Below are 129,300 nucleotides of genomic sequence, written 5' to 3'. Positions count from 1 at the left end.
AGGTTTGCAGACGGACTGACAACAGGGGACAGACAGGACTGGGTTCAAATAGTGACAGGGAGCCAATCAGAACCCACGGCGGGTGGCGCCAAATGAGAAATGAAATTATGAAATGATCTGCATTTATATAGCGCTTTACATTGTGCTTCACATTTCCCAATAGCGGCCGTGATCTGTGCAGCCATGTAAGGTGCTAACCTGCTTATTGGGGGTAATTGGGGGTTCAATGTCTTACCCAAGGACACTTCGACATGTAACACGGACAAGCCGGGATTCGAACTGGGATCCCTTAATCCTAAAACGATCGCTCTACCTCCTGAGCTACTGCCGCCCCAGAGCAGGCACAGCTGAGTCACATCAGTAATCATGACAAAACTGTTTTCTAAGGTCAACTAAATAAAATGTAGGGTGTCAAAACAGTTAATAGTTAATATCAAGGGTGTGCACAAATCGAAAAAAAGGTGGTGCCAGATTTTCTGATGTCCTAAAATAACTATCAAGCGGTTTTCAAATGTCTAATAAAGTGTAAGATGTCGAAAAGAGTGTGTTTTGCGAGTCATTAATATGGTCAACAACAAGGGTGTGCACAAAAAGAAAATAGGTGGTGCTAGAAGTCCTGCTCCCTCAAATAATTATTCAAACATTTTAAAGTTTTATGACCTTTTTACAATGACAGAAGAAAAGTGTGAAAAATGTATCAACTTGAGTTGGGATTCTCATCCATCCATTATTTGCACCGCTTATCCTCAGTAGGGTTGTGAGGGTGCTGGAGCCCATCGCAGTCATATTCAGGCAGTGGGCAGGGGACACCCTTAACTGGTTGCCAGCCACAGAGACAGACAACCATTCACTCGCACATTCACACCTAGAGACAATTCGGACCGGCCAATTAACCTGACATGCATGTTTTTGGGTATGCGGGAGGAAACCCGAGTGACCGGAAGAAACCCACGCAGGCACGGGGAGAACATGCAAACTCCATACGGGGTGGCTGCGGTAGTTGTACTTGAACCTCGACTTGAACCCTCTGCACCGTGGGGCTGCACGCTAACCACCCAGCCACCCGAGTTAAGATTCTTACTGTGAAAATCAGTGCGCATGAATGATGCAGTCGGCATCCATCCGACTGCACCTTAGCCCGAGACAATGACTTCTTTGAAGTACCGGTAGATGAAAGCATTCCCCCTCGGACAGACCAAAGTTATCAACACGCTGCACTCAACCTAATGCAATATAAACAGCAACATTTTATATCGGGAAGTTGCTGAAGCAAGGGCAAACTGACCTCGGGACGAAATCGGCTGGAAATTTGATTCACCTCAGCTAGCTAGCCTCGTTTAAATAGCATTTTGACGGCTATAGATGTCACTGGCACTGAATGCTTTAACTGTTTTCAGTAGAGACAGAACGATAGATAGATAGATAGATAGATAGATAGATAGATAGATAGATAGATAGATAGATAGATAGATAGATAGATAGATAGATAGATAGATAGATAGATAGATAGATAGATAGATAGATAGATAGATAGATAGATAGATAGATAGATAGATAGATAGATAGATAGATAGATAGATAGATAGATAGATAGATAGATAGATAGATAGATAGATAGATAGATAGATAGATACTTTATTCATCCCCGTAGGGAAATTCATACTTCCAGCAGTATCCTTGTGTTAAAAAATAAAATGATAATAAAATAAAAGAAATAGAATACAGAAATACCCAACATAACGTGTTGATAAAGAGTATTTAAATAGTGCTACATAAAATACACACTGTAATAAAAATAGGGTAATATGCAAATGTGGGGGTGGGGTTTAATGTGGGCTTTCACTCCCCGGGTGGAGTTAAAGAGCCTCATGGCATGAGGAAGAAATGATCTCCTCAGTCTGTCCGTGGAACAAGACTGTGACAGCAGAGTATAGTCATTTAGAACAAATTTCTTTGGACACCTAAGAAAACCCCATTCAAATGTACTAACATAGAAATTAATCAAGATATGAAAAACCATGAAAAAGCACTAGCTTATCGTCAGTAGGGTCGCGGGGGTGCTGGGGCCCATCCCAGCAATAATCGGGCAGTGGGCAGGGGACACCCTGAACTGGTTGCCAGCCAATCGCAGGGCACACAGGGACAGACAACTCGCTCGCTCATTCACACCTAGGGACAATTTGGACAGGCCAATTCACCTGAAATGCATGTCTTTGGAATGTGGGAGGAAACCAGATTGCCCGGAGGAAACCCACGCAGGCACGGGGAGAGCATACAAACCCTGCACAGGAAGTCCAGTAGCTGGATTTTAACCCACACAGGAGGTTCCCAAGACCTTAAAACTGTGCCACACACGCGCTAACCACTGCGCCGCCGTGCTGCCCAGGGCAATTATTTATTTATCTATTTTTCCAAATAAAATTTGCCAATTTTGGGCCATTTGTATGGACAATTCTGCCATTTTTTTAATTTAAGGCAGAATATTTTAGGGGAATTCAAAGAAATTTAAGTTCTTACTCAAGTATTTTACACCTCAAAAAGTAGGGTCAAATTAATCCAATTCAATCAGACCACTTTTGACCAAAATTGGGTCATTTTTACCCAAAGTGTCTTTTGAGTGGAATTATTGGACTGCCCCATGTGACTTACAACATTACTTCATTGGAACAAAAATTCTAGGCAGAATTTTGTACCAATTCTTTCTCTACATTATATTCCAACACTTACCAGAAAAAAACATGAAAGGGAGACGATAAAATAAACATTCCCAAACGTGGACAGACCAACAAGGGCACCATTGCACACTAACAGGCTGTACCTTAACAAAATGTGAAAGGAAGACAACACAGGATATGTTGTGACAATAACTCTAAATGAACAAATACATGAGAGAAAGACAATACAGGATATGTTTGAACATTAACTCTAACTGAAGAAAACATGGGGGGGAATGTTGGGACACTCACTAGCTCTGAGTGAAAAAACATGAAAGGAAGACAACTCAGAATATAATTGAGGCACTAACTAGCGCCAACTTAACAAAACATGAAAGGAGGACAACGTAGAATATGTTGGGACACTCACTACCTTTAACTGAACAATATTATCTTCTTGCTCATACCCTCACTATGTGTAAAACTGGAGTGTCATGCCCAATTTCGTTGTCACAATAAGTTAGCCCATTTGTAACAATGACAATAAAGGTATATTCTATTCTATTCTATTCTATTCTATTCTATTCTATTCTATTCTAAAGGTAAAAGGAAGACGGTGCAGAAAACGATTGCAACACTATAACTCCAACTGAACAGAATGTGAAAGTAAGACGATGCAGAATATGTTGGAACACTAAGTCTAACTCAAGAAAACATGAAAAAAGGCAATGCAAAATATGTTGGGGCACTCACTATCTCTGACTGGACAAGAACATGAAAGGAAGACAACTTAGAATATAATTGAGACACCAACTAGCTCCAACTGAACAAACCGTCTGTGTCCGGCTACCACCTGTTTTGATTCTGGCCACGTCTGCTCTCCCATCCTGACCACGACCCATTTTTGATCCCGACCACGTCTGCTCTCCCGTCCCGCCTTACGACCTGTTTCTGACCCCGACCACGTTTTTGCTCTCCTGTCCCGGCTATCGACCTGTTTTTCCGTTCATGACACCGCCATCCCTCGCTACGGAAGATCCCCTTCTGTGTTCGGATCACAAACTGAGTACGAGAGCGAACGCCGGATCGTGGGCGCAGCCCTTCCTCTTTCCTTTAATAAAACGTAACGCAATTGGGTCCTGTTTCTATTCAGGTCCTGACAGATATGTTGGGCCACTCTCTCACTCTGACTGAACAAAAACATGAAGAAAAGACAAGTCAGAATACAATAGAGACACCAACTAGCTCCAAGCCTCCAACTGAACAAAACACGAAAGGAGGACAACGTCGCATATGTTGCGCCCAGTGTTCCCTCTAAGCTGCGCGCGAGAGCAATTGCGCACTGCTCGCATATTCTCAGCGCACAAGAAAATCTAGCCAGTGCACAAAAATCAGGGCTCAAAATGACTAATTAAGAAGCGACACAAGTCAAAGTTACAGTGCATGAAAGTAAAAATACACGGGTTCCCCCGAAGTCCAGTCGAAGTAGAACGAAGTTGAGTAAAGTTTAGTAGAGTTTGTCGAGAACCGGCTTCTTCGGCTCGGCTCACTAAAAGGAACCGGCTCTTTCGGGTCCTAAACGGCTCTTCGGGTTGTTTTTGCTTCTTTCGTCCCAACATGACCAAATATTATGTAAAACTATGTACAAAAGGACTTAAAAGAAGGGGGAAATAGAACAAAAAAGAAAAAAAATACCAAAATGAAAAAGTAGGAAAAATGTAGAAAAAAGACAGAAAAAAAGAAAAGAAAGAAACGTAGGAAAAAAGTAAATAGAGAACAAAAAGAAAAAAGTAACAGCTCGGAAAGAATAAACACAATGAGATTTTTTTAAAGGAATTTAAAAAAAAAAGTAGAAAAAAAACACAGAAAAAAGAAGAAAAAGTTTGTGTTGCATTCAAATAATTTTCCAATTAGTGAATCTTGTTGCCAACATTGTACTTCCACTAAAAAATGTGATTAAATACAGTTCTGTATCGTACAACCGACTAAATAAGCCCCCCAAAATGTTAATATTATGCGACAAAATATATCAGGAAGACACCGCAGAATACGATTGGGCCATTTATTCGCTCTTACTGAACAAAACACGAAAACAAGTCAACCCAGGTTATGCTGATAGAACAACAAATGGAGTGCCATGACGACAACACCATAAAATACTGAATTCACCAAATAAAAGTAATAGCTCAATGCTGAAGTTGAAGCGCTGCGAGGAATTCAATAAACCTCAAAAAGAATGAATAAAGGTTACCGAACATCCGTTAAATCTGCAGGATACATTCCCTGCGGGGAGAAAACTTGGCATTATTCAAGTATTAACTTTTCCTCTCAAAGATTTTTTTATCGTTTCCGTAAAAGAAAAAAGGAAACTGTCAAATATCAGTCGGTTCCCGAAGAACAATATATATAGAATGTTAATCGGGAAGGCGGGAGGGTGGGGTTCAATGGGTTTAGTGATCTATTTCCCAGGCGAGGACATTGGCGACAAATGAGTTCTGTTCTAGTCTGAAAGACATCAAAGTGTGACATTGTGTTGTTATTATCTCTATTGTCGGATGAGTGAAGTGTTTCCCTCAGCGAGGTGCGGCACAAAGGATCCCGTCTGTGATATTGACGATAATGAGGTGGCTGGCACCTTTAAAAGCAAACCGTTTGAGCTTAAAGGGCAAATATGTTCGGTCGCTCATCAATATTACATCGGACTGACTTGCTCGGGTCATATTGCAAACTTCCGGCTCAAACGTGACAGGAAAGCGTGATAACAAGGTTTTAAATCTCACCTTGCTTTTTGTAGTATTCCTCTGATGGTGTCCGTAACTTCAAAATATTGTAGTTGCTGATGCCATCTCCTGGCTGAAATCATCATTGCGGTTCCCTGTTATGAATTAATTATCAAAATGTACCGTTGACCAAATTGTTCGAATGAGTTATCTGACTCCATTAACCAAACACAACCTACATTCACCCAACAATTTATGCGCGCTCGTTTCTTGAGGGAAAGGATGAACAGGAAGCCGACATTTCCACACTTTTCCCTAAAAATTTAACTAAATGTACTCCATCGAAAACAGCCGAATTAGCGACGTTGGAGTCTCTGGGAAGCTTTTTCTCAAGTCCTTTAGCTTTCTCCTATTGGCCATCTTCTCCCCGCATAATGACGTGCCGACTCCTCCCATGGGCGCGCCAAGGAAGCCCCCTGGGCTTCACCATCTCGTAGAAGAGTCCCGATGTCTGGGGTACTCAAAACAACACCGAGCGTTTCTACGTCATCAGGGCCTTTCTGCGTCACCAGCGTCTGGATGTGCTGATTATCTTATCAGCCGTGCGTCCCGTCCCCGACGTTCCTGTAAACAACATTTTCCACCAGGGTGCCCTGACCTCGCACGACAGCCCAGTCAGTGAATATCTTTTGCCATAAATGTAATTTGTATTCAATCGTATAAAATCCTTTATAGTCCAATGTATAAAATCCTTCAATGCGCATGAGTAAACTCTTCCTTTTTCATCGTATTTGGTTTGGCATTTGGACTGTATTTGAAAAAGCCAGTTTCTTACTTTCACCAATTTCATCCTGGAATAAATCCGTGACCAAGCGCGTGATATCACTCTACTCACCCCATCCCCCTGCCTACTTTCTTTTTGCGCTCCCTGTCCTGAACACAGAGGGTAAAACATAACTAATGTTATAAAAGCTAATACATCACTTTCCAACTGAAAGTGCTTCCCTAAAATAGGTTAACTACACTTTTAATCACACACACGCTTTACTACGATGGACTTTTTCAAATCTCAATGTTATCAGCGATCTTGATCAAAGGCATGTTGAGACTGAAGGATTTTATACATTTGACTATTAAGGATTTTATATTATTGATTACAAGTTACATTTATTGAGTTTAATGCTGTAGTTATTTACTGACTGTGCCTTTATTCAAAGAGCAGTGAAAGTAAAAAATGTTGTTTACAGGAACGACGGGAAGGCTCATAAGATAATCAGCACGTCCAGACGCAGAAAGACCCTGATGACGTAGAAACGCTCGGCGTTGTTTTGAAATCAAGGCGCTGTGTTGTGAGAACGATGGGCGCAAACAATTCCTTGGCACGCCCATGGGAGGAGCCGAGACGCCATCAGAGAAGGCTTCCCAGGGACTCCAACGAAACTAATTCGGCCGTTTAGGATGGAGTACACTTAGTTAAATTGTTAATGAAATTAAATCTGCCCCCGTGTGGAAATGTCGGCTTTCCAGTTCATCTTTTCCATCAAGAAACGAGCGCGCATAAATTGTTGGGTGAATGTAGGTTGTATTTGGTAAATGGAGTCAGATAACTCATTCGAACAATTTGGTAAACGCTACATTTTGATATTTAATTCCCAACAAGACACAGAAGCCGCCGTTGACTCCGCTCTAACCTCATATTCTTGCTTCAGTAGCTTCGCCACCCTGGCGGCTGATCCAATCAGAAGGCTCAGGGTGGGTAGCGTGTGAGACAGAAGGCAGGAGAGGGGGGATAAAGGCTTGGCTGTATCTGAGCTAAAATAATTGGCCTGCAGAATAGATAAAAAGGCTGATACCGATATCTGTCAAATTCTTAAATAATCAGCCTACCTGTAAATCGGTCGACCATAGTACATAGTTACTTTATTTTGACTAATTTTGTTTTGTGTTATTTTGTATGTCATGCTTTATTCATTTATTTACCATTTATTTATTTATGACTTGTCGAGCACTGTGCAACGATAAGTGTCTTAAAGTGCTACATAAATGAGGTGGGATTGAATTATTATTGTTATTATTTAAATAAACTCATTGAATACGCAAATATGGCTATTCAATTTTTACTTTAAATGTGAGATGAGACCAGTTATGGAAAATAATATCAATAAGTGTATCAAAAAAGAAAAAAGAAAAAGGGGAACATTAAAAAAATAACTTTTTTAAATTCGACTACTTAAGTAAACTTTCCTTTGTTGACAAATTCGCAAGTACTTCCGGGTTATTAGCCAATAGAAACAAGTGTGACCCTGTCACGTGTGCCGCGTCCCTTCGAAATTGTTATTGGAGCTATTCTGCAGAAAAGGTAAGTTTTCAGCAGCGTTTTATTTTGTAATTGTTTCCAAACTTGACCAAATTTGATTCAAATTTCTAAGCGTTAAGCAGTTAAAACGTGTTTATTGCACTCGCTCGAAGGTGACAAGATGTCCCGAACGATCTCTGTCACTTTTGACCACGCTATTTCAAATGTCTTTGTGGGAGTATTTCATTTTTGATCATTAAAAGGCACAAATGAAGTTATTTGGATTCACGTAATCAGTAATATGCAAGTTTCTTTCCGGCTAGTGCCGTGGCGTACTTTGCACTTTGGCATCTTAGAAAGCGCGTCAAGTCAGCGATTAAAGTGCAAATTACATTTAAATTCACTTATATTCATACGTGCTAAAACGCTAACTATTTTTGCGTGTCCACTGTGCATCAATTTAAAATATGCACTATTTTGTTCATAATTAATTGGCTAGGCACAACAAAATGCGGCACATTATATTATGTTTTAGCATTTCGTTAGAGATCTCGAACTATGGAAGCCTGAGATGGTCCAAATTAAGTTACACCTTTTAAATGGGATACAGTTAATATTACGAGATACACAAACTATTGTTTAATGTATGTATTTTTATCATCATTGAATTCTTCATTATTTTCTTATTTTTTCTTACCTTTTCCCCTCATTTTTTTCTTTCTCTTCATTTTTTCTTTTATTCATTTACTTTTCCCCATTTTTCTTCCCTTTCACCCTTTTTTCTTTTGTTTTTCCTTTTCCTTCCCTTTTCCATTTGTTATTTCCCCATTTTTTTTCTATTGCCCTGTGTTTTTCTTTTCCCTTGTTTCTTCGGTACTTCTTCCTTTTCCCCTTTTTTCTCTCCCCGGTTCCTTTTCTTTTTTCCCCTTCCGTTTTATCTTTCTTTTTCCATTTTTCTTTCATCTTTCACCTCTCCCTTTTATTCTGTCTTTTTCTTATTTCTTTTCCCTCCCTAATTTTTCTCCTTTTTTTCTTCCCTTTCACCTTTTTTCATTTTGTTCCTCCTTTTCTTCCCCTTTTAATTTTTTATTTCTTTACCCTTTCCCCCATTTTTTTTTATTATGCCCCATGTTTTTCTTTTCCCTTGTTACTTTGTTACTTCTTCCTTTTCCCCTTTTTTCTCTCCCCGGTTCCTTTCTTTTTTTCCCTTCCATTTTATCTTTCTTTTTCCAGTTTTCTTTCATCTTTCCCGTTTCTTCTTTTTGCATTTTCCTTTGATTTCCTGTTTTTTTCTTTTTCCCTTTTTTATTTGCCCTTTCCCTTCTTTCCACTTTGTTTTTTTCACCTTTCCCTTTTTTTCTGTCTTTTTCTTATTTCTTTCCCCCCTTTTCTCTTCTTTCCACTTTGTTTTTTTCACCTTTCCCTTTTTTCTGTCTTTTTCTTATTTCTTTCCCCCCTTTTCTCTTCTCCTTTCTCTCTTTTTCCATTTCCCCTCTTCCTTTCTTTACAAAGGCTGTAAAAAAAACCTCAGGAAGAAATGAATTGAGCACTGCTTTTAAGTTGCACTACACAGTGCTCGTCTTGGGAACATGAGGTCGTAGGTCCGATTCCCGCCTCCTCTGTGTTATTTGTCGAAGTGTCCTTGGGCAAGACACTGAATCCCTAATGCCCCCAAAAAGCAGGGAGGCGCCTTGTATGGCTGACTCCCTATTGGTGTGTGAGTGTGTGAGTGAATGGGTAAGTGTAAAGCGCTTTGGGAGGTCTTCATTGACTTGAAAAGTGCTATAGAAATGCCAACCATTAACATCTCCTGGTCAAACATTACACACTGTCTCTTGAGGGTTGTTGTTCTTCTATATACTAAACAACATAATCCCCTAAAAACCCAAAACCAACCTTTTTTGTTGTTTTCTGCTCTTGTTTTCTTTCCTTTAGCTGCCGGAATTATTGCACCATGGGCCGCTTAGATGGGAAAGTGATTGTCTTGTCAGCCGCCGCGCAGGGGATCGGACGTGCCGCTGCAATAGTAATGAGATTTAATAAGTATTTCCCACTGATACGTTCCACGTTATCAGCGCAAAAATGTTTATTTAATGGGCCCGCGAATGCCGGTCGACGCGTAGCGCCACCAATATTAATGTCGGCCCATTTTGTTAAGGAATGAGGAAACCGTTATGTGCGATAAAACGTGCAACAGCGGTCCATTTTAACAAATAAGAGACCTTGGGAACAAAATTACTGGTGGCCTTTATGCGTTTCTCAACATTGCCCCATTATTAACACAGACATAATGGTTCAGTTTTAGGGTGGTCAAACTACAGCCTGCGTGCCACCTACAGGTTTATTTATCCGTCCTGCCAAACTTCCATCCATCCATTATCTGCACCGCTTATCCTCAGTAGGATCGCGGGGGTGCTGGAGCCCATCCCAGCCATTTTCGGGCAGTGGGCAGGGGACACCCTCAACTGATTTCCAGCCACAGAGACAGACAACCATTCACTCGCTCATTCACACCTAGGGACAATTCGGACCGGCCAATTAACCTGTAATGCATGTTTTTGGAATGTGGGAGGAAACCTGAGTGCCCGGAGGAAACCCACGCAAGCACGGGGAGAACATGCAAACTCTGCACAGGAGGTTTGATGTCATGATCTCAGAACTGTGCCGCACATGCGCTAACCACTGCCCCGCCGTGCTGCCTGCCAAACTTCATCTCATCTCATCTCATCAGCTGCACCGCCTATCCTCAGTAGGGTCGCGGGGATGCTGGAGCCCATCCCAGCAATCATCGGGCAGTGGGCAGGGGACACCCTGGACTGGTTGCCAGCCAATCGCAGGGCACACGGGGACAGACGACTCACTCGCTCAGTCACACATGGGGACAATTTGGACCGGCCAATTCACCTGAAATGCATGTTTTTTGAATGTGGGAGGAAACCGGAGTGCCCGGAGGAAACCCACGCAAGCACGGGGAGAACATACAAACTCCGCACAGTAAGGCCGGGAGCTGGATTTGAACCCACTCAGGAGGTTCCCACGACCTCAGAACTGTGCCGCACACACGCTAACTACTGCCCCGCCGTGCTGCCTGCCAAACTTATATGGTGAAAATATACTCATAATATATATAGAGTCGAACCTTCCTGTGTGGAGTTTGCATTTTCTCCCCGTGCTTGCGTGGGTTTCCTCCGGGCACTCCGGTTTCCTCCCACATTCCAAAAACATGCATGTTAATTGGCCGGTCCAAATTGTCCCTAGGTGTGAAAGAGTGATGGAATTGTCTGTCCCTGTGTGCCCTGCGACTGGCTGGCAACCAGTTCAGGGTGTCCCCTGCCCACTGCCCAAGGATGGTTAGGATGGGCTCCAGCACCCCCGCGACCCTACTGAGGATAAGCGGTGCAGATAATGACATGATGCCATCAGTATTTTTATTTTTTTCCCCACTAATTATCAAACCAACTCATGGAAGAGTGTATGTACTAGTGGCTCAACAAAATTGTGCAGGCCTAGCGGTGGATTCAATTTTTTATGTCAATTTGCTCCGAAACACCCGGGACCCCAGATAAAACTTTAAAAATAACAAAACAGTATAAAATATTTCCTATATGTAAAATAAATTAATTAACATTATAATTAAATAAACATGGATAGGAAAATGACATTTTATTTACTTTTGCTGTGACTTGCCTTGAGCTGGTACACTGCAGTTAGTGGGTGGATGCGAAAGGAGAGTGGAGACGGCAGAATAAAATTAAAACCGATTTTAAAACTTCCACTTGTGAGGGTTGTCATGCCCTCAGAAGATTCCCTAGCTTAAATTGCCAAATTAGCTAGTGTATTGATTTTTGTGCCTTCATAATTCTTGATAATTACAAGCTTCAATTCCATGGTTATTGTGTTTTTGCTTCTCTTTAGCATCACCGCAAGGCTTGGGACCTATACCAGATAAACACAGTCCCAAAAATACAGAAATACATTGTCGACTCGCAAAGTCCTCTGAACTGCACAAAGAGAGAGAAAGGCATTATGGGAGGTAGTTGACCCAATATGTTATCAGGGTTTTTATGATGCCCTTGGGCAAACCGAGAGCAGATGAGCATTTTCAATAATGGCGACCAATAGCAAACAAACACAAAGTTTGAAAATAAAATATTGTTGATGTCGTATAGTGAGGAAAATGCTGTAAATATAAACGCATTTTATATTATATATTTTATATATCCTGGGGGTCTAAACAAAGTACTACCAACCCATTATTTTTCATGCTGCTCTTGTCCCCAGTGTCCTTTCGAGAGTCTTCCACTCCACGAAAAAAAATGTATTTTTCATGAAGTATTACTGTGTACTGTGCTCAAGACCAACATTTCAATCGCTCGCTATATTTTTTTGTAACGGCTTTTTCCTAAAATCGTGTATATATTACCCCAGCATTAAGCAGCATCCATTTAAGAAAACGTATTTTTATTTTATTCTAGTTTTTTACCAGAACAATGTTTGACATTTCCAGGCTTTTGCAAAAGAGGGCGCTCAAGTCACTGCAACTGATATAAATGGAGAGAAACTCAAGGAACTGGATGGGATTCAAGGTAGGCTGTTAAAGAAAAGTTCATTAGCCCCACCTGCTGGCTATTTCTTAGTACTGCATGTAATAAAATACTAATTTGTCTGCTGGGCCGGTAAAAGTTTTGATTTTACTTTCTTCATTTTTGTTACCGATTGAAAGATATATTTGTAATTTAGTCAAATACCCTTTAAACAGTAAAAAAGTATCTGTATTTTAACCTTATATCTTTTAACAAAAAAAATGGTTCTAGCTATCAGTTTGATTGAATACATCGTGAAACCTTGGTTATTTTTTCGTCAATTATAAATATTCGTATGCATATTAATTATCATCATTATCAACTTACCTCATTTGAACTCATCAAATACTTTGTTCTGAAAAATAAAATCTCTAACTTGACGTTTAACAAAATTTTGAAATTAATGTACTGGTATTAGCATTAGCATCTCGCGCATGCTATAAATTAAGCTGGAAGAAACCATTTTGCTTCTTTTTTGGAGGGGTGGAATGAACAATAAAATTTAATAGCCGAATACAGCAAATATAGTTGCTTTAATGTCATAGACTTCATTTTTTATTAAACAATAACCAAATAAAAATCATTTCGACGCATTAGTGTCGAAAGATTAATCTCTAACTTGATGTTATAAAGATTCCAAATGAATACATTGGTATGAGCATTAGCATTTGGTAATTTTAAATGCTATATGACAGGTTGGATTAAACTATTTTAGGAGTGGGGGGGGGTGTAATTCAAAAGCCTACTAACATTCATAGACTTTTATTTAAAATCGTATAAATTATTAACACAATATAATTATTATGGAGCATTTTTAAGTCCTTTGTTCTCAAAAAGACATTTTAACTTGATGTAAAAACAGTTTTGAAAAATGATTAGAGCAGGGGTGTCAAACTCATTTTAACTCGGGGGCCACACGATAGAACAAACATTCTGTCGAGGGCCGGACTAGTAGATTAAAGAGAAAGAAAAAGAGAGAAAGAAATAAGAGAAAGAGGGAGGGAAAAGGAGAGAGGGCGGGACAAAGAAAGAAAAAAGAGAGGGAGAGAGAGGGCGAAACAAAAGATAAAATTTCATGAGAGGGGGAAAAGAAAGGGAGAGGAAGAAAGAAATCCAAAGAGAAATAGAAAGACAGAAGGAGAGAAAAGAGAAAAGAAAGTGCAAAGGGTAGGAAAGGAAAAAAGGAAGTTAGAGCAAAAGAGGTTAAAAGACACAGAGAGAGAAAGAGACTAAGAGCAACAAAGGAAGAGAAAGAGACACAGAGAGTGAACGAGATAGAGAGAGTGGGAGAAAAGGGGTGGAGAAAAGAGGGAAAGAGAGAGAGAGAAAGAGAAAGAAAAAGAGAAAGGAGAAAGAGAAAGCAGAACGGGAAAGGAGAAACAGAAGGGAGAAAGAAAAAGAGAAAGAAAAAAAAGAGAAAAAGAGAAAGGGAGAGAGAGAAATAAATACAAATACAGTGTCTTTGTGAGAGGCACCTGGCTTTGGCAACATCAAGTTGACATATTTCAACCTGCAGCTTGTTTTTCTCCTGCGCTTCTCTGAGTATTGTCTCGCGGGCCGGATTCAATCCCTTAGCGGGCCTGATTTGGCCCGCGGGTCGCCTGTTTGACACATGTGGATTAGAGTGATAGATATACTGTAATAACATTTTGGCCATCTTAAATGCTATATGACGTGCTGAATTTAACCATTTTAATATTTTTTGGAGGTTTGTCTACTAAATATAACATTCGTTTCACAGAATATTTTTTAATCAAATATTAAAAATACATAATTATGTCGTTTGCATTTTTGCATGGTTACTCATTTTAATTTTTTTCGTGTTGCTTCATTTGAGAGTTCTGGTTACCGTACTGTAATCACTCTTTCTTCTCCATTGCAATTACTTAAATATCTTTCTCCATTTTCTTCTCCCGGGCAGGAATTAAGACCAAAGTTGTGGACGTGACCAAGAAGGACCAAGTGGAAGCCTTAGCCAAGGAACATGACCACATTGATGTCTTATTCAATGTCGCAGGGTAATTTACGATTTATATACACACATATATACATACATACATACAATAAACTCTCGGAATAAGACATTAATCCATTATGAGGTGATAATCGCAATGTGAAATTACAGTATAGCGGGGGGGATTAAAACCAATGGTAATTTGCTAATGTGTTCCCAACCCCGGTATCCCAGATCAAAACAATAAAAATTAAAAAAATAAATATGGTAACTACTACTTGGATATAATATACAAAAAGAACGTAGGAGGGGGGAAGCAAGGAAATTAACTTGTGTTGCAATGTATCTTGAGTTGGTATGGTGGAGTTAGTGGGTGGATGCAGAGGGCGAAAGAGACAAACGGATCGAATCAAAATTGATTTTTAAAACTATGAGTATTTTCATGCCATTAGAATATAGTATAGTAATGCTAATTGTGATTCATCCTGAAAGGGGGATTACCACTTGTGAGGTCCTTTCTCAAGGTTTCTCTTTTTCCTCACGCTGAGGTTTTGAGTTGTTCCTTGCCCGCATGTTGGTTAAAGATCAGGTAATTGTGTCATTGTAATCCTGTGCAGTCCTTTGAGACATTTTTGTGATTAAGGGCTATATAAATAAATGTGACTTGACTTGACTAGAAGACTGTTGCTTTTATCGAATCCTTATTTTCAATAGTTGACCTGATTATCGACTGGTTAGAGCCATATTCCTTAGCTAGGGTAGACATTTGTGTGCCTCCTACTTATGTTTACATAACCACAAGCTTTGTATCCATGGTTAGCATGTTTTTACTTCTCCCTCTAGCATCACTGCAAGTTTTTGGACTCATAGCAAAAAAAATCAAAATGTTTACATAAGGTTCTGAACCAAACAAAGAACGAGAAAGGGGGCATTGTGGGAAGTAGTTCAGCCAATTGCATCTCTGCATTTTCATAATGCGGTGACACCAACCTAAAACAGATGAGCGTCTTATATAACTTCAATCAATAGCAGACCGGCTTTTTAGAGAAGTAACTTGTCTCAACTATAAACACTGCAAAGTTTGTATCTAATACGTTTTTGGGAATGCTTGTTGTTGTCACATGGTGGGGAAAATGCCGTGATGAGGGGCCGAGAAACATCGGATTCCACATTGTAAGGAGAGGACACTGTATCCCGGGGGTGGACGGTATTAAAAATCCCTATACATCAGGGTTTAACCTTCCTTGCCCTTTGCTAAATCTCCTTAACAAAGTTCTTTCTGTCACCTAGGAATTAACAATACAATTGTATCACTTCAATTGTGTGAAATGGTTCAAGATTTAATAGCAATATATTCTTATTATTATTATTTTCACGTCTTATTACAGGTTTGTCCACCACGGCTCCATCTTGGACTGCGAAGAGTCCGACTGGGATTTTACCATGGACGTAAACGTCCGGAGCATGTATCTCATGTGCAGGGCTTTCCTGCCCAAGGTGAACTTTAACCTCACTAAAATCCTAATCCACTTGATCCTGTTCCATTACCGCTGTAAATGAACTGGCATGTTCTTTTTATTTGTTGCCCATTTTTTGTACAGCAGATAATCCGTGTTTCCTAATCATTAAGCAAACGTAATAGATCAAACATTCAATTTTGTATTTTTGTTAGTTTATAGTTTAACGGACACTCAAAAAAAGGAGAGAAGACATCATTGAATTTTGAGCCTGCAAAGAGAACAGGAAAGGACCCGACAAAACTCTCAAGATGTAAAATCCATCTCATCTCATGAGCTGCACCGCTTATCCTCAGTAGGATCGCGGGGGTGCTGGAGCCCAATCCCAGCAATCATCGGGCAGTGGGCAGGGGACACCCTGAAATGGTTGCCAGCCAATCGCAGGGCACACTGGGACAGACAACTCGCTCGCTCATTCACACCTAGGGACAATTTGGACCGGACAATTCACCTGAAATGCAGGTGTTTGGAATGTGGGAGGAAACCGGAGTGCCCGGAGGAAACCCACACAAGCACGGGAAGAACATACAAACTCCGCACAGTAAGTCCGGTAGCTGGATTTGAACCCTCACAGGAGGTTCCCAACACCTTAGAACTGTGCCGCACACACGCTAACCACTGCGCCGCCGTGCTGCATGTAAAATCCAGCCTGTTCTAAATAAAGTTCCTCCCCTGAGCCCTTTCTTTATATTAAATCACCCAAGTTACAAAAGTAAACCAACCTTAAAGAGTGTGGGAAAGGAGGAACAGCAAATAGAACAATCCTAGCATACAGTATAATATAATTTTCCATTGCCATTTACATTCTTTTCAAGCATTAAACTGTTACCATTCTTATTTATAAGTGTTTAATAATTACCGGAACAATAGTACAACCCTGGCGTTGTAAGCATACCTATTGCAAGTGATCCAATAGTCAAAATAAACTCAACCTGTAATCATATACATTCATCTTTACAAGAGTTCAATAGTCGGAGTTAAAAAAAAACTGGCGTTATAAGCACAATTTTTGCAGGCCTTCAGCGGTTAAAAATAGAACTACACAGGCTTTATAAGCATTCTTCTTTGCCAGGGTTTAAAAATTAAAAATAAACAGGGATTACAAGCATATTTATCCCAAGCGTTTAATCGTCAGAATAAACCAACCTTTGTAATACACATTATTTAAACAACCCTGGCATTATAGTTATAATTTTGTCAACGCATTCAATACTGAAAAAACAGACCCTGAAATTACAAGTACAGTGGAACCTCGGTTTTTGAACGCCTCTCAGTTCGAACAAATCAGTGTCCGACCAAAAATTTTGAGAAATTCTTGCTTCGCCGTTCGGTCAAAAAATCGGAGTTCGAACGCCGGTAATGCGTGAGTGCGTACGCTAGGGTGCGATGCTGAGCGGCGTACGGGTGTTTTAGTCCCTTATTATGCCTCTGAAGAAAGTCAGTGCAAGCAGCAAAGTTGCTACAGGTAAAAAAAGAAAAGTAGTGTGTACAACTATTGCATTTAAGAAAGAAATAATAGCCAAATATGAAGGAGGTGTGCGAGCGCCTTCTGCTGACCACTACAAAGGTAAGGAATCCTATTCATAAGATTACAATAACGCGAATGTACGGTTAGCCTGGGTTAGCTTTAAGTTTACGTTAAACATTCAGGGTGTTGGAACGGAGCCCAACATTGAGGGTGTTGGAACGGAGCCCCCTTTCCAATGAACCGCTCACCACTTGTTGTGGAGAGCCGGGTGCTAAATGACTTGTAAACGACCTGATTTTTTTATTTTTACACGTTCATGTATGTTCCGTACGAAAGATTATAACGCGAACGTACGATTAGCCTGGGTTAGTTTCATGTTTACGTTAAACATTCAAGGTAAATATTCAGGGTGTTGCAACGGATGAAAACGATTTACATTATTTTCAATGGGAAAAATTATTTTGGTGATCGAACAAATCGGTTTTTCGAACAGGGTTCTGGAACGGATTATGCTCGAGAACCGATGTTCCACTGTATTCTTTCTTTCCAAGCTATCAATAATTAAAAATATAAATACTCTGGGGCAGCACGGCGGCGCAGTGGTTAGCGCTTGTGCGGCACAGTTCATGTCATGGGAACCTGTTGTGGGTTCAAATCCAGCTCCAGACTTCCTGTGCGGAGTTTGTATGTTCTCCCCGTGCTTGCGTGGGTTTCCTCCGGGCACTCCGGTTTCCTCCCACATTCCAAAAACATGCATTTCAGGTGAATTGGCCGGTCCAAATTGTCCCTAGGTGTGAATGAGCGAGTGAGTTGTCTGTCTCTGTGTGCCCTGCGATTGGCTGGCAACCAGTTCAGGGTGTCCCCCGCCCACTGCCCAGAGATGGCTGGGATGGGCTCCAGCCCCCCCGCGACCCTACTTAGGATAAGCGGTGTAGCTGATGAGATGAGATAAATACTCTGTCAAGATAATCATTTTTCTGTGTGTTTGATGACTAAACCAAGCTTTATAAGCATTCTTCTTTGCAAGCATTTATTATTAAAACTAGAACAACTCTGGTATTTCAAGCATACAGTGCCTTTCGCAAGTGTGCAATAGTCAAAAACAAAACACGACCCTTGCATTATGAGCAGTGTTCCTCTAAGCTGCGCGCGTGCGCAATTGCGAACTGCTAGCACATTTTCACCGCACAAGAAAATCTAGCCAGCTCACAAAAATCAGGGCTTAAAATTGTTCATTAAGAAGCGAATTATGTCAAAGGTACAGTGCATGAAGGTAAAAATACACGGTTCCCCTGACGTTGTGTCCTAAATGCGGTATTTTGAAGTCGAGTCGAAGTAGAACGAAGTTGGGTAAGGTTAGTTTGTCGAGAACCGGCTTCTTTGGCTCGGCTCACTAAAAGGAACCGGCTCTTTTGGGTCCTAAACGGCTCTTCAGGTTGTTTTTGCTTCGTTAGTCCCAACATGACCAAATATTATGTAAAACTATGCACAAAATGACTCAAAAGAAGGGGGGAATAGAACAAAAAAGAAAAAAATACCAAAATGAAAAAGTAGTGAAAAGCTGAGAAAAAAATAAACAAAAGGAAGAGAAAAAAAGAAGGAAAAAATTAGAAAAAAGCCAGAAAAAAAGAAAAGAAAGAAACGTAGGAAAAAATAACAAAAAGAAAAAAAGTAACAGCTCGGAAAAAATAAACACAATGAGACATTTTTTAAAGGAATTTTAAAAAAAGTAGAAAAAAAACACAGAAAAAAGAAGAAAGTTTGAGTTGCATTCAAATAATTTCCAATTATATCAAGTGAATCTTGTTGCCAACATTGTACTTCCACTAAAAATGTGATTAAGTACAGTTCTGTATGTTGCAACCGACTAAATAAGCCCCCAAAAATGTTAATATTATGCGACAAAAAAAGAAATGGAAATAAAAAGAAATGGATATCTTGTGAAAGAATTGTAAGAACAGACGGCGTTTCTAGGCCGTACAACCTTTGCAATAGTACATGAGTCAATTCATTCAAAAGAGAAAAATAGTTTTGCATTGCCGGAAACTCAGCAAAATGTAACATGATGTCAAGTTTTGGACATGTTTGATAATTAATTATCTTGCCACACTTGGGATTGCCGTTGCTCACTGTTGTTTCAAGCGGTGCTCACCGACTTTGTGTGAACGCTCAGACCCGTGGAAAATTACAGGGAACACTGATTATGAGCATTCTTTTTTGCAAGTATTCATCAAAATAAACCAACCCCAGATTTATAAGCGTTCTTCTTTCCAAGTGTTTAATCATTAAAATTATAATTCTGTTGGCTTTATAAGCATTTGCCCTTGCGAGCAGTAGAAAAACACACTCAACACCAATTTTGCCGAAAGTCATACACATGAAATGATTTTAACAATACTCATTAAAAAATTAACCGACAGGATATTTCATTCAATCCTATTTTTTTTTCTTCTTTACAGATGCTGGCAAAAAAACGCGGAAATATCATCAACATGGCATCGGTGGCATCGAGTATAAAAGGTGAAGCCGCTTTCTTTAAAGTTACCGCGCTAATCCTCTTAGCTAACGGCTTTGCGGGCGACATATGCTTCCTGGCCGCAGGTGTGGTCAACCGATGCGTCTACAGCACCTCCAAGGCGGCCGTCATCGGCCTCACCAAATCCGTTGCCGCCGATTACATCCAGCAAGGCATTCGCTGTAACTGTGTTTGTCCTGGTAAGTCGGTTGACGTTCAATAGATCAGAAAAAAATATCCAAGTGCCCTGTGAATGTTCTTAGAGCTGGGGTCAGCAACCTTTTCGGTATAGAGTGCCGCTTTCAAATTTTCTTGTAAATCATTGTGCCACACCAAGATTAATGACTCGCCCAACATTGTTTTTAATATCCAACTGAGCTGTCATTTTACACTAGTCCAAATATACAGCATGGATAGACATTTAAATCGTATAACTGACCTACCGTAAATTCCGGACTATAGAGCGCACCTGATAAGCCGCACCCATCACATTTTAAGGGGAAAACCGATTTTGTCCATACACAAGCCGCACCTGTATATAAGCCGCATGCACCCACATCAAACAAACACGAAATTAATCCAAGCCAAACTTCAAGTCCCGCGATTGAAACTAAATGTCCTTCATTGAAGCACACAGTCTAAAAATCACAGCCGCCAAAATGAACGCAAAATGATATAGGTACTTGAAATTTGTTGCAGACCTGCAGATTCTGGGTGCCCGTTGATAGTAATCCAAGGAAAACAAGTGTATATTTCCAAAGGTAAGGGTGGGAAAAAAATATATCCATTATTGTCAGCCGTGTCCACAAAAACTCACCTTTACCGGTCCCCACTTTCCCATCAGCGTTGGCGTTTGCTCCGCCCCTCTTTTTTTAATTTGCTCGTGCAGAATAAGTGTCTCAAATAAATACATTACAAAAATATACAGTTGCAAATACATATTACACATATTTACAAAGAAAGACGGTACATCGAGAGAGTTTTCAAAGCTTTAATAATAATAATATAACTTTCATCCTAAACCGTGCCTTTGGGAGGTAGCCTCACGCTACTAAAAAGACGCTCGCATACCTGCAAACCAGTCTGTTTAGGAAATTGGAGCCGAACTCGTAAGAGACATGACAGACCATCCGCTTCTTCCTTCTTGGTAAAGACATTTAGGTTGTCTTTCTCAATGTCAGAAGGAAATTCTGTTGTGATGACGTCGTTCCACGCTCCCTTGCTTCGATGCATCCTAGTAATATGCCCGTTTGCGTTTATCATGGTGGCTGCGTCATGAGCCTTATTTTGTGCAAATTGCACGTTGAGGGAATGTTTACGCTCATAAGTTGTGATCTTCCTCGGTACATGTATTCCACCGGTCTAAATCTTCCCTTTTGTACTCGAGCGCCGCTGGCGGCCCGTTAGAAAAATGACATAAATTGGCCGCATCTCTGAATAAGCCGCAGGGTTGAAAGTTTACGGTATTTATCCATCACTATTCTTCTTCATCAATAAACTAAGAAAATGAATGTGAGCAACACGTGGAAAGGCCTGAGGACATCCAAGACTTCAACTTTTTACCACAAGGATCAACCATTCTTCATCAACTATGAACTACAATCAAAAAAAAAACAAGTGATGGGGACAGCTACCATACATTTCACCAATAAAATCTTATTGCAGAAAATATCAAAAGCTCGAAAAGGACAATACGATCATAAATGGTTATCAAACCGTCAACTACAAACACTTGATACCACTCTATAGCGTTCACACTTTTTGGAATATTATATCAGTGTTATGGTGTTTATAAAAAAACAAAATTACTATAGAGATCAGTATTGATAATTCATTGAAAAACAGCTATTCTCTCAAACTATCTGTTTACCAAACCAAAAGACTCTCATATAAGTTATTAAATTTTGTGTTTTTTTTTTTTTTTTTTTCAAAATATACATGCAGTTAAAAAAAGTGTTCTGTGTTGGTCTCGAGAAGCAGAATTTTATAAATACCTGTGAGAGAAAAACGGCTGTCATGCATCCCTAATAAATTAGATGTTGTTTTTGATAATACATATACAATACACAGTGTCTGAAACCCATGAGAAAAAGTTATCGGACACCAGGGCATACAACCCTGAAAAGTTGCCTGCCCCATATTTCACAACTTGAAACGCAATAAGACTCATTGCAAGAAAACTCATTGTTGCAAAGTGTTTGGGATTGAAAATGTGAATGTATAACAGAACAGCAATTGATATTTAAGTTTATTATAAATCTACTTCTAACATTCATTGCGTGTATATGACATGGCTGTTTTCCATCTGCCATCAGTATGTACCTGTATTTACTCATCTTCATTCGTGCAATGTTTGCATTGCGTCGTCTGCTACAAGCCACGTGAACTCCTCTTTCCACGATGCTTTTAATGTATTTTTACGTTTTGTAGCGTCATCAATTTTGTTAGCTTCTTTTGAATATTTCTTCTGGAGCTGCGGTTTGGCTTGATTCCCAACCACTCATCCATTTATCTTGTGTCCTCTGTGCGTCTACTTTGATATGCAAATACACAACCTTATAATGCTCGGGAAAGTCTGGAAGCACGAAGTTATTCGACGCAGGCTTCTGATTAGCTGTCGAGTATGAAAATTGCCAAACAAACCGAAATTCCTAAATTTCCAAACCGAACGAAGATTTCAAAATCCGAACAAAGCAAACGTTTGATTTGAAAACAAATCTTTCTGTTTTTTTTTTTTTCTTTTTTTTCTCGAAAAAGTTGTTGGCCATCCGGGCGGAGATGTTTGTAAGTTGTACGCCCGACATAAAAGATGCACGCCCCGGGCGTCCCGGCAGACGTTTGTTCAGACTATGCAATGCAATATATTAAAAAATATATTTCAGTCCAAGAAATATCAATTTTGAAGCTATGTGAGCAACAATTCTCCTCAGGTACTGTTGACACGCCATCACTGAGAGGTCGCATACAAGCTCAACCGGACCCGGAAAAGGTATTCCTGACCCTATTTATTCTTATTATTGTGTCGTTATCATATGGGTCCATATTGTTTGGCAATCTCTGTTTAGGCTTACAAGGATTTCATGGCAAGGCAAAAAACAGGAAGGATGTGCACAGCCGAAGAGGTGGCTTACCTGTGTGTCTACTTGGCATCGGATGAGGTGATAATTGATCAAAAAAAAGATCATAGGACAAGTGTTTATGAAAAAACATTGCAGACTGTCTGTAGCTGGAAAATTCTGATTCAGCATTTTTAATTTTTTTTGCACAGTCTGCATACGTGACCGGCACGGAACAAATCATTGACGGAGGTTGGAGGCTCTGAAGAGAATGGAGCAAATGAAAAAGTAAATCTTCAGGTTGATCTGATGATTATTCATATATTTGCACCTGTACTATGTTAGTGATTTTAAATGAATCAAACCCTAAGGGGAGGATTCTCTGCAATCCCAAGAAAGATGTAATATTTAGAAGGACAACTCTGCTGTGTCCCCTCCCACCACAATGGAAAAACACCACTCCCTCTCTGCATCCAAAAATAAAATCAATCTACAAATTGCACGGCGTCAGTGACTCCTATCCAAGATTTCATGTAAAAGAAATCTCACTGCTTGTACTACAAGTGCTCTCTTCACCTCCCCCTCTCATGGACTTCTCTAATCCCTCTTATTACCATTTCCCTCTTGGCCAAGGAGCCAGAAAGGCTGCCAATGCAAGTCCCAAGCGTTGACGTTTTTACGGTGTGAGGTAAGTGTTTTTAAAAATAATTTTAAATAATGATTGAGTTAGTAATCTTGTTCTGACTGCGTTGCAATGTGAGCATTTCTGCAAAGCATCTCATCGGACAGATGAAACACTAAGAAAGCGTACTCCAGGGTTGTAATTCTTTATTATTTGTATGCCTTTCAATGCTTGCATGCAAGTTTTAATCTTAAGAACTGAGGCATTTTTTTTGTTTCGTGACAAGTTAATGCGCTGATTAGTTGACACTTGACACTGTTCCTAAAGTCACGCCGGTGCAGCGCTAGCATAACATACGCTAGCATGTTGATGCAAAAATAAACCATTTGCAGCCAAATGCATCAAATCGTTTTATTAAGATCTATACCTGGATCCGATTCGACCTAGCAGGTACAGGTTGGATTTTACGCAACAACAAAAATCATAACAATATGACGCTAAGCGGCTAACAGTCAAGTTTACTTCGCCCATGCTGATGACGTCACGATAAACCCCTTCTTCAAATTAGCCGAGTTAGCTGGTAGTTAGCATGGTGGTTAAAGTGTAAAATGAAACCGGGCGAGGGAGATACTTCGTCCGAAAATTCCACGCTTACCTACTTCCAATTCGAGTCGCGCCATATGGCCACGCGTGTAAGCATCAATTAGTGTGCTGTGTTGACAATATTGGATTAGCCAACTGCTGTTAGTAGTTAGCAAAACATTGCGGAGTCTGACGCTTGTGGGCGGATTCTACTACGTGAAGTTGATTTTTTTCTAAACTTCTTCATTTGTTATTTATATTTTTCTTCCCATGATTTTTTTTATTAAAATATGTAAGGTAAGGCTAAGACGAGCAACACAAACAGTACAGAGAAAAAAAAAGATAAAACTGTATATAAAAATGCAAAATACGACAGTACGGATTCTACTACATACAGTACTAGTTTTTTTTTTAAACAAACATTTATATTTTGTATTTTAATGTTTGATTAGATGCATGTATCAGTAGAATAAAATGAGATACAAAAATAAGTAAAGCCAAATATATTCTGTATATTGTATACTGTAAAAAATGCAGACCTGGAGGCAGTGTTCCCTCTAAACTGCGCGCGTGCGCAATTGCGCACTGCTCGCACATTCTCAGCGAAAAAGAAAATCGAGCCAGCGCACAAAAATCAGGGCTCAAAATGACTAATTAAGAAGCGACTTAAGTCAAAGTTACAGTGCATGAAGGTCAAAATACACGGGTTCCACCGACGTTGTGTCCTAAATGCGGTATTTTGAAGTCGAGTCGAAGTAGAACGAAGTTGAGTAAAGTCAGTAGAGTTTGTCGAGAACTGGCTTCTCCGGCTCGGCTCACTAAAAGGAACCGGCTCTTTCGGGTCCTAAACGGCTCTTCAGGTTGTTTTTGCTTCTTTAATCCCAACATGACCAAATATTATGTAAAATTATGCACAAAATGATTTAAAGGAAGGGGGGAATAGAACAAAAAAGAAAAAAATACCAAAATGAAAAAGTAGCAAAAAGCTGAGAAAAAAGGAAGAGAAAAAAAGAAGGAAAAAATTAGAAAAAAGCCAGACAAAAAGAAAAGAAAGAAATATAGGAAAAAAGTAAATAGAGAACAAAAAGAAAAAAAGTAACAGCTCGGAAAAAATAAACACAATGAGATTTTTTTAAAGGAATTTTTTTTAAAAAGTAGAGAAAAAAAACGGAAAAAAGAAGAAAAAGTTTGTGTTGCATTCAAATAATTTCCAATGATATCAAGTGAATGTTGTTGCCAACATTGTACTTCCACTCAAAAATGTGATTAAATACAGTTCTGTATCGTACAACCGACGAAATAAGCCCCGAAAAATGTTAATATTATACGACAAAATATATCAGGAAATAAAAAGAAATGAATATCTTGTGAAAGAATTGTAAGAACGAACGACGTTTGTAGGCCGTACAACCTTTGCAATGAGTCAATTCATTCAAAAGAGAAAAATCATTTTGCATTGCCGGAAACTCAGCAAAATGTAACCTGATGTCAAGTTTTGGACATGTTTGATAATGAATTATCTTGCCACACTTGGGATTATGGTTGCTCACTGTTGTTTCAAGCGTTGCTCACCGACTTTGTGTGAACGCTCAGACCCGTAAGGAAAATGACAGGGAACATTGCCTGGAGGGCAGATTCTACTATGTACCAGTTACGTTTGTATTACAAATATCTGTTTTTTTCTCTTACAATTTACTTTTTAATAGAAACGTAACAGCAAAGCTAAATAAGTAACAAAATAAATACAGATAAAATTATGTAATATAAATGTTTAGAAAAAAATGTTGATTCAAAATCTGAAGTATTGTACTTGGGGCGTTTCTACTACGTACTGTACAGTACTACTGTGGTAAATTTTTCCTAACAAGAACATATTTCACGGATATTCATGTTTTTATCAGGTATTTTCCTTCAGAAATGTACAAGTATGGCTAAAGTAAAATAAATAAATAAGTACAGTAAAAGATATATGTAAAGACGTCCAGGGCAGATTCTACTATGTACTAGTAAGTTTTCCTCACAAGTATATTTATATATTTTTATAGTTTTTTATCAGATATATTTCTGTAGAAAAATGTTTATATATATATATATATATATATATATAAAATCAGTAAGGCTATAAAAAGATACAAAAATATGGATAATAAAACATATATGTAAAGAACTCAAGGGCGGATTCTACTACAGTATATAGTGTACATTTTTAATGATTCCTAACCAGTATATATTTTATGGATTTATTAATCAGTTTTTCTGATTGATTTTTTTACATAAATTTATCTGTAAGGCTAAAATAAGATACCAAAAGAGTACAGTGAAAGATGCATGTAAATAGTTTGAGGAGGATTTTACTACGTTATGTATTAGTTACGTTTTGTACATTATTATTTATTTTGTATTTTTTTTACAGAAAGGCTTTGTTTAAGCTAAAATGAAACACGAAACAAGTATAAAAAAGAGATACATTTAAAGATGAATGTAAATACGTAGTTGTTGTTTTTTCAAACTTGTGTCTATTTTTTACAATTTTCATTTTTTTACCTTTAAAATAAATGTTGTTGAATTTTTAAAAAGAACAGAAGAATTGTGTATATAAAAATGCAAAGTAATTAAACAACGCATATGCATATGTACACTAGGTTTTTTTCTTTTTCTCTGTTATGTTTCAGAATTTTTTTATTGTGTATTTTGTTTACAGCGATGTATTGGTAAAGCTTTAATGAGCAACAAAAGAAGCACAGCAAAAATGTAAATGTATTTAAAAATGCAAAGTACTTGACGCTGGATTCCACTACATTCCAGTTTATTTTACGTTTTTTTATTGATATTTATGTTTTGTATTTTTGTTAGTAATTTTTAAAGAGAAATACATATGTAGAGCTAAAAGAAGGACAGCATATATATATATATATATATATATATATATATATATAAATACAAAATACATTTCCCGGGAGTAAATCAAAATTATTGACTATTTTTTTCTGCGTTTTTCTTTCTTTTGAAGTCAAAAGTAAATGTGGAGTCGAGCAATTTGAAGTGCCGGAATTGCCCCCGTCTATGGCCTGATCTGTGATCGAAAAAGAGTGGGACGAATATTCTGCAGATAACCAGGATGGAGGACACCCGATCCAAACCTGTCACTCCAGAGCCAAGCCCCGTACCAAGTCCCGCTCCGAGTCCTGTTCCGAGTCCTGCGCCCAGTCCTGCACCCAGTCCCCTTCTGGACAGAATAACTGTGCCATCGGCAAATCATGTGGAGGTAGGCTGAGCTTTGATTCCTTATTATCATTTTTTTTACTGTGTTGTACTAATACGCTTGTGCACTTATTTATTTACTAAAAAATAAAAAATCCTAACACTTTAAAAGCCCGCTAAAAATCAAAATATAGTTTTTGCACTCTGTTGCACGCTCTCTCAATATAAAAAGAATGATGCAGTAGAACAGTGTTTTTCAAGTAATTTGCCATGTGACCTTGTGTAATACTGCAGGAAATTGCCCAATTTCATCTTTGAAAAAAAAAAAAACACGCCATTTTATAGTATCTTTGCTTTCTTCCTGTGAATCTCCCGCGTACTGTAAAACAAATGACCTCAGTAGGTGGCAGCAGATTACAATTTTATGTTGGTATTTCTATTTCTATCTGCTCATCAAGTAGTTAAGTATACTTTATAGCATATTACCGTAAATTCTGGACTATAAGCCGCTACTTTTTTCCCTAACTTTCAACCCTGCGGCTTATTCAGCGATGCGGCCAATTTATGTAATTTTTCTCACGGCCGCCAGCGGCGCTCGAGTGTTGCTTCCATTAACTTCCCTGTCACAGCCACTGTTTGGGATGAAAGCTATATTATTATTAATAAAGCTTTGAAAACTCTCTCGGTGTACCGTCTTTCTTTGTAAATATGTGTAACCCATGTATAATATGTATTTGCAACTGTATATTTTTGTAATGTATTTATTTTAGACACTTATTCTGATATGTTTTGCATGGGTGAACGAAAAATGAGGGGCGGAACAAACGCGGGGTGCCGAGTTTAAGTGGGGCCTGCTAAAGGTGAGGGACAAACAAGGAAAGAAGAGGGGGTAAAAAGTTGGTTAAAGAAAAAGGAGTTGCGTGAGTAAATGTGTTCATCGGATATATTTTTCACACCCTTACCTTTGGAAATATACACTTTTTTCCTTGGATTACTTTCAACGGGACCCGGACTCTGCAGGTCTGCATCAAACCTTAAGTACCGATATCATTTCCCGTTCATTTTGCCGGATGTGATTTTTGGACTGTGGACTTTAATGAAGGACATTTAGTTTCAATCGCGGGACTTGAAGTCGGGTTTGGGCTAATTTTGTGTTTGTGTTACATGTTTATATGTGGGCGCATGCGGCTAATATACCGGTGTGGCTTGTGTATGTACAAAATCGGTTTTCCTCTTAAAATGTGGTGGGTGCGGCTTATAATCAGGTGCGCTCTATAGTCCGGAATTTACGGTACTTTCTCCACGGCACTTACCCCTAATTTCTTTTCCATCATAAGTGTCCCTAATTTATTAACCCAATTCACTGTCAATAATGTATTTTACCGTCGATGGCAGTAGATAAGGTAATGCCATCAATAGCAGCGAACGAGTTAATGAACTCTGAATTTGGAATATAGTTCGGCTAATTTTTTCATGTGTTCTGAGTCTTTCTACCGAGCACTAACCCAAAATGTCTTATTTATCGATAGTGTTTTTAACCTATTAACTCATCAACAGCCATCGTCGTCTTTAACCATGGCAGCAGTTGACGTAATGCAAAAATACGTCTAGAGTCGACAATAGCAGCGAATGAGTTAATGAACCCTGAATGTGGAATATATTTCTGCCCAGCACCTGAGCGTGAACCAAATCCAGGTGGTGGTTCGGCGTTGCTCCAGTCCAAATGTCACCGAGGAAACTACTTATTTCCTTCCCCGCCATCCGGTGGTGGATGCCGGCACCAATACGGAACCGCCTCTTGTGTGCTGCCCGTTGCTTCACAGATTTTGCCCTTGTCCTCCAAGAGGCCTTGTGGCATCTGTCATTACCAAAGGTAAGCAAAGAGCATCTAGAACACGTGTCAGAATCCGGTCCTCGAGGGACGGAGGTCTCCCAAGTTTTAGAGCAGGGATGTCAAACTCAATTGCACAAGGGGACAAAATTCAAAACACACTTAAGGTCGCGGGCCAACCAGGATAAACATTTATTGAACACCCTTAAACTGAATGTTTTTGGAACATAAATAGGAATAAAAACAGGCAAGAATATTCAATTTAAATCTTAAATCACTTATACAGTATTTATTATTTTGCTGTAAATAAAAATAGCTTGTTAAATGATACAACTTAGAACTTAACTTAAACAACTTAACATTAAAATAACATTCAAATTCATTCGCTCCTATGTCAATGTACATATTAAAAAAAAACTTAAATATCCCAAAAGATTATGCTCTCCTTAATATATCTCCTGTCAAAAGTAGAAATATGAAAATGCTACACAAATTATTTTGTAAAAACGTCACAACATTCTGAGAACAGGGAGCCTGATGCGTTTACCTTTGGCGCAGACGGAGTAGGGCGAGAGATGGGAGGGAGTGCTTGCACTCTTTGCATAGCTCCACCCATCCCTCCCACTCACCCAATCAAATCACTTTAAGTTCTCTTCCGGTGTTTTGGCGTATTTACAATTTGTTCTGTGGATTCATCAAAAAGTATCTGAACGCTGAACACAGATTATATAGTGAGCTTTTATATAAAAAATTCTTTAGCGTTGTACAGCCAAAACGAGTTTTTTTGTGTGACACCTTGACTGTAAATTGTAGTGAAAACGTGGCCTATATATTCTGAAAAGTACTGCTAGTAATTTAGCTTTGGTTTGGCTTTGCGTGTATCTGAACAGGATCAATGGCTCATGACAATAATGTTAAATGGTCTTACGAGCCGCTGTGGCCCACGGGTCGGGAGTTTGACACATGTGTTTTAGAGATATCCTTCATTAAACACAGATGAATCACATAAAATGATTGTGATTTAGGGTTTTTAATTTATTTGGTCCCCTGAGGAAAATTTATTTTCGCTGACTGTACTGGGGGGTACAGCCTGTGCTGTCGCAGCAGAACGTGCGGAAAATGACCCATTTACAGCACCTGGTATTCCCATCCGAGTACAAACCAGGTTAGGTTGTTCTCAGGGTGGTATAACTGCTGGTATCAATGCTTGAATTTTAAGGTAGTTTTTTCTAGGTTTGAAAAGTGCTTACATTTTAGGCGAAACACTTGTAAATGCTTGAAATTGTTGCCATGTTTCTTGGGTTAGGTGTTGGGCTAGGATTAGGGGCTTAAGATAAGGGTTTTAAACTTATTTTATGGTTCCAAAATAGGATTGGCGCTAGAGTTAATGGCTAAGGTCTGGGCTCCTTATTAGGGTATTAGACTGAGTTTAGGTTTCTGAAATACGGTTGGGGCTAGGGTAACATCCAGGGTTAGGTGTAGGGTTAGGAACTAGGGTTATAGTTCCATATTAAGGTTTTGTAGTCTTCCAAAATAGGTTTAGAGCTAGGGTTGCAGTTTGAAACAGGGTTAGGGCTAGGGTTACAGCAAGGGTTATGTGTAGTTACAGCAAGGGTTAGGTCTAGGGCTAGGGTTAGAGCTCCTCTTTGGGCTGCAAGTTAGGGTTTTAAACCAATCTGGGGTTTCTAAAATAAGGTTTGGGCTAGAGTTAGGGTTTGAAACTAATGTATAGGCTCCCGTCCTTTTGATCGGCGCTGGATTTCTTGTTTTAATGGTACTGTAAAAATTGGAAACTTGGCTTTGAAAGTCTTGAAAAAGTAGTTGAATTTGGCCATGAATAAGTTGTAAGAACTTAAAGACATGCAAAGCTCACCCTTAGTCATGACCGTAAATGGTAATATGTATTTCCTCTTTTCTAGTTCTTTTGGCTGCTGTGCTCTTCGGAGTGGTGTGGTCCGTCACGGAGGACGAATGTCTCCCTGGCGGTAATCTGTTTGGCATCACGGTGCTTTTCATCTGTGCGGTCATCGGTGGCAAACTTGTGGCCCTCATCCGACTGCCCAGACTCCCACCGTTCCCTCCACTTCTTGGTAAGAAGAGAGAATGTAACAATTCAGCTTTCGTCAAAAGGGTCATAGAACAGTCATGTTTTATCGTTTGTCACCACTCAGAAAACGATCTAAAGAACACAAAATTAAGGTTGATGACTGATTACATGCATTCTTGGCATTCTTATTAGTCCTTAAAGGGACAGTGCGAAATATGTATTACCTTCTAGTAGTACAAAATACTTTCATTCAGTAAAAAAAATATTTAAATAGTAGGCAAGAATACATGAACTATCATGGCAATGTTAAATTTTATTAAAAATAATAATGGTCGGTTGGTTGGTTTGATCCCTTAACCACTAGGGTGATGGGGGCACCATTTCCTGTGGTGTGTCTTGGGCAAGCACAGCCTGGTGGCGCCCGTCCCTCTCCAGGCCAACATATATTTCCGCCCGGTTTCGAACCGGGGACTTTTAGCGTGTTAGGCAAATGTACTAGGTTAAGGAATTTGTATTTCTTTTGGATAGAGGAATTCCTACCTACTAGTCACCGCCATGTTTGTCTGGTATCTTGCTGCTACGCAGTGCTCTGTGGCACTGGTTTCTGTTCACATTAGACAATACCGAGTTCAAATACTACACACTGGGGCTTAAGGGGCAGCAGTAGCTCAGGAGGTAGAGCGCTCGTCTTGGGATCAAGGGATCCCACTTCGAATCCCGGCTCGTCCGTGTTACATGTCGAAGTGTCCTTGGGTAAGACACTGAACCCCTAATACCCCCAATAAGCAGGTTAGCGCCTTACATGGCTGCAAGGCCGCTATTTGGAAATGTGGAGCACATTGCACATCATGTTTATGCAAATAAGTAATGACATTTTATTTATGACTAAAATCATTTATATATCTGAAATGCCTAAAATTCCAGATTTTTTTTTTATACATCGTGATCGATTTATGACTTGTCATATTTATGCCAACGAGTTATTACATTCCGATTTCTGACTTCAATAATTCACATTTCTAAAATTCCCAAAATTCCCTTATAATTTATGATTGATTTCAGACCTCTCATATTTCTTCAAATGAGTCATGAACTTTAGATATATGACTGCAATCATTGCATTCTTAAAATGCCTAACATTCCTGAAATTCCTTTGTGAATTGGGAATGATTCAGGGCCTGTCAAATTTATGTAAATGAGTTCTGAAATCATTATTTGTGACTTCAATAGTTTCCGTATCTGAAATGTCTTACATTCCTGGAAATCCCCCAAATGATTATTGCTTTATGACCTGTCATATGTATGCAAACGAGTCATTGAATTATGATTGCTTTCTGTAGTTAGCATAGGCATATAATTGCAGTTATAAATCCTAATTTATAATTGGTTGTCTAAAAAAATCACAATGTAATTACATGAAACTTATTGTGTGAAATTTAAGTCAAGTCAAGTCATTTTTCTTTGTATAGCCCTTAATCACAAAGAGTCTCAAAGGGCTGCACAGGTTATTGCACAGACTATTATTTTAGACTATCATTACACCAACCCCTGATCTGGAACCAACATGAGGGCAAGGAAAAACTCAAAAACCTCAACATGAGGAAAATGAAGAAACCTTTCAGGATTACCAGACAGCAAAGGATGTTGCAATTACAAATAATAGAGATATTGTCCACAACATCTTGAAACATTAAATCTATATAAAAGAGAAGCTACTTAAGGCCAGTATTTTGATATTGTGTAGTGTAACAATATGAAATAAAACAATAATAAATATTGGATTACTACTTGTGTGACTGTGATTACAATACTATACAATTGTTGAGCCTCTGTGAAACTGAAACTTTGTGAACTTGAGCATCGTGAGAGGTTGATATTGTGGATTGTTTTCCCACTTGCAGGTATGCTGCTCATGGGTTTCGCGCTGAGAAATATCCCAGTGATAACAGACGGAGTTTACATTAACTTCAAGTGGTCGGCCTCCCTCAGGAACATCGCTCTGGCCGTCATTCTTGCCAGAGCCGGTCTGGGTTTGGATCCCTCGGTAAGGTATTGTGTGGGAACATTCTCATGCAGACCGTGATACGTTCACGTTTTGAATGAGGAGAAAAAATGACTATCTAAATGGAATTGGGAATACAGAATAGGTACAATCTGATTGAGGACTGGGATCGGTTCTGACTATCCCGTTTTAAATCCGTCACAATGGCGCCATCTGCTGCTCGTTAGGTATCTAGTTACAGAGTAGAATTAAATAGGCGGTCTTTATTGTCATTGAATAAACAGGGTTGGGTAGGGTTACGTTAACTTGATTACTTTCAATTACTTTTGGATTACTCCAATACCAAATATGCTACTAAAAGACAAAAGAAACTAAATATGAATAAAATTACTACAACGGCAAAAATGATGTTGGCAAGCTGTTTGGATTTATTTTCATTTCATTTCTGTCGCATTTTATGTTCGTTTTGCCGGAGATCAAAGCCAGGAGAGAAAGCTTACCACGTGTTGTGAGTCATCATTTTATTATTTAGTTTCTTCCGTCTTTTATTAGCATATTTTGTATTGGAGTAATCCAAAAGTCATTGAAAGTAATCCAGTTAAAGTAACCCTACCCAACCCTGTGAATAAACGACAAGGTGTGTATTGTCTACAATGAGATTAGATGTGCCACACCAGAGTAAACATGTAATAAAAGACATAAAGAAAAAAGGGATTAATAATATAAAAATCTTAAATTGCTGGGCCGGTTGGCTACCAAAATTGCTGTTCGCATTAAATCGAAAATGAAAACCAACTTCTGGAAAAAAGCAGAGCATTTGCTAGTAGTGTACGCAAATTGAGATTGACTTAAATCGGATGTCACTTGCATTAAGAAAAAAGGGGAAAATAGTTTTAATTGCACATAATATTGTTTTTTTTTTTGTTTTATTAATGAAAAAATAATTTTAGAAATTTGTAAAATGCTTTAAGAAAAATGGACCACATTGCTATATTTTTTCTTTAAATATCCTTCTAGCATATAACATAAAATAAATCGTAAAATTACAAACGTGACTTTCTTTCAAATGAGTAAACTTTTCTTGGTATACTCATTTAAATTTCTTTTTTGTGAAATAAAAATTATCTGCATGTAAATCGACTGCTTTTTTAATTCGCTCGTTTTCCAAAACGCAGCAAAGCGATTAAGAGCGCCACGTCTGTTGTAGCTATTTTATCTTAGAGAAATATTATCGCTTTTGTGTGGAAAAAAAAACATTTCTTCATTTTTGTTAGTTGTTTACCTTGAGGACATTATGAAGAGGTAGAGAGGAGACACAACCAAGTTGTTTATAAAATATCTACCGTAAATTCCGCACTATAAGCCGCTACTTTTTTCCCAAACGTTCAACCCTGCGGCTTATTCAGTGATGCGGCCAATTTATGTAATTTTTCTAACAGCCGCCAGCGGCGCTCGAGTACAAAAGGTAAGATTTAGAATATATGCGCCGAGGAAGACTGCAACAACATACCCTCATCATGGAAATTGCAAAAAGAAAGTCACATGACGCAGCTTTCAAGCTAAAAGCAATCGAGCAGTCCGATAAAGAAGGAAACAGAGATACTGCATGTAAATTAATTTACATGCTAGCGTGTTTGAGAACAAGGGAAAGTGGGACGACGTCTATATGACCAAGTCTCTTTCCCCTACTGGGGAAGACGACTTTGAAGACGTCGTTAGAGGAAGATGAGGACGGTGTACCGTCGTTTCTACAAGTACGGTATGTTTTTTTTAACAGACCCGTTTACTGTGTTGCGAGCGTGTTGCTAGTAGCGTTTTGCTACCCTTCACAGGCACAGTTTGGGATGAAAGTTATAATATTATTATTAAAGCTTTGAAAACTCTCTGTGTATCGTCTTTCTTTGTAAATATGTGTAACCATGTATAATATGTATTTGCAACTGTATATTTTTGTAATGTATTTATTTTAGAGACTTATTCTGATATGTTTTCCACGGGCGAATCGAAAAGAAGGGGCGAAAACAAACGGGGGCTGACGGGAAGTGGAGTAAAGGTGAGACGTGTTTGTGGACGCAGCGGACAATAGTGGATATATATTTTTCCCACCCTCACCTTTGGAAATATACATTTTTTTTCCTTGGATTATTTTCAACGGGACCCGGACTCTGCAGGTCTGCATCAAACTTTAAGTACTGGTATAATTTTCCGTTCATTTTGCCGGCTGTGGTTTTTGGACCGTGTACTTTATATTCAGTTACATTCGCGGGACACGAGGTCGGGTTTGGGTTCATTTTGTGATTGTGTTACGTGTTTTAATGTGAGCGCATGCGGCTTGTATACAGGTGCGGCTTGTGTAAGTACAAAAGCGGTTATCCTCTTAAAATGTGGTGGGTTCGGCTTATAATCAGGTGCGCTCTATAGTCCGGAATTTACGGTATATATTCTAATAAGGAACACAAATGCTTCAAATTTTTCTAATAAGTTGTGTCGGCTGATTGATACTCATTGTGTGGCGTCGAGTGATTAACTATCAGATCTTTTTCATTCTATCGAGTCGATAACTGATGTCATATTGACCCAATCGTTATCGTGCATCCCTCGTGAATCTAACCTCACGGATTTTGTGTCCTGCCAGGCACTAAGGAAGCTGAAATCGGTCTGTTTACGAGTGGCAGTGGGTCCGTGCGTCATCGAGGCCTGCACCGTCGCCCTGGTGTCCCACTTCCTCTTAAATTTACCCTGGGTGTGGGGCTTCATACTCGGGTAGACGTCTTCCCCTTTGATGTCTGATATCACTCCCCCAAATTCAGATGATTGACTCGCTTTGGTTTTGCAGCTTTGTGCTTGGCGCAGTGTCCCCGGCAGTGGTGGTCCCCTCCATGCTGCTGCTGCAGAAGGACGGTTATGGCGTTGAGCAGGGAATCCCCACCGTGCTGATGGCGGCGGGCAGCTTTGATGATATTCTCGCCATTACGGGCTTTACGACGTGCTTGGGCATAGCTTTTGCCACAGGTATGAATGTTAATGGCTCAGGGCAATGCAAGCTTTTTAGATGAGATTAATCAAATTGTATTTTGTATACTATTTGAGGTATGTCACAAATTGGGATCTATAATCTAAAAGAATGATTGAACTACAATATCTCATCTCATTAGCTGCACCGCTTATCCTCAGTAGGGTCGCGGGGGTGCTGGAGCCCATCCCAGCAATCATCGGGCAGTGGGCAGGGGACACCCTGAACTGGTTGCCAACCAATCGCAGGGCACACAGGGACAGATAACTTGCTCATTCACACCCAGGGACAATTTGGACCGGCCAATCCACCTGAAATGCATGTCTTTGGAATGTGGGAGGAAACCGGAGTGCCCGGAAACCCACGCAAGCACAGGGAGAACATACAAACTCCTCACAGGAAGTCCGGTAGCTGGATTTGAACCCACACAGGAGGTTCCCAAGACCTTATAACTGTGCCGCACACGCGCTAACCACTGCGCCGCCGTGCTGCCCTGAACTACAATATGAGTATAAAAATATGAAATTAAAGGGACAGTGTGTAATAATTCACCACTAGAGATCGTAGCTCAAAATGGAGCAGAAGTGAGTGCATTCAAAGAAGACACGACAGAATGCCCAAAGGATACGATCTCGTAAAAATCAGTAGCCTACTTCCAGTTTTTCTTGTGTGAGCAAGGGTGAGTTTCAGCCAGTGACGGGACATAAAAGGGGGTTTTGATTTCCAGGAATGACAAGAGAAGACACCTGGAGCAACTGAAAAGAGAACCTAGCTGGAGTTGGTCAGAGCTGTTATAAGAGGTTGTGTGGAAAAGCAGGAGAAGCTACTAAAAAGGGCAGTCAAGAAACTAGTTTGTCAAGCATCAGGACCCTGATTTATAGAACTCAGCAACATTAGTGGTTAGAGAAGGAAACAGTGGGAGGAGGATGAGTAGCAAATGCTTGAATTACATGCATGGCGGGGCCTTCGCTCTCAAAATGCTGGTCTACTAGTGACCCCAAGAGCCAAGAAAAGAACCGGAGGTTCAAGAGTATTCTCCATTCGGGCCCGGTGTTGTGGAATGCTCTTCCCCCTGAGATTCGATCTGCAACCTCCAGTGGAACTGTTATATCTAGGCTTAAAACACACTACTATTCTATCGCATATGAATAACCTATATGTTGACAATATCTGTGTATTATTTGTTATTGCAACATCTGTTGCAGTTAGGTCCTCCTGGAAGGGGGATTACCTCTTGTACGGTCCCTTCTCAAGGTTTCTTCACTTTCCTCATGTTGAGGTTTTTGAGTTTTTCCTTACCCTCATGAATGTGTTAGATCAGAGGATGGTATCATAATAGTCTGTGGTCTGTGCAGCCCCTTGAGACTCCTTGTGATTAAGGGCCAAACAAATAAACGTGACTTGACTTGACTGTGGAAGTGACATTGATGGATCCAGCAGGAGTAGTTAACAATAACAATAGCGGCTTGCAACAAATGCCTAACATGAGTTGCTTAGCAAGGAAACGGAAGGAAAAAATGTTGAAAATTTCAAACACCGGATGTCTGATTAATATGTATTCATTAATTGATTCATTCATATTGGCTGGCAACCAGTTCAGGGTGTCCCCTGCCCAGTCCCCGATGATTGCTGGGATGGGCTCCAGCACCCCCGTGACCCTACTGAGGATAAGCGGTGCAGCTAATGAGATGAGATGATTCATTCATTCATTCATTTTTTTCTCCAAATCCTCAAAATACTCTTTACGTTAAAGCACCACATATGTGAGTGTGATTTTAAATTCTTGAAAAGAAAGAATGGGATTTAAAAAAAATCTGACTAATTCATTAATCAAATCATAAAATAATCTAATAATTAACTCTATTTTTACCATTATTATTGCAGTCAAGCACGGCGGCACAATGGTTAGCGCATGTGCGGCACAGTTCTGAGGTCATGAGATCGAACCTCCTGTGTGTAGTTTGCATGTTCTCCCCGTGCTTGCGTGGGTTTCCTCCGGGAACTCCGGTTTCCTCCCACATTCCATAAAAAATACATGTTAAGATAATTGGCCGGTCCAAATTGTCCCTAGGTGGCAATGAGCGAGCGAGTTGTCTGTCCCTGTGTGCCCTGCGATTGGCTGGCAACCAGTTCAGGGTATCCCCTGCCCACTGCCCAAAGATAGCTGGGATGGGCTCCAGCACCCTCGCGACCCTACTGAGGATAAACGGTGCAGATAATGGATGGATGGATGGATTATTGCATTCACATATTTATTTACTCAATTATTTATTTATTGGCCTTTCTCGTAGGTTCCACATGGTACAACATCTTGAGAGGTGTTCTGGAGGTGGCCGGTGGTTTACTTGCCGGGATTGCGCTGGGCTTCCTCATCCAGTACTTTCCCAGTCTTGACCAGGTACACAGACCCATTCACCACTCGGGTTAATTCAACCCCAACATTTACGAACCCATCATAGTAGATGGTTTTGTACAAAACAAATCTCAGAACGCTATAGATAAAATTCAGACTATAATGTACTCATCGGCTGCTTTGTTTTTGTTCCTGTAGAAACATTTAGTCATGAAGAGATCCTTCCTTGTGCTGGGCCTGTCCGTTTTTGCTGTGTTTGGCAGTGGCGTGGCTGGATTTCCGGGCTCCGGCGGCCTCTGCACTCTGGTATTGGCGTTTCTGGCTGGCTTGGGATGGGGAACGGAAAAGGTAAAGCCTTCCTTTGTGGCTTTTGGCAGAGGGAACGTTAAATAACGTATCTCCTGTATGTCTTTCCAGGTACGGGTGGAGGAAGTGGTGGGCTGGGCCTGGGACGTGTTTCAGCCGCTTCTGTTTGGATTGATCGGAGCTGAGATAAGAGTGTCTGAGTTGGAGGGACACACTGTTGGTGAGAATTTAATGTTAGATTTTTCCCTTCGAAAAAATTGTATTGTTAAGATACGTTTGTGCTGGTATTAATAGATGTGTGATGCAAAATATGGTATACCCACGGGATATGTCATGAATCCGTTCTGAGGTGGGAATCACAAAGTAAAATCAACGTATCACGGGGGTTAGACACTGTGGCAATTGGCTAATGCGTTATGAACCCCAGCTACCTGAGATGAAACATTAAAATAACAAAATAGTATACTGCAACTACTACTTGCACGTCATGAATGTGCCTATGATTAAATAAAATTGTAATTTTTTTATTTACCGTAAAATCCGGACTATAGAGCGCACCTGATTATAAGCCGCACCCACCAAATTTTGAGAGGATACCCGCTTTGGTACTTAACACAAGCCGCACCTGCATATAAGCCGCATGCGCCCACTTTAAAATATGTAACACAATCACAAAATTCACCCAATCCCGACTTTGAGTCTCGCGACTGTAACTGAATATGAAGTAGACAGTCCAGAAATCACAGCCGGCATATTGAACGGAAATGATAACGGTACTTAATGTTTGATGCAGACCTGCAGAGTCCGGGTACCCGTTGAAACTAATCCAAGGAAAAAAAGTCTATATTTCCAAAGGTAAGGGTGGGAAAAATATATATCCACTATTGTCCGCCGCGACAACAGGTCTCACTCACCTTTACCCCACTTTCCGTCAGCCCGCGTTTGCTCCGCCCCTCTTTTTTTATTCGCAAAACATATAAGTGTCTCAAATAAATACATTACAAAAACATATAGTTGCAAATACATATTATACATGGTTACACATATTTACAAAGAAAGACGGTACACCGAGAGAGTTTTCAAAGCTTTAATAATAATATAACATTCATCCCAAACCGTGCCTGTGAAGGGTAGCAAAACGCTACTAGCAACACGCTCGCGACACAGTAAACGGCTTAGTCAAAAAATACATACCGTACTTTTAGTCATTACTCATAGTCTGGTGGCCAGGATTTGCTAGACTTGTTTTTGCTACCTCGGTAAACCGTCCTCAAGATTGTCTACTCTTTGACACTTTGATTTTTGCAATCCGGAGATGGAATAAGAGCTTGCTCTGTCCACTCCACGCATCGGCCCGGTATTGCAGTACCTCCGGGAACGGTGCATTCGCAATGATCGCAGCAAGGCTTTAGGGCTAGGACCTTAGCTTGGCCTTTTGGCTGAGAGTAAGTGTCCCGGCTCCTAGGCTTTGTAGCGTATTATGAACTGACCGATAACGGATAATGGATAATGAATAACGAAGATAGATCAATAACCCTTAAAAACCCCATTACGGTAAACCATCCTCATTTTCCTCCTTATAACTGACGTCATCAAAGTCGTCCTCCCCAGTTTGGGAAAGAGACTATGCCATATAGACGTCGTCCCACGCTCCCTTATTCAAAAACACGCTAGCAACACGCTCGCAAAGTAAAGTTTACGTGCAGTAGCTCTGTTTCTTTCTTTATCTGACTGCTCGAGTGCGTTTAGCCTGAAAGTTGCGTCATGTGCCTTTCTTTTTGCAATTTGCATGATGAGGATATGTCTACGCTAATTTAATTTGTGCACAAGCTAAGAAGTTGCAGTCTTACTCGGCGCATATATTCCACCGGTCTAAATCTTACCTTTTGTACTCGAGCGCCGCTGGCGGCCGTTAGAAAAATTACATCAATTAGCCGCATCACTGAATAAGCCGCAGGGTTGAAGGTTTGGGAAAAAAGTAGCAACTTATATTCCGGAATTTACTGTATTTATTTTATTTTATTATAAAAAATATACATATAAAAGAAAGAGAATCAGCGCTGTGGTTAGCGAGTGTGCGGCACAGTTCTGAGGTCATGAGATCGAACCTCTTATGTGGAGTATGCATGTTCTCCCCATGCTTGCGTGGCTTTCCTCCGGGCACTCTGGTTTCCTCCCACTTTCCATAAACATGCATGTGAGTTTAATTGGCTGGTCCAAATTGTCCCTAGGTGGGAATGAGCGAGTGACTTGTCTGTCTCTTTGTGCCCTGGCAACCAGTTCAGGGTATCTCCTGCCCACTGCCCGAAGATGGGTGGGATGGGCTCCAGCACCCCCGCGACCCTACCGAGGATAAGCGGTGCAGATAATGGATGGATGGATGAAAAATATATATATAAAGGAAAGAGAATATTTTATCTATGTTTGTGTAACTCGAGGTGGTATGGGGGAAGAGACGGTGGATTAAAATGAGAACCGATCTTAAATTTACGATGATATTTATGCCCTAAAAAGACAAAGTTGCTGAAATTGTTTCATCGTTTTTAATTATAGCCCCGATCGTCCATTGGTTACCACCATGAAACTTCGTAAGGGTAGCGATTCGTGTGCCTTCATCATATTTGTCGCAAGACCGTTTACATGGTTTTCATGTTTTTGCTTCTCCCTTTAGCGTCACTGCAAGTCTTAGGATCCTTAGGGGACAGATACAGTTAAAAACAGTCATTTATCTTCGACTCAGTCACACAAGATTTTTGACAGAATGAAAAGAAAGGAACGCATTGTAGGAGGGAGTTCAGCCAATAGTGCATCGGCATTTTCATAAGGCTGTGACCTAACCCAATTGCAAACCAGCATTTTATATGACGTTGCCCAATAACTTATGGGCAACTTAAAGAGGTAACTCGTCGTACGCATGATCATTATTTTATAACGAAAAAAAAAAATCCCGTCAGAATAAATTACTATTAAAATAAATGTTTTTGCAGACCTGTATAGTTTTAAAAAAACTTTTAAAAAGATTTTGAAAGCTGTATAACTTGATTTTTGTCGCTGTTAATCAAGAAGTATTTTGATGGTACATATGTTTTTTGGCGAAGGTCTGGGAATTGCGTCTCTGCTCATCGCCTTGCTGGTCCGACTGCTGTTCACCTATGTTTGCGTTCTCTTCTCCGGCTTCAACATCCGAGAAAAGCTGTTTATCGCTCTGGCTTGGATGCCTAAAGCCACTGTGCAGGTAAAAGCTCCCATAGCCGTTTGCCTTTTGATGACTTAAGTGGCCTTGTTCAATCCAGAACATCAAAGACAACAGTCAAGCTTCCTTTAGGCATGTGGGAGCGCCAACATCACGCACGTTCATTCTCCATACGATTTGTTGCGATTATAGACGTTTGAAGCACATTAACACAGGATCAAAACACATCATATGGTCCACCCAAAGCTTATAGTTTATAGCAGCCCATTGATAGATAGGAACATCTCGAATAGCAGCAAGATAGCGACATTATTTTAGTCATCAAGAATTTTTTTTTATCTTGATCGGAGCTGGATTTCTTCCTTTGAAGGTACTGAAAAAAATGAACAATTGGCCTTGAAAGTTCTTGAAAAGTTCTTGAATTTGGCCAGAAAAAGGTGTACAACCCTGAAGTGCGCAGAGAAGTAGGAAGTGTGAAATAACAAGGGATTACAGTACTAGTAAATGAGTAAATATATGTAACCGCGGTGTACCTGTCCCACCAAAGATCCACATTCACGCTGGACTGGATGATGAGGTTTTTATTACAGTTTCTGCAGATGAAATGAGTCACAACATTAGCTTCTCTGCTGGCTTTGATCTCTTTGATCTCGTTGGCAGCTCTCTCTGTAGACTGCCCAAAGTATATCAAAGAGCTTTCTTTTCAATTTACATAAAATACATTTTAGAATATCACAATGCATTTTTACATCCATTTTAACAAGATACTTTTAACAAGAGATCATATAGTGGTTTTTTAACGTTTACAATGAATTCAACATTTTTCTTTAGTCTGAATTTTAACCAACATCATCCTTTTTTTATATATGAGAAAATAGAAAGAAGAACAATAATGAGTATAAAAACGGATACAATTTACCTGCAAATGAAATGAGTCACAACATTAGCTTCTCTACTGGCTTTGATCTCTTTGATCTCTACAAGGGGAATTAACATTTTAGTACAACAGAAACAAAATGAAAATAAATCCAAACAGCTCGACAACATCAATCACATTACTGTGCATGTTGAGAGATTTGTCAGCTGTGGTTATAATGTTTAAAATTACCTTTTTGGGGAGCACCAAAAGATGTGTCTTACCGTTGGCAGCTCTCTCTGTAGACTGCCAACAAACCTCGCCTCCCGGTCACATGTCAGAAGCCAAAACCAAACCCTACCCCATACCAGCAGGTGGCACTGTTGGACTCATCATTGCAGGACACTTACCAAAAACTACACATATTTCAGCAGGAATTTCAATAAAACAAAAGTTATTATTACACCCGTTACATATATATCAACCATATTAAATCTCAGCCATTGAGAGACTATTTTTTCTCCCCAGGCCGCCATCGGCTCCACAGCTTTAGACATGGCCAGGGTGAAGAAAGACCCTCAGATGCAGAAGTACGGCATGGACGTGCTGACCGTAGCCGTTCTCTCCATCCTCCTCACGGCGCCGGTCGGAGCCCTGATCATTGGCCTGTGCGGACCTTGCCTGCTGCAGAAACCCAGAAACTCAGCCTGTGGTGAGCGAGTCAAACCGAATTTATCAGCTTTTTTCTTAGGTAGGTAACGTGTCTGAGTATTTGTCAACTCAGGTTTAGATTTCATCACCTGTGTCTCGTAGACAGTCAATGGATCCAACAGGAATGTAGCCTGGCTAGCCTTCCTTTCAATCATTGCATCTGTGAGTGCAGTAGAAAGAATCTGTGGTTTAGAAATAGAGCTTCCTTGCACATTTTGGGGGTTTCTTGTCACAAAATATAAAATCTTTTGGTCATTTGCGCACCCTTTGAAATGGCAGCAAAGAACCCCAACGTAATAGTTAATTCAAAAAATAACTGTTCAACAACAATTATTGATTTTTTTTCAAGTACTGTAATTAATATGACCCAATTGGGTTTAAGAAAACCCAACAAATCAAATTCAGTGACTCGTGGAGCAGGAGAAGATGTCAATCAATTTATGAAATCTAAACTTTAAGTAGGACATTTTGTCTAAATTAAAACTATTATTTTACAATTGTCTTTTTTTTGAATGAAAATACAAAAACAAAGCCATTTTGTATGTACTATTGAGTAGGGATTTCGGGGGGGACAAGAAATTGGGCCATTGTGTTTGTATTATTGGGTATTTTTTGTTTTTTGGAAAAAAAAAAAAAAAAAAAAACTCATTAGAAATCAAGCTATTTGGTTTGTAATACTAGGCACTTTGGTTTTTGTTGATAAAACTATTATAAGAAAAAATCTGCGAATTTTGTTTGTACAGTTTTTTGAGGGGGACTACAGCCTAGGCCGTTTTGTTTATGCTATTGGGTAAATTCTTTTAATCAAAAAATTGCATTATTATATGTACCGGTACTCATCCATTTTGTTAAGAATTTGAAACAATTACCGATAGTCCATTTCATTTTGAGACTTCAACTATTGGGTCAATTTCAAAACATTTTTTATCTATCTATCTACCCTGGTCATATCCTTCGAGAGAGGTGACCGACAGCAAGACCAACTCATACAAAAACCAAGAAAATAAAAAAAGGAAAAGGTAGAAAAACGCAAACAAAAAATGTTATGATCATGGCCAACCCAATTGTCGAAACACCCAAACAAGTTAGGCACTTCGGCACCTAAGTTGGTCATGCTTTCGTCCCTCCAGATGAAACGGGACACGAGAAAGCGGCCCTGTCACTCGGATCAGGGTGACACAACATACTCCTCTGTTCAACAGCAGGGCCTGACGCCTTTCACTGGTTTACCCCTGCCGTATCATAGAACAAGTCCAAACATCCCACTATCCTTTCACAACACCTCTCCACTCATTCCTATCATCAACAAGATCTCTAGCTTCCACCATATTTAGACCTCTCTCCTCCAGTGCACTCATAACACCATCCATCCACGTCAATCACGGCCTTCTTCTTGGTCTCCTTCCATTTACTTCTGCTCTTCAACATTCGCTCCTCATCCATCCTCTCCATGTGTCCAAACCAACCGAGTACTCTCTTATCCACACGCTTGCTCAGTTCCACTACTACTCCAGTTCTCACAATTTCATTTCTCAATCTATCCAACATGTTTACTCCAGAATTATGCCATTTTGTTCAACACTGGGTAATTTGTTTCAAATAACTACAAACATCAATATTATTATTATTATAAAACAATGGCACTAAATCGGGGCACTATTTTAAAAAGTATATATAAATAAATAATAATTAAAAAATGACATATCCTGAAACATGCGACTGGTTATGGCCGAGCTCTCCAGTGCCTCGCCAACATTTCCAAGAGGTCAAGTGGAGACACGACCAAGTTGTGCTACTACTTCTATATCAAATCTAAATATTTTCCAAATGCTTATGACTGTTAGCATTCTGATACTTATCGGCCTGATACTTATCGTGCATCCCTAGTTATAAAGAGGGTTGGGTAGGGTTACTTTAACTGGATTACTTTGAATTACTCAATTACTCCAATACCAAATACCTAATACCTAATAAAAGGCAAAAGAAACTAAATATGAATAAAATGATGACTCACAAGACGTGGTAAGCTTTCTCTCCAAAATGAAAATCAATCCAAACAGCTAGGCAGCACGGCGGCGCAGTGGTTAGCGCATGTGTGGCACGGTTCAAATCCAGCTCCAGACTTCCTGTGCGGAGTTTGTATGTTCTCCCCGTGCTTGCGTGGGTTTCCTCCGGGCACTCCGGTTTCCTCCCACATTGCAAAAACATGCATTTCAGGTGAATTGGCCGGTCCAAATTGTCCCTAGGTGGGAATGAGCGAGTTGTCTGTCCCTGTGTGCCCTGCGATTGGCTGGCAAACAGTTCAGGGTGTCCCCTGCCCACTGCCCGATGATTGCTGGGATGGGCTCCAGCACCCCCGCGACCCTACTGAGGATAAGCGGTGCAGCTAATGAGATGAGATGAGCTTGCCAACATCATTTTGCCCTTCCATGTATTCCGTTACTCCCCAAGCCTGCACAAAATGTAGTCATTTTATTCCTATTTAGTTTCTTTTGTCTTTTATTAGCATATTTGGTATTGGAGTAATCCAAAAGTATTTAAAGTAATCACGTTAAAGTAACGCCACCCAACCCTGGTTATAAATATTAAAACTGACACAAACGTTGCCCGTTCTCCTCCCAGGCAAGGCAGCAAGCGGCGACGAGGACAACGAAACGCCCGTCACCTACGAAAGCACTCTCTGACAATGCAGACGTCGAGGTTCTCATTGAACTCACCATTTTGGGATTGCATAATCAGATTACGTCCTGAAAATCCTCCCGGTCAACAATTTTTTCCTGTATTTATTAGTGTGGTAAAATGTGACTCAAGTTTTAATTTGAAAAAAAAAACTGGAATGACATGTCAGATATGTCAGCTCTCTTTTAGCCACCGAGTGGCTTGCTTTGTCTCGCTGTCTCCCAGACAGTAAGAGTCAATGACTAAGTTTACATGCAAGCAATAATCCGATTGAAAAGGGAATAATGGATTTCTGGAGCTGTCCGAATGAATCGTTTACATGCCAGCGGCAAAAGAATAACCCCGTATACATGGTATAAGATACTGAAATCCTTCGCTACTTTACTTCCTACGTGCATCATAAAATATTCCACAATCCGTTATCCCCAATCACATATTGCTGCAAGCGTGGGCCGGCTGAGTGCATTTTTATCGGCCTGGAGGCTCTTTTTTGCCATTCTGTCCACCCAAAGTGATCTGCACTTGTGTGGCTGCAGTCCATTATCCCCCTTCACATGCTGCTACAAGCAGCACACACTTCTGTAAACTCTGGCAGTTCTTTTTATACCATTACTGTAATTCCACTTAAAAATAACTGCACTCATGGAGCTGCTTTCCATTATCCCCAGTCCCATAATACTGGTATTGGGGGCTGGCAATTCACATTTTTCTGGTGCCCGTTGGCTAGTTTTTTCTGGTCTGTCCACCAAAAAATATATTTTTCTTGTGCAGCTGGGATCCATTATCCCAGATCACTATTGCCGCAAGCAGGAACTGAAAGTGCACACTTTTGTCGGGCCCGGCAGTTTTTTCCATTTCGTTTTTTGGCGTTACTATATTTCTGCCTGAAATGAACTGCCTTTTTCCCCAATTGTTGCGAGTGAGCACCGGCAGAAGGCACTTTTGGGAAGCGAGGCCTTTCTTAAATTAAATGCTCAGTTGTGACTGCAATCCATTATCTTTGGTCAACTATTGCTGAGAACAGGAATGAACTGCACTGTTTTGGCCACAATCCATTATCCCCAGTCGCTGGAAGCAGGGGCAGAGAGAGTGAATGTGTGTCAGGAGTGGCAGCTTCATTTTTCTGTTCTTGTAAGGACCCATGCGGCTGTAATCCATTATCCCTGTTCAATGATTGCTGTGAGTGGGTGCTGGCACGGCGCCTAGTAAAAATGAGAGGGCAGTCCATTGCAAATTTTCACATATCACGGGAGGTTCTGGTCCCCCAATTAACCGTGATAAACAAGAAATTGCAGTATTCCAATTACAAGAGAAAAGTAAGAATGAAAGGACTCTCTATCATAGCAATCGGAATACTGTCATTTGGATTATAACCTTAATCCGTTACATCATCGGATTACTGGGAAATTTCCCATTGGATTATCGCCTGCATATAAACATAACTCCTGGGTGAGTGACAATGTATTTATAACCACCGGTGATTTCCAGGCCACCAAGGAATGACCTACATCACTTTCACTTCAGAGTCAAAATGTTCTTTAAAGGAACTGTGAGACCACTGCATGTGTCGTGCAATCAGAAACGAGTGCTAAAAAAGCACAAAGGGAGAATACAAACTACGCAGACTAAAACAACCGTAAAGCACCATTAAAGAAAATATACACACTGTCCCTTTATTAGACTTTCTTCTTTTTATCTATTTGTCAAAAAGGGATTACCACTTACACTAAGAATGTTCTTGTATTGTGTTAGAAAGGGAATTCATGTTAATTTTTAAGATGTATTTAAGCGCTATTTTTTAACAAAAATGTGTAAAAACTCAGGACAATATGTACAGCGACCAAAAAAAAAGGATCAGTTTTATAAAGTATTTTTTAGACATTTGTCTTATGTTTTGGTACTTGATGTATGTTATCGTGTGCAGTATTAGAGAACTTATGAAATATCCACGTACTTGAGAGTTTTTTATCAAATAGAGAACAATAAAGTTTTTTTTTTTTTTAATTTGTGTCTCCTGCTTAGTCCTTCAGAATTTTACCATTTCTACACACTTAATTTGTTTGATAATACCACAAAGTTAGCTAGTTTCTAATAATTTTCCTTTCTCGGTTCACCAAAGGAAATAATTCCTACTGTAAAGTTTTAACATTTATTATACTGAAATCTGACTCCGAAGACACTTCACTTGTCTTGTCTAAACCCTTACAGTTGGAGCATGTTCAAAAGTCGGAGAAATTTAATCAGCCGAACGATGAGTAAAGTCCATGCATCAATTTGTTTAGCCTAATCAAAGAGTTGAACAAATCGGGTCTTTCTTCCGTGCCAAATTACAATCGTGTGGAGAAGAAGACGAGGGGGTTCCAGCATTGTCCCATGTTATAACCCATGCCGATGAAATGTTCACGCCCCATGACCAAGCCTGTGCCTATTGGTCCGATGCAAATTTCCCAACCATGATTTGAAGAATGGGAGGAGGGGTGATAGGTCATCGCCCTCTAGACAGAATGGTGCCAGGCACATACTCCAACACCCCAGGCGAGGTGAAAGTCATTGTTATCCGCACAGAATGGAAGAAAAGGCGCATTCCAACGCAAAGCGCGGTTCACGACACCCTTCTCTCAGAGTTTGCCCTCAAACACTGAAGTCAGATTTTAGAACAAGTATATTTGACTTTACATAAGATTGTATAAAATAGTATATAACTTCACTACATTATAAGAAATGTATCGTTCTGGACAAAAACCATTTAGCATTAGCGGACACAATGCTAGCATTGGCATCTGCGACACTGGCATTAACTCCTAAAACAGTAGGCATCAACTATTAAAATTAGACAAGTGGCTAAAGTAAAGCCAGCCACCAGAGTGATGCTATTTGCAAACGCTAGCACCCACGTTAGCAAAAATAATCGCTAAATCAAGGCCAGAAATGGAATAGAATAAAACGAAGATCTTTTCATTTCTTAAAATCATGATCTCTTTAAAATACGTCATGATTGATATATTACCCACTTCTAATCCACATTAGCAAAATGCTAAAATTATGCTAGGAGCTAAAGTAAAGTTTGCCACCTAAGCGATGCTATTTTCCAACACAGCTTGCTGCTACTTTAGCATAAATATAGTTAATTACTAAAAGAATCATCAGAATGTTAAGAAATGATTGAAGTAGTAAATGGGAATATACTAGCATTAGCAGCTAGCGGCAGCATTCAAAATGCTGATAAGTGTTTGACACTGGCATGAGCTGTTAACTTCATTAGCATTAACTGCTAGATCTATTCTAGCTACTAAAGTGAACCTAGCCCCCAAAGTAATGCTATTTGCTAATGCGGCTAGCAGCTACGCTATCTTGAATATGCGCTAAATCAAACCCAGGGATGGAAAAAATGAATAAAAATGGCACGATTTTGTTTGTGTTACGGTAACTAAAAACATTCAGACCATGCAAACACAAATCCGATTGTATAAACATTTATGCAGACATCGGAAGTTACAATTACTCCAGAAGTATTTACAGTCGTGATTATCGTCAAAAGAAAAGAAAAACAGTAATACAGTAGTAAAATTCTACAGCAATGTTTCAAAAGGATGAAGTCAAATCGGAAATGTCGTGCAATGTGGTGAAAAGGAAAATAAAGGCCCAGTTGTTAAAAGTTTTAGACATACAGTTTGAAATAAAGACGCAGTTCTTGATATTTCTTCTTCACATCCGACTAAGAAAATATGTGTGATCTGCAGACTGGTTTAAAACTTACAGTAGACCCCCAGGATACAGCGACCCCGCCTTACGCCATTTTCACTTTACATGTGGAATAAGATGGGGTTTTTTTTAGCCCCTCTTTATGGCATTTCCTCCACTATACGACATAGACAACAAATAATTATTTTCTGTCGGAAAATGTGTCCAATTTTTTTAGAAAAATACGTTAAATTTGATTTTTGGGATTTATTTTGGGTTGCTTTTTCAGTGTAATGGACCAGCGTTACACATTTCTGGATTCCGCCCCGGATTTTCTTTTCAGTGCATCGTTTCATTGTAGGACAATATAACAAACCCCACCTTACATTTTCTCTTTTCACAAGATATTTCTCATTCCCCTCTTTAAGGCACTCCCCCCACTGTACGACATCAACTACAAATGATTTTGTGTGGCTAAAACTGCTGATATGCTGTCGGCTGAACTACTTCCCACAATGGCTTTCTCTTCTTTCTTCATTCAGTTCAGAATCTCCTGTGCTTCGTAAAGACTTTACAACATTTGGATTTTTTGACTTTGCGGTGTGAAATTAAGATTCCTTTTGGCCCCTCTTTACGGCATTTTTCGAATTATATGACATCAACGACACCAAATTATTCACTATTATTACAAGTCAGTCATAGAATACTGTATTGTTTGTACCATATTTATTCACTATGGGTTTGATGCTCTTAGTGATGCTGAAGGGAGAAGCAAAACCATGATAACAATGAAAATAAAGCCCGTGATTATTGAGATATACGAAGAAGGCACACACATCGCTACCCTCGCTAAGGAAATGGCCGTGACCATTCAACGATGTGTACGATGAAGAGAGGTTTTAAAACATTTTAACTTTGAATCCGCCTTCTTCTTTCCTCTCTGCATCCACCCACTACTTCACTTGACCATCTCAAGTATTACACACCAATAGTAAACAACACATCCTTTACATTTATTCCAATTTATGTTATTTAATAATAAACATGTATATTGCTGTACAAAAATTGAATGTATTACGCACAAGTAGGTTGCAGTTCACGGTTGGCTAATGCTAAGCTAACCCTAAGCTATTTATTAGCGCAAAGGGCACCCAGTTCCTTATCAATTTCTAAAATAGCTTCTTAGCTAGCTGATTTACTAAATATCTAAAAAAAAATAGCTTGATAGTTAGCTAGAAAGGTAAACAGGTAAAAAACAAAAAGGGAGCTAGATCGCGAGCTAAATGAGTAAAAAGCCTACTAAATAGCCAGACGGAAAGCTAAAAAAAGCGAGTTAGCTAGAAAGGAGGCCAAAATTAAGCTTGATAACAAGCATAAAAAGATCAAATGTTAGCTCAATAGCATGCAAAAATGGAAAAACATAGCTATAAAGCTTGCTAAATAGCTGTAAAGAAAGCTAAAAAAGAGTAGATAACTAGCTAGAAAGGAGGCCGAAATTAAGTTTGATAACTAGCAAAAAAGCTGAAATGTTAGCTAGCTTACAAAAGGTGTAAAAGCTAAGTAGGTAGCTAAAAAGTAGCCAGATAGCTAGTAAAAAAACAAAAAAATTGTATTGTTTGCTTTATAAAATATTATTTTGTTGTTGACTCATTGTTTTTGTCCTGTTTTTATTTTAATGTTCGAAATAAAAGTTTTCATTCGTTCATTTATTCATAAAACCCATTGAATGGAATTCAACTTGTTGTAGTTCCTGTAAAATAAATCAATAAAAAGATGGATCAATTTGTGTTATATACATGAAAAGATTCTCATTCTATCATATTAATTGCTTAAAAATAATTATCAATACTTAAATAAATGCTTTTTGTCCATGAAGCCCGTAAACTGGAATTTATTCATTTAAATTCCTAAAATATTAACAGGTTAATTACGGTACTAAATATGGGGTTAAATAGACTCAAGTCAACGAATAAATCATTTCACTAGATAATCACAATGACCCAGCACTGGTGAGCTTTTTTTTCAGATCCTTTCCGTGGTCACCTCAACTGTTCCCTGGCCTAAGCTAATGATGACCTGATGCTAACGCTACACTATGCTACGATAACGATATGTAACTGCCGAGGTTTTCTTGGATCATGGTAAGTATATGAAATATTTGAGTGGTCTTAGTTTACTTACTACATAATATTCAGGGTTGGGTAGGGTTACTTTAACTGGATTACTTTCAATTACTTTTGGATTACTCCAATACCAAATATGCTAATCAAAGACAAAAGAAACTAAATAGGAATAAAATGAAAACATTTTGTGCAGGCTTGGGGAGTAACGGAATACATGGAACGGCAAAAAGCTGTTTGGATTGATTTTCATTTTGTTTCTGTCGCATTTGATGTTCGTTTTGCCGGAGATCAAAGCCAGGAGAGAAAGCTTACCATGTGTTGTGAGTCATCATTTGATTCATATTTAGTTTATTTTGTCTTTTATTAGCATATTTGGTATTAGAGTAATCCAAAAGTAATTGAAAGTAATCCAGTTAAAGTAACCCTACCCAACCCTTCATTTTATGTTAGTTTTGCCGGAGATCAAAACCAGGAGAGAAAGCTTACCACCTGTTGTGAGTCCTCATTTTATTCATATTTAGTTTCTTTTGTCTTTTACTAGCATATTTGGTATTGGAGTAATCCAAAAGTAATTGAAAGTAATCCAGTTAAAGTAACCCTACCCAACCCTGGCTACGCTAACGCTAATGCTACGATAACGATATGTAACTGCCGAGGTTTTCTTGGATCATGGTAAGTATATGAAATGTTTGCGTGGCTTAGTTAGTTACATTATATTTTATAAGTTTTTCTAGTTTTTATCACTGGAGCTAATTACCATAAGATTCTATCCCCCGCTATACGGAAATCCCACCTTAGAACGAAATAATGTTGTATCCCGGGGGTCTACCGTCCAATCAAATGCAGACTCCAAACACATTTACATATATGCAAATCAGTTCACTCAAACCACAGTAAAGGCTCATATTTCCTTTATCGACGCTACTTCAGAAGATGACGCGAAATTTGTCACCTGCAAATAAAAAATAAACGTTTACGGAGTGTAAATAAACGTAAATACCGTATTTTCCGCACTATAAGGCGCACCCAAAAGCCTTTATTTTTTTTTCAAAAGCTGACCATGCGCCTTATAATACAGTGCGCCTTATATATGGATCAATATTAAGTCGCAAAGTCTTGCAACTAAGGCAAGCAGCCGCCGACTAAATTTTCCCCCGAAGGCGAAGTAGTCCGCGATGTATGCTGGGATTTATATACCGGCGTTTCATTGGCTAACCAATGTGTCAATCATCATTTGAATCAGTCACTATTGGCTAAAGTTATTCGGAGGTAAAGGGGGCGGATCCTTTTTATCATTTACAGGCTCGCATAGGCTAAAGGGGCAAAACAAAGCCTGCAATTGGCTGAAAAAGGTGAATGTGAATCACACGTTGGGTTGCACTACGGCATAGAGAAAACAGTATTTTACTAGTCTGTATTTGTAAATATTTGAGTCTCCTGGATTTACTACACTCACGGTTGTAAGAAGACCATGGTTACGTATCATTATTGAAAGTGATGGCTGCAAGAGAACTTAGGTGAGCTATGCGGCTTTATATTTTCCCGGTATCTTGTTTTAGAACGACCTTGAAGTTTTCTGTGATGAGTCTATTATTAAACTCAATTCAATTTAAAGTGTTTATTGTCATATGCACAGTAAAGAACCCCGTTTCCCTGCACAATAAAATTCTTACTTTGCTGTCCACACAGTTGCCAGCAAAAAATAAAATGGAAAATAAGAAATGTTTGTTTGGTGACATCGTACAGACACCGCATCCGCACGTGTTCTCGACACGTATTTGCTTCTTTGCAAGCTTTGGGAATGTTAAGGGGGTAAGAAGTTGGACTGAACTATCTGACTGTTGTGTCGACGTTCCCATTCTAGCGCCTTATAATCCGGTGCGCCTTATGTATGGAAAATATAGGACCCAAAACGATTTTTTTGGGGGTGCGCCCTATAACCCGGTGCGCCTTATAGTGCGGAAAATACGGTACTAAGAGGGAAGGGGGGGGGGGGGGGGGGGGGGTCATTCAAACAGACTGCCTATTATAGAATCTTCTTCTTGAGTATAAGCGGTCCCACGTTGTCTCCCGTCAACTCGTTGTGTTTTAAGTGCGACTTGTCACAAACAGGAAACTGAAAAGAGGAAATGGCGTCAAAGTGCGGGCAGAGGAGCGCTCGCGGGAATCGAACTCACCGTTTTGGAGCGCCAGCAGCGGCAGTAGCACACGTTAGCGCTGTTCAGGTCCTCGATGTCGATCTCGTTGACCACTTTAGGGTTTTCTTTTTGGATTTTCAGGTTGATGAGAGAGTCCCGTTGCTTCTTCTTCTTGGGGAAGAAGGGACGGATGGTCATGTAGCCCAGTAAGGCCAAAATGCCCAGAAGGGGGAGCAACCGCAGCCATTCGGACACTGAGGGCAGAGTGGATTGAAAATATAAGGGAAAAGCTTTACTTTTATGGTTTTTTCCTGCCATAGTAAATAGGGTCCAACTATCGTCACTGAACTAAAATCCCAAAAGAGGTGAGGCGAGCCAGAAAAAGCTGGCTTTCACTCGGGGGCGAGTATTAGCACATCACACAATTTTGCACACAAGAACGAATTAAATGGAAAAAAAACGGGAGCGTTGCCAAGTTTTAACTTCAAAGACATTTTCTTAAAATGTTGTTTTGGTTTGCCACTCACTGACTTTGGCTTGGAGCAAATTTTCTACAGTTAAACAGTTTTAATTTATAAGTAAGTACTTTGTGGGTTACAATTCATTCATTCATCCCTAAAGTCAGTTGGTGGTCCTAACCAGGGTTGGGTAGGGTTACTTTAATTTGATTACTTTCAATTACTTTTGGATTACTCCAATACCAAATATGCTGATAATAGACAAAAGAAACTAAATATGAATAAAATTACAAAATTTTGTGCAGGCTTGGGGAGTAACGGAACACATGGAACGGCAAAAATGATGTTGGCAAGCTGTTTGGATTTATTTTCATTTTGTTTCTGTCGCATTTGATGTTCGTTTTGCCGGAGATCAAAGAGATCAAAGCCAGGAGAGAAAGCTTAGCACGTGTTGTGAGTCATCATTTGATTCATATTTAGTTTATTTTGTCTTTTATTAGCATATTTGGTATTGGAGTAATCCAAAAGTCATTGAAAGTAATCCAGTTAAAGTAACCCTACCCAACCCTGCATTTTATGTTTGTTTTGCCGGAGATCAAAGAGATCAAAGCCAGGAGAGAAAGCTTACCACGTGTTGTGAGTCATCATTTTATTCATATTTAGTTTCTTTTGTCTTTTATTAGCATATTTGGTATTGGAGTAATCCAAAAGTAATTGAAAGTAATCCAGTTCAAGTAACCCTACCCAACCATGGTCCTAACATATATGCAAGGAGAGTTGAATTAACAATTAGCGTATACTGTACCCTGGATATGACAACCCTGCCTTACAAGATTTTCACTTAAAAGGTGTATGAACTGAACTACCTCCCACAATGCCTTTCTCTCTTCTTTCAGTTCAGAATCGTCTGTGCTTTGTCAAAACACAGCAAGTTAGCGCTATACAATACTGTATATTTTTATGCTGTTTTTATAAAACTTGCAATGTTGATATAGAGCAGAGATTTTCAACCACTGTGCCGCGACACACTAGTTTGCCGTGAGAGATCGTCAGGTGTGCCGTAAGAAATTATCCAATGTCACTTTTTAAAATTTACAATTTTATTAACATTTATGAATCATTTTCTGCAAATATTATGCCATTGTCAAGTGTCTGTGCTGTAAAAACTGGGGGTATTATAAATTATATTGTAATCAAACATACTGTTCAGCGTCATTTTATAACATTTTTGGTTGGTGGTGTGCCGCAAAATTTTTCCAATGTAAAAAACATGCCCTGGCTCAAAAAAGGTTGAAAAACACTGATATAGAGAGCAAAAACCATGGAAAACAAACTTACTATCATCAAAAACTCTGAAAAAGACACATTAATCACTTCTCTCGCTACGTTGTATGGCCGTAATCGGTCAATAATCACCGATCAGGACTATTATTATCAATAAGGAGGTGATTTAAACAAGGGAATTTCCTAAGGCGATCCCCACAAGTGGAGGTTTAATTTTTAATCCCCCATTGCTGGCTCCTTTCTCCTTCTGCATCCACCTGCTACTCCACAAGACCAGCTTAATGTAAGTCACACAAAAGGCAAATACAATTTTGTTATTTAATGATGTTACTGAATATTACACTTATATTACATTTAAGTAGTAATTGATGGATCCCGTAGGTCGTCGGGGCACGGATGAGGACGCAACTCTGGACAGCCTTCTCCACTCTTGACTGTTCCTGGCGCTGTTTTAGGGTCGTGGTACTTGTTATATACGATTTTGGTATGGTAATGTTTTTATTTGTAGTACTTTGGGGCTACAGAACGCAGCAGCTTATTAACAGGGTCTACTTTATTGTAATGTTATTTCGAATTTCTTGCAGAAACTCGCAGTTTGAATGGAACACAGCCATTTTGCTAAGAGGTTTGCAATGCACTGCACGAAATCAATGAATAAAGTGACAGAGGGACGAACTATTATTGCATTCAACACTTGAAGGAGTTGAATTTATTCTACTGAGTTTTGTAGATTTGATCAACTTTATGGACTTTTTTCAGTGAAGGTTAACAACTCGCAGCTAAAAAGCAGGGGTTTTTCAACAACTGCAAAAAAAACAATACGTTTACCTGTCAACCTTACAAATCCACCGAGAGTCTCCGGAAGTGGAAGCTTTTTAAGGTAAGCCGGCAATTGAATTTTGATAATCCTGGAAATCGTTTCTAAAACCATCTCGAAATGCGTCAATTGCAGAAGGAGTTTGACTCGACTACGCTTCGTTTCTTACCGGTACGTAGTTCTCCTGTTATTAGGTTGGGTTAAGGTTGAAAAAGAGCGTAAGTGGTGTCGTGAATATTGCTGAGAGCGTGATGCGCAACCAATCGTCAGCTGAGGAGTTGGTGGATTTTGATTGGATGTGAATTGTGGGCAGGAGCTAGAGAGTAGTTCATGAAAATCGGATATTTTATCTACCGTTTAAATGTTCGAAATGTTTGGTTATTAATACTTTGAGCATTATTAATCATATTTTTTTCATAGAAGATATTTCATTTGATATCAATTTATATTCAATTTTCATTCAAACAATGTAAAAGGAAAAATAAAATGTCATTCATTCCAGTATAGTGTGCATTTACACTGTAAATTTTACAGCGATATTAGACGCGGAACTTCATGTAATAAAACACGTGAATCAAGAATAATAATATTTAAAAATAATTTTAGGATATATAAACAGTACTTAAAAGGTAGTGGCAGATGTGAGTAGTAAAGAGTTACATTTACTTGAATAAGTTTTGGGACGTTTTATACTTCTGGGATTCCAGTATTTTCAAAGCTATATACATTTAATTTTTTTTAAATTAATGAAGAAACGGGGCTTTTACGCCGCTACATTGAACCAGTTACTTAAATCCCCTCCATGTAAATACCCTACGTTCACACATTTCTCATCCACTTGCTTTCTCTTTCTCCACTGTCCCAAGAACCGTGCTGAGTGGTCTTAGTCACGCCCCTTTTTGAAGGATCCGCGTCACAGCCAGGCAGGTAGCAAACCTGTGTGTGTGTTTGTTCCGCTACACGTTTTCTAATACATTCCACTGCTTTGAAATAGTTCAGTCCATTTGATTCTTTGCAGTGCATCTGGACAACATAGCTGACTCAGAGGAGCTAAACAGAAATAGTGGCTGAAGGTAAAAACATCCCACCTAGAATAATATATGAGAGATTCTGATAGTTATATACTTTTCCTCTTTAGCTATAACTACATTTTGTTGGATTACTATTTGAAAACGCTGTGAGTGGATCCTGATATTTTTTCTGCGTTCCGGCTCCAAGTCTCTGCACCATACAACACAGTCGGCACAATCACATTCTCATACAGTCCCCTCCTAACATCCATACTCATGCTCTTGTTGCTCATCACTCTCCTCAGAGCACCCAAAACCTTGCTTCCTTAATTCACTCTGAATGCCCTGCCTCCGGAGATAAGATCTGCAACCTCAATGGAAGTTTTTAAATCAAGGCTTAAGACACACTTCTATTCCAAAGTTTATGATTGATGCCCACCTCATATTCTGTATTGTCCTGTCTTTTTCTGACTGCCTGCCTGGTGGTGATACAAAGGAGAAGGAGAAGGACGATTTGAGATGAGTCAGCGGACCAGCGTTTGACCTGAAGCATATGAACGCCTGCATGGACCAGCTGGCAGAGATGGGAAGCTGCGTTGTGGCCGTCATAGACTTTCTGGACTAGTTTACAGGCTGGGGGCGTCGCTGCTGTCATGCACTGTCCGGACAAATTTTCAACATCTTACCTAGTGTTTACTATGTTTGTGTACTGTAATGCTAAATATAATTCACCCTGGTCATCCTGAAAGGAAGATTACCACTTGTGAGGTCCTTTCTCAAGGTTTCTCTTTTTCCTCACGCTGAGGTTTTGAGTTGTTCCTTGCCTGCATGTTGGTTTAAGATCAGGTAATTGTGTCATCGTAATCCTGTGCAGTCCTTTGAGACATTTTTGTGATTAAAGGCTATATAAATAAATGTCACTTGACTTGACTTGACTGTGCAATACCTCGCACACCATTCCACCAACTGCAGCCACATCACAACCAAAGCACCTAAAGCTTTCAACTTCTTCCAGCACCTGTCCATGCAACCTTATTTCTAACGCCATGAACACTTCATCACCTTACTCTTCCCAAAATTCACACATAAATTACGCCTATCACACACTCTTCCAAACTCCATTACCAACCTTTTTACTTGTACTCAAGTAATTATTTTTACTCATATTATAGATTGAGAAATGAAATTGTGAGAGACAGAACTGAAGTAGTTGTGGAGCTGAGCAAGCGTGTTGGTAAGAGAGTACTCGGTTGGTTTGGACACATGGAGAAGATGGATGAGGAGCGAATGTTGAAGAGGATCTACAGAGCAGAAGTCAATGGAAGGAGACCAAGAGGAAGGCCGCCATTGACGTGGATGGATGGTGTTATGAGTGCACTGCAGAAAAGAGGTCTAAATATAATGGAAGCGAGAGCTCTTGTTGGTGATAGAAAGGAGTGGAGAGGTGTTGTGAAAGGATAGTGGGATTGTGGACGCGTTCTTAAGGATGGGCTGGGCACCCGTATGATGCGGCAGGGGTAAACCAGTGAAAGCTGTCGGGCCCTGCTGTTGAACAAAAGAGTGTGTTGTGTCACCCTGACCCGAGTGACACGGCCGCTTTCTGGTGTCCCGTTTCATCTGGAGGGACGAAAGCATGACCATCTTAGGTGCCGAGGTGCCTAACTTGTTTGGGTGTTTGGGCAATTCGGTTGGCCATGGTCCAAAAAATTTTGTTTGTGTTTTTTTGCTATTTTTTCCCTTTTATTTCTTTATTATTGTATGTGTTTGTCTTGCTGTCAGTCATCCCTCTTGAGGGATATGATCAAGATAGATAGATAGATAGATATTATTCTGAAGTAACTGAACTTTTACTTGAGTAATATTTTGGGCTACTCTACTCACCTCTGGTTAGTGGTTTTAGACTGGCCTAGTTTTGAGTATTGTACATCAGTAAAAAGTGCTGTGAAAATAGTGCAACAACATCTAACAGCAACAATGAGTTAAAATTAAAATTAAGAATAAAGTGAGCATTTTTCTATACATAAATACAAGATTGCCATTAATAATCATTCAAAATAGTTGGTTGGTCAGTTGGTTTGATCCCTTAACCACTGGGATCGTAGGGGCACCATTTCCTTTGGTGTGTCTTGGGCAAGTACAGCCTGGTGGAGCCTACCAAAACAATAAACACCTATCGATGTTTTTTTTAGTACTTTTCCGTACACTCTTGTTTTCAATTTGTTTTTACTCTTCCAAGCAAAAACTACTCATGTCCGTCCGTTTTCTCTTATTTGTTTTCTGTTGGTGCCCTCCAGTGTATACTTTGCTCGTTGTCTCTTGTCTCGTAAAACTACAGTACCCACAATGCACAATTAGTGTAAAGACCCCGCCAGTATGCCTTTAAAACAGTATTTTTATTTGAATCGGTTGTAGTCCAAAACGAGTCACTTTCAATTCTGAAGAGAATCAATATATATTAATATATGCATAATTTATATAACAAAAAGTAGAAGCATTAATTAAATAAACCCAAGTCTTGTATTTTGACTCGGCAATATTTACAAATACCTAATAGTCCTGCGCGAGGCCCCAATCCACCAGTGTCATTGGCGAATGACCCAATATGTCACACTGCAGGTTATTTGCCAAGCTGCTTTGTAAGTATTAAATCCCATTTCATTCATTTAATTTCTCCATTATCATTCCACTAACGTGCTTTATCGTATTAAACATTCTTATTTTTATTTCGTGCTTTTATTTAGCTTATGCTAGCAGTGCCACGGAGTTGTTTGTCAATAGCATGCTAGCAAGGGAGCTAGCATTGCCAGCGTCCTGCGTTGAGTTTAAATGGAACGTATGCTAGCTAGCTTGATGCGAATGCTACGCCCTGTTGGGACTGAATTTAAACCCACTCAAGCTTTTAAGTTTACAGGATACGACAGTTTTCCCAACTAAATATGGTTATTTGTACACAGTTCATATGGTATAATGCACATTATATTTATGACTGTGAAAGTCATAAGTTGTGACCTTTTACCTGGTTTGCAATAAACTTTGCACTTTGTCGGTGAAGAGTTCTGTCTCAAGTTGCAAGAGACCAAAGTACAGTTTTGAGAGTTTTATGTTTACTCTCTCAACTTGCATACAAAAACGATGCCATGCAAACTCCCCGTTTGCACTACTTTGAATTTAAAGATGCCGTCTGTGATTTGCATTTGCAAAACATGCATAAATATATTTCATCATTTGTCTCTGTATGTACGATTTAATCCATCCCACTAAGGTGCATTGCGTGCTTTCCTTAATTAACCCAATTACCTTATACAGTGGAACTTCAGTTCTCCACCATAATCCGTTCCAGAACCCTGTTCGATCACCGAAAATCGTTTTTCCCATTAAAAGTAATGTAAAATCGTTTTAATCCGTTCCAACACCCTGAATGTTTACCATGAACGTAAACATGAAGCTAACCCAGGCTAATCGTACGTTCGCGTAATCTTCCGTACGAAAGATTACGCTAACATGAACGTGTAAAAATAAAAAAAATCAGGTCGTTTACACGTCATTTAGCACCCGGGTCTCCACAAAAAGTGGTGAGAGGATAAAGAAAATAATTATGAATAGGATTTCTTACCTTTGTGGTGGTCTGCAGAAGCCATGCTCTATTCCCTCAAAAGAAGGGAAACTCGCACACCTTCTTTATTTTGCTATTATTTCTTTCTTAAATGCAATAGTTGTACGCACTACTCTTCTTTTTTCCCCTGTAGCAACTTTGCTGCTTGCACCGACCTTCTTCGGAGGCATAATTAGGGGCTAAAACACTCCGTTCACCGATATTAAAAGCGAAAAGAAGTGCTCGCGCACGTGATAACAGTTCTTCACGAGGGGTGGGGGCAATCTACACGATCTACACCCGTACGTCGCTCAGCATCGCACCCTAGCGTACCGGCGTTCGAACTCCGATTTTTTTTGAACGAAAAGCGAAGCAAGAATTTCTCGAAATTTTTGGTCGAGAACCAATTTGTTCGAACTGAGAGGCGTTCGAAAACCGAGGTTCCACTGTACTTAATACAATGAATGCATAGCATACCCTTTAGATTTGATCTGAATTCGTCTGTGGTGGGGATTGCAAGGTAAAATTGCCGAATAGCGTGGGGTTATAAACCTATGGTAAATTTATCGTACCCCAGATAAAAAGTATATAGTAAGTACGACTTTAGAATGGCATTTATTGTCATTGTAACATGAAATATGCACAACAAAGTTAAATATGATGCAGTATAATTTACAGTAAGATAAAATATCACAGTGCAAACTAATAAATTAAGGGTAACTATATATAAAATCAATATTTTAAATACAAAAATAAGATATTTGCACATCACTAATATGATAACAACTTTAACAACATTTTAGGATTGTATTGTTTACCTTTGGTGTGATGTGAGTTAAGCTGGTGGAGCGGAATAGCAGGTAGATGCAGAGGAGAAGGGAATTGCGTAAAGTAAATAGAATTTCAACCTTCCCCTTGCAAGGAATGTAATGTTTATAGAATATTTACTTGCTATACTTGTGTAACGACCCTCAATCATGCGCGACACTATGTTTTACAGTCACTCGGTTTATTGCCTGCATTCAATAAACAATACAAATAAGTCAGGGCGTCTGCGCACGACTGCATACATCTTTAGCATTAGGTGATAGAGCTGAAGGTACGGCAAGCGCAGAAGCCCATAAAGTGCCAAACGAAAAAGACAGTTGGACACGCCCATGGCTTAACAAATGAATGCGGTACCAGAATTTTTACAGTAATGCAACAAAAACACAGATTTTGTGATAATTCAAAAAAACTCAAAACAATCAAATTTCAACTCTGATACACCTGCCTCCTTTTCCATAATAATAGTCCCGATCGCCGATTGGTTACGGTGGGAAGCGATTTGTTTGCCTTCATCGTGTTTTTTGATGATCACAAGCCTCGTTTCAATGTTTTTTTTCCCCCAGTGGTTTTTGCTTCTTCCTTTAGCATCACTGCAAACTTTGGGACGCGTAGCTAATAAAAACATTACAAAAATACAGTACTGTATCACACTAAGTCTTTATAAAACACGGAAGATTCTGAATTGAACAGAGAAGGAGAAAGGCATTATGGAAGATAGTTTAGCCAATAGCATATTTGATATTTGAATTTTTCATGAGGTTGAGACCCAAATCAATAGCACACCACCATTATATTTGAATTCAACCAATAGCAGCTCATCTTGGAGCCATAACTCGCCATACGCACAAACACTGCAATGATTTCAACATCATATGTTTTTGGGTTGCGAAATAAGTTGTTGTTGTATTTGTATGATCGGTAACATGTTGTAAAGACAGGCAAATAAGAACTGCTTATTTCACACTGTGACGTGAAAAAGTCAAAAGGCAGATTCGTTCAATCCCGGCCTCTACTGTAAGAGGTAATCCATCCCACTAAGATGCATTGCATGCTAACCCTAATCAACCCAATGGCCTTTATTTTTCATACAACATAATCACTTTGCCTTTTAAAAATGTGTGGGGTTGCTGTAGACAAGATATTAAGTGTTTATGTATGTGTTTTTTTTTCCTGGTTCCAGTGCAGCAAAGTGGCGTTAGGCACTGTTACACGGGAACAAGGCAGAACCTCTACATCACTCAAAACACTAAAGTCATCTGCCAAGGTTTCACAGGAAAGCAGGTAAGCTCCTGAACACTTTTACCAGCCAACAGTTTGGGCATACATTTTTTTCCAGATCAAAAAAATAACCCAACGATGACAAAGAGGAAAAGGTAAAGGTACCAAAAAAGTTAACCAATGCAAATTTGTGACATTGTTTTTTTCCCCCGGTTTCTTTATTAGATAATTTTACGACGATCTCATTGGACATGCATTTTGCACATAATACTGTTGTCATCTTCATCTTCGTCATCTGCAAGATGACAGCCGTCTGTCTCTTGTAAAGGCTGTTTATTTATCTTTAACATGATAGATAGATGGATAGATAGATACTTTATTCATCCCCGCAGGGAAATTCACGTTTCTAGCAGCATCCCTGAGCTGAGAACAATACAATAATAAAGCAAAGAGAATACAATATACAAATACCCAATGTGACGTGCAAATGCCCACTGTAGCGTGTTATATAGAATATCTAAATAGTGCTACACAGAATACATATTGCAATAAAATTCGGTAATATGCAATGTAGGGGGTGTGGTTTAATGTGGGCTTTTACTCTGCCGGGTAGAGTTAAAGAGCCTCATGGCATGAGGAAGAAAATATCTCTTCAGTCTGTCCGTAGTACAAGACAGTGACAGCAGTCTGTCGTTGAAACTGCTCTTCTGTCTGGAGATAATGCTGTGTAGTGGATGCGATGGGTTGTCCATGATTGACCGCAGCTTTTCCAGTGCCCGTCTCTCAGCTACTGTTGTCAGGCTGTCCAGCTCTGTGCCCACAACAGAGCTCGCTTTCCTCGCCAGTTTATTGAGACGAGAGGCATCCTTCTTCATGACGCTGCCTCCCCAATACGCTGCCAACATGTTACCTTGAATATTTATTAAAGCGCTTTTACCTTCTTAATCTCATTTATTTGATGGTTACAATTACCGTGTGTGTTTTTGAATTGGTTTTAATAAATCAGTGTCTGTCTTAATAGAAAGGACTGCTTTTTTCTAAATTAAATCAAAGTGGATTTAATTTTTCCAAAAGCAAAGAGGCATACGTGTGCCCAAGACGTGGTTTCAATTAATAAAAACACTTGAATGGACATCACTTCAAGTAGAATAACAACACCTGACAAACGTGTTTGATGTGCTTGGCCCCGTGCCATTTGTCATCTGCCTTTTTGCCCCGGACATAATAAAACGGTTCCGGTGAACACTTCAGGTAATTAGAAACGGATGAGAAATGAAGTCGCGGCTATTGAGAATACATTTTGTGTTCTAGCTTGATAAGCAAGTCGTTCTTCAAATTTATCATCCCATTTGCAATAATAATGATAGCGACGTGTGTGTGTGTTGGGTGGGTGGTTTCAAGTGGGCAGGACTGTATTACATTTATGCAGAATTGCTGATTCATACCTTCTTATTCTCCTTAAAGCCCCAGTGTGTGATAAAAAACGACCTATAGCGGTGTAGAAAGGCTTTAAATACACAAATAGTTTAAATATTGAGAAAAAACACATGTCTCATCTCACAAACATGATTTTTTTAATAGGTGTGTAATTATGATACAAAATTTGAGAAGCTCTTGGAAGTACTTGAAATATTTGGCTGCCATCTCGCTACTACGGAAGCATGGATGACCATTTTGCAAAGTTAGCTTGTCCCGGTGGTGCTCTTAGCAGGCAAAGGCTGCTTAGCTTTCACAGCAGAGCTTTGCACTTGATGGTCGCTGAGTTCTGTTATACAGGCATCCTTCACTTTTTTTCCCCGACTATTTAATTATGTTCGTCAAACATGTTAGCCTTTTGGCCGCGTGCTTCTTCTCACCACTATTGTTATGGTAAGCTGCTCTGGCTTTGTACCTCAGTCTCATTCCCCCTCCACAGTTATGCAAGCATCGTTACCTGATTGTGAAAGCTTTGACTTTTTTACTGTTTCCTTCTCTTGCCACTCACGTTAACCACTTGGCTGCAGGCTATGACTTGCCGCTAGCCACTATTTTTTTTGTTAGCTACTGCTTTGTCCTTTAGTGTCACTTGCCTTCCACATGCAAGCAAATGGTGTGGACTTCTGTGTTACAGGAATCTGCAGTATGTCATATCTTTTTTATCCACTGTTTCTCTTTCTAGCCACTTATGTAGCTGAGTTCCATGATTCAGAGTCTCGACACTTGGAAAAAAAAAGATTTTACTGGCCTTTTAAATAATTAGCTAACCAATAAAATTAGCCACTTACATCCGCTTAAACCATCTCCAGCTTTTCACCCTCTGGGTGTATCCAGCTCACTTGAGCTTTAGGTTGTCGCTCACAGAGATTAACATCAGCCCTCCTGTCCCGCAGCTAGCTGAAATTCATCTTTGCTTACGCAAGAAAATATGAAAGTAGTCGGGGTTGGACAATTTGCTTCAGTCATGATTCGATTACGATGCTAAGGTGCCGATTCGATCAATATAACAATTCTCAATCATTTCAATTCTACAAGTAAATCGATTTAGTAAAATGGATCATTACAATTTAATTATCTTTCCTAAAACACATGCAGCTTAAATCATACACTTCTGGGACAATAAATTATGAATGAGGTTTAAAACAATGCACGTCAGTCAATCAGTCCCCTTTGCATTAAATGCTATGATGGAAATATCAGCTTAATATTTATACGGAAAGCCTTACTAAAAAAGAGAGATTTAATGGTCAAAAAATCAAATCAAGAAATCATCATTAACTCATTTTTTTTAAATTGAAACACATGCCACACTGCATAATTTCAGCTTGTTAGGTTAAAATATTTTCAGGAACAATGCACAGGTAACAGGTTGTACGGTCTCTTCAGTAATTAAGGTAAAAACGAGGTGCACAAATAGGAAATAAATACTCTTAATTTCAACACACACACACACCTAACAGCAACAGAGCAGATACATATCTCTTTTCCTCTTTTCAAGTCTTAAGATATCAAACACATTTAAAGTGAATGCAGCTAACAACAGCAGACAGATGTCTCTTAAAGATCTTAGGCTTTGAATACAAAAGCCGGTAAACAGTAAAAAGCGGTAAGTAGCTAAGTAAACATAGTTTCTTTCGGAAACTGTCAATAAAAAAATCGTGCCATGTCTCTGAACGCCGCAGCATTTCAGTAGCAATATACTGTGTGACACAATCCATTAGCATGTGTTAGCTCCTTTCACTGGCACCTTCTTGAAACAGTTTGCAGACCGCTTCTTTGGTATTTTGCGGATTACTGCTGTCGCTCGGTATAAACCCACACTACGTGTCCAAAATACTGAAGACGTTATTGGTTTTGAATCTAAAAGTTACGCCGCCATAACGGATAGGCAACATTGTTTGCTTGTGCGCCTATATCTTGACATCATTTCCTCGACGTATCAAGCATGCGTGGTCACAGAAAGGACTGGAAAGAGAAAAGACTTTTGCTTTTCTGCATTTTTACATAATGGATATAAGGTCACAAAACTTGATAACGGGGTGAAACATCGATTTTGAAAAATCGGCCAGAATCGTTTTTTGTTTTTTTTTGTCCCACCTTTAGAAAACAGGTCTCTGAATTTTGCCATGCGGTGTCCTTTATGCTTCCATTGTGTATTTTCGAATGCCCATGCTTCAGCTCGTTCCAAACTACAACCACCTCTATTGTTGAACTATTACGCATCGTCACTTTATAAGACAATTGCAATGCATTCGTGAATGTCATTATTTTAGCCTATTACACCCTGTGACCCTTCCCCACTACAATTCTCAGTTATAATTAAAAAGATTGATTGGATTTTTCTGAGTTGAAAATCAGTTTTGTCTGCCTTGATGAACTTATTCACCAGAAGGAAAAAAAGAAAAGAAAACCACTCTATTGTCATTAGGCAGTTCGTCAAGCCCATTTGAACATTTCTGTTCAGCCTTTTTGAGTAATGGCAGTTTTATTTCCTTCTTATTAGCCGTTTAAACTATCCTCATCCACAGAAGCACCTTGGTTCTCCTTTGTATTCTTTAACGTCGCCACGGTGAAGGATGCGAAAGGATGCCGGATGACACATTTGTTCTCCCGTGAACGATTCCCCCGCTGCACCCGTGGCAGCGGCGGGCCGTCCTCTATCTTGCACTCATTCACACCCCGACTTGTCTTTTTCCGCCCTAGGGGACGTTTCACAGTCAGCAGTCTCTCGACTATGGATCGCAGCTCGTCGGAGGCGTATCTCCCGGCAAGGGGGGCAAGACTCATCTGGGCCTGCCAGTCTTCAACTCAGTCAAGGAGGTCTGTGAGTTCGCCCAGCGATAAATTAAAAGATCTACCACAAGGGGCACCACTTAGCCCCATGGGAACACTTGCCCATGGACTGGTTCTGGAAATGCCTCACTCGTGATGCGTCATTTATATTTTCCATGAAATTTTATTTTTTTACTGACATGAAGTGTTGGTAGCAGACTGAATCTGTTTTAAACCTACTTCTAATCATTACAATCAGACAATAACATAATAGTAACATAGTGATAACAACTTATTTGGAAATACTTATCGAACAGCTTGTGGCGCTAATCAGTGACAAAAAAGTAGCTTTCAACTTTCTAAAGGCTGGTGACCCATGGTCTAAAGGTAAGCTCGGGCGGAAAAAAATTGACCGCAGGTATTAAAACCCGGCCCAGCCCGACCAATTAACTTGATTTGCAGACCCGTGTCCGAAACAAACCAGAAATTTCCCATTTTCTTTCTGAGGACTCGGGAAGAGGAGAGGTGATTTATAAAAACAAATTAATGCCTATCTTTTGTCACAAAAAGTTAAATAAGACTGTATAAACTTTGACATCTTTTATATTTCTGTGTCTGCAACAGTTACATCAATGGACAATTTTACACAATATAATGGATCTTTTTAAAGCGTTGACGGGAACATCTTATGGTCGCCATTTTGACGGCTTGAAAATTAGGCCATAAACCACAGCAGCATTACCTCCTCATGAATCTAGCGTGGCACTTAGAGGTGAGAGGCTGATGCAAATAAGAACAATGATGGGTGGATCATAAAAAATGTCAGTATGAGAGAAGCCCGACCTGATTGTAATGATTTACATTTTAGGACCGACTAGGGCCCAAATTCGTGTCAGGCTTGGGCTTACTTCTACCCAGATTTACCATACCTTACATACAAATATAATATTTTCATTTTCATTTTGATTTGATTTATAAGTTAACATTTGGCATTGTATATATATATATATATATATATATATATATAGGCTATTGAACTATCAGTTTTTGTTTCAAATGAAAAATAATTATTTTCATATTGTTTAGGACAATAAAAAATTGACATATTTTCTTTTTACTTCTTCAAAATTAATTTGGGTTGGATTTAGAATATTGGTAATCTAATTTGATTCAAGTCACATATATTTGTATAGCCCTTAATCAAAGAGAGTCTCAAAGGGCTGCATAGGCAACAGTAATACAAATAACATTGTCTTCCTGTAACTTGGAATTATTTTATAATGGAGTGATAAAGTAATACCCATTACGCCGATCTTGGACCTGCACCGGCTCCCTGTCAGTTTAAGATGTGATTTTAGTTTATGTTGGTATCATACAAAATTTTGCATGGACTTCCCCCATCCCATCATTCTGATTTATTTGTCCCCCATATCCCTATTCTGAAAATTCTAGTCTCTTAGTAATTCCAGGAACCAAGGAGAATTCTGCGGGTCATCCTGGGAAGGAATTAAACCTTTAATAACTCCCCATGTGGTTACAGTCCTTCTTTGGTTTAGCTTCGTGTCCTATTGATGACACTCCAGTTAAAAAGCAGCATTTGAGGTTTTTGTGATGAAGGTGTATACAAATAAACATGACTTGTATGTATTGTTTACTTTTAACCAAATTGATCAGTTAATTCCTCCATATAATTTAATTAGGAATTTGTATAGTTTCTAAACACATTAATTATTTTTTTGCAATTGATTTTATTGTAGATTGAAACGTTTTAGACCACACTTTCAATTGCATTTTATTGTGAGAAAACTGCTATACAAATACATTTTGATATGATTTAATTAGCTTTTATTTCGTTTTTCATCAGTCGTTCTCTTTGAAGTGCACTAGGTGGCAGTGTTAAACAATTTCACGCATGCCTCTTTTGGACTATGCAATTATTTATATCCTCAGGCGAAAGAAGGCACAGGAGCCGATGCCACGGTGATCTACGTGCCCCCTCCGTTTGCTGCAGCCGCCATCATCGAAGCCATCGACGCCGAAATCTCCCTGGCGGTCTGCATCACGGAGGGCATCCCCCAGCAGGACATGGTCAAAGTCAAACATCGACTCCTGCGCCAGAGCGCCACCCGCCTCATCGGCCCAAACTGCCCCGGAGTCATTAATGTAAGCCGCAGCTTCTCCATTGCTTAATTAGAAATGATTTTGTGGGTTTAGACCAGGGGCGGGTAAACTTTTGGACTCTTGGGCTGAAAAAAATTTGACATAAAGGCTGGGCCAGGAGGGAAAAAAACATTGATTCCATTACTTTTTCTTATCTGCCGAAACCAAGACTCATTTCTGATACTTCAGCTATACAAGAGTAAAAACGTCTTATCCAAATATTTTCATATGCATTTATGAATAAATAAACTTATAGACATTTAAATAGACCATTTAATCAGACTGGTTTAGAAACGATCAATTAAAGCTAAGTAATACCTTATGTCTCTCAAGTTTCTTTAAGCACCTTGAATAAATACCTTGTTAGGGCGGCAGTAGCTCAGGAGGTAGAGCGCTCGTCTTGGGACCGAGAGGTCAAAAGTATTGAACAATTGATATAGCCGTCAGTGACATTGAAATAGTAATATCAGGCATTCGTATCAGCCCAGGGAAAAAAATATCTGTCCGTGAAGCACATGTTACTGCTCACTAGACCTTGCTTTCAAACTTCAGATAAATCAACGGGCATAAATTCATAGAAAAAGTTTGCAGATTATTTGTATGGATTTATGCAGAAAAGCTAATTGTCTGTTCCACCAAATGTTTTCACGAATCAATTCGCAACACGGAGTCGCTTACACTCGACAAAAGTTTGAAATTAAACTTTTGTATTTGTTTTTTTCTTCAAATGCTTGCGATTTAAAAGTGTGAAATTCTTTATTTTAGCCTGGAGAGTGTAAAATTGGGATCATGCCTGGCCACATTCACAAAAAAGGGAGGATTGGTAAGTTTTCCACAACTAGATTCAATAAAATGGACCAGTTTCTGTATTACAATATGTTGGAAGTTTTCTTCAAATGTTCCCCTTGTCTTGTCAGGCATCGTGTCTCGATCAGGAACATTGACATACGAGGCTGTGCACCAAACCACACAAGTTGGCCTCGGCCAATCCCTCTGCATTGGTAAGATGTTAATGTGTTTTGCGAGTTAGCCCATTTTGGACAAAAATGCATCCGTGCTTTTCTACCACTATCACTGTGGCGCATTTCTAACGTTTAACAAGTGAGTCTCATTCATTTATTCATACTTTTTTTTTATAATCGGTTTCATTTCGCACATTACATATTTTAATCAATCGTCAAACTTCATAGAAAGAAAGCAAATAAGCACCAACACTATACAAAATATTAAACAAAAATGTATACAAAAAATAATCAAATTAGGCCTAGGAAAAATGTTGCGATAATGGTTTGCGTTAAAATTTTCAATTTAACGCGTGATAATGTATTAAAATTCCGACCTGAGCCCTCCCCCGGGTGTCAAGACCCGCTGCTCCAACAAAGGAAGAAGAGTCACTTTCCTGAGGACAATGTGGCGTAGCATGCTAGTGATGAAAAACACTTTTAGGCTTACAGTTTTGCTTTAAAACGGTGCCTGATGGGAATCTTGACAAGGCGAAAGTGATATGTATGCTTTGCAAAGCTGAATTTAATTACCATCGGAGCACTTCTTCCCTGATGTATCACTCAAGCCAAGCACCCTGGTGCAGTGGTACAGTCAGACAACAGACCTCAACACAACTTTAGATCAGTTTGGTGCAAGAGGTGGGTGTTCTACAATGTTTACATAAGAAACTCAAATATTTTGTTTCTGGATGATTTGTCTTTGACACAACAAGCTTTATGCACTTTTCCTTTACTTGGTATGCATTTTTTGTGAAAATATTTACAACCGCTTCACAGCAAATTTACATACAGTACTTGAATATCTTTATCATGAAAGCTATCTTTGGCATTACAGTCTGTACGCACGTTTACTGTACTATACTATTTGGCATTATAATGTCTTATTTTTCTATGCATATTTTTTCATATTTAGTGCTATTTGTAAAATCTTGATTTAATAAATTAATCGTGATTAATCAAATATTTTTTTCGAAACTGAGATTAATTAGTTACTTAATTTTTATCGATTCCCATCCCCTAATAAATTTAATCTTGTGAAATCTGTATTCCTCACACATTTCATTTTGTCTTAATGGAGTTGTCATGTTTGTGATTTCTTTCAAAAATAAATGTGTTTGTAACGCATTAAACGATGAACTGTTCGTGAACGCCATCAACATATTTTTGAAACTGTTTAAATGCAGATCATTACATTTCATTTCATAGGTTTCGTGCTTGATGACATATTATTATTTGAAATTCAAAGGAAAAGCTCTAGGTGTGTTAAAACCCCAGTTTTTAATTAAACAACCACCGCTGGTGGTGTACAACAACTTCTTTTAAATAAAACACTGTTGATTCAAAAAAAAGGCAAACACATGTACTATCCCCTTCATCTAAATATTTTTCCTAAGTCCTGTGTCACTTTTTCCTCCTCTAATAATAATAATAATAATTTCCTTTGTATTGTCATTCTGTGTAACAATGTACACAGAACGAAATGTCGATACACCTGACCCGTTGTAGCGAGTCGATGCAGCCGCAGCCAACAGAGGGCGCCGCCATTATACTCTAGCCACTCATCTTAGCCACTTGGCTGCAGGTTATGGTTTGCCGCCAGCCATTACTCCTATTTTTAGCTGCTCCTGCTTCGTCCTTAAGTGTTATTCCCCTTCCACGCCTGTTCGGGCTAGCAAACACGTCTAAGTTCCATGATTCAAGTATCTGGCGCTTTTCCCCACCGTTTCCTTTTCTAGCCACCAATGTTAGCCTCTCGGCTACAGACGTTGGCTTGCCGTTGAAGGCTTGACAAATATTGCTTTGTTTTTGCAATCTTTTACTCGCCTTTTTAGTACCTTCTCCCACTAGTAGCTAAAGTTAGCCACTTACACAAGCTCTGACCAACTCCAGCTGATGGCTCTTCAGTCGCTCCTGGTTTATCCAGCTAGCTTTGTCTTTTGTTGTCACTTGTGGGAATTGACACCCTTTTACATGTTTTGGCGCTGTCTGCTTAAGCAAGAAAATATGGTAGAAGGCTTTGCAATATTGCCTATGGGCTTCTGAAGTGTGTGTTTTTCCAATGCACACTTCAGCTCTATAAAAATATAGTACAGACTGTAGTAGTAAATTAATATAAGCTGTCCCTTTAAGTAAGCTATGAGGCGTTTGAAATTGTCACTTTTGTGAGTTTGTTCATACATTTTGTGCTGACGGAATATTATGTACATCGATTATGTTCCTTTCCATTTCTCATAATACCACAGTTATTTCTGCTTTATACAAACCAACTCTCCCAGCTAATTTATCTCCTAACCACTAACAGAGGTCAAGTCTGACACCCAAACGAACACAAAAACAACTCTGGTTCATTATGATTTTGACATTTTAATTACAGCATGTCCTCCATTCTGACTTTAGAAAGGCTGCCGTTGCAAAGGAGTTTATTAAAGAGGTTTATCAGCGGTACTGCGACAAAGTCTTTTAAAAGTCTGACCTGCGGGCCTGCAGCAAAATTACTGTTGGTGCGATATTTAATGTTACTGTCAACTGTTTTGCGGTTAATATACTTTTTTGAAGATTATTATTCATAACGTTTGCTCCCTATTTCTTTTAATGATACGCATAACTTTGTTGATGTTGGCCTATGAAGATGGGGCTTTTGGAGGCGTAGTTTTGCTGCAGAAATAAACTTAAAAAGTAGATAATGGCGGCCCTGTGTGAAGCGATCTTTTGGAGGTGAAAATGTTCTGCACAAAGAAAAATCCTTTCTGAGGAGGCGGGCGAGTGAAATGATCTTGAAAGTCTTCATTTCTGGGATGGCAAAAGAAGTCTTTGTCATCCTGTTGGTCGTTAAGTGGTAGTGGTTCTTTCTCAGACAGGCTGGAGAATCTCATCTCATCTCATCAGCCGTACCGCTTATCCTCATTAGGGTCGCGGGGGGGCTGGAGCCCATCCCAGCCATCTCTGGGCAGTGGGCAGGGGACACCCTGAACTGGTTGCCAGCCAATCGCAAGGCTGGAGAATAAACTATAACAATTTGGACGCTTTGAAAACTGAAAATGATTCGTATGAATAGAGAAAACCAACAAAGATACATATGAGTAGAATTTGATTTAATTTTGCTCAATGCTAGGGCATATTTTCAAAATTCGTTAAGTTGTGTTCTATCTTTTGTATTTTTTTTTTACAAGTCATAAAATGTACTGATTTTGTGGTTTACATTAGGCATGCTCAATAATTGTTGGGTAGATAGATATTGAATCAATAACAGCCAGATTTGACATCACACTTATTGGCCCTATGGGAAAAAAGATTAGATACTAAGTCACTTGACGTCAGACTATAATATTCAATCAGCTGACACTACTTGTTTGCAGGATTCTAAGTATTTATGTTCCTCAGTAGATAATATTTGAATTTCCTATATAAAAGAAAGCACAATTTGGTTGTATCACCTCTTCATTATGTGCTTTTGAGGCACTGCAAATTTTGGCCAAGATAAGTTGCATGTTTCAGGATGTGTAAGCGCTGCTGACGCCACTACTAGAAAGTGAGCATTTATTTTCGTTATTAGAATATATTTAGCTTTTTTATTGTTGTAGAAGTAGTAGGCTAACTTGGTTGTTTCCCCTCTACCACTCTGACATGTGAACAAGGCACTGGAGAGCTCATCCATGTGTTCAGCCTTTAGTTATTGTACAGGCATCTGAATTTTAACAAGTACATAACATTTAGCTGTTTTTGGAAATAAATAATATTGTATCAATTTAATTTAACTTTTTAAACTGAACTTCTGCGTCCGCCTTCAGAAGGTCAAGAAGTCACAGAACCCACGGATCAAGTTTGACCTTGAGCAACTAAAAGACTTTATTGGCGTGAGGTTTGCTCCTTCTTCGCCTTGGACGAAGATGTCAAAACCCTGACCCACCAAGTTCTCAGAGACGATGACTGAAGCAGCAAAATAAATTGTCGGAAAAAAACGGAAGAAGATGAAGCCGTGGGTTACAAACGAAATTCTCGAATAGTGCGACACGAGGTGAGAACTAAAGAAGAACGGAAACAGTCCTGGAGGAGCTGCCAAGAATAAGGACGCCAACAGGAAATTTCAAAAAAGCTTGAGAGAAGCAAAGAAGAAATGGATTGAAGACATTGGCTCAGAGTTATAATAATGCCTCAACAAGAACTATTCAAAGAAAGCCTTCCAGATTGTAAAAAGACCTTACACATACAAAAGAGGCAAAAGTCAGCAGCATTCAGGATGAGGCAGGGAATAACGGAACAAAAGGGGATCATGAATAAATGGAGAATACTGCTCCAAACTCTACATTCAGCCGACACAGGGAGACCCTAAGGTCCTCAGGAATTCCTGCCCAGGGGAAAGTGACAACTTCCCTATCCTCAGATAAAAGGTAGAGGCAGAAATTAACTCACTGAAGAATGGGAGGTCTCCAAGAATCGACAACATCCCATCAAAACTCATACGAAATTATGGTGATCAATAGACATTTTGACAAAAATTTGCAGAAAGATTTGGCAAACAGGACAGTGGCCATCTGAATGGAAAACATCACTAGTAATAATGCTACCAAAGAAAGGAAACCTTCAACTACAAAATCATCACTCTCATCAGTCATGCATATGAAGTTTTGCTAAAGGTTCTACTAAACAGACTGAAATCATCCTAGCCAAAAAAGAGGCATGTTTCAGGGAAGGAATGATCACCACAGAAAAGATTTTCAATCTGCAAATCCTATTTGAGAAGTTTCAACACCACCAGAGAAACCTATATTACATTTATGTTGATTTCAAGAAGGCGTTTGACAGTATGGCAAGCCGCTTTATAGGCCACCATGCGAAAGTACAACATGAACCAGAAACTAGTTCAGACCATTGAACAACTGTATGCCAATGCCAACAGTGCGGTACTTATCAATTTTTCCATTGGAGCGTTGTTTCGGACTTGTCGTTGTGAGACGGGGCTACATTCTCTAAGTGTATTCAACATCTTCCTGGAAAGAATCTTGTTGTAAGCTCTGGAGCAATATGAAGATACAGTCAGTATTGGCGGACACAACGTCACTAACCTCTGTTTTACTAATGAAATTGACGGATTGGGGTGGAGACAAACAAGAACTCGAGATTTGGTCAATCGCCTGGACAAAGCATCAACCCAGTAGGGGATGCAAAAACAAAAGTAATGACCGAAATCCCCACGGTTTTACCACATACATCATCATCAACCACCAAGATCTTAAACCTGCCACCAAAATAAAATCCTCATTGGTGCCCTGACAACCCATTCGGTTAAGAAAACCGTATCAGTATCCACAACCAGGATTTATTGGTTATCTTTCAGAAAAAACCCTTATCATGCATCCCTAGTTTTCATGACGAAAGAAATGCAACAAACAATGATTTGATTGAATTGTTATGAATGATTTGTAGCATTTGAGTGTGGCAGACACAAGTTGTGAATTTTAAAGCTATTGTGTAAATATTTTGTATAGGATGTTAGGCAGCAGGCTATGGCTTGACGCTAGGCACTTTTGTCATTATTAGCTGCTCCATGTAAACAAAACTTGCTTCGCCCTTCAGTGTAATCTGATTTCTACAGCTGACAATGCATACTGATAAGGAGACACTCAAAATAAGGAGAGATGGCATCAATTGATGTTTAATTTGCAAGAAGAGCAGGAGAAAGCTCAAACTACAGATAAGAAATGTTAATGTTTTTCTAAGACTGCTTTTAATTAAGTCACAAATGCAGATCTAGCATGATGTGGAAATTAAAGAAAGGAGACATGTTTGTGACAATGATGTAAAGAGTGCATAATAGTCAAAACAATGAACAACAGTGCGCAGTAATATTCAAAATAAAGAACTTCGACAGGTATTCAATATTAAAAACGGAATCAACTTTACGAATGTCATTGGGTTTCGTGCTTCAGCAAATCGACTCTTGACATGTTGCTTTACTCTTGCCATCTTTTCCTGGCCTTTTTAGTACCTTCTCCTGCTAGCCGCTAAAGATAGTCACTTACACCATCTCTGACCAATTCCAGTTATTCGCTCACGGTAGCCAACACAAGTTCTCCTGTCACTGTATTTTTCAGCCTTCCGTATTGTGCTTTTTTGAACGCACATGCTTCAGCCCCTTTCTAAGCGACCTGGTAAATTATTACATACTTATACATGTCACCCTTAGCCAATTGCTCCCTTTATTTGATTAACTTTATTAAGCGATGATAATTTTTACAAACACAAAGTAGGACCTATTTCCTCACAGGAAAGATAGACCATGTAGAATAATGACAAATATAATTTGTGCAAACAAGGTATTTCCCAAATATACTATGCAAACAATTCTTTTAGTATTTTTCTTGTTTTTTTTCCCCACTTGCAGTATATTTAGCTCCTTAGTGTATACGTAGCACTTAATGCGTTTAATCTCCACGTGTTTTTCTTCAGTTACAGAAAGGGTCACAATTCGGTTAGATTTGCATGAAAGATGTCCAAACATCAGTTCCCATTGTCTTTCTATAGTCTGTATGTACTTTCCTATCAAGGCTGAAAACTTCCGCACTGTTAAGTGAACTTTTTAAGTCTCACCAATTGAAAGCAATTTTGCCTAAATTCACTTTTTAATTTAAATGTGTGGCCAAAAAGAATATCACCTCAACAGTGTTGGCAATTTATGATGACGCTGCTACCAGTGACTGAGACGATCTGGATTAGACTTGACTTGATCGGTCTAACAAAAAGCGAGTTTAAAAATTCTATGTACTTATTTGATTTCCCCTGTACAAAAAATGTTATACACTGAACATAATTTTAAATGATCCCCCAAAAAACGTATATAATAGGGGGAATTTTTACAAGTCTACAGGTATGCATACTGTCGCTTTTAATGTCAACTCTGAAAAGTGGCCAAAAGTTCCCTCAGTATTGTGTTGAATGACCCCTAATACGTAACTTAATTCGGATAATTTTGAAACTTAAAGTCTCAAGCTAAAACCTCGCTTACTGCTTGCCACCCAAAATATATAAGGGAAACTGGGCAGGTGTTGTCGCCAATGGCACTGAGTATGTTAAGTTGTGGGGGATCTTATCATGTTTGTCATCTTTTGTTCAAATTAAACTGACAATAAAATGTACAAACGGTAAGGAGGTCTCTGTACTTGGGAAGTGATTTTGAGTCTGCAGTCATTAGAAATACTCTCGAGATGTAAAGGATACAAAAATCACACTCAACGTAAATCCGCCCATTGAGATTTTGTTTCCTCACCAGAAACAATTCCGACTGAGCTAAATTGTTTTCTCAAATCACAGACGTGGAGCCATGAAAGAGCCCGCCGCCATGATCAGACCGCGCCGGGCTTTGGTTTTTGGGGACTGATATGCATTCTGCTACGTGGTCTTTGAATATTCCCTCGAGAGGTGACGACGCATATTTTTTTTATTTGTCTCCTGCGAAGGTATTGGTGGAGATCCCTTCAATGGGACCAACTTCATAGATTGTCTGGAGGTGTTCCTGCAGGATCCCAAGACTGAGGGCATCATCCTGATCGGGGAGATTGGGGGAAACGCCGAGGAGAACGCAGCCAATTATCTTAAAGAACACAATTCGGTAAGTGACATCAAAGCATTTTTTTTTAACCCTTTCTGACATTCTATAAAATGATTTCCTTATTTTTCTATATATTTCCCCCAAAAATATCGAAGTTAAAATAAAGTTTCATTTTCCTTTTTATTTTTGTAAATTTAAATTTATCATTATATTTATAATTATTTTTATTACAAATAAAAGATAAGATAAACTTTTTCCTTTTTATTTGCATTTATTTTTTTCATTTTTAATAATTTTTAATCAGCAAATAAAATGCAAACTAAAGTTTTCTTTTTTATTTGCATTCATTTATTTTTTTGTATTTTTTTATATATTTTTCAACTTAATACTAGATGTATTGTGTTCTCTCACATTTTACTTTTATTTTACTTTTTTAACATTTTTATTTAATTTTAAATGCAATGTTAAAAAAATTAAAAAAAAAATTCTCATTTGTCTTTATTTATTTACAATTATTTTTAAAATTTGTATTTTAAAATGTTTTTGTTATTTTAAGAAATGTTCAAATAAATACTTAAAATAGTATCTTCATTTTATTTTCCCATTTTTTTATTATTTTGAATTTAAAAATGAAAGATAAATTTAGTCTTTGTATTTTTTTTTCAATTTTAAAACAAAGTTTAAATAAATGAATAAAATAAAGTTTCCTTAATTTCAAGTGTAATTTTTTTCTCATTTTTTATATTTAAATATTTTATTATTTATTTAGCAATGTTGAAATAAATAATTGAAATAGTATCTTTTCCCCCCCCCCATTTTTATTTTTTATGTTATTCTTCACATTTGTATATATTTGAAAAAGGTGTTCTTGTCCACTATTATGTACAGTAAACCCAAGTCAAGATCACGTCAAAGAGGCGCGTACACATTTATACGGCAATATTACCAACCAGGTTTTGTCTAAAGAAGCCCCGGAATGCCAAAATGTAGTACAAAAAGGACATTTTGAGAACATTTTGTAAAATAACAGGCAATCATATCATAAGGTTAATTTTCAAAATCGCTGTAGTAATTCTCAGAAATATTTATGTGCCTCACTAGAATATATATATTGATTTTCATTTATAGCAAAACTTAGTCGTCTCTCCACTCTACCTCTTTGTGATGTACGTAAGGCACCCAAGACAGCCTCAGTTGCTTGTGCAGCTAGAAACCGTAATTGACTTTTTCCTAAATCCGGGCAAGGCCTGCAACTTACTGCAGTATTGTTGTTTCTGTCATCCTTTGTGTGTTTGCGCTTCGCCGAAGCTGAGAAATTGATTTGATTTACTCTCAGTAACTCTAATGCATGCAAATCTCTGGCAAGCGTCTCAGGAGAATAACTTCTCGCTCCGCCGCGCTCTCTAGCTCGTTCTCCACAAATAAGTACAAGCAGCAAGCAACACAGCCCGTCGCCCAATGTGTTGACGATGAGGCACGCTTGAAAGGAATTGGGCAGGAGCAGGTAACACATCGGCTGGGTAGTCTGCAACAGGAAGGAATTTTTTAGAACTTAATTTAGAAAGTTTACAATGAAACCCTGGTTTTATCGCGGGGGCTACGTTTCCAAAGAAACCCGTTATAGGCAAAGTCCCAAAAGTAGAAACTTTTGTTGTTTAAAGCTATTATACAATGAAATATCACAACCCCTCATTTATTGCGATTAATAGGGGCCAGAACCACACACAAAATTCCAAGAAGAACTCTCCGCCCGGTTTTTAACATGTGCTCTGCCAGCCACTACTGGCAGCAGTAATCGTTCAAGAATAATGGACGCAGCCACACGGATGGTTTTTATTTTAGGCACTTGAAACGGGAGAAGAAAAGCCACCACGCTTTTTCAACCCCCGCTTTCAGCAATCGTTGACTGGCAATAATGATATCGGCTAAAACAGTGCAGTTCATATTAGGTCCGCCAAAGTGGCACGCTCAGCGTCCTAAAAGGTAAAAAAAACTGGGGATAATGGATGGTGGCCACAACCATCCATTTCATTTTAAGTGCGAGTCCTAATAAAAGCGTCTTCTACCAGTCACTGGTTGCCTCAATATGGGATTGAAGATGATCGTGGCCACACAAGTGCAGTTCACTTTTTGGTGGACAGGCCAGGCCCAACAAAAGTACTGATGATTTTAGGCGAAAAGAACAGAAAGAAAGAGCATGACACAAATTTGCTCTCTAAGCCCATGGGATAATGGGTCGCGGCCACAACCCTGCCGATCATTTTAGGCAGCCCACAATGGCATGTATCTGAAGCCGGAGCCGAAGGAATGCACTCTGCTGGCCCATGTTCGCAGCGATAGTTGATTTGGGATAATGGATCGCCTTCACAAACTCCCATTACATGGCAATAACGGTAAAAAAGAGCTACCTGGCCCGAAAAAATGTGTTGTGCCTGCCCCCCGTTTGCAGCAAAATGTGGTCTGAGAGAATGGATTGTGACGGCACAAGTGCAGTTCACTTTTTGGTAGACTAAATAAAAAGGCTGCCAGGCCTGACAAAAGTGCACCCTACTGGTCACTACTATCAGCATTATGCAATCGAGGATAATGGATCAGGGAGTATTTATCAAGCTACAATGCACTGGGTCTGCAAAGCGCAAAGTAGCAAGGGATTACAGCAGTTTTTGCACCTCTATTAAATGTTTTGGGTGAGTAGATTGCTACAAGGTTTTTTATACCACAAAAACCTAATGACTCATTTTCGAACATCTATGACAAAAAGCTGATTTTTACTGCAAATAATTAATAACCATGGATTTTTTCCTTTTTCACTATTAAACACATTGGTTTTTATCGAGCTTACCACACTCGCTAAGCTTAACGAAGTGAGTCATGACCCGAATTTGAATTTTGTGCTTATTAAACATCCAGCAAAGGTCTAGTGCTCTTCTCCTGCTTCTGCCGGCTTCCCAAAATCCAAAAATCAGGACTTACACAGGATAAGCGTGTGATATTTCGCCTGAATGTCCTTCGCCGGAGCTCCCGTGAGGGCTTTGGTGATATTTCTTTCATCCCATTTTGGTTTCGTGACTTTAAGCCCGGCTTGTCTGCCTCAAGCCTACAAAAAGCCTTTTGTAATTTTGGGGAGGAACAACACTGCATAATAATGTGAGCTTGATAAATGCCAGGCCTCAGTTTTTCACCAGCTTTTTTTTTGGAAAATTTATTAAATAAAGCACTCTGCGACTCCCCTCTGTACACCTGACTCGTGCTTCGCGCACATCACGGAGAGGTTGAGGGGAGACGCAATAAAGGTGTGCTAATTCTTTGATAGAAAATCAAAATCTACTTGAATCTTTCATTTATTGATGGAAATGAAGGCCAGAACCCCCAGTGATGTGCAAAAATCTCTCTATCCCTCTTCCTCAATTGTTTTCTTTCTCTGTATCACTTTCTTTCTCTTTCTTTCTTTCTCTCGCTCTTTCTCTCTCTCTTTCTCTCGCTCTATCTCTCTCTTTCTTTCTCTCTTTCGCTCTTTCTTTCTCTGTTTTGCTCTCTCTCTTTCGCTCTTTCTCTCTCTCTTTCTCTCGCTCTATCTCTCTCTTTCTTTCTCTCTTTCGCTCTTTCTTTCTCTGTTTTGCTCTCTCTCTTTCGCTCTCTCTTTCGCTCTTGCTCTTTCTCTCGCTCTTTCTCTCGCTCTCTTTCACTCTCTTTTGCTCTCCTTCTCTTTCGCTCTGTCTCTCTGTCTTTCTCTCTCTCTTTCGATCTGTTGCTCTGTTTCTCTGTCTCCATCTTTTTTCTCTTATTTTATCTCTTTGTCTCTGTCTCTGTCTCTTTCTTTATGCACCCTCTCTCTCTTTGTCTCTCTTTCGTTCTCCTTTTCTTTCTCTCTCATTCTCCTTTTCTTTCTCTCTCCTCTCTGCCGATCTTTATTGCTCGCTCTCTATTGCTCCCTCTCTCTCTCTCTCTCTCGTTTTCTTTTTGTCTTTTTTACTCTCCTTTATCACTCTCTCGCTTTATTTTCCTTACTCTCTCTCTGGCTTTCTCTTTCTCTATGGATTTCTCTCGCTCTCTGTCTCTCTCCTTTTTTTATCTTTCAGTCTCTTACTTTTTCTCTCTAAAGTGTTTCTTACTGGCTAGCCCTCTGTCTCTGTCTCTGTCTCTGAGGATTTCTAATCTAAAAAAGTCTTGGATTGATTATTATAACAGCATATAGCAAGCGATTGTCAATTAATCTCTTACTCTACTCGTCCCCCGATTTTATCCAAAGCACTGCATTAGTACCCACATAATATCCCGCCTCCCAGTTTTGCCGTCACTGCAACAGGTGACACATCAGAGCGCCTCACCTTGGGAAGGGATCCAACCAGCCGAGCGCGCCATCCGTCAAGGCGCAAGCTAATCAGCGCCGGCGCGACTAATTAGCATCCTGGAAATGAGATGATTTGAGATGGCAGGCGCCTCGGCACCCCCAATCTGGTCATACGGCAACCCATGCAATTAAACGACTTGATTGACCCTTTGTTTTAATAACGCGACAGAGATGGCTGCTCAGATAAGACGCTTATCGTCGGGAATCCGTAATGGGAGGACACGGCTTGTTTCCTTCGGAGTAAAACGCAGGTGCAGAAAACAAATCGCCGCGATTTATGCCCACCCCCGTCCACTATATTTCTTTGTGTCCTATCAATGACGACACGGTGAGGATGCTTTGGTAAAGTCCTCGCTCGTAAATGAGACGATTATCCTTTTAGTGGGTCTTTTCACCTCTTTTTCTCCCGACGACGACGTGTCCAGGGTGCCAACGCCAAGCCCGTGGTGTCCTTCATCGCCGGGCTGACCGCACCGCCCGGCCGAAGGATGGGTCACGCCGGTGCTATCATTGCCGGCGGAAAAGGAGGCGCCAAAGAGAAAATTGCAGCCCTGCAGGCAGCCGGGGTCGTGGTCAGCATGTCTCCGGCCCAGCTGGGAAGCACCATGTTCAAGGTCAGCAATTTTCTCAAACATATAGAGTGGAACCTCGGTTCTCGACCATAATCCGTTCCAGAACCCTGTTCGAAAACCGATTTGTTTCGATCACCGAAATCATTTTTCCCATTAAAAATAATGTAAACCGTTTTAATCCGTTCCAACACCCTGAATGTTTACATTATATGTTTAACGTAAACATAAAGCTAACCCAGGCCAGTCGTACGTTCGTGTTATCGTAATATTCCGTATGAAAGATTACGCCAACATGAACGTGTAAAAACAAAAAAAAGGATAAAGAAAAGAATTATGAATAGGATTTCTTACCTTTGTGGTGGTCAGCAGAAGGCGCAGGTGGACGGTGGGGATTTCATTTATGAAAATCATCAAAAGTTTTTCAAACTCTTCCAAAACTTGCGGCCGTTGCTTGCTTATAGCACTCACTCCCTTAGCCACATCACTAGATTTCACAGCCTCCTTATTCTTTAGTATCGTACTGATCGTAGATTTAGCCGTGCTGTATTCCCTAGCAAGATCAGACACTCGCACACCTTCATATTTTGCTTTTAATTCTTTCTTAAATGCAATAGTTGTACGCACTACTTTTCTTTTTTCACCTGTAGCAACTTTGCTGCTTGCACTGACTTTCTTCGGAGGCATAATTAGGGGCTAAAACACTTTGTACACCTATATTAAAAGCAAAACGAAGCACGTCCGCACGCGATAAGAGTTGGTCACGAAAAGAGCGATCTACACCCGTACGCCGCTCAGCATCGCACCCTAGCGTACGCACTCAGGCATTACCGGCGTTCGAACTCCGATTTTTTTGAACGAACAGCGAAGCAAGGATTTCTCAAAATTTTTGGTCGGACTCCGATTTGTTCGAACTGAGAGGCGTTCGAAAACCGAGGTTCCACTGTACAGTGATCCTTGATTTTCACAGGGGTAGCAATCCAAATTGTTCCTGCGATAGTCAAAACCCGCTAAGTAGAAACCTTCATTAATTTATTGAATACTCTTTTATACATTGAAACTAAAGAACAAACCCAATATACCGGCTCAATCATTGGTTTAACAATTGTACACTACTGTTCAAAAGTTTAGGGTCACTTAGAAATGTCCTTATTTTAAAGGGAAACGTATTGTTTTCTTTTAAATGAAGATAACATTCAACTAATCAGAAATCCACCAGATATATTTTTAACATGGTAAATTACTATTTTTGGATGCAAATGTCTTGTTTTTTTGCAATAACTTTCTTAGGTCTATATAGGCCCATTTCAGTGGTCCAGCACTCCAGTGTTTTAATAGTACCTTGTGTTTGTTATTTGCATTAGAAGGCTTATGGATGACTAGAAAAATCCCTGTTGCAACTATGTCAGCACAGTTGAATAGCTAAATGTGACCTTTCTTTAAGTTAACTATCTGGTGCGTGACATTTGTGGTTGTAATCAAACTTTCAGAATGACCAGCAAAAAAAAACATTAATGTTAAATACAACAGTATTTTTTTGTTTAAAAAAATAAAGACTATTCCATGCAAAAAATTACCAAGAAACTTGTAGTACTCCTACAATGTTGTTTACTTCTCACTTCAGAGAACAGTACAAACAGTACTGTACAAAAACAGTACAAAAAGTTTTTTTTGGGGGGGTATTTTTTAATTTGTTTTTGGAGGTACACATAATCAAAGGAGTAACCATTATTACATAGTTGTTTTTCTCTTTTTAAAATAAATAAGATATTAGATCTATTTTTAAAAAATATCAGTTAATGGGTTCTTTGTGTTGAAAGTATCAAAGTAAGAAACTATCAAAGTTGTTGACTATAATAAGTAAACTAAATAAGACATATAGAGAATTAGACACAGTAAGCACATATAGAACTATAATAAAGATGTTGTCAATCTAAAAAAAAAAAAAATCAGTTAATTTTGAAAGTCGTTTCTCCTTTAATTACAATTACAGTGGTACCTGTCGCAGGTCCGATTCCCGGCTCCTCAGTGTTATATGTCGAAGTGTCCTCGGGTAAGACACTGAATCCCTTAATGCCCCCGATAGGATGGCTGACGCTGCTATCGGTTTGTAAGTGTGTGTGAATGGGTAAGTGTAAAGCACATTGTAAAGCGCTTTGGGGGGGTCTTCATTGACTTGAAAAGCGCTATATAAATGCAAACCAGCTACACGAACGGGATAATATTGACTCTAGTTACAAAGATTGATTCTAGTTACAAAGTCAAAAATACAGAACAGTACACGCTGCTATTCACCGCTCCCAGAGTTTCCCACAAACTGGCTATCGCTTCAAATCTGCCTGGCAACTCAGTGAACATGTGTGTTCCCAGCATGCTCTTCATGTCACCGTTACAGTTTAGATTACCACTGTATATGGCTATTTTTCACTTATAAAAAGAAATAAATTTTAAAAATATATCAATAATAATCTATTCCACATAAAACGAGAAATACTTTTTTTCTAGATATTGTAATAAAATTATAGTTAATCCATACTGAATAGATTTCCCTCTAAGTAATCTGTATTATACATTGGTATCCCCCCAAATTTTTAGGAATCGATGCCTGTTTTTCTTATATATACATACGCACGCACACATGTATTTTTTTCTGTGAGAAGTGGTGTGTTTAAAGTAGCATTTATTAAAATCGATTTGTAATATAATGCGTTTTTTATCATGAACTTAAACTTCAAAATGAAACTCGACCAATACAATAAAATACATATAAACCTGTTGTTTATGTATTTCTTCCAGCGTACACCTATTTGAACAAATTTTAATTACATTGGAGTGATTCTTAATTAAAACCGATTAATTTGAAAGGACAACTGACGGAGCTTTCTGAGCAACCGACATCATAAGCGGCAAAAGCCCAAATAATATAAAGCTCTCCTTAGTCTACTAACTTGAACTCGACTTTATATCATGTAGCAGAAAGCGGGAGCCGGAACTTTTAATATCCCATAAAAAAGGTTGAAATTTAATCCCTGCGCCTTTGACAGCGGGTGAGTTAAGGCAGCCTCGTCTTTTATTTCGGCACATTTCAACAGAAGCGTTCTTCAAAGGAGATATCACAAATGCGATGCATGTATTGCATTCATTTGTCACTTTATACTTTCATTACCGCTACCGGCTCGTCCGCAGGCTGTTATTGATTTACATGCATGTTTTTCTTTTCCCCACCGTTGAATTTATAATCATTGTGCTTAATTGTGAAAAACGTGCAATCCAATCCCCGTTTGTACAATTTCCCCTCCCACAGTGTTGAGGTCAATCTCATCAAGCGCTATAATGGATGTTGTGTAGGGATGAAACGATCCATATATAAAGAAGGGATGCACAGTAGTTGTGAAAAATGGTGCAATCCAATCACAGTTTTTTCAATTTCCCACCCACAGCGTTACGGCTAATCTCATCAAGTGCTATGATGGATGCAGTGTAGGGGTGCAAGCATGCATATATATATATATATATATATATATATATATATATATATATGACATTCACACAACACTGTGGGATGTGTTGTTTGAGGTGCCTTTTAAAAAGTTTTAAATTATATATTTTTTCTCCGTGAAGTATGTGTTAACAATGCCCAACATTGTTCAAAGAGCCTTTAGAACTTTTTTACACTGCGCCTATCTGCCTATATCTCACCTTTCGCCTAAGTGCTCTGGCCACGGAGCGCATTATTTTTGCTATTTTATACTACTAATTAAAGCTGACCAATCACAGCAGACTGTACACATCTTGAACCAGGTGACTTATTATGGCTTAGCTCTTTAGTGTTTCTTGCAGAAAGAGAGCTTGCTTTATCAATAAGTAATTATTGTATAGTATTTTTTTAAATGAGGGGGGAAAAAGTGCTACCTCGAGGTAATCCGTTCCAGATCAGTGGTGGAACACCGACATTTTTCAAAGGAGTTCTGAAATTTTTTTACCCATACAAAGGAATGTTATTCATTTTTATACTTTCCTAAGCATTCCAAAATACCCAAAATATAAAGTGTTTACCTACACAACCACAAATACCTCAATTAATAAAAATATGTGTAGTGTACTCAAACCAGTGTTTCTCAACCTTTTTTTATTCATGAATTAATCTAGAGGTACTCTGTCCATTTAGAAAATAATGCCCGGTTTCAGTTTCATGTCGTCTTTTTTTATATTGCTGAGAAGGTTTTAGACTTTATTTTGATCCATAATTATAGTTTAGCTTTAATTTTGGATAGATGGATAGATATGACTAAGGTAGACCATATTTTTAACAGTTTTGCAAGTTTTACTACATTCTTGGTTTTCTACAAAAAATAAGAGAGAAAAATGAGTAATAAATGATTTGTCAGTGGAACAAAAAATGTGTATCTATGTTCTAACCTTTTTTTAAAAAAAAATTCAAATAAGCGAAATGATTCGCACCCTTTTTACTCTGATTTGTTTTCTTTTTTTCTTAAACTGCTTCATCAAACCAAATAAGTAATTACATGGTACAACCTCATGAGCAGATTAGTAGTCCTGTCATGTTTATTTGTCTAGCCCTTAATCACAGTCTCAAATAGCTGCACAAACCACAGATTTTTGCAAACCACAGACTATTATGACACCATCCCCTGATCTAAAACCCACATGAGGGCAAGGAAAAACTCAAAAACCTCAACATGAGGAAAAAGAAAAAACATTGAAAAGGGACTGCACATGAGGTAATCCGCCCTTCAGGATGACCAGGCTGGAATGGATGTTGCAATACAGATATTGTCAACATAGAATATAGGGTTGTTCATAAGCTATTGAATAAAAGTGTGTTTTAAGCCTAGATTTAAACGGTTACGCTGAGGTTGCAGATCGACTCCCAGAGGTCAGAGCATTTCACAACCCTGGGGACCGAATGAAGAACGCTCTCGATCCTGCGGATCTATAGTATATAAAATAAAAAAACAAAAGATAATCTGCTGCCACCTGCTAATATAGATGAATTTTTTTCACTGCTCATCACTGGAAGCACACAAAGATATTAAAAATCGGCTGTCTTTTTTTTTCGCTTTGAAAACACGCAATTTCCTGCAGCACACTAGACATGGTCTCACGGCACACTTCTAAAAAAAAAAAAACACTGATTTCTTGGATGAGGTTTCAAAAAAAATCTTTTCAGGAAACAAAATAAAACATTGAATTGTCTGGCCCCATTTTTTTGAATGGCAACGCTCCATTCCCTTTTTTCTCCCTCTCGTTGTCAGATGTCAATCTCCTGTCAGAGAAACACAGGCTCGACTCTTTCATAACACACGAAAGCAACCGTGTGCAAAACAAGCACAGTTCCCTTTTTTTCCCCCGTGCCATTACAACTGTTATTTCCTTAAAAGCCGCGTCCCGAATGACCGGGCCCCACCGACTTCCTTGTTAAAGCAGATGCTTGCAATCAAGCGCGACTCCCGTGTTGACCCAGCAAAAGGTTGCTTAATTCATTTGCCCGTTCCCACAACAACAAGAGGCTTTGAGGGGGATTTTCAGGGGGAAAAATATATAATATCCAGCCGGCGCTTCCTCACGGTGGCAGTATACCTTCAGCTATGTCCAAGCCTCATTGGAATGTGCCAGGCCGAGGGAGGGAGAGTCCTTGTGTGTTCCGCCGAGCTGATAAATGGCATTTGTATTAAGGTACCGCCCCGCATCTCATGGAAGAGAAGTTTCCAAGGGAAGGACGTATTCTATCATCCTTGTTTGTGTGCGATATATCTCGAAACAGAATTGGTAGGCATGGCACGAGACCCAGGGGACATGAGACGGGATTTATGCAAAAAAAACGACAACAAAAGCTGTAATCTGGAAAGTATTTTTGCTATCCGGATGTCCTTTAAATAACCCATTGTAAATACGCCCAAAAAATATAACATGTGCGACTTCATTATGAATTAATTTTATTTATCTACTTACCTGCTAAAATTACTTATTAACTAGCATGATTTCCAGACTGTTGATTATAAGTTGGATTGTAACAATTTCAATAAACTCCCAATATACAACATGAATTCCATTTGAGATGGGGACCACAAAGTTAAATTGCTGTACAACGGGGGATAGAAACGACTATTATCATGCTGGAAATAGCCAATTTCAGTATTCCCCCAAAACACTACTTTTTTCATGTCAGATTTAGAAAAAAATACATTTACTGCCTAAAATAGGCATCCTTTTGCCTCAATACTAAAAATAAAAATTACAGTAGACCCCAGGATGCAACACGTATCTTACCTAAAGTGGGGATCACTAACTGAAATTGCCGTATAGCGGGAGATACAAACCTATGGTATTTAGCTCAGTACACCAAATACCCTGGATGAAAACATTTATGTACTATTCATGTGTAATATGCGTTAAACTGATTAAATTGCATTATAAATAAATCCACGTGTAAGGAAACTAATGACATTTACCTTTGGTGTCACGTGAATCAAACTGGTAGATTGGAGTAGCAGGTGGATCCAGAGGGCTGAGGAAACAGCGGGTTTAAATTAAACCGTTGTTTATATAACAAAATAGCATGTAGTAGGTGCAACCTTTGTGTAATGTTCATGTACATGATTACATTATAAGCAAATATACGTTTTAAAGTCAAGTCATTTTTATTTCTATAGCCCTTAAAATAAAAAATACAATTTGATTAACTTTGTGTTACATGACTAAAGCTGGTCGAGTGGAGTAGTGGGTGGATGCAGACGGGAAAGGCACTGCGGCTTTTTAAAGAATGGTTTTAAAACTTATTCCAGTGTGGATTTTCATGTCTTAGGAATATTTCTTTGAATGTGTGTGCCTTTTTTAAAAAAAAAATTGATAATTGTCAGCTTTTTTTTTTCCAAAACTTTCCATGGTTATGTTTTTGCTTCTCCCTTTATCGCTGCTAGTCTTGGGGCCCACAGGGACTAAATCCAGTACAAAAATACAGTATCGTATCGCTCCAACCTGCACATTTTTTATGCAGCACACAAGAATCTGCTCTGAAATTAGAGAAAGGTATTGTGGGAGGTTGTTGAGCAAATAGGATATTGCCATTTTTGTGATGCAAACCAAACCAATTGGAGACCAGCATCATTTATGACGCCAACCAATAGCAGACAAGCATCCTGGAGGCGTAACTCTACATATGCATGATCACTTTACAAAGTTTGAATTTTATACATTTTTGGGGATGCAAAATGGAAAAAATGATGTAAAAAAACATGTAATTCAACACACGCGAAAGCGTTGTATTGTGGGGTTGCCTTATCTCGGGGATCTACTAGATCAGGGGTGTCAAACTCGTTTTAGCTCGGGGCCACAAATGCTATAAAAAAATCTCACGGGGGCCGGACTAGTAAGTTTAAGAGAAAGAGAGAGAGAGAGAAAAAGACTGAGAAAGAGGGAGGGAAAGCGAGCGATAAACAGATAGGGAGAACAAGGGAGACAGAATAACGGTGAGATAAAAAGAGAGATCAGAATAGAGATATGAATGGAGAAGAAGGGGGAAATGACTATAGAGAGAAAAAGAAAATGATAAAAGAGAAAGATAAAAAGAATAAGAGAAGTGAAACGACAGAAAGAAAAAGAGTCAGCAGGAGAAATAGAGACAAAGTGAGATGTGAGAGAGAGAGGTCAAAAGGGAAAGAAAGAGAAAAATAGAAAGAAAGAGAATTAAAGTGTAAATTAGGGAGAGAAAATAGAGAGCAAGACAGAGAAAAAGAGTTAGTCAGAGAGAAAAGAGAGAGAGAGAGTGAACAGGAGAACGAAAAAGAGGGAGAAATCAATAAAAAAAGTCAGAGAGAAATGTAGAAATACTACCACAATTGTTTTGCAAGTGTTAACTGGCTTTGGTGACATCCGGTGGAAATATTTAAAACTACAGCTCATTTTCCTCTTGCGCTTCTCTCACTGTTGTCTTGCGGGCCGGATTTAAACCATTGGTGGGCCTGATCTGGCCCGCGGGCCGCCTGTTTGACACCTGTGTACTAGATAGTGGTAGTTAATTTTGAGCATGGCACGGTAGCCAAAAACGTGCCTGTTTCGAACTGGATTAGTTTACAAGAGGGTTCTATAACTACCAATGAAAAAAATATACCCTTGTGACTGTCTCATGCCATTGTTTTTTTTTTTTCTTCTTCAGGAGTTTGAGAAGAGAAAGATGCTGTGAGCAGTTCCAGAAGACCTTCAAGATAACTCCTCCGATCTCCGATCCCGATTTTTCTCGGCAACCGCGAGAACAACGTTTCGGTGTCCGTCGTAATTCTCGTCATGATCTCGCACACCACGAAAGAAAGAAAAGAAAGAAATCACGTCTTACTGGTATTTCTAAGAGCGCATTCTACACCCGCCACATAAAAGCGTCGCGACCTTCCTCCGCTCGATGTTAAAAGCCGAGCTTGTAGTACGCGAACCCCATCGTTTGTAAACCCGCTCAAATAAGAAACCTTTCTCGTCATCATGCCGCTTCCTTGTCGTTTTTTTGGGTTGTGATTTCCATCAGAACCAAGCGAGTAGCCTCTATTTGAACGCATCATGACTAATAGCCTTTCAAACTGTGGTTTATAATTTGACAAACCTACGTGTAAATGCCACTTCTGCACTTAAAGGGGACACAATCAACTCGTGAGAGCTTTCGAACATGTTTTAAATGCCATTGCGGTTAGGTATGTTTGTTTTCTCAGTTGGTCGTACAATCACAGCTTGTGAAGAACTTTATTCTACAAAAAACATCAGTAGCTTTATCTATTTTACAAGACTCGATCTGAAAAACATTAAATGAAACGGTACGATTTTCTCAAGCTTGACATTTTTTTCTTCTCTGTCCACTAAAAAGTGTACTGCACTCATGCAGCTGCAATCTGTTATCCCCGATTGCCTATTCCTGCAAATTGGGACTATTTTCTGCGCTTTTATTACCACCAAAATGAACTGCACTCTTGCGGCTGTAATCACTATCTCCCATCCCATATTTCTTTAAGCGGGGACAAGCAGAAGGCACTTTTGTCCGTGATCCATTATCCCCAGTTGACTATTGCTGAGAGAGGCCAGCAAAGCGCATTCTTCCCAGGTGAGGCCCCTGAACCGAGCCACTGTAGACCGCCTAAAATTAATCCCACCGTTTTGGCCGAGATCCGTTATCCCCTTTCGACTATTGCTGAGATCAGGGGCGGGCAGAACACTTTTCTTCTGGTTGGGGCTGCTGAAGCGTGCCATTGTGGCCAGACTAGAATAAACTCCACCGTTTTGGCTGTGATCCATTATCCCCGGCAGAGTATTATTGACCTTGGGGGCTGAGAGAGCAAATGTGTCATGTGTGGCGGCGGCTCAATATTCTGTTCTTTTCAACGCATATTGCTGTGTGTGAGGGACAGCAGAGTGCATGGTTTTTTCTTTATTTTTCGGATGATTCTGCCAAGGCAAAAATTCGCAACCCACTGAAAATAGGTCTGTGACCCACCAGCTGAGAAAAAGTGCTTTAAAACAAGTCATAATGATAGAGTACCATAATTTTTGGCCTATAAGCCGTAACTTCATTCACATAATTTCAACATTGTGGCATATGCAGTGATGCAGCTAACATATGCATTTTTCCTAACGCCCACCAGGGGCGCTCTAGCAGAAAAGGGAAAACTGAGGGAGGTGTGTGCAGGAAAAATGAAGTCACAAATGCCAATAAAAAACATAGAGGTTTAATGCCGTTATGTGCTTTTTACATGAATACAATTTGCATAAACTCAACCTTATCATGGTCAGGTGCGGGTTATGTATGTACAAGATTTATTTTTTTCCTTAAATGTATTGGGTGGAAATTACGGTCAGGTGGAGCTTACATACCGGAAATGATGTTTTCGTCATTTGAAAATGCCAATGGTAATTCATTCATTGCCATAGACTACTACTGACGTCAAAGGTCCCTTTCAGCTAGGCTCCCATAGACTGCAAGAGCGGTCAAAAATTATTTTTGCTAGGCTGGCAGTGAATGAGTTACCGTATTTTTAGGACTATAAGGCACACAGGGTTGGGTAGGGTTACTTTAACTGGATTACTTTCAATGACTTTTGGATGACTCCAATACCAAATATGCTAATAAAAGACAATAATAGCGAATAATATCACCTAATGGAAGCATGTAAATACTGAAAAGAAGGAGGCCAAGTACTGAAACCTGCGGAACACCACAGGTAACACTAAAGGGCTCAGATGTCATTTTACCATAATTAACACAGTTCAACATCTTTTCAACGACTTGGACATTTTTTTTAAACTTTCATTTTCAACCAATTTACCTCTTCCTGTAAAATTTGCTTAAATGAATGTGGTTTTTGAACAATTTGGAGAATATGGACGTTTTTCTTCTCTAAAAGGTAAGACTCTTGATTTTTTTTTTTTTTTTTTTGTCGCAAACTGAAATTATTACTGTAAGTGAGTTGGAACACGCAGAAATAGGTTTTTATTCTTGCCTGAATTTTGTTTTTGCAATCAAATTCCTCCAGATGAGTGTAGCATGGGCATCTTCGCTGAAAAATAGGTAGTACAATAGCTCGAAGCCTTACCTGGTACCGTGTCAAATTTGATCACAATCTGAAAAACTAAACATTGTATTTTACATGTCTTTCAAAGGATGGTTCCAGCCGTATGCAAAAGTGGCCATTTGGAGATGACAAGTTTACAGCTATAAAGACTGCAACTCTGTATTTTAGACATTTTGAAGGAGTTGTAAATGTTTGACTTCTCTTTCAGGAAGTCGATTAATGATTGTGCACAACTGCACTTATTTCCGGCTATGATTTGAATACACATCGAAGATTTTTATGGGCTAACCAATGTGTCAATCATAATTTCAATCTGTTACTACTGAATAAAATTATTCAGAGCAAAAAAACGCGGTTTTATCAATAGAGGCCCTTATAGGCTAATGTGGTCTGCGGATTATGAAAAAAACCCTGCCATTGGCCTAGAAAACGTCGGAGGCTAACCATATTGAAAATAATGTATTTGTAAATGGAAATTATGTGGCAAAAGGAACAGATTCCAATAAGGAACGTCCACTGATGCAGAAATGCTTTTAGGTGGACTTTTTTTAAAATCTGTTGTGTGTTTTGAAGTAAATGTATATAGTCTATAGCTTTTAGGTCTTGTTTAAGACAAATGGTCATCATATCTTGAATCCTAAGGGCTTAAGGTTTCCAATTATATGCGGCATGATGTATTTCAGGACCCGTGGCATCAACTTTAACTTCTTATGACTTTTTTTTTTCTTTTTAACACTTTTGAACCAATTTGGACGGAACCTTGGTGTCTTTCCAACATCTTTGAAATACGTTTCTTAACCAGATAGACATTTTGGACAAACCTTGGCGTCTTGAAAGAACTTTTTTCAACCTGTCAACAAAGGACGCCGTTTGGATGGAAATTCAGCGCGTATTAACATTTATTCAAGGTCTTAGTAAAACTTTATTCCCAACTTAAATTTTTCAACCATATAAAGAAGTCTTTTGGATAGAACTTTGGCGTCTTCTTGATCTCCTACGAAGAAATATTTTCAAAGCCTTGGCATCCTCTCAATGTCTTAAAGCATCTTTTTGAACTTCTAAACCTAATATAGATGTCTTGTGGACCAAACCTTAGTGCTTTCAAAGGTTTTAATTTAGTAACTTTTGCCTTTCAGCCGAATAAAGTCTTTGACGAAAGGTTTCTTTTTAACCTTTTTTTCCCCAAGTATCTGAAAACGAGTTTTCTACTCTCACGTTGTGACTAACCAATCACGTCTTCGGTAATTAATCTTGTTCATTCGATGTCTTTTCAACACCTTAGTCATTTCAATCAGATAATGACGTCTTTTGGACAAATCCTTGATGTCCTTTTAAAGTCTTGACTATGTCTGCGGTCAATCATGGACGATTCATTTCATCTACTACACAGCATCATCTCCAACCAGAAGAGCAGCTTCAGCGACAGACTGCTGTCACAGTCTTGTTCCACGGACAGACTGAGGAGATCATTTCTTCCTCATGCCATGAGGCTCTTTAACTCCACCCGGAGGAGTAAAAGCACACATTAAACCCCTCCTCCACATTTGCATATACTCCTATTTTTATTACAGTGTGTATTTTCCGTAGCACTATTTAAATACTCTATTGCAACAGGTTATATTGGGTATTTTTGTATTCAATATCTTTTATTATTTTTATTTTCCAACACAAGGATACTGCTGGGAGTGTGAAATTCCCTACTGGGATGAATAAAGTATCTATCTAGACATCTATCTGGACATCCATCTCTTCAAAATATCTTTTTCAACTTTCCATCCATCCATTATCTGCACTGCTTATCCTCAGTAGGATCGCGGGGCTGCTGGAGCCCATCCCAGCTATATTAGGTCAGTGGGCAGGGGACACCCTGAACTGGTTGCCAGCCAGTCGCAGGGCACACGGGGACAGACAATTCGTTTGCTCATTCACACCTAGGGACAATTTGGACCGGCCAATTAACCTGACATGGAATGTGGGAGGAAACCTGAGTGCCAGCAGGAAACCCACTTAAGCAGGGAGAGAACATGCAAACTCCGCACAGGAGGAGTCCTTTCAGAATCACCGATCGTTGATTTTCCTACCACCCAAATTCAAAAGCAGACTTATCGGGACATGATTACATTGTTATACATTCAAATATGTCGTAACATAAGTAAAACTCCATATTTATTTATAACTAAGTATATACAGTGGAACGCCTCTCAGTTCGAACAAATCGGAGTCCGACCAAAAATTTTGAGAAATTCTTGCTTCGCTGTTCGGTCAAAAAATCGGAGTTCGAACGCCGGTAATGCGTGAGTGCATAAGTTAGGGTGCGATGCTGAGCGGCGTACGGGTGTCGATCGCTCTTTTCGTGACTAACTGTTGTCGCATGCGGATGTGCTTCGTTTTGCTTTCGCTTTTAATATAGGTGTACCAAATGTTTTAGCCCTTTTTTTATTTTTACACGTTCATGTTAGCGTAATCTTTCGTACGGAAGATTACGATAACGCGAACGTACGATAAGCCTGGGTTAGCTTTATGTTTACGTTAAACATTCAAGGTAAACATTCATGGTGTTGGAACAGAGCCCAACTTTCAGGGTGTTGGAACGGAGCCCCCTTTCCAATGAACCGCTCACCACTTGTTGTGGAGACCCGGGTGCTCAATGACTTGTAAACGACCTGATTTTTTTATTTTTACATGTTCATGTTAGCGTAATCTTTCGTACGGAAGATTACGAAAAAGCGAACGTACGATTAGCCTGGGTTAGCTTTATGTTTACGTCAAACATTCAAGGTAAACATTCAGGGTGTCGGAACGGATTAAAACGATTTACATTATTTTTAATGGGAAAAATGACTTCGGTGATCGAACAAATCGGTTTTTGAACAGGGTTCTGAAACGGATTATGCTCGAGAACCGAGGTTCCACTGTACAGTGGAACCTTGGTTTTCGAACGCCTCTCAGTTCCAACAAATCGGTTCTCGACCAAAAATTTCGAGAAATTCTTGCTTCGCTTTTTGTTCAAAAAATCGGAGTTCAAACGCCGGTACGCTAGGGGCGATGCTGAGCGGCGTACGAGTGTAGATTGCCCCCACCCCTCGTGAAGAACTGTTGTCACGGCAACGCGCACTCCTTCTCTGCTTTCGTTTTTCAAAAGCGTTGAAGGGAGTGTTTTAGCTCCTAATTATGCCTCGGAAGAAGGTTGGTGAAAGCGGCAAAGTTGCTACAGGTGAAAAAAGAGGAGTAGTGCGTACAACTATTGCATTTAAGAAAGAAATATGAAGAAGGTGTGCGAGTTTCCCTTCTTTCAGGAATACAACATGGCTTCTGCAGACAACCGCCAAGGTAAGAAATCCTACTCATAATTCTTTTCTTTATCCTTTAACCGCTCACCACTTGTTGTGGAGACCCGGGTGCTAAATGACGTGTAAACGACCTGATTTTTTTATTTTTACACGTTCATGTTAGCGTAATCTTTTGTACGGAAGATTACGCTAATGCAAACGTAAGATTAGCCTGGGTTAGCTTCATGTTTACTTTCGTGGTAAACATTTAGGGTGTTGGAACGGATTAAAACAATTTTACATGACTTTTAATGGGAAAAAACGACTTTGGTGATCGTACAAATCGGTTTTCGTACAAAGAAATGGATAGGATTATGGTCGAGAACAGAGGTCCCACTGTCTCTGTTTTTTTCCATCCACAACTGCAGCAAAATGACTCCCGACGCACTTTATCAAGCAATTTGTTCGCAGTTAAGTCATTACAGTAGCACCCTAATAAGAATAAACCATGTCACTGAAATGCAAATTGGGCGGTTTATCTGCTAATTAAGAAAAATAAAGAAATCCATTGAAGCAGCTTATGGGATAAACACATCCCCGCGACTGTTTCCTCGATAAAGTTAGACAAAGAGGAGTAAACGTCGAGGTAAGATAAGGTTAGCGCAATCTCCTCAGAACGAACTTCGCGTTAGCGTACGACGCTTTCCATTCGACGATCTGCTCATTTTCAAATTTATCGGCGCCTCGACCGGGGCAGCTTAGTCTTGTGTACGCAGAGTTGAGACTGTTTACATTGTCTTTCTCTTGCTTACTTTTTAATCTGCCGGCGCAAATTAGCATAATGACTGACAGTGGCGCTCCAGGCCCGCTGTATTTATACACAGGCTTAGAAGTTTCTGGCTTTTAAGTCGCGAGGAAGGCTTCCCGTTGTGTATACTAGAGAGCAGACGTTTTAACCTTTGCCGATGTTTAGCGGGTTTTGACGTGACTTTGTTCAACTTTGTCCAAATGATTAACTCCGAGACGTCATGGTTTGTTTACGTGAAGTGAACTTGAGGTGAACTGAAAATGAAAAGATGCACTATTCCCTGGATTTTTATGGGTACTCCCGTCCAGGGTTTGGTGGGGTTACTTTAACTGGATTACCGTATTTTCCGCACTATAAGGCGCACCCAAAAGTCTTAATTTTTTTCAAAAGCTGACCATGCGCCTTATAATACAGTGCGCCTTATATATGGCTCAATATTAAATCGCAAGGTCTCGCAACTTATGCAACAGCCGCTGACTCGATTTTCCCCCGAACGTGGAGTATGCTGGGATTTATATACCTGCGTTTTATTGGCTAACCAATGTGTCAATCATCATTTGAATCGATCGCTATTGGCTAAAGTTATTCGGAGCCTCGGATAAGCTGGAGGGCCGAAACAAACCCTGCAATTGGCCGAAAAAGATGTGTCAATCATCCGTTAAATCAATCGCTATTGGCTGAAGTTATTCGGAGCCTCGGATAAGCTAGACAGCCGAAACAAACCCTGCAATTGGCCGAAAAAGATGTGTCAATCATCAGTTAAATCAATCGCTATTGGCTGAAGTTATTCGGAGCCTCGGATAGGCTAGAGGGCCAAAACAAACCCTGCAATTGGCCGAAAAAGATGTGTCAATCATCAGTAAAATCGATCGCTATTAGCTAAAGTTATTCGGAGCCTCAGATAGGCTAGAGCAGGGGTCGGGAACCTTTTTGACTCAAAGAGCCATTAAAGCAAAATATATTAATTTTATTTTGGGAAAGAGCCACACCATATATTATGAGACAAATTTACTAAATTGCTAAACTCGCGGCCCAGACAAAAGCTTAGTCTTCAGCACATTTATTTTGGATGATTTGATAAAAATTATGAAAAGAGAATAATGCCAGAGCCTGTGTCCCAAAATCAACAAACATACCACTTTAAACTTGTGTTTTTCTTGCAATTACTCAAGATCGGTTAAACTCATTTTGACCTTTTTTTTCATACATATTGGCTTCAAAATCAGATGTAAGCAGTTATTTTGTAAAAACGTCACAACATTCTGCAAACAGGAAGCCTGATGTGCTTATCTATGGCGCAGACGGCGTAGGGCGAGAGGTGGGAGGGAGTGCTTGCACTTTTTGGATAGCTCCACCCATCCCTCCCACTCACCCAATCAAAAATCTTTAAGTTCTCTTCCGGTGTTTTGGCGTATTTACAGTGTGTTCTGTGGATTCATCATAAGGTATCTGAACACTGAAGACGGATAATATAGTGAGGTTTTATATAACGGATTCTTTAGCGATGTACAGCCAGAACGAGTTTTTTTTTTTTTTTTCGTGTGACACCTTGACTGTAAATTGTAGTGAAAAACGTGCCCTATATATTCTGCCAAGCACTGCTTTGGTGTTAGCTTTGGTTTGGCTTTGTGAATATTTGAACAGGACTAGTTGCTTACGTTTTGGACGAGATGGAGAAAATTCGCATGCAATCAAATTTGTCTCCGAGCCACATGTACTCATAGAAAGAGCCATATATGGCTCGCGAGCCATAGGTTCCCGACCCCTGGGCTAGAGGGCCGAAACAAACCCTGCAATTGGCCGAAAAAGATGTGTCAATCATCCGTTAAATCGATCGCTATTGGCTAAAGTTATTCGGAGCCTCGGATAGGCTAGAGGGCCAAAACAAACCCTGCAATTGGCCGAAAAAGATGACTGAATAGCAAGCTGGCTAAACTACGCCATAAAGAAACATGTTTCATTAGTCTGTATTTGTAAATATTTGACTCTCCTGGATTTACTACACTCACGGTTGTAAGAAGATCATGGTTGCGTATCATTGTTGAACGTGAGAACTTAGGTGAGCTATGCGGCTTTATATTTTCCAGGTATCTTGTTTTAGAAGGATCTTGATGTTGCTGTGATGAGTTGAGTGAATTCAACTCAATTCCAAGTGTTTATTGTCATATGCACAGTAAAGTTGCGAGCGAAAAAGAAAATAGAAACTAAGGAATGGTTGGCATTTCTTGAATCCTAAGACTTTAACCTTCCGAATGATATTTGGAACGATGCATTTGAGTGACATCGTACGGACACCGCATCCGCACGTGTCTACGACACGTATTTGCTTCTTTGCAAGCTTTGGGAATGTTAAGGGGGGAATCAGTTGGACTGAATCATCTGACTGTTTTGTCCACGTTCCCATTGTAGCGCCTTATAATCCGGTGCGCCTTATCTATGGAAGATATAGGACCAAAAACTATTTTTTGGGGGTGCGCCCTATAACCCGGTGCGCCCTATAGTGCGGAAAATACGGTACTTTCAATTACTTTTGGATTACTCCAATACCAGATAGATAGATAGATAGATACTTAATTCATCCCCGAAGGGAAATTCACATTTCCAGCAGCATCCCTTCGCTGAGAACAATACAATAATAAAGCAAAAGGAATACAATATACAAATACCCAATGTGACGTGCTAATGGTCACTGTAGCGTGTTGTATAGAGTATTTAAATAGTGCTACATAAAATACACACTGCAATAAAAGTACGGTAATGTAGGGGGTGTGGTTTAATGTGGGCCTTTACTCTGCCGGGTGGAGTTAAAGAGCCTCATGGCATGAGGAAGAAAAGATCTCTTCAGTCTGTCCGTGGTACAAGACAGTGACAGCAGTCTGTCGCTGAAGCTGCTCTTCTTTCTGGATATAATGCTGTGTAGTGGATGTGATAAATTGTCCATGAAAATGAAATATGCTAATAAAAGACAAAATTAACTAAATATGAATAAAATGACTCAATTTTGTGCAGGCTTGGGGAGTAACGGAATACATGGAACGGCAAAAATGATGTTGGCAAGCTGTTTGGATTTCTTTTCATTTTGTTTCTGTCGCATTTGATGTTCGTTTTGCTGGAGATCAAAGAGATCAAAGCCAGGAGAGAAAACCTACCACATGTTGTGAGTCATCATTTTATTCCTATTTAGTTTCTTTTGTCTTTTATTAGCAGATTTGGTATTGGAGTCATCCAAAAGTAATTGAAAGTAATCCAGTTAAAGTAACCCTACCCAACCCTGCATTTTATGTTAGTTTTCCCGGAGATCAAAGAGATCAAAGCCAGGAGAGAAAGCTTACCACGTGTTGTGAGTCATCATTTTATTCATATTTAGTTTCCTTTGTCTTTTATCAGCATATTTGCTATTGGAGTAATCCAAAAGTATTTGAAAGTATTCCAGTTAAAGTAACCCTACCAACCCTGCATTTTATGTTAGTTTTGCCGGAGATCCAAGAGATCTAAGCCAGGGGAGAAAGCTTACCACGTGTTGTAAGTCATCATTTTATTCCTATTTAGTTTCTTTTGTCTTTTATTAGCATATTTGGTATTGGAGTCATCCAAAAGTCATTGAAAGTAATCCAGTTTAAGTAACCCTACCCAACCCTGCATTTTATGTTAGTTATGCCGGAGATCAAAGAGATCAAAGCCAGGAGAGAAAGCATACCACGTGTTGTGAGTCATCATCAGTTTGTCCAGAAACAACTGCAAAAAAAATGCAAATGCTGCATCGACTGGACTTTTGCTTTACCGCACCTTCGTTTTCTTCTCCTCGATGCTAACGAGTCAACATATCAATTCCTCCACTCGTCCGGTAATCATACAGCACGCAAATTCCCGTTTCCGAAGAAGCGAGCGATGCGGCCGATGATTGAGAGTCGAAAAAAGAAAAAGCCCTCCTCTCCTCTCCTTCGCGTCTACTTCGCCTTCCTTGCCCTCAATTCCCAAAGCAATCTCAAGTCAGTGCTTCTATTAAAACAACACAGCCTCATGCAAATTGCTACTGTCAAGCTTCTTGCTTTTTATTCCTTGTCCCGAAAACACTTCCGTGCTTTAATGGAGGCAAACTTTGCACCGACGGCCGGGATCCATGATATCCGGAAAACAATTTTCACCGCGCTCGTCGGTGGAATGAGTAGAAGTTGACACGGAACGCTCGGACGTTTAATTGGGCGCAAACAAAGTATGTAATGGCAGAGCGCCGCAACAAACTTATGCGTCTTTCCGGTCGGGGACGTTTTGTTGCCGTTAATTGGCTTAAATTCTTTATACGACATCATCGTTCGTAACATAATGCATCGAAGCAAGTGAGCCGTTGGAGAGCCGGCTCTTTTGAACGAGTTGAGCCGAAAAGGCCGGCTCTCTAAAAAGAGACGGACTTTCACTGCACAACTCGAACTCTAGATCACAGGTGTCAAACGGGTGGCCCGCGGGCCAAATCAGGCCCGCTAGGGGATTGAATCCGGCCCGCGAGACAACACTCAGAGAAGCGCAAGAGAGAAACGAGCTGCAGGTTGAAATATGTCAACTTGATGTTGCCAAAGCCAGGTGCCTCGAACAAAGACACTGTACTTGTATTTCTTTTTCTCTCTCTGTCTCTCTCTTTTCCACCCATTTTCTCCCACTCTCTGTCTCTTTCACTCTCCATGTCTCTCTTTTTCTCTTCCTTTGTTGCTCTTTGTGTCTTTTTTACTTCTTTTGCTCTAACTTCCTTTTAGCCCTTTCTCTCTTTTCTCTTTCTACCCTTCACTCTTTCTTTTCTCTGTTCTCCCCTTCTGTCACATATTTCACTTTGGATTTCTTTCTTCCTCTCCCTTTCTTTTCCCCCTCTTTCACGACTTTTTATCTTTTGTTTCTCACGCTCTCTCCCTCTCTCTTTTCGTTCTTTGTCCTGCCCTCTCTCCTTTTCCCTCCCTCTTTCTCTTATTTCTCTTTTTCTTTCTCTTTAATTTTACTAGTCCGGCTCTCGACAGAACGTTTGTTCTATCGTGTGGCCCCCGAGTTCAAATGAGTTTGACACCCCTAGATCAGCGTGCAGACGAAAACTCGAACCGCGAGACCAAACCAACAATGGCGGATCTGCCTGACATTTTCTTATTCAAATTATGAATTTATTTTCTGCATTAATTTATTGTTGGCTGTAACGTTACCTGTCTTTTTTTCATTTTCTCCTTTCATACTTTCTTTTTTTCTTCACTTCTTTATACAACATCATCGTTCGTAATAGGATGCATCAAAGCAAGTGAGCCGTTGGAGAGCCGGTTCTTTAAATCAGTTGAGCCGAAAAAGCCGGTCCTCTAAAAAGAGACGGACTTCCTTTCACTACACAACTACCACGGAATGATGCATGATGGGAAATCCCCAGGCGGCAGACGCATGCGCACAGTAGCATCAAAGCGCTGGCTTCGTTTGCAACGGAAAAAAACGATACCGAGATAGAGGCTACCGCGGCGAACTCGTTTGACTTGATTGATTTGCCGTTTGGTGATAGTCGGTGTATACCGCATGGTACCCATCATTGACACTCACGCGTCCTGTTATCAAAAGTCCCAGACGAAACATCATTTCACACTGCCTGCCCTGACCTTTTACTGTACATTGAACTAAACAACAGTCAGTGAATATCTTTATTGCATTAAATTGAGTACATGTAACTTGTAGTCAATCGTATAAAATCCTTTATAGTAAATTGTATCAAATCCTTTAGGCTGCATGCTAACCACCCTGTGAACCATGAGCTCCAAAGGCAAGGTTCATTGCGGCTAAAACAACTAACAGAAGAAGAAAAATGGCAGAAGAAGAAATCAAGCACTTTTTAATGTACTAGAATTCAGTTTATGAACAAAAATAACCCAAGTTAGCCAGAGTTAGCACGTACTGTTATCCCTTCCCCGGTGGTGCTCTTCAATTTTAATACCATTTCATATCTCGGTGGTAATCCCAGATGATATCCCTTATTTCAATATTGATCCTACGGGGGGTGAGGACCCATTTTCCTCCCCTGTAAAGAGTCATGTTTACACGCGTCTCTATTTGCGCTAATAGCTAGCCGTGCTGGGTTATCGCCACCCGCCAGATGCTAACCCGCTACTTCATCCCAATTTCCCTTTTCGGGATTGTCGGCGATGTGTCCGAATTCCGTGAGAGATCGTTTTTTGACGTTCTGATTTATGTTTTGGGATTGTTTCCTTTGTTTGGTGCTAGCTGTGAAACACATTCTGGATCACAGGTGTCGAAGAGGCGGCCCGCGGGCCAGATCAGGCCCGCTAAGGGATTGAATCCGGCCAGCGAGACAACACTCAGAGAAGCGCGAGAGAAAAACAAACCTGCAGGTTGAGATATGTCAAGTTGATGTTGCCAAAGCCTCTCACAAAGACACTGTACTTGTATTTATTTATTTCTCTCTCTCTCTCTTTTCCACTCCTTTTTCCCACTCTGTCTCTGTCACTCTCTATGTCTCTCTTTTTCTCTTCCTTTGTTCCTCTTTGTCTCTCTCTCTCTCTCTGTGTCTTTTTAACTTCTTTTGCTCTAACTTCCTTTTTTCCTTTTCTCTCTTTTCTCTTTCTCTCTCTCTCTCTCTTCGACCCTTTTTCTCCCACTCTGTCTTCGTCTCTTTCACCCTCTGTGTTTCTCTTTTTCTCTTCCCTTATTGCTCTCTGTCTCTCTCTCTCTCTCTCTCTCTGTGTCTTTTTAACTTCTTTTGCTCTAACTTCCTTTTTCCCTTTTCTCTCTTCTCTCTTTCCTCTCTCTCTCTCTCTCTTTTCGACCCTTTTTCTCCCACTCTGTCTTCGTCTCTTTCACCCTCTGTGTTTCTCTTTTTCTCTTCCTTTGTTGCTCTGTCTCTTTCTCTCTGTTTCTTTTTAACTTATTTTGCTCTAACTTCCTTTTTTCCTTTTCTCTCTTTTCTTTTTCTCTCTCTCTCTCTTTTCCACCCTTTTTCTCCCACTCTCTGTCTCTGTCTCTTTCACTCTCTGTGTCTCTCTTTTTCTCTTCCTTTGTTGCTCTTTGTCTCTTTCTTTCTCTGTAGCTTTTTTACTTCTTTTGCTCTAGTTTCCTTTTTTCCTTTTCTCTCTTTTTTTCTCTCTCTCCTCTCTTCCACCCTTTTTCTCCCACTCTGTGTCTGTCTCTTTCACTCTCTGTGTCTCTCTTTTTCTCTTCCTTTGTTGCTCTTTGTGTCTCTCTTTTTAACTTCTTTTGCTCTAACTTCCTTTTTTCCTTTTCTCTCTTTTCTCTTTCTTTCTTCCTACCCTTCACGCTTTCTTTTCTCTTTTCTCTCCTACTGTCTTTCTATTTCTCTTTGTTGCTCTTTGTCTCTTTCTCTCTCTGTGTCTTTTTAACTTCTTTTGCTCTATCTTCCTTTTTTCCTTTTCCCTCTTTTCTCTTTCTCCCTTCCTACCCTTCATGCTTTCTTTTCTCTCCTTCTGTCTTTCTATTTCTCTTTGGATTTCTTTCTTCCACTTCCTTTCTTTCCCCCTCTCTCACGACTTCTCTTTTTATCTCTTTTGTTTATCCCTCTCTCTCTTTCTTTCTTTGTCCCGCCCTCTCTCTTTTTCCCTCTCTCTTTCTCTTATTTCTTTATCTCTCTTTTTCTTTCTCTTTAATCTACTAGTCTGGCCCCCAACAGAATGTTTGTTGTATCGTGTGGCCCCCGAGTTCAAATGAGTTTGACACCCTTGATCTAGAGTAATGCCTTTTTTGTGGATTTTTGGGCCTCCCTTGTTTTGGCAGAGTTTGTGGTTGCAAACTGTAGCAGGGTAGTACCCTACACAGGTATTTACTGTATATATACATATATATATATATATATATATATATATATATATATGGAAAATAATAAATTATCCCTGAAGACTAATCATCCAATTCTCTCAGTATAGTGTTGTTGGCCGACATTTCCACACGGGGCGGATTTTATTATTCCTAACAGCAGAATCAAGTGTACCAACAAGAGATGGCTGAAGTGACATTGGATTGTGAGGGAAGCCTTCTTCTGAACTCCTTTAGCTTTTTCTTATTGGCTCACATCTCCCGGCAAGACGGCATCTCGGCTCCTCCCATGGGCGTGCCAAGGAAGCCCCCCGGGATTCACAATCTCATACCTCAGCGCCCTGATGTCTGGTTTTCCCACAATAGCGCCTGGTCGTTCTGCCTCAGCACATCAGCACACCTCCTGTTATCAAAAGCACTAGACAAAACATCATGCATTTCAAAACAGCCTGCCCTGACCTGTTATTGTACATTGAACTAAAGCACAGTCAGTGAATATCTTTATTGCATTAAACTGAATATATGTAACTTTTAGTCAATCGTATAACATCCTTTATAGTCAAATGTATAAAATCCTTTAGTGTACATCTGGGTGCACAGCAGTGTTCCCTCTAAGCTGCGCAATTGCGCACTGCTCAAGAAAATCTAGCCAGCGCACAAAAATCAGGGCTGATAATGATTAATTGAGAAGCGACTTAAGTCAAAGTTACAGTGCATAAGGGTAAAAATACACTGGTTCCCCTGACATTGTGTCCTAAATGTCGAGTCGAAGGAGAACCAAGTTGAGTAAAGTTAGTCAAGAACCGGCTTCTCCGGCTCGGCTCACTAAAAGGAACCGGCTCTTTCGGGTCCTATACGGCTCTTTGGGTTGTTTTTGCTTCTTTAATCCCAAAATGACCAAATATTATGTACAATTATGCACAACATGACTTAAAGGAAGGGGGGAATAGAACAAAAAAGAAAAAATACCAAAATGAAAAAGTAGTGAATAGCTGAGAAAAAAAGAAGGAAAAATTTATAAAAAAAAGCCAGAAAAAAAGAAAAAGAAATGTAGGAAAAAAGTAAATAGAGAACAAAAAGAAAAAAGTAACAAAAACGTAGAAAAAACACAGGTAAAAATACACGGGTTCCCCTGACGATGTGTCCTAAATGCGGTATTTTGAAGTTGAGTCGAAGTAGAACGAAGTTGAGTAAAGTTAGTAGAGTATGTCAAGAACCGGCTTCTTCGTCTGGGCTCACTAAAAGGAACTGGCTCTTTCGGGTCTTACACGGCTCTTCAGGTTGTTTTTGCTTCTTTAGTCCCAACATGACCAAATATGATGTAAAATTATGCACAACATGACTTAAAGGAAGGGGGGAATAGAACAAAAAAGAAAAAAATACCAAAATGAAAAAGTAGTGAATAGCTGAGAAAAAAAGAAACAAAAGGAAGAGAAAAAAAAGAAGGAAAAATTTTAAAAAAAGCCCAAAAAAAAAAGAAAAGAAAGAACTGTAGTAAAAAAGTACATAGAGAAAAAAAAGAAAAAAGTCACAGCTCGGAAAAATAAACACAATGAGATTTTTTTTTAAAGGAATTAAAAAAAATAATTTCCAATGATATCAAGTGAATCTTGTTGCCAACATTCTACTTCCACTAAAAAATGTGATTAAGTAGAGTTCTGTATCTTACAACCGACCAATAAGCCCCCAAAAATAGAAGGAAAATGACAGGGAACATTGGTGCACAGTGTCATAGACCGTAGTTCCGCATAAACCACAGAAACAAAAATGTAGTCTACCTGCCGGATCTAAAGCCAATATTTATCCTTCTGTAAACCGGCTTGTTTGCTGCTTTGGCACAGCGCAGCAGTGTCGCCGTTTGTTTTTTTGTTTTGCCACTGAAAACATCTGCTATTTTTGGCAGGGACCTTTGCGGAAATAACAAACTGCGTTATGAAACGGGGCCAGGAGTTCATTTTCAAAAGGTTTAGCAAGATCCGATGAGTTGATAGGCGCCGCACTTTTTGAGAACGCTAACAATAAGCTCTGGAGCGTCATTATGAACAGGGTTGGGTAGGGTTACTTGAACTGGATTACTTTCAATGACTTTTGGATGACTCCAATACCAAATATGCTAATAAAAGACGAAAGAAACTAAATATGAATCAAATGATGACTCACAACACGTGGTAAGCTTTCTCTCCTGGCTTTGATCTCTTGGATCTCCGGCAAAACGAACATAAAATGCAGGGTTGGGTAGGGTTACTTGAACTGGATTACTTTCAATTACTTTTGGATGACTCCAATACCAAATATGCTAATGAAAGACAAAAGAAACTAAAAATGAATAAAATGATGACTCACAACACGTGGTAAGCTTTCTCTCCTGGCTTTGATCTCTTGGATCTCCGGCAAAACGAACATAAAATGCAGGGTTGGGTAGGGTTACTTGAACTGGATTACTTTCAATTACTTTTGGATGACTCCAATACCAAATATGCTAATGAAAGACAAAAGAAACTAAAAATGAATAAAATGATGACTCACAACACGTGGTAAGCTTTCTCTCCTGGCTTTGATCTCTTTGATCTCCGGCAAAACTAACATAAAATGCAGGGTTGGGTAGGGTTACTTGAACTGGATTACTTTCAATTACTTTTGGATGACTCCAAGTCCAAATGTGCTAATGAAAGACAAAAGAAACTAAATATGAATCAAACGATGACTCACAACACGTGGTAAGTTTTCTCTCCTGGCTTTGATCTCTTTGATCTCCGGCAAAACTAACATAAAATGCAGTGTTGAGTAGGGTTACTTGAACTGGATTACTTTCAATTACTTTTGGATTACTCCAATACCAAATATGCTAATGAAAGACAAAAGAAACTAAAAATGAATCAAATGATGACTCACAACACGTGGTAAGCTTTCTCTCCTGGCTTTGATCTCTTGGATCTCCGGCAAAACCAACATCAAATGCGACAGAAACAAAATGAAAATAAATCCAAACAGCTTGCCAACATCATTTTTGCCCTTCCATGTATTCCGTTACTCCCCAAGCCTGCACCTAATCGAGTCATTTGATTCATATTTAGTTCCACTCAAAGTAAAGATGACTGATGGGAACCAGGACAAAGTATCAGGACCAGAACGAAACAGGACTCAATTGCGTAGCGTTTACCATGAAAATGAAAGTCTCCTCCTGTAGCACTATACTCTGATTTTGGAGGGAGATGAGCAAAGACCGGTCTGCTTGCTATGTGAAAAATGTTGACAGTGGACAGCATGAAGCCAAATAAATATAGCTGTCCCTTAAAGACAATACCACCCAATAACGTGTCAGGACCAGAACGGATACAGGACAAAATTGCGTTACGTTTCTGCGCCCACGATCCGGTGTTCGCTGGACGCGGGAAGCGAGTCGCTCTCGTACTCAGATTGTGATCCGAACACGGAAGTGGATCTTGCGTTGCGAGCGATGGCTGTGTCAGGGACGGAAAAACAGGTCGGTAGCCGCGACTGGGAGAGCAAGGCGTGGTCGGAAACGAGTCGTAAGCCAGAACGGGAGATTAGACGTAATGAAGATCAGAACAGGTCGTAGCTGGAGACAGACGGGAGCAAAAACAGGACAGGTGGGAGTCAGGGTCGAAAAAGACTTGTCTAGTATACACTGAGGTTCGCAGACAGACTGACCACAGGAGACAGACAGGACTGAGTTCAAATAGTTCAAATGTGGGCTTTTCAGATTCAGATCTACTTTATTGTCATTCTTGTACACGTGTATACAGAACAAAATGTCGATACATCTGACCCGCGCAGTTTTCTTGAATGTACGGATATAAATAAATGTTGTACTGAGTTAGAGTATTGAAGTACTAATAATATACTAAATAATTATAACGATGGGGCAGCACGGCGGCGCAGTGGTTAGCGCGTGTGCGGCACAGTTCATGTCATGGGAACCTGTCGTGGGTTCAAATCCAGCTCCAGACTTCCTGTGCGGAGTTTGTATGTTCTCCCCGTGCTTGCGTGGGCTTCCTCCGGGCACTCCGGTTTCCTCCCACGTTCCAAAAACATGCATTTCAGGTGAATTGGCCGGTCCAAATTGTCCCTAGGTGTGAATGAGCTGTCTGTCCCTGTGTGCCCTGCGATTGGCTGGCAACCAGTTCAGGGTGTCCCCTGCCCACTGCCCGGAGATGGCTGGGATGGGCTCCAGCCCCCCTGCGACCCTAATGAGGATAAGCGGTACGGCTAATGAGATGAGATGAGATTATAGCGATGTATAGTATTATACAGTAGTGCAAAGAGTGCAAGAGGAGCAGCTGACCAGATGTGCAAAATGGGCAGTCAGGTAAACAAGTCACTATATAATAACAATAACACTGGAGTACGATAGTGCAGAGGAGAACAGATGTGCAAAGGAGTAAAAAAAAAATTAAAAAAAATACCCCAGGTGGAGTTAAAGAGCCTCATAGCATGAGGAAGAAATTATCTCCTCACTCTGTCCGTGGAACGGTCCTGGGCGGCCCTTATCCGCCCCGTGGGCCGTATGTTTGACAACCCCGGATCACGCTATCCTCCAAATACTGCTCCTCTCCACGCTTATCAATAACAAATAGAGTTGAAATCCATATTCCGCCTCAAGTGGATGTTCTCGTACCTCATGAATACCCGCACTTATGTATTTTTGTCGCGTGGTGCGAAATCCGCGGCTTAAGCGCTCGCTCCCGGTTCACAGATGAATAATCTATCTGTCGGCTAAACCGGGGCCGCCGTACGGCAGGGAAATCAATTCTGCCAGGTACGGGACTCAAACCTTTCCCCGTTATCGCCGGTGCAAATATTGATCTAGCTGCTGAGAGATACCTGGTCTGTGATTGCCCAAGTTTATTTAAAAATACGTCATCGTGTACTTAAAGGATGAAGTTGAAGCAGTTAACTATAATAACAACAAGACATTGCCTGAAGCTGAGTGGCTAACATGAGTGGCTAGAGAAGGAAACAGCAAAAAAAAAAGGAAGATGCCTGAAAAATGATGTTGGCAAGCTGTTTGGATTTATTTTCCTTTTGTTTCTGTTGCATTTTATGTTCGTTTTGCCGGAGATCAAAGCGATCAAAGCCAGGAGAGAAAGCTTACCACGTGTTGTGAGTCATCATTTGATTCATATTTAGTTTATTTTGTCTTTTATTTGCATATTTGGTATTGGAGTCATCCAAAAGTAATTGAAAGTAATCCAGTTAAAGTAACCCTACCCAACCCTGCATTTTATGTTAGTTTTGCCGGAGATCAAAGAGATCAAAGCCAGGAAAGAAAGCTTACCACGTGTTGTCGGTCATCATTCTATTCATATTTAGTTTCTTTTGTCTTTTATTAGCATATTGGGTATTGGAGTAATCCAAAAGTAATTGAAAGTATTCCAGTTAAAATAACCATACCCAACCCTGACAATAACATAGCCTGCAGCCAAGATGCTAATATGGTTGGCTAGAGAAAGAAACAGTGGAAAAAAAGTGGAAAATCTCTGAATCACGTGACAGGAGCAGCTAATAACATACCTTAAGCTAGCTAATCGTTTTGAATACACATTTTCTTTTTATACTACAAAAGAAAAAGTATACAACAAGGACAAACATACTAAAAATAAGAAAGATATTGTATGTATTTTGTTGTTTTTTACGATGTGACGCCATTTTGGACTCAAGCCGCAGTAACCTTGTCAAAATATGAATGAAACTGCTTAAATGAAGGACGGAGACGAATATATTCTGAGCGTCGCCATTGGTCAGCCCATCAAGGAATCAATCACAGGACCTGGAACGCGTTTGGTGGGAAAAGCCAAGGGACTTCATGGCCCGATGCTGATAAGACGCCTTCCAGCTTGGTCTTTTCCTGCACGGAGCGATAAAAAATAGTGAAAGCCCACAATGGACTCATTTATCGTTTGAGGAAGACACAAAGGACAAGCGCACCAGATACTTTATGCGTGTTTTTGTAATATTAAAAAGGAATGAAATGCAGATTTTGGGCTGCGATCCATTATCCCTGGTTGACTTTTGTTTCCAGAATGGTGCAGCACAACGCATTTTCAGCAGTTCAAGTGGCTGAACATTGCATCATCAGCTGCCTAAAATGATCTGCACTGTTTTGTGAGTAAGATAGTATCCCCACTGTCCCGTCTACCAAAAAGATAGGAATGATATGCAGAATTTTAGCTGCGATCCATTATCCATGGTTGACTTTTGTTTCCAGAATGGTGCGGCACAACGCATTTTCAGCAGTTCGAGTGGCTGAACATGGCATCATCAGCTGCCTAAAATGATCTGCACTCTTTTGTGAGTGAGCTATTATCCCCACTGTCCCGTCTACCAAAAAGATAGGAATGAAATTTAGAATTCTGGCTGTGATCCATTATCCGCGGTTGACTTTTGTTTACAGAATGGTGCAGCACAGCAAAACGGGCTAAATTGCTATTAAGCTAGCTCATAAAATCCTTTCTAAAGTGTCTCTAAAGAAAAACCAAGCGCAACTAATTGAGAAAAGGGAGCTATTATCCCCACTGTCCGGTCTAGCTAAAAGAAAGGAATGAAATGCAGAATTTTGGCTGCGATCCATTATCCGTGGTTGACTTTTGTTTACAGAATGGTGCAGCAAAACGCAAAATGGGCTAAATGTTTTCATAAAATGCTTTTTAAAGTGTCTCTAAAGAAGAACCAAGCGCAACTAATTGAAAAAAGGGAGCTATTATCCCCACTGTCCGGTCTAGCTAAAAGAAAGGAATGAAATGCAGAATTTTGGCTGTGATCCATTATCTGTGGTTGAGTTTTGTTTACAGAATGGTGCAGCAAAACGCAAAATGGGCTAAATTTTTTCATAAAATGCTTTTTAAAGTGTCTCTAAAGAAAAACCAAGCGCAACTAATTGAAAAAAGGGAGCTATTATCCCCACTGTCCCGTCTACCAAAAAGATAGGAATGAAATGCAGAATTCTGGCTGTGATCCATTATCAGTGGTTGACTTTTGTTTCCAGAATGGTGCTGCACAACGCATTTTCAGCAGTTCAAGTGGCTGAACATGGCATCATCAGCTGCCTAAAATGATCTGCACTGTTTTGTGAGGAAGCTATTATCCCCACTGTCCCGTCTACCTAAAATAAAGAAATGAAATGCAGAATTTTGGCTGCGATCCATTATCCCTGGTTGACTTTTGTTTCCAGAATGGTGCGGCACAACGCATTTTCAGCAGTTCAAGGGGCTGAACATGGCATCATCAGCTGCCTAAAATGATCTGCACTCTTTTGTGAGTGAGCTATTATCCCCACTGTCCCGTCTACCAAAAAGATAGGAATGAAATATAGAATTCTGGCTGTGATCCATTATCCGTGGTAGACTTTTGTTTACAGAATGGTGCGGCACAACGCATTTTCAGCAGTTCAAGTGGCTGAACATGGCATCATCAGCTGCCTAAAATGATCTGCACTGTTTTGTGAGTGAGCTATAATCCCCACTGTCCCATCTACCAAAAAGATAGTAATGAAATGCAGAATTCTGGCTGCGATCCATTATCCCTGGTTGACTTCTGTTTCCAGAATGGTGCGGCACAACGCATTTTCAGCAGTTCATGTGGCTGAACATGGCATCATCAGCTGCCTAAAATGATCTGCACTCTTTTGTGAGTGAGCTATTATCCCCACTGTCCCGTCTACCAAAAAGATAGGAATGAAATATAGAATTCTGGCTGTGATCCATTATCCGTGGTAGACTTTTGTTTACAGAATGGTGCGGCACAACGCATTTTCAGCAGTTCAAGTGGCTGAACATGGCATCATCAGCTGCCTAAAATGATCTGCACTGTTTTGTGAGTGAGCTATAATCCCCACTGTCCCATCTACCAAAAAGATAGTAATGAAATGCAGAATTCTGGCTGCGATCCATTATCCCTGGTTGACTTCTGTTTCCAGAATGGTGCGGCACAACGCATTTTCAGCAGTTCATGTGGCTGAACATGGCATCATCAGCTGCCTAAAATGATCTGCACTGTTTTGTGAGTGAGCTAGTATCCCCACTGTCCCGTTTCCAAAAAGATAGGAATGAAATGCAGAATTTTGGCTGCGATCCATTATCCCTGGTTGACTTCTGTTTCCAGAATGGTGCGGCACAACGCATTTTCAGCAGTTCAAGTGGCTGAACATGGCATCATCAGCTGCCTAAAATGATCTGCACTGTTTTGTGAGTGAGCTAGTATCCCCACTGTCCCGTCTACCAAAAAGATAGGAATGAAATGCAGAATTTAGGCTGCGATCCATTATCCATGCTTGACTTTTGTTTAGAATGGTGCAGCACAGCAAAACGCAAAATGGGCTAAATTGCTATTAAGCTAGCTCATAAAATCCTTTCTAAAGTGTCTCTAAAGAAAAACCAAGCGCAACAAATTGAAAAAAGGGAGCTATTATCCCCACTGTCCCGTCTACCAAAAATATATGAATGAAATGCAGAATTTTAGCTATGATCCATTATCCGTGGTTGACTTTTGTTTACAGAATGGTGCAGCAAAACGCAAAACGGGCTAAATTGCTATTAAGCTAGCTCATAAAATCCTTCCTCTAGTGTCTCTAAAGAAAAACCAAGCGCAGCTAATTGAGAAAAGGGAGCTATTATCCCCACTGTCCGGTCTACCAAAAATATATAAATGAAATGCAGAATTTTGGCTGTGATCCATTATCCATGGTTGACTTTAGTTTGCAGAATGGTGCAGCACAGCAAAACGGGCTAAATTGCTATTAAGCTAGCTCATAAAATCCTTTCTAAAGTGTCTCTAAAGAAAAATAATAATAATGATAATAATAATTTCCTTGTATTGTCATTCTGTGTAACAATGTACACAGAACGAAATGTCGATTGCACCTGACCCGTTGTAGCGAGCCGATGCAGCCGCAGCCAACAGAGGGCGCCGCCGACCACTTTTTAAGTCTTAGGAATGACTCGGCCGGGGCGCGAACCACCGACCTCGCGCAACTAATTGAAAAAAAGGAGCTATTATCCCCACTGTCTGGTCTAGCTAAAATAAAGGAATGAAATGCAGAATTTTGGCTGCGATCCATTATCTGTGGTTGACTTTTGTTTACAGAATGGTGCAGCACAGCAAAACGCAAAACGGGCTAAATTGCTATTAAGCTAGCTCATAAAATCCTTCCTAAAGTGTCTCTAAAGAAAAACCAAGCGCTACTAATTGAAAAAAGGGAGCTATTATCCCCACTGTCCCGTCTACCAAAAAGATAGGAATGAAATGCAGAATTTTGGCTGCGATCCATTATCCGTGGTTGACTTTTGTTTCCAGAATGGCACAGCAAAACGCAAAACGGGCTAAATTGCTATCAAGCTAGCTCATAAAATCCTTTCTAAAGTGTCTCTAAAGAAAAAACAAGCGCAACTAATTGAAAAAAAGGGAGCTATTATCCCCACTGTCCCGTCTACCAAAAATATATGAATGAAATGCAGAATTTTGGCTGTGATCCATTATCCGTGGTTGACTTTTGTTTACAGAATGGTGCAGCAAAACGCAAAACGGGCTAAATTGCTATTAAGCTAGCTCATAAAATCCTTCCTAAAGTGTCTCTAAAGAAAAACCAAGCGCAACTAATTGAGAAAACTCATTCATGACATCGATTAAAAGTTCCGTGGTGAATTGAATTAACGGCCGGCGGATCATTTCCTAAAAAGGTTTCATCATTTCCAGCTGTAATTCTCCAGTTAAACACGCTCCCCGTTTTTTTTTTCTCCTCGTAGCTAGCAAAGCTAATTACGGGCCCGTCCTCGTTTTACTTTGGCGGGGTGCGCCGGCTCTCGGCTGCCGGCCAATTTAAAAGGAGCTTAATCCCGAAGAGAATTTAGCATCTTGCTGCGCTAGCTCGGATCAGATTTAATACTCCAGCCTATTCCTTTGCGTGCGGAAATGTCGGATACCCCGTAAATTACAATGGAGGGTCGGAATTTTAATTCTGCGCCGGGAGGATTGCAAATTGGGGGGTTAGGGTTTCGCAGTCCGGACAAAGTCCGTTTGAATATTTTATCATGTGAAAAAGACGTATCTGGAGAATTTAATTAAAGGGGCAGCGTGTAATGTATAGTGCCTCCTAGTGGTACACAAAAAAAACAACATTAATTTGAATATGAGGTAAAAATACATACATTATCACACCAGTTTTTATGAAAAATAATCATAGGTTGGTCTGGCGACTTGCTGCTTCGTTGTGCTCTCTGGCACTGTTTTCTTTCATATTGTTACGATATAGTGCCATCTAGTGGTCATGGTAAATAAATGGTAAATGGTCTGCATTTCTATAGCGCTTTTCTAGTCAATGAAGACCTCCCAAAGCGCTTTACAGTGTGCTTCACACTTACCCATTCACACACACACTCACACACCAATAGCGGCCATGCAGCCATGCAAGGTGCCGACCTGCTTACAGTATTGGGGGCATTCAGTGTCTTGCCCAAGGACACTTCGACATATAACACGGAGGAGCCAGGAATCGAACCTGCGATCTCTTGATCCCAAGACGAGCGCTCTACCTCCTGAGCTAATGCCGCCCAAAGTGAAAGAAGAGAGTAAGAGAAGTAAAAGAAGTAAAAAAAAAGGGCTGATTCAAATACAATACAAAAGCCAACCCAAACATTCAAAAGATGAAAAAGAGTTTCACATACTTGCACATGCAACAAAACACTCTTAAGAATTCAATGTGCTTACTGAGTTATTTTTTCTCTGTTATGTTAAGCAATAATTTTGTATTTGTCAAAAACCGGAACAGGATCAGGACCCAAATGCGTGACGTTGTTCACACAAGCCTTTTATTTTACGGGAAATGGGGAGTCATGCGTGTTAGGCAGCAGGCCGACGAGATAGATACCAATTGACCAAGCAGATATTGGACAGAGGGGGTCGATACCGGACAGGACAGACAGGATTGATAACAAAAGCGGATATCGAAATTGAACAGGACAAACTAGACAGGAACAAAACGAAACGAAACGTTCCCGGCGCTATTGTATATAACAGTTTACAGTCAATTATCCGTTAGCTTGCCAACTAAAGTTATCGGATTGCTCAGGAAGAGGTTAACAGTCACGAGCCAGTTTACAGTCGGTTAGCGGTTAGCTTGCGATCGGATCGTTCAGGATGAGGTTAACAGTCACAAGCCGCGTTTTTGTACGAGTAGAATTCAGTGGAATGGAAAGATGCTAGCCGTCAACGCTCCCTTATGTATTATCGATGCAAATCCTGCTAAACTGCTCGTAGATCTCCAAATGCTAACTGAATCGAACAGTAAGTGTTCCTGGTTGATGCTACGAGTCCCAACTCGTATGTCATCCCTGTTCCTGGCGCTCTTGTATATACCAGTTACAGTCGGTTAGCCGTTAGCTTGTGATTGGGTCGTTCAGGATGAGGTTAACAGTCACGAGCTGCGTTTTTGTACGAGTAGACTTAAGCGGAATGGAAAGACGCTAGCCGTCAACGCTCCCTCATGTATTATCAATGCAAATCCTGCTAAACTGCTCGTAGAACTCCAAATGCCAACTGAATCGTAGAGTAAGTGTTCCTGGGTGATGCTACGAGTCCCAACTCGTATGTCATCCCTGTTTCCGGCGCTCTTGTATATACCAGTTACAGTCGGTTAGCCGTTAGCTTGCGATTGGGTCGTTCAGGATGAGGTTAACAGTCACGAGCCGCGTTTTTGTACGAGTAGACTTAAGCGGAATGGAAAGATGCTAGCCGTCAACGCTCCCTTATGTATTATCGATGCAAATCCTGCTAAACTGCTCGTAGATCTCCAAATGCTAACTGAATCGAACAGTAAGTGTTCCTGGTTGATGCTACGAGTCCCAACTCGTATGTCATCCCTGTTCCTGGCGCTCTTGTATATACCAGTTACAGTCGGTTAGCCGTTAGCTTGTGATTGGGTCGTTCAGGATGAGGTTAACAGTCACGAGCTGCGTTTTTGTACGAGTAGACTTAAGCGGAATGGAAAGACGCTAGCCGTCAACGCTCCCTCATGTATTATCAATGCAAATCCTGCTAAACTGCTCGTAGAACTCCAAATGCCAACTGAATCGTAGAGTAAGTGTTCCTGGGTGATGCTACGAGTCCCAACTCGTATGTCATCCCTGTTTCCGGCGCACTTGTACATACCAGTTTACCGTCAGTTATCCGTTAGCTTGCCAACTAACGTTATTGTATTGCTCAGGAAGAGGTTAACAGTCACGAGCCAGTTTACAGTCGGTTAGCGGTTAGCTTGCTATTGGATCGTTCAGGATGAGGTTAACAGTCACGAGCCGCGTTTTTGTACGAGTAGACGTCAGTGGAATGGAAAGATGCTAGCCGTCAACGGTGTATTATCGATGCAAATCCTGCTAAACTGCTCGTAGATCTCCAAATGCTAACTGAATCGAACAGTAAGTGTTGATGCTACGAGTCCCAACTCGTAGGTCATCCCTGCTCCCGGCGCTCTTGTATATACCAGTTTACCGTCAGTTATCCGTTAGCTTGCCAACTAAAGTTATCAGATTGCTCAAGAAGAGGTTAACAGTCACGAGCCAGTTTACAGTCGGTTAGCGGTTAGCTTGCTCTTGGATCGTTCAGGATGAGGTTAACAGTCACGAGCCGCTTTTTTGTACGAGTAGACGTCAGTGGAATGGAAAGATGCTAGCCGTCAACGCTCCCTTATGTATTATCGATGCAAATCCTGCTAAACTGCTCGTCGATCTACAAATGCTAACTGAATCGAACAGTAAGTGTTCCTGGTTGATGCTACGAGTCCCAACTCGTATGTCATCCCTGTTCCTGGCGCTCTTGTATATACCAGTTTACCGTCAGTTATCCGTTAGCTTGCCAACTAACGTTATCGGATTGCTCAGGAAGAGGTTAACAGTCACGAGCCAGTTTACAGTCGGTTAGCGGTTAGCTTGCGATCGGATCGTTCAGGATGAAGTTAACAGTCACGAGCTGCGTTTTTGTACGAGTAGACGTCAGTGGAATGGAAAGATGCTAGCCGTCAACGCTCCCTTATGTATTATCGATGCAAATCCTGCTAAACAGCTCGTAGATCTCCAAATGCTAACTGAATCTTACGGTAAGTATTCCTGGTTGATGCTACGAGTCCCAACTCGTATGTCATCCCTGTTCCTGGCGTACTTGTATATACCAGTTTACAGTCAGTTATCCGTTAGCTTGCCAACTAACGTTATCGGATTGCTCAGGAAGAGGTTAACAGTCACGAGCCAGTTTACAGTCGGTTAGCGGTTAGCTTGTGATTGGTTCGTTCAGGATGAGGCACTCTTCTAAATCCCAGTTATCGGTTAGCTTGCCAACGAAAATTATCGGATTGCTCAGGAAGAGGTTAACAGTCCCGAGCCGAGTTTTGGATGAGTAAGCGGAATAGAAAGACGTTAGCCTTATGTTTTATCAAAGCAAGTCTTGTTAAGCCGATGCGCTCGTGAAGCTCCAATTGCTAATCGAATCACACAGTAAGTGTTCCTGGGAGTCCCAACTCGTATGTCGTACCAGCTCCCGGTCCCGTCGTATATACAAGTTCCAGTCGATTAGCCGTTAGCATGTGAACTAAAGTAGCTCTCGGCAAGTGTTAGCGTCAAGATACCCCATCGCGTTTTAGCTAACACCAACAAACCCGTGACTTTTTTTACTTTTTAGCCGTTAGCTTGCAAGCTAACGTTATGGGATGTTTCAGTTGGAAGTTAACTGTCACGAGCCGCGTTTTTGTACGAGTAAGTAGATAAAAAAAAGTCGCTAGCCTTATGTATTATCGATGCAAGTTCCGTTAAGCCGATACGCACGTTAGGCTCCGAATGCTAATTGGATCGTACAGTAAGTGTCTCTGGGTGATGCTACGAGCCACAACTCGTATGTCATACCAGCTACAGTTTACAAGTCTGCATGAATTATAAACAGGCAACTGCAAGGACGACTCTCGATTTGGCACCGAGTGGCCGTCTTTCTCGTCTACTTTTTAAAAAACTTTGCGATCCCGTCTGACTGAAAAAAAAAAAACAACGGAGGCGCTCTATTTGCGTGGCAAGAACTAGAAGTAGAAGTTTGAGACACGAAAGTAGAGAGGGGAAACTTTTTGAGGCCAGGTTGGGAAAAGGGCGGGGCTAATATCAAAATTTTCTTTGTTAGGAAATAAATATTACTAATGTACCGTTTACCAAATTGTTCGAATGAGTTATCTGACTCCATTAACCAAACATAACCTTCATTCATTAACTCTAGGCAAGCCTTTTTTGACCCTGACTCCCACCTGTTTTTTTGCTCCTGTCTGTCCCCCGGCTTCAACCTGTTTTTGATCCTGACCACGTCTACTCTCCCGTCCCGGCTTTTGATCTCTTTCTGTCCCCGACCACGTCTACTCTCCTTTCCTGGCTTACGACTTGCTTCCGACCCCGACCACGTTTTTGCTCTCCTGTCCCGGCTACTGAACTGTTTTCCGACACCGCCATTGCTCCACATGGAAGATCCACTTCCGCGTTCAGAGCGACCTGCTTCCCGCTTCCAGCAATCACTGGATCGTGGGCACAACGTGAAAAGACGGACAAGAGACCGGCATTTCCACACGGGGGCAGATTTAATTTCTTAAATAATAAACTAAGTGAACTCCATCGAATTAGCCGAATTAGCCGAATTAGTGTCGAGCCTCCCCTCTCGTTCTCCCTCGATCTTCTGAAGTTCTTCTCTCGACCCACGTCTCTCTCCCAAGCTGGCGTGTCGGCTCCTCCCAAGCTGGCGTGTCGGCTCCTCCCGTGGGCTCCACCTCGATGTCTGGACCCCTGCGTCACGAATGCCCCTCTTGCGCCGGGAAGGGCCAGTTCCCGTTGTTTCTGTAAACATCATTCTTCACAAGGTTGCAATGACCTGCCCCAGAGCTCAGCCAGTGAACATCTTTTGCATTAAATGTAATTTGTATTTGATCGTACAAAATACCTTATAGTCAAATATATAAAATCCTTCATTTTGTATTTACCTGTAGTCTCAAATCCAGTACCTCAGCAATAATTGGTTGGTTGGATCCCTTAGGAGCACCATTTTCCTGTGGTGTGTCTTGGGCAAGTTCAGCCTGATGGCGCCCATCTCTCTCCAAGCCAACATGTTTCCACCCAGTCAAAGATAATCTATTTTCTCTCATATGCATTATTGTACCAATCGCTACTTAGGGCTTCATACTTTGTAGTCTCGCAGGTTTAAACATATTCTGTGATCCATTATTCCTGATTGAGAGCAAGGGGCGAGCAGAACGAATCCTTTTTTAGGCCTGGTGGCTCTTTATTATATTCTGTGCACCAACAAGTGAACTGCACTCATGTAACCGGGATCCATTATCCTTGATCACCTATTCCCACAAGCGTTGTCGGCAAAGCGCACTTTGTTGAGCCCGTGGCTCTTTTTTGCAGTTTTGTCCACCAAAAAGTGAACTGCACTCATGCAGCCATGATCCATTTCCTCCGATCACATATTGGTACAAGTGGGGGCCGGTAGAAAGCACTTTTGTCAGGCCTGGCTGTACTGTCACCCCGTAATTAAACTGCACTTGTATGGTTGCGATTCATTGTTAATGTTTTCATATCGCACTTTTTTCACTTTTGAAAAAGTAAACTGCACTTGTGCGTCCGCATTCCTTTATGCTAGGTTGTATATTGCTGCTGGCTGGGACCAGCAGAGCACATTTTTGTCAGGCTTAGCAGCTGTACTGTCCTGCCAACCAAGAAGAGGTTTGCACTTGTGCGGCCACAATCCATTATCCTCATTTGTATATTGCTGTGAGCGGTTAATGGCAGTGCCCATTTTTGTCTAGCAGCTTTTTTTGACCGTTCTCTCAACCCAAAGGTGAACTACACTCGTGCAGCCCCCAATCCCTTATCCCAGATTGCATATTGCTTCAAGCAGGGACCAGCAGAGCACATTTGTGCGGCGTGATCCTTTATCCCCAATTTTATACCACTGCGAGCGGGAACTAGCAGAATGCATTTACATCAGGCCTGGCGGCTCTTTTTGTAATTCTGTTCACCAAAAAGTGAACTGCACTTGTGCGGCCGCTGTCCATTATCTCCAATCGCATGTTGCTGTGAGTATGGATCCACAGAAGGTTCTTTTGTCAGGCTTGCCGGTTCCTTTTTGCAGTTCTGGCCACCATAAATTGAAATGTACTCATGGGGCTTCCATCCATTATCCTTAGTTCAATATTAATGTGAACAGGAACCGGCAGAGATCTATGTTGTCTCCCCTTTTTTACTGTCCCATCTACCAAAAAGAAAGGAATGAAATGCACAATTGTGGCTGCGATCCATTATCTCTGGTTGACTAAAATGATCTGCACTGTTTTTTGAGTGAGCTATTATCCCCAGTGAATTATTGCTCTATGCTTAGGCTGGCAGAGCACTTTTTTTTCACATTCGGGCTGCTGAAGCGTCTCATTGCGGCCGGACTAAAACAAAATGCACAGTTGTGGACATGATCCATTATCCCTGGTCGAACATTTCTAAGAGCAATTGCCGACAAAGCAAATGTTTTCCACTCATTTGGTACCACAGGCTGTGTGTATTTGGGGCCATGGATGGAAAAAGACCCTAAAACTGTAAAATGCTTCTTCTTCACAGGGTTTAATCGTCTTAAGAGGTTTTTTTTTGTATAATAAACGAAAAAAAAAACTTTTTAAATCTACAGTATATCATAAATCCTCACAGGATGACCGAAAACAGTCCTTTCGTTTGGGATTATAAGGACACTGGATACAGAAAGTGTAACCTTGTCCAAGCAAGCAGCCGACCAATCAAAACGTATAAAAGCGATCCATTCCCCGTGAAAGTGATGACCTCAAACCGCCTCGTTTGACCTTGAAGAGAACATCTCTCATGAAAACCCATGGCGGAGCCTTTCTTCATCCAGTTTGTGTCATTTCAACTTCTTTTTAAGGTACTTTCTCCTTTTCTCCGGTTTTATATGAAAACCAGAAACACTATGGTGTAGTTTGAGATTGTTTTTTTTTTTTTTTTATATGTTTAATGGACAATGCTTTCAATCACCCCCCTTCCGTCCCCCCTTCAGTGTCACGCGGTTTCTTTAAAAGCTTTTTTAATGGATCTCCCTTTTTTATGTCGGTGACGGCTTCCCAAAATCCATTCTCATTCTTTGCTACTCAGAATGGGCCCCTGGTTGCCCCGTCTCCCAACCTCCTGCTATTTTGACGAGACGGAATAATGGAAAAGCAAATTTTAGCCGGGCTACACCACTGAGTTGTTACTATGGCGATTTCTCCTTCTATTTTTTTTTACCCTCATCATTTTTTTCTCACCCCAAAAAACACCTATTGAAGCTTTTATGGGATTTTGGTGCAGCTACAACTGGACACATCATAGCACCCGATTTGTGAAAAAATAGGATATTGCGGCATCTTAGACTGTTTCCTTCTCTAGCCCCTCATGATAGCTATTTGTCTGCAGGCTGAGGATCACCGCTTCGTCCTTTGGTGTCACTCTTCTTCCCCTCGTGACCATCTGTGGGGTCTAAAAACGACCACTTATGTGTGGAAGAGCTATGAAAATTGGCTAACGCGAGAAAATACACCAGGCATGAGACTTTTTGAGTTATCTTTACAACTGCAGTTGGAGAAAGAAGAGGGTCAGAGGAGCAAGGAATTGACCCGCTTTCAGCTCGCTAGCCCAACTCTTTCTGACCCTCCCCCCTCCTGCCTCTGTGTTTTATTGAAGTTACAAGGGTGGAAAAGTACCGTGACAAAGAGAGAAAAGACCGCCCCCCCAGGAGAAAGGCCCAGCACTTTTAAACAAAGACAAGTAAGACTAAGAGACGCCAAAAGGGCTATACAACTGATTACACCTTTGAGCAAATACGTTTAAGCCTACTTTACACCATCGCATTCAGTTGTCTCCAACTTATTCCCACTGTTTCCTTCTCTAGCCATTCATGTGAGACACTTGGCTGTAGGCTATGGCTTACAACAGCACACGATTGTTATTGTAAGCTGCTCCACTTTTGTACTTCTGAGTAACTCGCCTTCTCCAGCTGAAGGTCGCAGAGTCCCGTCATTCAGGTTTTTTACTGTTTTCTTCTTTAGTCACTCATGTTAGCCACTTGTGTGCAGACTTTGGCTTGCAGCTGTTGTTATTGTTAACAGATACTGCTTCATCCTTCAGTTTCACTTAAATTCCACAGGTTAACGTTACATCTTCAACTCGTATTCCCACTGTTTTCTTCTCTAGCCACTTAGGTGCAGGCAACGGCTCGCCGGTAATGTCACTCACCTTCCACAGCTGAGCATTGCAGAAATAATCAGCCACTGTTGTTTAATCCAAGCATTTATTTTAAAATATCATCATTACATCAAATTTGTCTTATTTTAGTTTGAAAAAAAATTAACATAAAGAATATTTTGCTCAAGTTTTAATTTTCAATTTTATTCATAACACTTTTTAAAGAGTTTTTATACTTAATTCATCAGAGAATTTTGGTCGGTTTAAGCATTATTTTAAGTACTGTTACATGTAATTTACCTTGCTGTACGAGAGCTTCCAAAATGTTTAATTCAGAATTGTATTTTCCCTCAAAAGATTTTATTTTATATTGTATTATTGTTTTTTAGATAGTTGGATTAATTAAGTAATGTGTTTATGTATTTACCCACTCTAAATTAATTAAAGAATAAGAATATTAATATACAGTAGTTTTGTTCTTTTTCAGGACTTTTTTAAAAACTACAGGCAGTGGCTCAGGAGGTAGAGCGCTCATCTTGGGATCAAGAGATCGCAGTTCGAATCCCGGCTCCTCCGTGTTACATGTCGAAGTGTCCTTGGGTAAGACACTGAACCCCTAATGCCTCCAATAAGCAGGTTAGCGCCTTAGATGGCTGCACGGCCGCTATTGGGAAATGTGAAGCACACTGTAAAGCGCTTTGGGAAGTCTTGACTTGAAAAGCGTTCTATAAATGCAGATCATTTCATTTTACAGTAAACATTGTGTTGCTTCTGCATACACATACTCTGGAAATCAATGGCTTGGCAGGGTTTAGAGAAACCATGTGAGGATACACACAGAGATTCAAAACTACTAAACAAATTTACAGTGGTACATCTACTGACACATGTCTCTACATACAAAAGTTTCAGGTTACAAAGTACCTGATTGGAAAAATATTGCCTCTAGTTACAAAGGCGTTTCAGGATACAAAGTCAAAAATACAGTCCAGTACGCACTGCCATTTGCCGCTCCCAGAGTTCTACCTGGCAACCTGGTGTGTATACGTGACTCTTCGTGTCACCTTCTCTCTCTGTAAACGGTCTATGGTAATGCTACGACGGACCCTACAAAAAACATGCAGTGAAAGAGGAAAAAAGAAGAGGAAGATACTTTTTCTGGCCATTGATGCGAAGTAAGAGATAATATGAAGTCTGAAAACACACTGCCGTGCAGGAGGAGTTCAGAGACGAGAGGGAGGAGAATGCAACCATCATTCAATCACCCTGAATCAAAGACATTTTGGCAAAACTCCCTGAAGTCTCAGAATTTGTGAAACGGAATTACCCAGAAAAAGTGTTGATAGGTCGAGCTATCGCTCATCACCAACTCGTCTGTGTCGGGACCAGAACGGAGACAGAACCCCCTTGCCTTACGTTTCTTTCAGTTTTATTGGGAAGAAAGGAAAGGATTGCACACACGATGCGGTGATCGCTGGTCATGGGGAGCACTTCCTGTGGCGAGTGACGGCGGTGTCGGGAACGGAAAAAAACGGGTCAGTAGCCGGGACAGGAGAGCAAAAAACGTGGTCAAGACCAGAAAACGGGTCAAAGCCAGGAAACAGACGGGAGCAAAAACAGGAGCCAGGGTTGAAAAGCTTGCCTAGAGTACACTGAGGTTCCCAGACGGACTGACAACAGGTGACAGAAAGGAGTGGGTTAAAATAGGGACAGGGAGCCAATCAGAGTCCGAGGCAGTTGGCGCCAAAGGAGCGGGCACAGGTGCATCACATCAGTAATCATGACAGTCTGCCTTGCGCATTTCACATGGATTTTCAAAAGCCGGCAATAGCAGACTTCGTTGGATCAGTTTTTCAAGACACACCAGGCAAAAAACACGGAAGAGGACCAAAAAACAAAGAGACCAGTTTAAAGGTAAATGAATCCATGTATTTTCATTAAGTCCTCTTTGGTTTTTGACATGATGTGCCTCTCGTTTCATGAGCGGTAATCTAATTTTAAAATGTGTTTGTTTCATATTCTGGTGCTCTTTTATGATTTATTAAAAAAAAAAAATCATACTTTTAGAACGGATTAGCGCATTTACAATCAAAAGGTGTCTACTTTTAATGTTTCAGGTTACAAAGCTAATCCCAGAACCAATTAAACAATTCTTCTTTCCTAAAAATTGCAATCCTAATAAGGAAACATTCCTGACAGCCAAAAGACGGAATCCACCATCCAATCACTGAGCATCCTTGGTAGCCACGGCAACTGAGCAAATTGCAAGATTTCGTCTTTTCTTACATGACCTCAATTTCTCTGCAACAGGTCCTTGCTGACTCAAATAGAGCTTTAGAATGAGAGCTTTGTCAGGACCAGAACGGAGACAGGACCCACTTGCGTTGTGTTTTTCACAAGTTTTATTGGTAGAAAGAGAAAGGATTGCGCCCACGATCCAGTGATTGCTGGACGCGGGAAGCAGGTCGCTCTGAACGCAGAAGTGAATCTTCCGTGGTGAGCGATGGTGGTGTCAGGAACGGAAAAACGGTTCAGTAGCTGTGACAGGAGAGCAAAAACGTGGTTGGGGTCAGAAGCGAGTCGTAAGCCAGGAAATGAGAGTAGACGTGGTCGGAGACAAAAAAAGGTCGAAAGCCGGGACGGGAGAGTAGACCTGGTCAGGATCAAAAACGGGTCAAAGCCGGGGGACAGACAGGAGCAAAAACAGGTGGGAGTCAGGGTCAAAAAAGGTTTGCCTAGAGTTAACTGAGGTACGCAGACGGACTGACCAATAGGGGACAGATAGGGGTGTGTATAAATGGGGACAGAGAGCCAATCAGAGTCCGAGGAAGTTGGCGCCAAAGGAGCAGGCACAGGTGATCCATATCGGTAATCAGGGTTGGGTAGGGTTACTTTAACTGGATTACTTTCAATTACTTTTGGATTACTTCAATACATATACATATATATATATACACATATACACATATATATATATATATATATATATATATATATATATATATATATATATATATATATATGACCTCTTAGGACTATTGTGTATACTGTATTGGCAGGGTTGAGTAGGGTTACTTTAACTGGATTACTTTCAATTACCTTTGGTCGACTCCAATACCAAATATGCTAATAAAAGACAAAAGAAACTAAATATGAATAAAATTATGACTCACAACACGTGGTAAGCTCTCTCTCCTGCCCTTGATCTCCGGCAAAACTAAGATAAAATGTGACAGAAACAAAATGAAAATAAATCCAAACAGCTTGCCAACATCATTTTTGCCGTTCCATGTGTTCCGTTACTCCCCAAGCCTGCAAAAACATAGTAATTGTATTCATATTGAGTTTCTTTTGTCTTTTATTAGCGTATTAGGTATTGGAGTAATCCAAAAGTAATTAAAAGTAATCAAGTGAAAGTAACCCTACCCAACCCTGTGTATTGGTTTAATCTTAAAAAAAGACGAAAGTGTTTTGGGGGCACAAAAAATCACTGAAATGACATCATTTCTTTACGTAAAATACTTGAATAACAATCAAACTTGATTGAACACTATACACACAGAGAAGTTGAAGTAGTAACTCTTTTTTATATTTTTCAGTGTTGTTTTGTCAATTCTGTTTATTTCCGCCCCCTACTTAAATGGTTTGGTCCAATTAACCAAAACGCAAGGTGTTTTGCCATTCGTAAACAACATTTTCATTTACGGGAGGACTTATTTCCAAGACTTTGGCTCAACCACTATTGGTAAGTAGATTTTGGTTTTAAAATTGTGTAATCGTCACACTTTTGATCATGAGAGTTGTTTATTTTTTGGATTTTCAATGTTTGACTGACGCATAACTTTGTGAATTGCTCGTTTTGCTGTATTATTTTGAAACGCAACCGGATATGATATCCGACATCCTGCCTGCGTCATGTAAATCTTTTTAGTTTCATAAAAGTCTGCAAAAAGGGGGGTTTCCTCTGAATAACTGCGTTTTTGGCTCTAACGTTTCCCGTGATTAGAATCAATAAAATAATAGCGAAGGTCATCCTTTTTCTATGGACATTTGGTCCAAAATTAATCACAACTTTCCTTGTAAACCAAACCTTGGCATTTCTGTGTTTTTTCCCAGTTTTGAAATGGCGTCAAATTGATTGGTTATGTTTTAATATGCATATTCATCTGCTTGCCAAAATCAATCGCATTACTGTGTATGTTGTGTATGTTGCAAGATTTGTCAGTTGTGATTTTAATGTTGTCAATTCACATTTTGCGGAGCACCAAAAGATCTGTGTCTTGACGTTGGCAGCTCGTTGTAGACTGCCAAAAACCTCGCCTTCCGGTCACATGTCAAAAGCCAAACGAAACCCTACCCCATACCAGCAAGTGGCACTGTTGGACTCATCATTGCCTCGTGTGAATCCTTGTAGTTTCCTAAAAGTCTGCAAAAGGGGGGGGGGGGGGGGGGGGGTTCTCTGAATAACTGCGTTTTTGGCTCTAACGTTTCCTGTGATTAGAATCAATAAAATAATAGAGAAGGTCATCCTTTTCTATGGACATTTGGTCCAAAATGAATCACAACTTTCCTTGTAAACCAAACCTTGGCGTTGCTGTGGTTTTTTTCCAGTTTTGAAATGGCGTCAAATTGATTGGTTATGTTTTAATATGCATATTCTTGCCAATTCATCTGCTTTCCAATATGAATTTAATAAGTTGGCCGGAAAATCGAATTTTCCCCTATCGCCGACTCAAATATGGGTTGGTGGTAAGTGTAATTAATGTTCAAGAAACCTGCAGAATGTCATTTGAAAAAACCTGCCTCGCTGAAGGCAAAAAAAAGAAAAAGAAATGATTTTTCTCGCCTGGTTTCCCCCGTCAAAGCACGCTCACCAAAGACCTCCTACTGACAATTGTGCACTGAAACATGTTCTAAACATGAGCTTGCTTTATGAAAGGAACCGAGAAAAGCCTTTAAGGCTTCGGGATCCTTTTTGACGGACGAAAAGATTTGCTTTGGATTTCTAATGGTTTTCTTTCTCAGTCATCGCGGTAGAAATGTATGCTGTCTGGAGAATGTTCTTTATACAAATCCATCAATGCGAGGTACTGTGAGTTCTTCACCGGGATTTACCTTCTGGCATTCTTATTTCACAATGACTGTTTACATGCAGGAAACAATCCTATTGGAAACAGAATACAGTTATCCCTCTCTTTTCACTGTTAATGCGGATGACAACTGCTTAGTGATACGTGAAAATCCCACCCTATATTTTAAACGTATGTAACTGCGGTGTACCCGTCCCACCAAAGATCCACATTCACGCTGGAATGGATGATGAGGTTTTTATTACAGTGGCTGCAAATGAATGAGTCACAACACGTGGTAAGCTTCTCTGCTGGCTTTGATCTCGTTGACAGCGCGTTGTTAGACTGCCCAAAA

At 39.9% G+C, this 129,300-nt stretch overlaps 4 protein-coding genes and 1 pseudogene across 7 annotated transcripts; 4 read left to right on the top strand and 1 right to left on the bottom strand.

The window, feature by feature from the left end:
* The first annotated feature begins 7,634 nt into the window (after positions 1-7,634).
* bdh2 (3-hydroxybutyrate dehydrogenase 2) lies at positions 7,635-23,263 on the top strand. 2 transcript variants are annotated; one of them, XM_088341412.1, is made up of 11 exons: positions 7,635-7,733; positions 9,606-9,696; positions 12,178-12,256; positions 14,175-14,271; positions 15,596-15,704; positions 19,652-19,712; positions 19,794-19,907; positions 22,638-22,696; positions 22,773-22,865; positions 22,976-23,051; positions 23,135-23,263. In XM_088341412.1, the coding sequence occupies exons 2-10, from the start codon at positions 9,625-9,627 to the stop codon at positions 23,027-23,029; spliced, it is 738 nt and encodes a 245-aa protein (XP_088197538.1). In that variant the 5' UTR covers positions 7,635-7,733; positions 9,606-9,624; the 3' UTR covers positions 23,030-23,051; positions 23,135-23,263. The 2 variants fall into 2 exon arrangements, with proteins under 2 accessions (XP_088197538.1, XP_088197537.1); XM_088341411.1 differs by having other exon boundaries at positions 22,976-23,263.
* A 63-nt stretch (positions 23,264-23,326) lies between these two features.
* LOC148360549 (sodium/hydrogen exchanger 9B2) lies at positions 23,327-48,122 on the top strand. Of its 3 annotated transcripts, none has more exons than XM_088341409.1 (13): positions 23,327-23,451; positions 26,978-27,232; positions 28,840-29,041; positions 30,919-31,089; positions 32,948-33,090; positions 35,684-35,811; positions 35,885-36,060; positions 38,353-38,459; positions 38,613-38,762; positions 38,832-38,940; positions 41,819-41,955; positions 43,298-43,481; positions 46,103-48,122. In XM_088341409.1, the coding sequence occupies exons 2-13, from the start codon at positions 27,086-27,088 to the stop codon at positions 46,162-46,164; spliced, it is 1,716 nt and encodes a 571-aa protein (XP_088197535.1). In that variant the 5' UTR covers positions 23,327-23,451; positions 26,978-27,085; the 3' UTR covers positions 46,165-48,122. The 3 variants fall into 3 exon arrangements, with proteins under 3 accessions (XP_088197535.1, XP_088197533.1, XP_088197534.1); XM_088341407.1 differs by having other exon boundaries at positions 43,298-43,520; XM_088341408.1 differs by lacking the exon at positions 23,327-23,451 and adding an exon at positions 23,959-24,077 and having other exon boundaries at positions 43,298-43,520.
* LOC148360550 (U2 spliceosomal RNA) lies at positions 39,972-40,111 on the top strand (annotated as a pseudogene).
* Positions 48,123-53,952: 5,830 nt separating the features above from the next.
* Positions 53,953-56,818, bottom strand: cisd2 (CDGSH iron sulfur domain 2). Its single transcript, XM_088342984.1, has 3 exons — positions 56,672-56,818; positions 54,141-54,355; positions 53,953-54,079 (listed from the first exon to the last, which is right to left on the bottom strand). The coding sequence occupies exons 1-3, from the start codon at positions 56,772-56,774 to the stop codon at positions 53,990-53,992; spliced, it is 408 nt and encodes a 135-aa protein (XP_088199110.1). The 5' UTR covers positions 56,775-56,818; the 3' UTR covers positions 53,953-53,989.
* A 3,367-nt stretch (positions 56,819-60,185) lies between these two features.
* On the top strand, positions 60,186-91,680 carry suclg1 (succinate-CoA ligase GDP/ADP-forming subunit alph). Its single transcript, XM_088341406.1, has 9 exons — positions 60,186-60,306; positions 63,271-63,371; positions 67,488-67,604; positions 69,507-69,719; positions 70,482-70,539; positions 70,634-70,717; positions 78,175-78,326; positions 83,043-83,231; positions 91,363-91,680. The coding sequence occupies exons 1-9, from the start codon at positions 60,273-60,275 to the stop codon at positions 91,387-91,389; spliced, it is 975 nt and encodes a 324-aa protein (XP_088197532.1). The 5' UTR covers positions 60,186-60,272; the 3' UTR covers positions 91,390-91,680.
* Positions 91,681-129,300: the final 37,620 nt, after the last annotated feature.

This window comes from Urocampus carinirostris, chromosome 8, assembly GCF_059441175.1.
Source record: "Urocampus carinirostris isolate Australia breed hairy pipefish chromosome 8, RoL_Ucar_1.0, whole genome shotgun sequence".
Classification (NCBI taxonomy): Eukaryota; Metazoa; Chordata; class Actinopteri; order Syngnathiformes; family Syngnathidae; genus Urocampus; species Urocampus carinirostris.
The sequence above is the reverse complement of the archived record's forward strand: the minus strand, read 5'-3'. Positions and strand labels throughout refer to the sequence as shown.

Excerpts from the sequence above, each read along its gene's own strand:
- bdh2 (XM_088341412.1), top strand. The coding sequence starts at position 9,625 with ATGGGCCGCTTAGATGGGAAAGTGATTGTCTTGTCAGCCGCCGCGCAG. Across the intron at positions 19,713-19,793 it reads GGTGGCATCGAGTATAAAAG|GTGTGGTCAACCGATGCGTC; the intron begins GTGAAGCCGCTT and ends TCCTGGCCGCAG. Across the intron at positions 22,866-22,975 it reads TCTACTTGGCATCGGATGAG|TCTGCATACGTGACCGGCAC; the intron begins GTGATAATTGAT and ends TTTTTTGCACAG.
- LOC148360549 (XM_088341407.1), top strand. The coding sequence starts at position 27,086 with ATGGAGGACACCCGATCCAAACCTGTCACTCCAGAGCCAAGCCCCGTA. Across the intron at positions 35,812-35,884 it reads GTGTGGGGCTTCATACTCGG|CTTTGTGCTTGGCGCAGTGT; the intron begins GTAGACGTCTTC and ends TTGGTTTTGCAG. Across the intron at positions 38,763-38,831 it reads TGGGATGGGGAACGGAAAAG|GTACGGGTGGAGGAAGTGGT; the intron begins GTAAAGCCTTCC and ends ATGTCTTTCCAG.
- cisd2 (XM_088342984.1), bottom strand. The coding sequence starts at position 56,774 with ATGGTTTTAGAAACGATTTCCAGGATTATCAAAATTCAATTGCCGGCT. Across the intron at positions 54,356-56,671 it reads TGGATTTGTAAGGTTGACAG|TGTCCGAATGGCTGCGGTTG; the intron begins GTAAACGTATTG and ends CTCTGCCCTCAG. Across the intron at positions 54,080-54,140 it reads GCTGCTGGCGCTCCAAAACG|TTTCCTGTTTGTGACAAGTC; the intron begins GTGAGTTCGATT and ends TCCTCTTTTCAG.
- suclg1 (XM_088341406.1), top strand. The coding sequence starts at position 60,273 with ATGTCACACTGCAGGTTATTTGCCAAGCTGCTTT. Across the intron at positions 70,718-78,174 it reads CGGCCAATCCCTCTGCATTG|GTATTGGTGGAGATCCCTTC; the intron begins GTAAGATGTTAA and ends TCTCCTGCGAAG. Across the intron at positions 78,327-83,042 it reads ATCTTAAAGAACACAATTCG|GGTGCCAACGCCAAGCCCGT; the intron begins GTAAGTGACATC and ends CGACGTGTCCAG.